This window comes from Cyanistes caeruleus, chromosome 2, assembly GCF_971803275.1.
Source record: "Cyanistes caeruleus chromosome 2, bCyaCae1.hap1.1, whole genome shotgun sequence".
Classification (NCBI taxonomy): Eukaryota; Metazoa; Chordata; class Aves; order Passeriformes; family Paridae; genus Cyanistes; species Cyanistes caeruleus.
Genome location: NC_141702.1, coordinates 28075856 through 28218946, shown reverse-complemented (window position 1 = coordinate 28218946; position 143091 = coordinate 28075856). Strand labels below are relative to the sequence as shown.

At 35.8% G+C, this 143091-nt stretch overlaps 2 long non-coding RNA genes across 2 annotated transcripts; one reads left to right on the top strand and one right to left on the bottom strand.

The window, feature by feature from the left end:
* Window positions 1-43200: 43200 nt before the first annotated feature.
* On the bottom strand, window positions 43201-115885 carry LOC147654692 (uncharacterized). The gene is made up of 5 exons (XR_015282910.1): window positions 115780-115885; window positions 112515-112632; window positions 62564-62682; window positions 45541-47056; window positions 43201-45041 (listed from the first exon to the last, which is right to left on the bottom strand). It is a non-coding gene; the product is annotated as an uncharacterized LOC147654692 (long non-coding RNA).
* On the top strand, window positions 61526-63616 carry LOC147654693 (uncharacterized). The gene is made up of 2 exons (XR_015282911.1): window positions 61526-61949; window positions 62566-63616. It is a non-coding gene; the product is annotated as an uncharacterized LOC147654693 (long non-coding RNA).
* Window positions 115886-143091: the final 27206 nt, after the last annotated feature.

Genomic DNA, 143091 nt, shown 5'->3' with positions numbered 1-143091 from the left:
CTAGGATCTTAGATTTCTAAATAAATTTTAGATGCCTTAGAGACTCTTTAAACAAGTTGTAGGTACCTACAAGAGCAGCCAAAGTTAAATGCCCAAGACAAGGCTGGGTGAATCATATATTGGTTTATTAATGTTACACTGTAACATTTGACTATGCACAATTGTTCAGCTTAAAAAAAAAACATTTAAAAAAGTCTATCTTTCCCACTATTGCATTGTTGATCTTGAGAATTTTCTATGTATGACAAATTTATGATATCTTGCTGTTTTATCTTACTATCTTGTCGTAGCTAGTTTGTTTGTGAAAAGAAAATTCTACTCCATCCATACAAGAGTAGCCCTGGGCATGGAATGTAAATCATTTACAATATCGCCCTAATGAAGCAGAGGCTTTCAGATTAGAAGAGACCTTCGCAGTCCAAAGCTAACATGGCTTTTCAGCATTGAAAATTTTTGATAATGAAGTTGTCATAGATTGGATTACCTTGGTAATGATGTATCTGCTTTTGACATAGAATGTCAGGTTGCAGCATTTACTTAAACTTACTTTGTGCTTTGTAGTCTGACATGGTATGACTCACACAGCTTCCCTTGATATGTCTTAAACTGACACCTTGCCATAGATATGCAAATGCTCCCATTTTCTGAAAAGAGCAATTAATATACTCTTGGTAAACCAAGAGTTCTACAGAAAAATACTGATATTTTTCCTCATTTCCAGGATATAAATGGTATGATACAGGATTTTCTACCACACTTTAACATTTCTTTAAATATACAGAAGTACTTCTACAACAACAAATAAGTCATAGTGCTCCAAAAACTATATTTTGTATAAGACTGGAAACATGCTGGTAAACACTAATCCTAATTGAACATACACTTTACGCGTAATTTTGTAGCTGTAACACGTACGAAAATAAAAAATATAAAATATAATAAATATAAGAAATATAAAAATAAATCTATAATAATTTAGGCATATTGTATTTAATTTCCATTATACATTTTTCTTTTTTGCTGTTGGTTTCTGTTGTACATACAGGAATGCATAGGCTCAGTTGTGGTTTGTCCTTACCAAGACCAAACCCATGTTATTAAATGTCTCCTATTACTTGTTAGCATCATTTATTGGCTTATTTTAATTCTATGGTTGTCCAAAGTCCTAATTTTAAAAACTCTTCAAACTTAGTGTCCTTCTTTCCAATTTTCTAAAGATTTAAGTTTCCCTTAGAGAATGTTCCAGATGAACAGTATGAAAGCTGAAGGTAAACATTGTCAGTCAAAGGGATTTGGAGGCAGAAAATACTTCCACTGGAAATGTTTTTGCATAATTTAAACTGTAGTTTAAACCATGTTTGTGATTTATACCTAGCAGGGTGAAGTTGATAATCCTATTTAAGTTTATAAATTATGAATGTTGTGTTTATTACTACAGATATAGGCAACCAACTGCTATATGTTGTTAGGCCTAACTTTTACCTGGCTGGTCCTCCTTGGAATCATCAGAATGGGTGCCAAAGCATATGTCTCCCCACTACAGAAAGTCTCTTAAGGCTCATTTGCTCACATTTTCACTTTTAAGTGAAAATGAGTAAATGCTATCTGAGGTACATTTGGGCACCTTAAGCATTCGGATGTCATTGGCAGACAGGACACCTGTGTCAAATCTGTGGTCTCCTGGAGTAGCAGCTGGGACCAGCTGGGATACTTGCCTTGCTAGGGAAGACGGGCTGCCTGAGGCTGGCAGGGTCACAGCCTGGTTAGCCAGTACCTGTCTATGCATGAGTTCAGTCCTTAAACCAGGGTACACATGCAGCTCTCAGTGACTATCCAGGAAGAAAATAAGAGATGGTAAATTTAAGAGAAGTCCCATGAGCTCTGTCAAGTGCAGCAGAGGCAGTATCCAGGCACATGTATGTGTTTACTAGGTCTTGACTATTTGATTTTTGAGTTTCTCTGGCATTTCTTCTACTATTTAAAGAGGGCTTGAGTTTATATGGGAATGATTGAGTTTAATTTCAGTGATGAGGGAAGATGGGATAGGTGGGACTGGTGATGGAGATGGTCCAATAGGTGTTTGACATTCATCCTCAGTGCTCTTAGGACCCACAGCTCTGTAGTTTATATCACAGCTCTCTTTATATCACAGAAATCCTACTACTCCCAGGTCAGCTCTGCATGGCAAAAGAGTCATAGTGTGAATTCATATTCTACTTTTGTAACTATATTGCTGTTGATTTATTTTCTCTAGCACAACTACTGAAGAAGAGATCCAGAGCTACTTGAAGAGTGTTTCAAGTACCTACGTGCTCGGACACTCTCATTCCATCATGATTATCACTGATGCTTAGTTTACACCTGAGATACATTTTTCTTCCTCATGCAAGATCCTCTTATGTGTAAATTGAAAAATCTTTAATTCACCCTCATAATAGGTGTGGCACATATTCATCACAGCACTGTTATCAATGGGCAAAGTATTGATAACTGGGCAAATCTTTTAAACCATCTGTCTCATATACATTGACAGAATTTGGTTTGCTAGTACAGTGGGATTATATTTTTTATTAATAGAACAATTTCTGCGTGAATACATATTTTTGTATTATTATCCACTTGCTAAAACCTTTACTCAGTTGGTAGACAAACCCCGTTCACTTACTGAAGAGCAACAAATATATATTTCATGACCAAAATACCCTCTCCTAACTACTGTCTTTCTTAAGCATATCATGTGGAACAAACTCCATTTATTCCAACTAAATATGAAGCTATGTCAATGTACCACAAGGAATGTAAATATGTCTTGTCAGAGAATAAGCAAAAAGAATGGAAGAGAAAAATTTGTAGAGTAGCGGTTAGGTCATACCAGTTTTGGACAGGAAGGACATTGTTATTGGGTATTTGAAAGTCATCTTCTATGGCTGGATAGTTCTGTACTCCAAGAAATACTTCAGGACCGAGAAAGTAATAGCAGTGTTGAACCTGAAGCTAGTTGAATGAGAGTTCCTTTGTGTTGTGCTCTGACTTACTTAAAGGCAAATTTTGCTGTGTAATGAAAATAACTCTCAGACTAGAGACTGTCAACTAAATAATCCAGCTACCAAGTAAGAGAGGACAAATGTCCCAGTGGAGAAACAGAAAGTATGGAGTTATCCCGTCACTGAGAAAATGCTCTTCAAAGGTAAAAGCGAGTCTACTGAATCTCAGTTGTGCATGATAGGTGGGTGGTCTGCTCTCTTTGCACCTGGTGATTATGTAAAATACAAGCATTACTATCTGAGTTCTTCAGTGGAAGAAAACTCAGTTCGGGTGTTTTATGGATGATTGATGTTACGTTTTCAATGTGGGTTTTGTGGGGTTTTTTTCGGTGTGTTTTTTGTGAAATATGGAAAAATAATTTTGTGGCAATTGAATAGGAGGCTGGAATTTGCATTACCTTACCTAGGAAGCTAGGTAAGGTAAAAGAAAAGAGTGCTCACAAAACCCATTATCTGGAAAAAGGATTAGGTCTCTAGATTTAAGCAATATGAGATCTCTAAAGTAAGACAAAAAACTATGACTGGATATTTATAGTGGACTTTATCAATATATTAATTTTCTTTTCTTTTTTTTAAAGAATTTGCCTCAGTAGAAAAATCTCTGCTCCCTGTAACAATTTCAGTTTAGTGGGCCAGTTACAATTTTAACTCTTATTGTGTTACTTCTCACTGTGACTATGTTTAGAAATCTCTGTTTCTTAGCAGGACTAGATATATTTATATGTTACTTCTCATATGTCCCAGATTTTATGGAATCCAATATATTATGAAAAAACTTTTGTATTTTCTTCAATATTTGTTAATGACGGAAATACGGACTCAAAATCAAGATTTTTTTAATACAAACCTAACATGGGGTGACTTTACCTTTAAGACAGCTTTGGGAGCTAAAGAAGTTGAAGCTGCTGGTGACTGATGGGAGTCTTTTCTCCTGACCAATTATCAGTCATTTCTGAGAGTTGACAGCAGTTTTGACCATTGAAAAGTGAGATCAACTTGTGAACACCACCTTAAGATGTAAAGCCAGAGTTCTCTTGTTCTCTTTGGTTTCCGGCTTCTGAAGAGGTAACAGGCTCTGCCTCGGCCTCCTCCCCCGCTCCAGGCCGGACAAGGCCGCAGAGGGCGGGGGGCAGAAACAGAGCCGGCCGGCCTGGCTTGGTTTGTAGTTTCTGCTGCTGAACTGAAACCTGACACCATGAACATCTGCAGCTTTCCAAGACTTCAATTCTTTTACTGCCTGGATGAGACGTACAGATTACTTCTTTTTCCCAGAGAGACAGAGGGAGAGAGAGACAATCAACATGAAAAAAAGACATCATAAAATCATCAAAGACCGTGAAGAAAAGAGTTCAGTTTTAGATGGGGAAGAGAGAATAAGGAGATGCTTTATAAGCTGAAATATTTTTCTGTTAAAGCTATGGAGATGGACAATAGTGTTGTGAAAAAACTCCTTTAATTCATGACAGAGGAGGAATTCATATAGGGAGGAATGGAGTGTTCAAAGTATGGATTTTGATCAAAAAGTGGAGTAATTGTGATACAGTGAGGTGCTGGAACAGAGGGGAGAAGTAATAGTTGAAGATCTGGGGCCGTTGTAGAGGCAAAGAGAAAACTTCTGTTTCCAGGGAGGCCCACAGAAACAGATGAAAAGAACTTTTGCCTTTGAATATCTCATCCTTAAAAATGACATCCCTAGACTCATTGACCCATACACACCTCAGAGTGATGTGAAATGGAAGGAGTGAACTCTGATGACAGGATTTCCGGGCAGCTGGCATCAGAAAAATAGAAAGCTATAACAGAAATAATTTTCTTGTGAAAAACTCCATAGATTAGAAGAAGAAGACTTCTGTTTCTCTACAAAGGCTGATGAAAAGACTCTAGCAGGAATTGTGACTGTTTTAAACACCAAAGTTCCAAAGTTTTTTGACTCTATGTTGTCATGTGAACAAGGGAATGGTTGGGTAGTGGGGGATAAAGGGGTTTTCTGGAGGTTTATTCTGATGTTCTTATTATTGTAGTTTTGTTAATAAACTTTCTTTATTCCTTTTAAGTTTTAAGCCTGTTTTGCTCTTGTTCTAATCCATATCTCACAGCAAGAAATAAGTAAGTTTTCTAGTAATTTTTTTAGTTACTGCTTTAAAACCACGACAAAACCTATTTTGCTTTATGTCAAACTTTCTAGATAAAGTTTTTCTTTATGCTGCTGATGTTGAGCATAATCCCATTTTTACTTAGGTTAATACAATTTTGTACTAAATACAGTTAGATCATGATAGTATAAAAAATTCTTTAAAAATTAAATCATTATCCTCATTGCACTGGCATAATTCTGAATTCATAACTGTGCTACAGTGTTGACATGTCACTGGATAAGGATTGTATGTGTTACCAGAAGTATTGTGTAAAAAGCACTCCTTGAAAGGAGGATGCATGCAAGAGATGCTGAAGTGTCTTGGTACTCTCAGCACAGCCCCTGCTGTTAACTCTGCTTTGAGTTACAGCTCCTCTGATGGTGGGGATCCTCTCCTTTTGCAGCAGAAGAAATGAGGGCAGTTAGCCTTTATTTTCATCTCTGCTCTAGGTGCCCCAGGCAGCTCAGACATCGGAGCAGGTAGGAAGGGAAACAATCTCTGCCAGGTAAATGCTCAGCTCCCATTATTCTCTAACCTGGAACAAGGCAAAATCAAGGTTTACCTTGTTATTCCTTGAATTGAAGTTCAGTTCCTTGTCAGGTAAAATTCAGACAACAGATATTCCCTAACCCTTCATAAAGGCAATTATCAATCACTCAGAGAGTGCAATAGTTCAGAATTTTCTCCAGAGAATAAGTATGTTTGTATCATTGAAGGCTCCTAACCTGCTGTTTCCCAGGTTTTGAAGAAAATAGCCAAGAGCAGCAAGGTGATGGACAGAGATAGATATTCCACAGGTCCAAAAGCTGCCTTTAGAAACTGGAACCAAATAAACAAACATATAAATAAAATGAGAGAAGCACAAAACACTCTTTACTAGGAGCAGAAGGGCAAGATAGCCAATAAAGGAAAAATGGTTTGAAGCCCTACCTGCATAAGGAATTATTTTATATAATTAATTTTTAAAGCAAGAAATGAGTGTTTGATCTTAATCTAGTGAATAGTGATGCTTCTGCTGGTGTCAGTAAAATAATACCTGCTAATAGAAAAACAGGTAATCATAAAAGATGGACTTCACTTTTAATTAAAGGGTCAGGACACTGAGGTATGTTGAGTTAGCATAATGATAATTTTGTAGTAGGAGAAGTTTCTTAAAAAATTAAATTTGAAAAGACCTTAGCTACAGGACAGCTTGATCAACCAAGCTTTCTGTATACTGAAATTTAAAAAAATTAAAAAGAAAGAAAAAGGAAAATAGAATTTTCTGAAGTGAATATGTTGCAAATGCAAAAAAAACCCCTGATACACTACTTGTTGTCCTCTGTGTATAATAAGAAGAGGACTGAAAATTTCACTGCTTTTTGGTGTAGTTTATCAATTGAAAATGAACACTGGAGGCTCATCACAATGCATATATTAGAAGATAAATAAAAAAGCACAAATAAAAAAAATTAAAATTAAGTCAATAGAAACTAAGTAGTTTTAGCACCAAGTTTTTACCTTTAAAACAATGAAAGTGAAGCATCCAAAAACATTTCATGCGCTAACTGTGAGACTAAAAAAAAAAATTAAAACATTGTCAAAAGGAGCGTAATTTTCCAAAATATGCAGCAAGATATACTTATTTAGATGAAATTAGTTCATACAAATCTCTTTAAACTTCATATATTCATATCCATGTAGCTGCTATTTTGAATGGAACAGCAGGATAGTCACATCTTAACAAGATGGCAAGTTACCCTTTCATTATCTGAAAAATGATATGCAATATTTATATTAAATAATATATAAATATATTATATAGAAGTATTTTAATTTTAAATTATCATAAGTATATTACTTGATCTATGTGTTATCTAATATAATTTTAATGTAGCAAATGTAGTAATTGATACTTACATGAAAGCATCTCTGAAAAAAATAATTTTAATAAAGAAATAAAAAATCTCAATTTTAAAAATAAGAAATTTTAACTGAAGTTTCAAGTAGGAGAAACTGTTCTTAGATTAGGAAAAATCCATAACAGATTGAACATTCTAAAAAAAAAAATTCAAATGCACAACACTAATTATCTTTCAGATGTAAAAACTCTTAAGATGTATTAAAAAATAGTAGAGATCAAAATAGATTGGTTGCTATAAAATTAAAGCTAAATTAGTCCAATAGGAAAAATAAATAGACATCTTGACTATGAGTCATTCAAAAGATTCTGGAAATATATTTTCTCCAAGTGCATTTACAGCTGAGCCCAAAAGCTCAGAGTGCTTCCAGAGCAAAACCACGAAAGCTTTGAGCTTTTACCTAGTTGCTTTAAGTATCTGCAATGCAAAACCATATCTGCATCCAAGAACAGCACCCAGCTTTGAACAGACTTAAGCTTTGGTAAAATATCCACAGAGTACTGTCAGAATGACTAGTGCTCTTTAACCTGAAGATACCATGCTTCACATGGAAGGAGCAGTATAACTGTGTGGAGTTGTGGTGAAGGTTTTGTTCCCTGCTGGGGATGAAAATAGAAGTAAACTTATGCTTGGGATCACTCATGCTTTCTTGAGGAAAGTACCTTCCAAATATCAATAAATTGATTGTGACTATCTCTAGTAGGACACAAAGAAGTCTATTTTCAAGCTAGTAAACAATAAACAGATATTGTCATTTTGATGAAGGTTGAAATGCCTTGTCTGTTCCTTGAAAGCTTGTCAGACTTACTGAGTTTTTAACTTGGTACTGATACAGAAATATCAAAAGACATTCTGACAGAGACTGAATGAGTAAGAGTGAATGCAAGAGATCACAGGACTCTTCTGTAGGTCCTAGATTCAATGAGAAAGGAAGATATCTTCCTTTAGCCTTTGAATAACTAAAGTCAAATAAAGCCTTTGACTGTACAGAAGGAATCTCTGAAAATAGTTCAGTGAAATTTCACTGGTAGTTTGAAAACTACTGAAAATATTTACTGGGGTCTCAGGGCCACAGTAAAATCACAGTGGAATCCACCTCCATTCAGACTTCTGTAAAAATATGTATTTTCCCATCATTTATATTAGAATAACTGGCAATAGAATTGTAAAATAAGAGGGATATAAGGGTTTAACGTAATTAGGATACAACACAAACAGTAAAGACTCAATATTGTATCTTTCATAGGAAAGGGAAAGATGTTTGCATGGTCAAGGTACCATGTGAATCTTGACTGAAAGCTTGCTTTTCCTTTTTTTCTTTCCAATTCTCTCCTAAACCCTCAAAATTCTTCTGGGTACAAAACTTTGCTGAAGTGCATATTCTAAAATGTTTACAATTGTTTTTCTTTTATTTTTTTTTCCCCTTTGGGCTCCAAATCTGCTGCTCTCTCCAGAATCTGCTGCTAATGGATCTTTGTAAGGAAAGCAATGTAGCTCAAAATGGTCACATTTTAGTCCACTGTGGTTATGCACCATACACAAGAATCAGAAGGCATATTGCTAACTAAACTCCCTTTATTGGCTAGAAGACACCCCAAGGAGGCACACTGGCTCCCTAAAATTTGACAATATGAATAATAAAAGATTGTCCAATGAATTCTTGCACTATATGAGATTATTTTGCTTCAGAAGGTAGAATAATTAGCTGAAATGAAAGGCAGACCAGATTAGACTCTAATTTGAAGATAGTTTACCTGGAAGTGATCTAGAAGAAAGACATCAGCAAATACTACAGATTAATAAAATAAAATAGTTCCAGAAACTTGAAAACTTACAAAAGTGTGGTCACATGGAAGAAGGGTAATGAGAAACTAAATGGTACATTAGGACCTCTTAATGATCCGTAAATAAGGAGAAAGCAAGGATTAGTATGAAAGAGTAATACAGATAGGGGTGAGAGGGGAAGACTAAAAAGGCTTACAAAAGCCAAAGTCATAAAAAGCAACGAAAGGGAAAAATGCACCATACAATGGCAAAATAAAAAGGGAGGACTAACTAGGAAGATGGTCTTAAGGAAGAAAAGAACTGAGTGTTTCAATGGACTGCAAGCTTGCTGTAAATTAGCAGCATTATTTATCATTTGCACAAATAAATGAGGAATAATTCCTTTATAGAGGAAAATGCTGCAGTGCATTACAAAAGTGCATAATGACATTATTGCAGCTGTGATAATCTGAATTACATTCACGGGGCTAATAAAACATCTTACCTTTCCCTCCAACTTCTGCTTCATTAAGCGGAATAATGCTTGTAAGACACAGAAGGTAATTATGATGCTTTGTTTGGCATGGAAGACATCTGGCATACTGCCTCTAGGATTGGACAGTGGACTTAAAAAACAAAAGGACTAATAGGAGACACTTTAGAGGACAGGAATATAAATTATGAGGGATGTGAAATAAAGACATCAAGGAAAAGAAGAAACTGAGGCAGCAGTAATATTTCATTTGAAATATTAAATGAAATGTAAAGGAAATGACAGGTGATTAAGTATACTTTATGATTACTAATGGTAAAACAAGAAATAATAGACCTCTTTTGAAAAAAAATATTAGTTTGTTTAGTAGTGCCATGAATTTATCAAGTATCTAGATGAATACCTCGGGAGGTTGTAGGGTCTCAGTGCTAAGAGACTAGAACAAGAAATGAGATAGTGGGTCTTCAAATAAAGTGGAGAAGTCACACATCAGAGAAAGTGGTAGCATTTTCCATGGAGCATGACTGTTCATTAAGCATCCTGTGGATCTGTCATGTGTCTCTATCACATCACATGTACCACAGCATAACTCCAGGAAGTTACTGTGATTCCCACAGCACCACCCAGCTAACTTGGCATCTGCATCAACCATTCACATCTTCTGGTATCTGTGCAGTCTTGATGTGTTAGCTGTGGCTGCCAGATGCCCACCCAGCTGCTTGCTCACTCCCCCTCCTCAAACAGGACTGGAGGAGAAAATGAAATGGAGAAAATGTTTTTTGGTCAACCTAAGGGCACAGAGATAACTTACCAGGTACTTTCATGGGAAAATCATACTTAGGCAAAATTAATTTCATTTATTACCTGTTCAAATATATATCAATGATGATGTAAAACATGAACAGGCAAAAATCTCAAAACCTGTTCCTCATTTCCCTCTTACCAGGTTCATTTCTGGCTTGTCCCTGCATCACACAGCACTGAAGGATTTGCACTGTGGGTTGTGGTGAGTTCATAATAGCTTTTATCCATCACTTCCTCTTCTTGCTTTTCCACTACTCCAGCATGGGTTCTCCACCCCTGCCACTGCCAGTGCTTTGACACCTAAGCCCGAAATAGTAGACAAGACAGTCCTGGACTGGTATAACTGCCAGTTTTTTTAGTATCTTAAGAGCAGGATAGCTACAGGTCATCAGTAATGTGTGTCAACCTGCAATAATAAAGGCAAGATTACATTGTCAGTCCCTCCTGGAGAGCAACAGGAGTTGATCGATTTTGGTTGTGAGATAGGAACTCCAAATTACAACTGTACAAAAGTACAAAGAGTACAGGTACCTCTCTGAAGGTTTCTATGTCTCTAAAAAGCTGGTACACAACTACAGTCTTCCTTTGTGAGCCTGCTAATTACATCTGTTCACATTGCGTATCTGTTCAGTTCTTCAGGGGCTCTTCAGCAAATTTATGTCCTCCAGCAGAAAAACTTATCTCAATCAGATAAAATGAGATAATCAGAAAAAACATTTTAAATTATTAGCTATTTTAGACAATCATAGATAACGAAAACAAAGGTTATTTTCTGTGGAACAGGTATGGAAATTTAAGAAGATGTCTCAGATATCATGGGGGACAAATTTTGGATATTTCACCAGGACAGTTCAGTTCCTGATTGTGATATTCTGTGCAAGCTCTTCATGATAAGCAGATGATTTTCTGAAATCTTAGATATTGTAGATGATTTAGCAATTTCAATGGAGTTATTATTATTTCTATTTTTCTTACTGTCTGCATATATTGAAGTAAATATGAAAAAGTATATGATCCTTAAATATCTGCCCATAAATTATGAATAACTCTTCTTTTTGCTGACTTCACATAAAATTACATGAAGATTAGTTTTTCCCTGTAATATGCATGTGGATATAGCAAGTAACACATTCATATATGTATTCATATGTATTATATGCTTAAGTATTTAATTCCTGGAAAAGACAGAAAAATTAAAAATTAAACTGAAATCTATGCTTTCAATTAGGCCCATTTATTGTTTTTTATAAATAGACACAGTCTTTAAAAAAGAAAATTTCTTGACTGGTTATTTAAAACAAATAGATTAGGACTATATGATGGTTTTACCTTACCTTCCTCTGTATTCTTTCCTCTTTTTTTTGGCAAGAGCTGTTATTCAGGCAATAATTGAATACCCTTTATCTATTGTGCTTAAGGTACTCTGTAAATTCATACACAGACTTTATGATGTAAAAGTTTCAGCTATTTTAAACCATATTCTCATAAAACACTTCTTGTATACAGGCACTATAGAAGAAAGTAGCACTTTTGATCACAGCACCCAGCTATTAATTCTTACACTCTATTACACTGCAGATGATTTAAGGTGAAGGGCTCAACTCTGCTGCAATGAGTCACTTAGCAGGTTAAGCAAACAAAACTCTAGAGTAAACATCTTCACACTTCAGAAGGAACAAAAGCTTTTCTTTCTTTTTCTCTGTATCAGTGTATCAATGCTTTCCTGAAAAAAACTCTTTACTTCATTAGTCAGTTGCGTTCCTGTGGAGCCCTCCTTGTATTGTTATGGCTTGATTTCATAAGTTCTTTACTGAAGAGTCATGAGCAGGGGAAGTTGCTAGGGAAAGAGGAAAAACAGCCTCTATATTTAGTATCACAATCTCCCAACTCCATTCTAAACAACATAAGATTTCAGTGGCCATCATGACGGGCATTTTTAAATCCATATTTGTCATATACTCTCCACGCTCTCCCTTCTCAGATAGGTCTTTTGAGTGTGGTAGAACCGGGAACATTGCATTGGTGGTGAGCACATCTTACACAACTGATCCAGCTTCTCAACACAGGTTCAAAAAGCACAGTATTGCTCATTGATATGGCAGAGATCATGGGCTTGGAGCAGTCTGCTACAGAGCAGCTATATCATATATGCTTTGCCATTCACACCCTTCAATCTACATTGCACCTATATGAACAACTTAAACTCTGGAAATTATTTTGCAAAATTAATCATGAAACTAAAAACCAGTTATTGATAGTACTCCTGTAGTCTGATTTTCTTCCTACATGTAGTTGTAGGGAGCGAACAGTCAGTTACAGGTCAAATGGAAGTGTGAAAATGGAAAATGTTTGAAAAACTCAACATTTTTAATTAACCTCAGAACTTTCTGAGATATTTTACTATCTCCTTGTCTATAATACAACTACACATTTGTAATCAATTTTTGATGTTGAATATCAAAATGCAGAATTATGGCACTATTAAACAAGAATTCAAACACTTCTCTCAAGGTCAGGGGAAATGGAATGAGATTAATACTACTGAAATAATACTTGGTATTTTTGTAAACCCTTGGACTGTTTTTTTGTTAAAGAAATAAGTATTTCAAAATACTTTGTGATGTCTTCTTGGATAACAGTGAATTTAATATATAGAGTATATTAACAAGTTATATTTTTTATTTTTTCTTTTAAAATCTGTTTAATAGTTCAGAGTGGCAGAGGAGTATGTATTATGAGCTAAGCTACACTTCTTTGATTAGGCAAATAATTCCATTAATTTCACTAGCACAGTTCCTGAAGTACAGAATAATGTAATGAAATCACAAAATTTGCACTGATTAATACTATATGCATTTATTATTTTGAGAATAATTTTCTATTACTTCCAGGTGATATTGCAAGCAGTAACTTCAGAATAAAATATACATCACTCAGGCTATCAAACCTGTCAGTCCTCCACCTTCATACCTTTTTTGTTTTCTGGGCCCTTTTCACTTTGGTTTGGTAGATTAGTTCATATTCCATTCCATTATGGATTTAATTTAGTGGCAATACATTAGGAATGAAAAATATTGTCTTCTGAAATTTGTATTCAGGAAATATTTTGTTGTCATTGAGCACAAGGAATCAAATTTATGCAAATTTGAACCACTACTAATGAAGGCTTAGACTCAGTTGATGGAGAGGTGGGTTATCCCTGGCTGGATGCCAGGTGCCCACCAAGACTGCTCTATCACTCCCCATCTCAGCTGGATAGGGGAGAGAAAATATAACAAAAGACTCATGGCCTGACACAAGGACAGGGAAAGATCATTCAGCAGTTACATCACAGGCAAAACATGCTCAGTTTGGGGAAGAAATTAATTAATGTAATTTATTGAAAATTTGTCCCCATTTTTCTTGTAGGCCCCCTTTAAGTACTTAAAGGTCACCATAAGGTCTCCCCTCCCTTCCCCATCTTTAGTAGAATTTTCCTCACCTCTTGACACAAAACTGTTATGCTTTAACACTCCTAACTCCTGTTGATATATTCAGGAAATTTAGCACCTGTCACCTGATGAACCAACTTTGTGAGTGCATGTATCTGCCTAACAGAATTGATGAGGACAGAAAAATATAAAACTAGCATTTCATAAAGAAATGTTTCTTTACTGGAAAATAACATCTAAAAATATTAGTTGAGTTCCAGGCTGGGCCTGTCTTTCTTCCTCTTTAAACTTAACATCTACTTTAATATTTCTTAAGCATCAATGGAAAAGAATTTAAGCTTTTATGAATTAATAAATAATATAAAATTAAAGTATACTTATAGAATACATTGCTTATTTTGGTAGCATACCAGCAAACATATATGAATTGTTTCATTTTATATTCCTATCTTTTATAATTCGTCATGAGGAAAAACAAATAAAACACAGGATATTTCAGCTCCTTCATCTTTTTATGTTTACTTCCTTTTTGCTCAAAGATTTCTTATAAATGTAAAGATCAAACCACGTCTGAAAGAATAATGTAGTAAGTACATGATTTCTTTTTACAAAATCAAAAAATCTGGAAACACTGAATATTTGAAAGCTTTTAAAAGAAGAAAAAACAAAACCTTCAGATTATTTTAAGAAACACTGAGTTAAAAGTACTGTATAACATATGTTCACTGGTATATTGGCTTCTTCAGAAGCCAGAATCCCTGCAATATAATATTTTTTGTTAAAAAGAAAAAAAATTGAGGGATGAAAATTACTATCGAGAAAATATGAACAGAAGGATTTTTGTTTAAGAGTTCACATTCTAGCTGAACTGAAAAGGAAGAAAAAGGGAATGAGTGTAAAGAGAACCATATGGGAGACAGTCACTAAGCTATTGAGCAAAGAAATATAGTTCTCTCCCTTTTAAGTTTCATCCATGCATGAATTTGTCACTCTTGTTTAAGAATTAGCTATTTTACTTACTGGAGTTTCAGTCCCCTTCAGAAACCAGTAAAAAATGTGTCATGATGAAAGGCAGCATTTTAGGTCTCTGAAAACCCCTCTGCTCTGTTTTTTTTTTCCATAAAACTGTTTCTTGGACCCAGCCAATCTCCTAAACAGATTTAGGACCTGATTAGATTCCCATTACATTTCAACAAAAAATTGACACTTGACATTAGGACTAGGTCTGCAATCATGGGGTAATTATGATTGAGAGGTCTTAAAAAAAAAACAACAGCTTTCCACTGAGTATTACAGCCATCAGTTTTTGAAAGTTGCCATTTCCTAACTAGGTCTTCCTATTTTCAAAATCCAGCCTTTAAGAAACACTTAAGTGTATAAGAAAGCTGCAATGAACTTTTGTGTATAAAGCTGTTTCTATCATGTCTTGCTGAATTACAGATCAAATCAGCAATTGGATTCCAAAGCATCAAATGTATAATAGACTGATGAGCCAAAACCCCACAAAGTTTAGAACCTTATGTACTACCCTCTCAAAGCCTCTGCAAATAGGGCATGCATTTTTCTGTGATCATAAATGTTGTCTACATGTATTTTTTATTAACATCTTCATAGAAAAATCCTTAAGCTCCCATTGGAAAATGGTTTGCCTTCATCTACAAATATCTTGAATAACAGTGGTGCTGGAATCAGAGTTTTTATGAGCACAAAATTGTGTAAAACATACTACTAATGAAAGACTTTATGGCAAAATTGCAAAGGATATGCTCTACTGTCATACCACAGTACATAACTTGTCCTTAAAATAAGCTGTTGGTGGTGTCAGTTAGTTTCAGACGTTGTTTTTGGTAGTACTCAGGCTAGACCTAGGACTGGGCAGCTCTTTAAGCATGGCTTATGCATCTAAAGTCATATTTATTATTCTATTTGCTGACATTACACTCTGTTGGTATTAAAGCACATCTTCACAAACCAAATGACTGTGGCTCCTTGGGATTTAGAAGTGCAATTACAGTGAGAACAAAGTAAACACTGTTTCAATTACTATCATTAGTGAAATATGTGGGGGGTTTTACAATGTTGTTATAATTAAAATTTTGTCTAAGTTACCTTTCTTTCCCTTGTTATCAGATGATTGTAAATCTACACTGAAGGCTGAGTAATTTCTGAACAAATTTTCTTTCGATTCATAAATGATTTTGTACTAAAGTAAACAAATAATATCTTACCAACTCAGTTGTTTGATGCGCAAATGACTTGGGGAAAAAAATACACTTTTTTCCACAGAAACATACCTTTTTTAAGAAAGTAAGTGAGAGAGGCAGTGTCCCCTTCTTATTAAAACATTGGAAAATAGCTGGAAAAATCATTCTTGTAGTATATGTAGTTTCTTTTTTGGGAGGGACAAAAAAAATTATGTCCTGCCTACAGGACAGGGAGCTATACTTTAATGTCATCCATCCTATCTCCACTATGACTATGAATACTTCATTTTTTTTTTTTCAAAGAGGACCAAATGTGAGCTAGGATGCAATGGAAGTTTGTGTAGCTCATGCCATCTCTGGATCACAGATAGGCAGACTCAGAGCTGTTGAAGTAGCTCAGTCTTCCAGGATGGATGGAAAGGGGTATTCTTATAAAAGACCTCAGGGAGTGCCAGTGCTTCAGTGCTCCAAGTGGCATATATTAAAGTATTGCTTGAATTTCTGGAATAAGGAAATGAAGAGTATAGTTATTAGTTCAACAGAGCTGTAGCATTCATAAAGTTGACATAACGACTCTGGCTTTATTCTGGTATCACTGAATGCAGACTGTGGCACTTTGCTCCTTACATTGTTTCCTTTAAATAATAAACTTTAAATTACTCCTTACAAATGGCTTTGTTTGTTTGCTTGACACATTTAGTTAGTTTCAGAGATATTTTGCTAACAAGTGTCTTGTCACCATGAATTTATTTTATGTGCACAGCAAAGGAATTGATTGTACTGAACTAATTTTGTGTTAATGCTGCTTCCACCTGTACCTCTTTATATCTTCTGCTTTAATCAAAAATTAGTTAGGAGTTGGTAGACACTCATTTTCTTTACAAAATTGTTTTAGGACTTCAAGCTGCAGACATTCTTGGAGTCACTTTAGGCAAAATTCATGTCTTTGTGCTTAGAGTTCTATCAGACATAAATGGAAGACTTACTGTTATTAGCTACAGTGGTAAAATCTATCAATGCAATGAAGATTGACTAAATGGGAAGTTTTACTTTTTAAATAGGTTAGACAGACAGAGGGGGAAAGAAGGGAGGTAAATATACCTATGTGGTACAGATTAAACTTTAAGGTCCAAAGATGAGAACTTTAAAATTATCACTGAGGTGTCCTCTAGATCTAAACAATGCCAAAGAGGATAGCTAGACATTGAATTCTGAGTACCAGGGTGTTTGCCTCCATCCTGTCCACAGAGCAGCCTTCCCACTGCATGGCCTGTCCATGTGGCAGGGATTGGGACCCATGCCTCTGTCTGCCACCTGGCTGTTCTAAAGAAATAGGAAATAAGTCATCCTTGCTCACTTTGTGTGGCTAAAATATTATTTAATTATTTCATGCAAAGTCAAACACATTCAGTAGGCAAAATTGAAAGTATATTGATGGACTACATGACTTTTAAAGGCCCTTTCCAACCCAAAGACTTCTATGATTTTATGATCCAGTGAAATTCATCACTGAATTTTGTGCATATATCTTGAATTAGTTTTTTTAATTGGTCCATGCACTAGTAGTCTTTTCTAGTAGCAAAAAGCTCATCATGAGACAGTTACCTAAAAAACAAATGAGTCTCACTAAAAGTCTGTCAAATATAATTTTACTCTGCTATATTTATAGTAATTGATTCCTGGCTTATCTAATTGAAAGTTAGCAATCAAGTCTGCAAGGGCTTCATCTTGATTCTTTTTTTTGTAGATAATATTGAAACAGAATTATTTGATCCATGGAAATCAGAACAGGTAGAGGCAAAACTTGACAAGAAACACTTTTCATCCATGTTTTCTGCAGATTCACGAGTTTATAATCAGGACATTCATTTTTATGCGTCACAATTTTAGATGCCATCATAGACTATGCTTAGGTCTAAGAAACTTTGTCTATGTTTTTTTTTTTATATATATATATATAACAATATATGCGTGTGTGTGTGTGCTTCAAGATTACTTTCAAAGTTATGCTACAATACAGAAACCCTTTTAAATCCTTAAAATCCTTGTAAATCTGTTAATCTTTTTCAGCACTTTAGAAACAGACACTAGGGTGAAAAGTTTCTGCCTGGTACCCAATGGAACTGGACACTTTGCTTTTGCAGCCCAACAACTGACTCTGTGCCTGTCCACTGAATTTTGTACATGAAACTCTGAAATATACAAGCACTGAAAGTTTTATCTTATTTTCCATTATTGAGCCCCTCTAGAAATGATAATTAGCTTCATCTCTAGATGCGGAAGAGCTAAAATATGTTTTAATTGGTTGATGAGACATAACCACATTTCAAATATGGAAATGATATGCTGTGATATACATGAGGAAAAGATTTCCTAATATGCTGGGTTTTGTGTGTGTGTCTGCTTCACACAGCTTTAATTTACAGTTACTAATTTTCTTCAGTGTCCTGTACACAGACATTTATTTTATTTTATGTATATATATATATATACACAAAACGACTTTCATAATACTGAAGGGTCAGTTCTGAGGTACGCAGCTCAACCCTTCCCATAGCCCCATAACCTAGGCTAGACCCACTGAGACTCAGGTTTCTCATCATACTATTTGATTTCAGAAGTCCTAGTCCAACAATACAGGGATATCAATAATAAACAGAGATTTTTTTCATGTAGTTAAGAATTTGCCTGAACCCAAATGTCTAGTGTCATTTGAGATGCCACTTGGTACCTTCCTGGCTTCCAGCTGCTGCTCTCAAAGGACACAGTCCTCCACAAGTCCTGTGTTACATCTTGCAACCCCGCAACAGCAGCAACATGTATGTTTGAAGGTGCCTTAATGACATGAAACATCCATCCTCAGGTAACTGAACCTTATTCCAAAGTGCAGGATACAATCTGAGATAAAGTACTGAGTATGTAACTACCTGTGTGGCAGTTGGTAGTCAGATCTGGTGTTAAATAAGTTTTCATATCAGACAGTAAAGGACAGTATTGGACAGTAAAGCCAATAGAATGTGGAGAGCAGCTTGGCTCACTATGAAAAAGATCCTAAAGCAAACATCATTATACTAATTAGATCTTGGATCCATCAGTTGCATTTACTAGATCTCCATTTTCTATGATATAAGCCTTGACAGCCTGTATGTCATTAGACACTTTAACATAGAAACCTAAATAGCAGTGTTTTAATCTTGAGCTGTATCATGCCCTAGATATTTACTCTTAGGTGCTAACAGCTCAGCTAGTCTTTATTGTGACTGAAAATTTTAGATCCATTTCAGACTTCTGCTTTTGATTAGTTGAAGTGCACACCAGCAGTACCTATTTCTTTTCTTTTACTGTAAGGGACCCTGGGGTGACTAGCTTAGCCATTAATATCTGCTAGTTTCTGAAATGTACAATGTTAGTGGTTCACCCAGTTTCTTTATGACTAGGATTGCTCACAATCTTAAATTTAATATCATTCTCAAATGCGCTAATATACTATAAAGCAAAATATGTTAATACTCCATCCATCAACTGAGCACCAAGCAGTTGCTTGCTCCTACCCTAGTTGGATGGGGAGGAGAACGGGAAAAAGGTAAAAAACCTGTGTGCTAAGCTAAGAACAGTTAAAAAAAAAAAAGATACAAACCCCAAGAAAAACAAGTGATGTACAATAGAATTGCTCACCACCCTCTGACCAATGACCAGCCTGTCCTGAACAATGATTGGCTTTTCCTGGCCAAGTCCCCCCAGTTAATATACTGAACATGATGTTCTGCAGTATGGAATAACCCTTTGGCTTGTTCAGGTCCTGGCTGTGTTCCATCCTGGCTTCATCTGCACTTCTTCACTGGCAGAGCACGAGACACTGAAAAGTTCTTCCTTTAGAGCAAACAGTACTCAGAAAAAAACAAAACATCAGTGTTTTATCAACATAATTCTCATACTGAATTCAAAACACAGCACTGTCACAGCTACTAGAAGGAAAATTATTCTATTTTATTACTCTATTCCAGCTGAAACAAGGACAAGTAGGAAAAGTTAAAATACTTCTTTCCTGCTGAATTTTTAAGACCAAAAGGAGCTCCTGGCTTCATTCATGTTTCTGCTGTCTGCTGGCTTTCTTACTTGAAAAATGATCTGAGATTTTTACCAGACTTTTACATTTTATATTAGACAATTAAAAGAGCTTGTCAAAAAAGTAACAGTGACTAATCATTCCCACAAAACAGTAAAATAAATAATTCAATACTGATAGCATTTCCAACTGGAGTTTACTCTTATTTTAAAAAAATCAAACACCAGAAGTAATTTGTTAAAATTGTCAAAATATTTTTTTACAATTCTATGGAAAAATAACAACCATTTGTGCTGGTTTTGACTGGGATAGAGTTAATTTTCTTCATAGTACCTAGAATGGGGCTAACTTTTGGATTTGGTCTGGAAGCAGTGTTGAAAACACAGGGATGTTTTCATTATTGCAAGCACAGTGTCAGTGCCTTTTTGGCTCTTCATGCCATCAGTGAGGATTCTGAGGGTGCACAAGGACTTGGGAGGGGACACAGCCACCACAGCTGAACACAAATACCAAAGGGACATCCCATATAACACAGGGTCATGCTCAGCACCTAAAGATGGAGGGAGAGGAAGGAAAGGGAGGACATACAGTGATGGCATTTGTCTTCACAAGTCAAATGTGATTGTGTGATCACATTTATGTGTGATTGTGCTGGTTTTAACGACCAGCTAGGAAATAAACTTCAGTCCAATAATGGAGGGACATTAAAGAGAGATTATAAATTGAAAATAAAAAAAATACTAAAATCAAAATAACCACAGTAGTAACTGCACAAACCATAGCAAAAAGTACAGAAAAAGAAGGTGTCCTAGCCACAAAAGGGCCTTCATCACTGGGAACAGAGCAAAACACTTCTTTAAGACAGTGCCCTGTGTGGTCTCTGAACAGAGGCAATATGGTGGGGAGAGCTTCCCTGGCTTAACATTCTCCCCTGCCTCCTCCACTGGGCCAAAACCAATGGAAAGCTGTGAGAAAACAAAATCTAGAAGCTAGGTCATCCAAATAAAGGGGCTCTGGCAGCTGCTGGCTGAGCTCAGTCCCCTGTGATTACTTGAACTACCACCTCTAACTCTGCCACTTGGAGCTGTCTGCTTTAACTCCATAACTCCATAGCAGTGCTCTGGAGGAAAAAGGGAAAGAGAGAAAGAAAGGCAGCAGGCAGCAGAAGGGGTTTGAGAGGGCAGTCCACTCCACTGCGGTGACCTAGGAAAGAATGACAAGCTTCCCATTTCTGGCCCCAGCATTTCCTGCTGAAACCAGCAATGACAGGGGTGGAATAAACAGCATTAAACCTCCACTCTTTTTTCCTCTGTAACCAGGACATCAAAGGAATCCTGTTTTCCTGGAGATGGCTGAATGACTCCCTGCCCATGGGAAGTGGTGAATGAATTGCCTGTTCTGTTTTGTTTGCATTCATGGCTTTATCTTTACCTGTTAAACTCTCATTATCTCCACCCATGAGTTTTCTCACTTTTACCCTTCTGATCTCTCCCTCATCAGGCCAGAAGGACATGATAAACCATGACAAAATTTAAAATAAAAATATGCCTTCAATCTAGTAAGCAACTTTAGATTTTTGTAATAATGCTAGTCTGAAGATATATGGTACAATTTAATTTCTTTCCTGCCTCATATTCAATTGAAACATTAACTTCCATTATATTTGGCTGTGGTAATTCAGTATAATAAAAGGTCTGAAAATGATCATGATAACCAGGAAGCTTAACTAATAAGGAATTTTTACTTATATTAACATAGCAAGGTTTTGGTAGTGGAGGAGTTAGAGGGTTGCCTTCTGTGAGAAGCTGCTAGAGGCTTTCTCTGTGTCTGATAAAGCCAGTATCAGCTTTATCAGCTGGATCAGCCTGGCAGCTGGATGGACCCGCTGCCAGGCAAGGCTGAGCTCACCAGCAACAGTAGTAGTGTCTCTGGGACAGCATATTTAGGAAGCAGGAAAAAAACCTGTGCAACTGCAGTGGAAGCCAGGAGTGAGAATATATGAGCAAAACTGCTCTTCAGACACCAAGGTCAGTGAAGAAGGAGGGGAAAGAGGTGCTGCAGGCACCAGAGCAGAGATTCCTCTGCAGCCCCTGGTTAAGACCATAGTGAGGCAGCCTGTGGAGGACTACACACTGGAGCAGGTGGATGCCCAGAGGAAGTTGTGATCCTGTGGGAAGTCTGTGCTGGAGCAGACTGGTCAGGACTTGTGACCCCACGGGGAGCCACGCTGAGCAGTCTGTTCCTGAAGGAGAACACCGTGTGGAAGAAACCCATGATGGAGCTGTGCGAAGGAATAGGAAAAGTAAATGTCAGAAGGTCTGCAAAACCTTGTGAAATTTTATTAGTAAATTATGCACTTGGCAGAGAGTGTTAACTTGGTGAGCTAGTTCCTTATCTTATAGCATAAACACATGGGTTTTGGATAAGGAGTAGGGTGCAAGAGAGGAGAGAGAGAGACCAAAGAGAGAGAGAGAGAGAAAGGAAAGGGAAAGGAAAAGAAGACCAGTTCTGGCTCCAGCATTGTTCCAATTTATGGAATTTAGGGTCCTGGGGTGGCTGTCCAGGCTTTGTGAGGGTACTTTTTTATAGATCAGTTCCTCCCCCCTCAAGCCTGCTTTCTCATTTTCTATGCTAATTAGTTATCATGCACAGTTTGTTCTAGACCTTTCTGGAAATGGGTTGGAGGGCTTTGAGGATCTTTGGTGGTCTTGATTTCCCCCCTACTGGGTCAGTCCTTGCTTAAAAGTCTACGCCTGCTTATCAACTTCATTCCTGTGCTTGAGCTTATCTCCAGAAGCCAGAACAAGGATATTTGTCCCAGAAAAATGCTTCCCTACCTCCACATGGCTCTCTTCTTCAGCCACATCTAGTTTTTTCTTATAGTGTGTTCTCACCAACAACGTTTGGTTGTTTCTCTGGGTATCCAGCTACTGTACTGAGACACACACACTAACCCCTTATCTTCTGGGCTTCTGCACTGTGCCCTTGTGCTGATGAAGTGGGGAGGAGGTAGAGTAAATCACGCCCAGTGGGGAGAAAGTGGCTTTAAGATTTGATTTTATTTCTCATTGCTCTGCTCTGATTCGGTAATAAATAATTTTCCCCAAGTTTCCCCAATAAATTTCTCTTTTACCTTTGACCAAGGAATTGGTGAGTGCTCTCTTCTTTCTTTCTCTTAACTCATGAGTCTCTCACTATATTTTCTCTTCTCTGTCCAGCTGAGGAGAGGAGTGATAGAGCAACTTTGGTGAGCACTTGGTATCGAGCCAGAGCCAAACCACTACATATTCTGTACCTGAAGTAAATTTTATATTTTTAATCCATGGGAACTATTAAAATAATATCATTTGAAATCACAAATAGGCATTCAGAGGGTAAAACTAGGGATGCTACTGAAGGTGAAGGCTTAATACTGAAATGGGAGATAGGAAGAGCATTGTTGGAGAAGTTATGTAGACTATCAAGGTGCAAAACTATATTTCACATCACTAGATTGTCTTAAGATTTATGTTCTTCCATATCTACTAGTAACAACTTCCTGTCAATATTAATAAGAAAATGTAAAAACAGGTTAGGTGGGAAAATGTAAAATAGTGCCTGCTTTGCTTTTCATACACAGGAGAAGTATTTTTTTCTCACACTGAGAGTCTCTCTTCGCATGCATCATTTATGCAACTTTTCAGAATCTTAATGATTCAGGTGTCCCTGTGATTTCTCAGTTGTGTGTCTGACAATGGAGGCACCTAAAATCATTGATTCACTTAAAAATTTAGGTTTTCATATGTATATGTTATTTTATTTTCTTCTTACAGTGTTTGAGAACGATCACTATAATGTTATATTAATAAGGAAATTCTTAGTGACTATGATTTGACAAAAGCATTTCCATAAAATTTGAAAAATATACAGCTTCAATTTCATTGCATTTCCCTGCAGAGTTAGCAGTGAAAAACCTTTCAAAATTGTAGTATTACATCAGAGGCAGAACTGAAAGGCTTTTAGAAATAAACCAGTCTGATTTACCTGTCTAAATAAGATGAAATGGAAAAAATAAACTCTATATAGTGACAAGCTATGTAGATTAAAAGAAATTATTTGGCATCTAAAATGTCATTTAAAACATAGATGAGAAGAGATTTTTACAAACTATGGTAGGACAGAACTAGTGTGAATTGGCAGACCTCCACTGATTGCATTGGAACTTTGCCGATTACATTAGCTGAGGATCTGAGTTTATGTGAGTTTTAACTTCATAGCATCCCTTAAATCATCAGGAATAAGATGCCTTAGTGACTCAGTAAATCAAGGCAAGATCAAATAATTATTAAAAAATAAATGAGAACTGTTCTTTAGAGCAATACAATTTTATTTTGAATAGCACTTCATAAAAATGCATCCCAAGACACTTTACAAGAAAAGCTATAAATAATAAAATTATGTGGTTTAATAATAAATAATAGATTAAAAGCTGTTAAGGGTGTTGGAGAAACAGTTTCATCTTATGTTTAGAATAGAGCAAAGATTTTGTGGGTTGAAACAGGGCAAGGATACTAGTTTAATCAGAGAGGAAGAGATATATTCAAATGATAATCTGAATGAAAGGGCAAGGGGGAAAAAAAAGAAAATTTTTCATGGCTGAAATCTTATATGCAAATAAATCTATATTTCCTTACTCTCTGGAGAGTAGTTCAATCTCCAGATAACAGCCTACTCAGGAATTGGGAACATTTTCAGGTCTGCTGAAAACTGAGCTGTTTTGCCTTGAAGAAAGAGAGCATAGCCTGAGCAATGTGCATCATACTGAACCTTGTATGTAGCTTTATGTGGAGAAGAGAGTTAGTGTCCTAACCCTCCAGTCCCCTCCCTGGGGGAGAGGCACTTTAAAAGAGTGAGTCAGACAATGTATTTGTTTGGTTCTGTGCTCAAAATGTAAGGTGAGGGAGGAAGAAGTACCGCAGGGGCAAGAGTGGAGCCTAATTCTCCTGTACACTTTTCTTCACTCTTGACTTCCAGCAACAGCATTGTTTCTTCTAGTTGCTATGGCCTTCATGCCTCTGCATGAGGTGACTCAAGGCTGGTGATTCAGATGCTGAGGGAAGATACTAGTGCTTAAGTATTACACTGCAGCATTGCAGTGACCAAGCCTCTAATGTATGTATATATACACACACACACACATATATATATATTTAAGCTAAAGATTATGTCCTTTAAATCCCATCTATTTAGCGTTTCTAATGTGTGTGTCTGTCTTTTAACAAATTATTTTATCATGTACTTTCCAGTAGGAAAGTTTTCAGACATACACCTCAAAGACTGGAGGAGGCAAGAAATTAATTGTGCAAGGGTGACTTGCTGCCAGGTAGCTCCTAGAAATCCATTGGAGATGCAATGATGAAAATATGCCTAGGACATGACAAAGAGAAGGAATTGCAGGGGTATTCAGATGGAAGAAGGAATCAGAGCGTTAAAAGGAAATTGAGGAACAGTTACAGCAGTGGGTGACACACAACTGTTCCTGAATGAGATGCAAAATTCCTGCTGTTTCTTCTCTACCTAAGAGTCTCTTAGCTTTATACTCTTGGCCCAAAGTAACTGGCAGCATATATAACATATCTGATAATCCATTTTGAAGAATATTTTGGCAACAACTTCTTTCCTTTCTCCTTATTTGCAAATGCAGTATATTCTCCTGGAAGATGGGAATTGTGGGTAGGAGTCTATAGATTGTTACCAATCTTCATAAAGTATTACCAAACTGCACAATGACTTAAGAAGCTCCCATGTTTGGAAATATTCTATGAATCAGGCCAGCTGCTGCACAGGGTCAACTTTCCTCTCTCCAAGGCAAGCAGACAGGGTAAAATAAAGTAATTTTTAAAATCTTTGCATAGTGGACTCCAGACAGTTTTTGAAGTCTGGAATACTGTAAGTTGTTAGGCAACAATGCTAAAGAAAATCAGCCCTCTATGACTAGAATGAAGTAGACATTAGTTTATTATACTCATATTTTTGTAATGCATGCATACATTCACAAACAATACATACTTTACATACAGCCATATGTTATGGATATAGCTATGGATATGGAGACGTGTTAGGTCTCATGCTGGGCCTTTTCCTTTTCATCCATGTTGTTCCCCCACAAAGGTTAGAATGGAACTATTCAAACAATGGCATGAATCAGATACAGTAGTTTTGTACTTGGGCTCTATAAGCTTAAGGATGCTCTTAGCATCATATTGAACAAATTGCACAGCTACATTAGAAATTGTGGTCTTCTGTCATCCTGGAGAGCTCAGTTGCCTTCGAAATACACTTCTGTCTTCCTTGTATGTATTTATATTTACAATCAAATTTAATTTTGAAATTTTTATAATCTATCATTGAACAGAATACTTTGGCAGGTCATGACAAAGGATTTTATTATTGTTTATACCTTCTAATGCAAAACTTGTAATAATGTCTTCTTGCTATTTGGAATAATTTTTTTAAAGGAGTGCAAAAGCCAACAATATCAAAGTACACTTTTTATGCTAAAATACTGTACAAAAGGATTTTACCTGTAACTACGGTAACAAAAGCATTTTTCCTGGTGGAAAAGACGTATTTCCCTCACCTGACAAACATCACTTCTTTGTACTTGTTATTCCTACACTCATTATTCCAGTGATTAGTTGGGTGACTGTGAGAGTTATTTGCATCTTTCTTCTCTGCTACAGCATTGTTGCCTGGGGAGAATAGGAAACCTTGGTTAATATTAATGAAATATTTTGGGACATGGAGCAGTAACTTCTGCTGCCTGGGCAGTAATATTACTCCTCATTAAAGCTTGTGGAAGTTCATCTCACATTCAATTACTGACGCCTGAAAACTGTTTTCCAGGCAATCTATGCTCCTTAGACAAGAGAAAAAGGGGAGGAAAGGATCTGTTTCCCCATGGGATTTGCTGCTCTCTTTACGTATACTACTGCCGACCAGCTGGAAGATTGTGTTAAGTGACTTGTTGGTCAGAGAGATGTCATATTCAGAGATGATGAATGACTCTGGGCTTCTGCTCTAAGACCTAGCAGAAATAATGTAGTAGTCTCAAAGGAATATTGGAAGTTTTATCTGTAACAGCTTCAGAAAAGCAGCCACATTTATGATGTTCTAAATTCTAGACAAGTAAAAGCCCTGCCGTTTTGGTTTTTGGGGGTTTTTTTGGAGCATAACATTTTGTACACTGTTAACCCTTTTGAATATGAGTCTAATGGGGTTGGCTTTGTTCAGTAAAAGACTGCAAGGGTTGGAAGTTCAAGAGGAAGAGAGGAAGCAAACAGGTCATACAACACTTATGCCACTTGCTGGTTTTTGCCTCAGCTTTTGTTCTTTTATGAGCTTTTTCTCTAATATATGATTCTTTTGTATATAATATATATGATTCTTTTGTAAATATGCAGTACCGAACCACATCACAAAGTCAATTCTTATGATGTATAAAAAGAGGAGACAGCTGACGGAAATTATGAACTACTTCAAAGTTGAATTTGAATATTGTTTTGGGTGAGGTACTTTGTTTTTCAAAATTTGTGAAATTTAAAATTATATGTTTTTTCCCTAAATCTCTTATTTCAGACTCATTGAACACAATGCAGTTGGTCGTAAATAATTGCTTGGACGGTTATGCTCAAAGGCTTGAGGTCAGTGGTTTGATATCCAAGTAGAGGTAAGTGAAAAGTGTCCTTCCTTGGGAGCTGACTTTGGGATCGGCCCTTTCTGTCATCTTCCTTGGAGACATGGGCAGTGGGAGACCATCCACAGCAAGTTTGCCAACAGTGCCCAGTGGCCAATGCCAATGGCTGACATTCCAAAGGAAAGGGATAACATCCAGAGGGACCTTGGCAGCCTTGAGAGACAAGCCTTGAGGCTTGTGTGAACTTGTTCAACAAAGTCAAGTACAAGGTCCTGCATGTGGATTGGGGAAATTCCAAGAGCAGCTGCAGGCTGGGTGGAGAATGCATTTAGAGCAGCTCTGAAGAGAAGGACTTGGGTGTGTTGGTTCATGAGAAGCTCAACATGAGCCAGCAATGTGTACTTGTTGCTCAGAAAGACAAATGCATTCTAGGCTCCATCAAAAGTGGCATGGCCAGTGGGATGAGGGAGGAGATTCTATCTTTCTACTCCACTCTGGTGAGACCTCAGATGTAGTACTGCATCCATTTCTGGTGCCGACTATACAAGAAGAATATGGACATTTTAGAGCAACTCCATAGCAGCGCAACAAAGATGAGAGGGCTGGAGTGAGGAAAGGCTGAGAGAGATGGGGTTATTCAGCCCGGAGAAGACAAGGCTTTGGGGTGACAGAATTGAAGCCTTTCAATACCTAAACAGGGCTGACAAGAAAGCTGGAAAGGGACTTTTTACAAAGGCATGTAGTAATAGGAAACGGGGAAATGGCTTTAAAGGAAAAGAAAGTAGTTCTAGGGTAGATACTAGGAAGAAATTCCTTATTGTGAAGGTGGTAAGATGCTGGAACAGGCTGCCCAGAGATGTTGTCACTTCCTTATCCCTGTGTGGAAGTATTTAAGTCCAGGCTGGATGGAGCTCTGAGTAACCTGGTCCAGAGGTAAGTGTCCCTTTCTATGGCAGGGGATTTGGAAGTATATGACCTTTAAGGTCCATTCCAACCCAAACCACTGAGTCTATGATTGCATGATTTGCTGTCATATATTGTGAGAAAACGTTCACTTCAATATAAAACAATTTCACAGTCTCTTTTAGTACTGGATATATTTGTTAGTTAGAAATCAGAATCTACCTGGAGCTGAAGAATCAACACATGCAGGACAGGATAGTTACCATAGATTTTCTGGTGTTTAATGCTCTTTCTTTCTTTTATCTCTTTTTTTATTAGAAGGTAAGGATTTGAACCCAATCACCATGAAAGGATCATAACATAACGTATTCTGAAACTTGAGAATATTAATTAAAACTCTGGACTGTAATTGATTTTTCTGAAATTTGCTAGACTGTGATATAACTTAGACCAGTTCATCTTAGAAAGTTTTGCTGAAATAGGTATATCAAAAGAGAAACCAGAAATCTGAAATTGGAAATGATCATTACATGGAATATGATTTACACATATTGTTTCCCTATTTTAGAGTGAAATATCTTCTTTGGAGAACAACCTTCACTGCTTTAAAGTGGTGCATTATTTCTATCTGAAATAATGTTTGGTTCCTTTTCTAAGATTTCCCAAATGCTTATCAACTCTAAGACCTCTCTCATGTACTTTAAGTTTCCTCTGTTGAATCTGATCATGACTTTATTTGCATGTTTAAGAAACAATACAGAGCTATAGTGTGCTCAGCATGCTAATGACAACCGGCTCCATATCCACAAATACGGGCAAAATCTGTAGTCTGAGGATGCGTTTCTACTTTGGTAATATTTTTTTGAATTATTATTTTTTTATTTAATAAGATTTTTAAGAGGTTTCTAGATGATTTTTTCCTTGTAGAGGGATTTTTAAAAAAATTATACCATTAATTTAGTTTTTAGAACATACATTTTTAACAGTTCATTTACATCATGTTCTAACTGCTTATGATACTTAAAAATATAAGTAACTATTAGATGAAAGTTTAAAAAACAATATGCTCAGCACACAGGCAATGATTTCAATGACATTTTTGGTGCAGTTGGAACAGAGAGGTTGCACACACAGTCTCAGTGGCTGGATTGAAATGACATACCATAATGGTTCCAAAGGAGCTGTTACAATCTACCCAGCCAATGATCCATGAACAAAGAAAGATTTAGTCAATTTGAAACCAATACCTTCTAACATGTTAAAAATAAACAAACAAACGGTCCTATGCTCTGCTGGTCCACATAGAAATTTCCTCCTTTACTCACAGGTAATGCACCTATCTTCTGCCTCATCCTTATACTCTGTCTTCTGAAGTACTTCAAGGACTAAAAATGAGAAAATGTTTTAGTCTGCTTTGATATTACTGTCAATGGTATTTTCAAGTCTTGGGAAGAAGAGTGGAAGATTTGCAGATCAATTATTGTTGTGGTTTAACCCCAGCCTGCAACTAAGCCCAACAAAACTGCCTACTCATCTCCCCCATTGGGATGAGGGAGAGAATCAGAAGGTGAGAAGTGAGAAGACTGAGTAAACTAGATGGGTTGACAGTTCAAATAGAAAAACTTTGCATGGAAGCAAAGCAAAACAAGGAATTAATTTACCACTTCCCACCAGCACGCAGGTGTTCAGCTATCTCCAGGAAAGCAGGGCTCCCTCACATATAACAATGACTTGGAAAGACAAGCACCTTCCAATCCCACCTCCTTCTTCTTCCCCCAGCTTTATATTCTGAGCATGACCCCATACAATATGGGGTGTCCTTTGGTATCTGGGGTCACCTGTCCTGGCTGTGTCCCCTCCCGAGCCCCTGTGCATCCCCAGCCTCCTCGCTGGTGGGGTGGTGTAAGGAGCAGAAAAGGCCTGGACTCTGTTTAAGCACTGCTCAGCAATAACTAAAAGATCCCTGTTTTTACCAGTATTTACAGCACAAATCCAAAACACAGCCCCATTCCAGCTACTCTGAAGAAAATAACTCTATCCCCGCCAAAACCAGCACAAATAGGTTTTTCTAGTGACTTTAGGAAAATAAATGAATTTTCATATCCAGCAAAATCACAGACATGAATGCAGCTTTAGACTACTTATTTGTTTTACCCAGTATTTTAGCTCATTGTTTGAAAATGTGAACTTACTAAATGCTGCTTGTTTAAACAGTAGTTTAGTGTAGTTGAACAGTAGTTCATCTGTCTTTGATACAGATGATAAAGTGATACTTGATAAAGATGAGACAGATACAGTGATAAGTATCAGAGACATTCATATTTAGAGCCTATGTAAAACAATCCTGTGGAAAATCCCGAGGAATCCAGCATACTCCATGTAAATGGATAACAATTGTTTCCATAACAATGGATAACTTTTGTTTCATTACGATGTCTGTCTTCCTCTTTTTTTATTGACGTGAAACTATGAATTTTCTAAAATTACTAAGAAGGTCTGATATCAATATTTATTATTAAAGGTTCATTGTCTGAATAGTAAGAACCTCAAAGGATACCAAGTTTTGTGAAACATATTTAACCTGTGGATGGAATTCCCATTACGTAGAAATGAGAGTGTGAGTAATCTAGACTAAATGCCTAAATTTTATGTGATAAAATGTAGATGTTGCACCTAAAAATCCTGGAGTGCCTGAGATTCTTTTTGTTCATTTTTTATACAATTAGGCTTCCAACTGTCTAATAGTCCAAAGCATTTGTACATTTGTTATAATAAAAAGAATACATTTTAGGTCTGATTTCTGCTGCCTGTCAAAGGGGATCTGGAATGCATATTTAATGTGTAGAGTGTAAACAACTGTGTATTAATTTAGGAGGGGAAAAAATCCTGAAATACCAAAATTGCTTATCTGATATTTGTACGTCCACGAACATATGAATGTTGACAAAGAATTGTGTTATCACCATCAGAAAACATATGTTCTTCCTATAAATACTTGATAAATAGAATTGTAAGATCATAGAATCATCGAAGTTGGAAGAGACCTTTAAGATCATCCAGTCCAATGGTCCACCCAGCAGTGCCACTGTGACCCCTAAACCACTAAATCATCACCCAGCACCAGTTCCGGACACTTTTTGAGCACCTCCAGGGATGGGAACTCCACCTCCTCCATGGGAAAACTACTCCAGTGACTGAGCACCCTAACAGTGAAATTTTTTTTTTTTTGGGGGGTTGCTCAGAGGGCATTGAACAGGTAAGAAATTGAGGTAAGAAACTGAGAAAAGAAACTGATAAATACTAAATAACAAATAGGAACTCTAATTAATACGCATTAAAAAATTGCCACATACAGTTATGGAAGAGTGAATGTTACCATCCTAGCATTTTTGCTAGTTCTTATGTTTTAAATTAAAAAAAGAAAAGAACATATAAGTAGTTATTAACTTCAACCAAACATATGGAGCTGCAGTACATACAGTAATAGCCCATAATTCTTTAGAGATATACTTATTTTCTTTTACTATGTCTGAAAGCTTTAGGTCTTGTATGTGGATGTTACACAGAGAAAATTGAGAGGAATATAAAAATTATTCCAACTCATAAGTTGTCTGATGTTTGTTTACCAAAATCTGGAGTGAGAGCAAGCTATTACTCATTCCTGAACAGGTTGACAGTTACACTGAAATACTTAAGATGAATATCTAAAACCTATGATGTTGAACTTTGTATCTATCATACATAAAAAAGGGAAAGGTAAGATCAATTTACCATAGTTTCTTCAGACCTAAGTAGTTTTTGAATTCAGATATGATTTGATAAAAAAAATTGAGCATATTTGTAAAAAAATATATAATGCCAAATACTGATATTCTCCCTAAAAAAAGAATTCCAGTACATTTTCATTAATGATATGTTCACTATTATGAATTATTTATTCTTAAAAATTATTAATGCTTTTCATTAAGTATGAAAAAGATCCACAAAAATTCCATATTCTACTTAAAATCTAAGCAAAACGTGTGTTTTCAATTATGATCATACTTCTTCAATTTTTAACTAAGAATTAACACAAGACTGCTAAATTTTAAAAGGACCTATTTATATTTTTTTGTCAGAGCCCCATTTACTGAGTTGATTATAATCCTTAGATAATATCCTCTTTCCTACATAACTTTCACATGTAACATATGTTAAGTCCTTTCTACTTCAAGACTTGTATTATGTTTTACTTTATGAAAACATACGCATGTACACAGAAGTAAACATCCACACATTCATCCACCCATCTATTAAAGAAATTAATTTATCAAGCATGTATCCATCAAAAGTGATGGAAATTCTGCACTAAAGTAAGGAAAAATAATAGGTATGTGTTCTCTGCTCTAATTTATCATTATGCTGCATTGGAAAAAAATATAATTCTCAATCTAAACAATACCAATCAAATATAGGAAAGATAACATCTGATGCAAGTTGTCACAGACCCAGTGAGTTCAAAATAATGCCTCTACTTTGCACATATGTAGCTTCTAGATGTGTGAACCTTTATAAGTATTTTAATATATATGAATATTCACTCTATGCACTCTTTATCTGGTTGTGGTATTTGAGTGCTCACAGATTTGTTATTTTGAAGGTTCTGAAAGCAAGTATCTCAGTTTCCTCTCTGATATAGTCTACCTAACCTAAAATAGTATCCATTTCTACACTTCTCTAAGAAATTCTTGCAATTTCTGTAGAAGAGGTGGACTTTCAGGTCCATTTATTTTCCAAGTGTTTGATACTAGACTTCTGTAAAAGCTTAGTTTTTGTTGCTTTGATTGAGTTTCTTTTTAGTCCATCTCTCTCTTATTCTTCTGACACTCTTTCATACTTAGCTCAATTTTATGACTTTAGATTCAGGTAAATAAAAGTCAGTGCATTTCCAGATGTTGGTATGGAATAACTCCTGGTCTGAATTTCTGTTTCACTTAAATTTTATAATTCTAACAATCAAGAGAATTTTTCTACTTGTCAGAAGATTCTTCTTCAGAAGATTTCTTCAACTACTGTAGATAAAGGTAAGGTTATCTTTGTACTTTCCATAGATAAAATCAGCCATAAGAAGCTTCTTGAGGATCAGCACAATTTCTTTGCTGTAGATGTACACAGTTACAGCATGGTATAACTCTTGTGGTAATTCAGTAATAGGAATAAATATGTGCAGTATCAATAGCATCAAAATAAGCTTTACACAGCAATTTAGTTGCCATAGCATTAGACTTTTCTGGGTCTTCTGCAGAAAGTGTGAAAACTCATTAAATTTCTTATGTTTTTAAAAGAAGTCAGGCAATAGCTGTAGAATCTTGAAGACTTCACATGTATTTTGTTCCCTTTATTAATATGAGGTGACTTTTCTCACAGAATCATAGAATTATAGAATCATTAAGGCTGTAAAAGACCCTTAAGATCATCAAGTTCAATCATTCTACTAACACTGCCAACTCTATCACTGAACCACGTCCCTAAGTTCCACACCTAGACCTCCAGGGATGGTGACTCAAAGCACCTTATCTCACTTGTGTGCACATGGCATGAGCAGTGAGATATGCACTTAGGTTAAATGAGTGTAATATTAATATACAATTACGAGAATGAAGTACTGAAGCTAGCTGTTACAGCAGTGAAAGGCCATGAAATTACCCTGTACATATGTAGCTCATTAAATTTTAGGTAAAAATCAACTCATATTCAAAATTGTCGAAGAGAACTCTGAGATGCAAAATACTATTTTAAAATGTTGTTAACCTTTAGTACTTACATAGAATAGACAGGAATATATTCATAGCTTTTGAATTTATTTTTTTTCTCTCAAATTATATAATCTCTGAGGTAAAAGAAATACCTCATTGCTTTGTATTGCATATGCAAATGATCTGATGGACTTTTTCAAAATGTCTTGGAAAAAAGAATATTTTTTTAGCAATTAACATTCTACATGTATGTGAAATTGTATGTATACATGATACAGGTATATTTAGATTCTGTGTGAAAAAATGTGTTATTAAAGATAGAATTGGTAATATTTCATTTATGTTGCTGAGTGTAGATTTCAAAATCCTCACAAGAACTCAGCAGATGCCACTGAGTTTTACAGAAAAGTCTGTAAACATATCAGCATGAACTGCAGTATGTTCTCCTATTCTAAAAACAAGTTAGTGTGTGGCATTTCAATGCCTTTCTTCTTTTTATATTTTGCTTTTTCTTGTTTGTTTTTTTTTGACATTTTCATGTAAAATTAAAACTTTAAACTTAAAAATATTGTGACTTTCTTACATTTATTAAAATTGAAATAATGCAGAAATTCCACTATAGTGAAGTTTAAGATCATGTTTGGGGGCTTATGAAAACAGTGGTATGAAAAATGATACAAGAAATGTTGTTCCACAAGAATCATGACAGGGCAACACATAAAGGACAAAGTTTAGCTTGCAAACTGCTTTCCTAAACTCTTGGGTTTGATAATGGTACTTGTACTATAGTATAAAATTTTTTTGTATGTTTTTATAAATTATTATTCCCACGACAGAAAAGTAGTGGTGCTAAGACTTTCTTTGATGCCTTTACTGCTGTGAAGGAGATTTCCTAAACCAACTCAAAGAGCCAGAAGACCAAGCACATAAGTGTTCCATGACTATGAAAGGAGATGGCATAAGGTGTCCCACTTTTTAACTTTGGAAATCTGTTCCCTATGCAGCTGATGGCACGGTGACTATTCTGTTACATGGTGATTCTGAGATTCTGAAATTTGCTTTTGTTCTCTGCTGGAAGGAAAACATAAGTCTTTGTGGAGCTACTTGCACTGAATACCAATTTCATATATATATATATATATTAGGGCAAATACAGGACTTTCAGTTTGAGGTGAGTGCTTTGTCCCCTTTTATGTAAGGTGTTTTGAAATGGTTTGAATTGAGCAGGATAAGAACTTGATCCTCAGCCTTCCATGTGTTTGTATTTTGGGCACCCAACATGAGAGTCTTGTTACTTCTCTTTTTCCACCGACACTGTACCTTAGCTTAGTGAAAAAGTACCTTTGCCAAGAAAAAGTGGATCTCTGAGCAATACACTAGAAATTTTAAAGTTAATATTCAACACAACTGTTCCAGTGAATTCTAGTGTTTGCTTCATTAAAGGAAAATAAACACTTCTGACTACTTTGGGAGCCTCTTCTTGGTTTTCAACCCAAATTCAAGCAAAGAAAGGATATCCAGTAGAGAAAAATGGATTAATAATTTCACCCACATGAAATTATTTCCCTTTAATTGTCTTTTTTAAAGACCTAATGTTTTTGGTTTTTTTTTTTTTTCCAATATGAGAAGTAGGATGGCATATAGTATAGTTCTGAAATGATTAGTTTTTTATTACATAGTGTTTTGTTATATACTTTCTTTATATGCTGGATTTCTATTGCCATATTTCTCTTGTGGAAAAGTAAAACCTTCAAATGAAGAAGTATCAGTCTTGTGATTCCATAGAAAATCAATATCATTTCTGGTTTCTTCTTCTGTGTTCTTAGACTTTGTCAAATGTATAATATGCACCTGAAAGCCCTTCCAGTGTTCAATTATTGTTTTACTGCAAGCACAATAAAAAACTATAATATGCTTTTATTTAGCAAATGAAAAATGAGAACTTGAACACTTAATTATAGTGCATGGAAAATGTGAATGCTGAGAGGGTTTATCAATATTTCTGGGACCTTTTTTTTAAAGAGAAACATACATTATAACCAATATGTCTATTTAATGGCAAAAGGGGCCTGCTTCCCCACTAAGTAAAACCATGCCTAGTACAAATGCTTTTTCACCCCGATTTTGAAATACTAGAAAAGGAAATACTAACTCTAATGAATGATAACAGCATTCCAAAGAAGAAAATACCTCTACCAACCTCTACCAACCAACAACAAGAGTGCTGAATCAGTTAACTTCCAATTATGTTCATTGTGTTAAATACTCAGTTTCAGGACCGGTTTTGTTTGGTTTTTTTTCCTCTAAACTCTTTACCCAGTTTACTGCCTTTAGAATTGTAACAACATATGGTTATGGAAAGCTACTTTGAGGTAAGGAAATGAAAAAAAAATATGACCTTGTGCTAAAGCAAATTTAAGTTGTCCTAAGCCAGTATATAAAAGTACATATATAGAATTTTGAAATAAAAACAAATAATATTTTAATGTTATTACTCTACAACTCATAAAAAAATGAGATTGCTTATTTTATGTATACAATGGGAGATAACAGTACTGCTACACAAAATAATAAAAATACAGAGAGGCAAATTGGATATTTATTCTTGCAGAGAAGGAACAAAGGAGTACTCTCAAAGGAAATGAAAAGCAATTAATGTAAAATTTATAAAATAGAACAGGATTTTTGCTTGTTTCTTGTTTTTCACAAAATGTCTAATCAGACTTTGGAAGTCATTTGATCAAGTAAACCACTATCAATATCAGCCTATTTTTTCTAGAGTGTTTATAGCAGAGCTAAAAATTCTTACATAAGATGAATTTCTGACCCTACTTTTCTTACCTTAAAACAACGAAAAAGTCGCAATTTTGCATTATATGACAAAATCCTGGTTTGTTTTGTTTCTTTATTTTAATGTTTTTATTATGTCATATATACACAGACAACTAGATTAGTTGTCTATTTTTCTTCTCTAGTATATTTTTTCTTATGGTGCTATAAAAAATCTTATTTTCTTTCCTTTTTTAACATTCAGTTTCCAGAAAATAACACAAAAGTTTATTGAAACTGTTTTAGCATAATCTGAATTCAATGGGAACAAAACAAAATTTTTTTAAAAAAAAATCTGCACAAAATTTATTTCTTTTCACTAAATAAAACCGACTTTTTCAAATTCATATGATTTTAGTAGTGAAAGATACATTGGGAAAATAAAAATTTGCATATTCATTAGAGAAACAAAACCAATGAAAACCAATGAAAACAAGCTTATTTCAGCATTTTGCTGTAAAAATTTTAATCCAGACTACATCATCAAGATTTATAATGTTATGTTTTGTTTCCATTTGTAGATTTTGTAATTGTTCTGAACGAAAAACACTGTAATTAATCAGAAAAATCAAAAGAATGTTCAACAATTTGTTTCACAGTCCAAGTTTATTTGACATAATTAGTGTGATTTGGCTTTTTCATTTTTCACAAGTCACACTGATACACAAAAAAATGTCTTACAATCATGGCATGAATTGTTCAAACTTCAGTCAAGAAATTATTTTCCACAGTAGTTTTTATGTTACAAAAATTTCTTACACATTCAAAGGAATTACTAATATCTTATGTATTTCTGGTGATAAAAGTTTAAAACACGGGGCATGAATTCCCTTTTCTTTGCCTGGGTCTCATAAAAGGGCACTCATGGATGTCAGCAAATCACAGATAAGACTAGTTCATAGAAAAATAGGGTTAGAAGGGATTCTAAATTGCTATGCAGCCCCTTCCCATATCACAATGTGAGTAAAAGATAACTTTTCTTATCATATAGTCGTGAAAATCTTCATTCATGGAGAGTCATGGCCTTTTCAGGCAATCTATTCTAGCAGGTTTTGGAGTGGTGAGCTTAGCTGGGCTCACAGACATTTTTATATGTGAAGCCTGAAGTGCTACTCCATTGGCTTACCTATAAAACCTCAAACATAATCAACTCTGAGGGCAGCACTATGACAGTGAAATACTATTCAGCTGGTTTCTTGGCTTCCATAGCTGAGAAAAACCTCAGAGATTCTTGCATGTCAGTTTGAAAAATAACCATGGTCTCAGAGATATTTTAAGTATCTACTTTCCTAAATTTCTATTTTTTGACTGCAACTTCTGCTTTTAATTGTACAAGCAACCCAAAATCACTGTGCTTGGGTAAAGTAAAAAGTATTTGCATTTAAATTTTTTTCTGGCATTACCAATGCATTGCCCATGCTTTAGAAATCATGATTTATTTCACTGCAATATTGAAACAAAATAAAGTAGAGTGGAAGACAAATCCTTTGCTAACAACAGATTTGAGCATTTTATTGATCAAGTATTTCACAAAGCTGCAATTTTGATCTGATGTTGATAGTAACACGGGGCAGAAAGAACAGAAAAAGTGTTTTCTTAAAGTCATTCTCCAAGGTCTGTTTGGCAAAGGGCAAGCAAAGGGGACACAACTCACATATTTTCATCTCATTACCTTTGTTCCAGCCACATTTGTCACCTCATTTTAACAGATGAAAATTCAAGAAGCTACCAGATACATTCTATCATATATTCCTGTGTCTGATGCTGGCTTGTGTACTTGAAACTCGTGATATTATTACAGAAACACTGTTTCTCACATTGCCCATTAACTTAAAGATCAGGGAGGTTCTGAGCTGATGTTTCAATAATCTTTAAATATTGGGGTTTTTTTGTCACTACATAAATAATTCCAATAAAGTAATTTTTACAAATGTGTTTTTCTCCTTTATATTTTTTGGTGATTTTTTTTGTCAACCAGGTGTGAATAAAGGGTCTCCTTTTTTCTTTTAAAATTTCCCCCTTCCATAAGATATCCTTAGAGAATAAATAGCTACTCCCTATTCAATTTTTTTACTTGTGTCTATGAAGTTATGTTTACCTTTCATAAATACCTTTCAATCACTTCTTTACAGAATAATGCATCCTAATTTATTAAATCAAAACTTAATCAAAATGTTGATCATCTGTGTAATCTTTCTCTGCATGTTCTTGAGTTTACTTTTGGGATAGAAAGCAGAGAACTACATACAAGATATTGCTACAAAAAGAGCTAAAGAAGTGTTGTATGGCTTAACCTTATGGGTTTTTTCTTTCTTCTAAAACTCCTAGTATTTTTTGTTTGCTGCCTTAACTGCTACAGATCACAAAGCTGGTGATTTCAGACAGCAGTTCAGGTTTTAGGCTTAAGGACAGTAGGTTTAGATTAGGTATTAGGAAGAAGTTCTTTACTATGAGGTTGGTGGAACAGGTTGCCCCATCCTTGGAAATTTTCAAGACTGGGTTGGATGGGACCAATAAACTGGTCTAGTGAAAAGTGTACCTGCCCATGGCAGGGAGTTTGGAAGCAGATGATTTTTAAGGTCCCTTCCAACCCTATAATTTCTATAATTCTATTATTCTAAGAAAAAAAAATATATTTTTTGAAGGTAGATTAGGTAAAACCTTCATCATCTTAAACAAAACTACTTGATTTGGCAGCAGAATTAAATGATCTTCATACTTAGGACAACTGAGGCAGCGTCAGCATCCCACCTGATGCTTGCTATTTAATGCTGAACTATGCAAATCTGTGTCTAGCATTGTAAACTTTTCTAGTACAGGCAAATTTAAAATAGGATGGCTGAGTGGCAGGTTAAGACAGCTCACGTCTCACCTCTGCTTCCCTGTTGCCTTGCACGTGGGATGTATGGTGATTTAACAGTTGGATTTAGCTGCTGCAAGTCAGGAGATTCCTGAGATCATGTGCACACTTGGGACTGGGACCAGGGTAATATCAGGAGTGAGAAGTGGCCATTGCATTATGGCTGTAGTGAGACTCACAGGTACTTGGTTCTTTATTTAGTAGTGATGTGAACGCTCTGAGGTCATTATCCAGTAGAACAGGGGAACTACTGAGCAGATTTCAGATGCCTCAAGGACTGTGGAAGAAACTGCTTCAGCTGATGAGAAGAAAATGGGGAAATTTTTACCTTAATGATTCAATTTAAATTTTCTGTGTCTTAAACAAGCTCAAAGGTAATTTTTTTTATTTTTTTTTAAGCTAAAATAAAGTAGGCAGAGTACAGATATTTGGGAAGGTCTGCTTAGAGACCTGAGTCCAACAACTTCATGCTTATTTGCAATGTATTTGGTTCTATTTTTCATCTGCACTGATTTCATTTTTACAGTTAATGAAAAAATATATATAAGTTGATGCTGAAAATTTCTGCTCTAGGGACAGCTTTATAACAAAGGAAGCAGTAGAGGCTTCCAAACAAAGTACATATGCTACTGTGACACCCATTTACGAGAGTGTTGTCTGCAGATTGAAGGAGGTGGTCCTTTACCTCTGCTCAGCACTTGAGAGGTGCATCTGGAGTGCTGTGTCCAATTCTGAAACCACCAGTACAAGGGAGGTATGGAATCTGAGTCCAAGAGAGTAGCATGAATCCTGAAAAGTGGAGCTTAAGTACTGAAGGCCTGGAGTACCTGATATAGGAGTGTGGAGATTCATCCTGGAGAAAAGAGGACTCAGGGGAACATTATACATGTGTAAAAGTAACTGATGGGAGGAATAAAAATGGGAGAGATAAAATCTCCTCACAGGTGTCCAGTGGCTACAAACTGAAATACAGTAATTCTTATTAAACATAAGAATAAGGTTTTCCAGAACTGGCTGAACACTGGAACAGGTTCTCCCAAAAGGCTGAGGAGTCACCATTTTGAGTAGATTCTCAAAACCCAACCAGACAACCAACAGGGCAACCTGCTGTAGCTGACCACACTTGAGCAAAAGGCTTGGATTAGGTCTCTCCAGAGATGCCCTCCGACCTCAGCCATTCAGTGAATCTCCTTCCCATTGCAGGACATGCCCTCAGAAATGTTATTTGTGTTCATCAGTGCTGTGTTGAAAATGACTGACTGCTTCAGTTCTTGCCAACATGTCAAAATCTCGTGACAGTCTCAATGTTTTACAGAAGTGCTGTGGTAGTTTTGGTTGCTCAGGGCTGTAACACATGGGGGTTTTGAGATTTTTCAAAATCTAGATGTGACAAACATGGTTGACTCTTCAGAAGGATAGTAAACTAAGCTGGTTTTAAATTATGACAAAGCACACTGAATTTATCCTGCATATGAGAAGTGTTGAGCATTTCTACTCTTCCGTAGCTCTTCAAGCATGATGTTGCAGATAAATATGCAAGTGAAAATCCTGAAAAATTTTAGGGTGATGGTTTTCCATTTCCACTTTGTATTTCTGTATGGCCTGAACAAGACTGCTAAAGAATTAATCTATGCTAAATACAATATTTTATTTTATTTTAAAATATTTAATCAATTTACAGGAAAGCTGAATTTGCAGGTGTAGATTACTCTCTTTCTTTGTTAAGAGAGATTGGGAGCATTATTTCAAAGATTATAATTTTTTCTTTTTCTTTTTCCCTTTTTGTTACTTGACTTTTTTTTTAATCAGTAAGAGAAAATACCTATTAAAATTTATGAATACTCAGTGGACAGCCTAGGTAATTCATGTTTGGATAAGTTTTTTTGGGCAGTGTTTCCTGAGAATGACATTTATAGCCATCAGCACTTAGATTCCAGTTTCAAGCCAAACTGAGTGTCAGTAATTGGTGTACCAAACTGCCATGTAGTAGTTCGTAAAGCAGAACTGGCTAAAAAGAAGCATTACATGTTCCAGATTTTTTTTTTAAAGGGTTTTTGTTCTGAATCAGCTCAAAATGAACAAATAAGAAAAAAAATCTAGAATTTCCTGTGAGCTGGAAGCTTCCCAAATTTTGCAGCTGCTCAGAGAAATGAGCTCTGAGCTGTGATACTGGCAAAAATGCAAAACCTGTCAAACTGCATGCACTGATTGTAAGATGCACAGTGATGAGTCCCTTCTCATAATTGCCTCATGTATTTCTAGCATACCTTGGCCTTTCTCCTTTTCCATGACTTCACATGCCAGACAGTTAGTTGCTGGTGTGTTAATGTGGTAGCCAGCTGCTCCTTGCACACGGGTCAAGGGATGGACAAGAAACCAGGGCTTTGCACAACAGCTGGGGCAGTGCTTTTAAGGGAAACATTTATGCTGAAAAGATCCCTGTAGAAGACATATTATTTGGTTGCCATGTGTCTTTTAAAACCTCTCTTATCGTGTAACCCCATGTGGCTCTCCAGTTGTGCTACATCACCTGCTATGGTAATTGCTTTCTCAGCACATAACTTGATACAGCATATCCTCACAAGCTAAGGAAAATGAAATTTAACCAGCTGAAAATACATGTTTAGCTGAGGAGGTGAGGGAGGTATCCATTTTGAATTATTCTCATCTGTTGTAGTAAACTTTGAAATGAAAGTAGGGATAGTTTCTGGGGCTGAGGTATTCTCACTCTAATACAGCAATAAATTAGAATTTTCCAGTCAAATTTTGTTTCTTTAGAAAACATGAATATCTGCACTGCTGAAATTTAAACAGATTCGAAGGAGGAAGATGCTAATAGTGTCAGTGATACATGTAGGAAGACGCCAATCTGTCCTGAGGAAAAATCAGTATTGTTCAGAGATTTCAGAACCACAGGGAAAAGACAAGCAGCATCCATAAGACAGCACAGTCTCACATATATATTACATACACATCTTGATCATACAATTAAAATTAATTATATCATTTTATGGTTTTTAACTGAAGAAGTATTTAGAAAGCCATCTTTAGGATCATTTTTATCAAGAAAATATACTGGCTAGGGGAACTAAAATTTAGGAAATATGAGCCACAAAACTAGAACCATGACCTAAAAACCACAGTGAACTTATTAATGCAAAAGAAATGGAGTAGAAGTCAAGCCTGGCTTAATGGGAAAAAAAGGAGGAGAAAAACACAATGAAACACATCAGACAGACAGCCTGAGGTATCCTGGTGGGGTGATCTGAATGAAAGGGGAGGAAAAAACTGAGCTTGATACAAAGGGCAGAGGAAGCACAGAAGGAACTAAGGGAAAGAAAGAACAACAAAAGGCATGAAAGCACTTTCCTTTATTCTGTTAAACCATGGTTTATAGATTTTCCAAGAAGTCAGTATTGGTTGTGCAGCTGAAAAATACGCAGCAGTTAACTGGCAAATTAAAACATGTAAGAGTCACAAATTTAATTTCTGTATTTTTCAATTTTTCTCTTCTATTTTAAACATTTTAATACGTGGTGCATTTAAAATCCAGTGGGAAAATGAAACCCATTTAAGATGTCCCCCCACCCCTTCTGATAGTGGAGAAAACACTAGGAGATACTGTAAGATAGAATCACAATTTATGGAAAAATCACAATAACCACAGCTATATTAAGAAACAGAGTGTTTTACCCAAAAAAAACCCCAAAACCAGTATTCACACTCAACAAAGTAAAACATTTCCCAAAGACAACTTTAGGTGTGGTTTTCCCAGACAAAGGTAAAATAGCGACTGGCTTCAGGCTAAGCCATGTTGTGTATAGGAAAGCAGAGTCAGTAATCCAGGGAGGCTCATGATTTCACTTCTCTCCTCCAAACCCCAGCCCAAACATAGTGGAAATTCAGGGACAAGACAAAACTTGGTGGGACCTGTCAGGGCTCTTAAACAGACTAGGGGAACCTTTCTTGGGCCCAGCTTCACAGGGGTGGGACTAGAGAGCTTTACAGGCATTGTTTCACTACTCACTGGCCATCCACCCAAGATGTTTGCATAATTAATTTAGTCCATGACTGGTGTAACTGGAGTCCATACTCATTGTCTGTGATATTTACAACATACAAATCAGTGTTATTTAGGAACCAGTATCATAAATACGATTTGTGATAAATTAAACATTTCAGGTTGTTCTCAACTAAAAATCAAATTCCCTTGAGTTATGCACTGTATTTCCCGATCCCTCTGTGCTCCCCACCAAATGCACCCCAGTCCTTGGGTAAAAACAGTTCCATGGATGGATTTGCCCTTGCTTGAGCCAGGTTGGACTCCAACATTGGTTGGACTCAATGACCTTGAAGGTCTCTTCCAACTAAGTGATTCTGTGTGATTCTGTGACCAATCGAAACTGTCTTCCTAATACCCTTCTAATATGTACCATGGGGACTTTACCTCCTTCTGTGGAATGGAGGGGTCCTGATTGGGCAGGTCCAGCTTGATTGGTAGAGCCTCTAGTGTTAACTAACTAGGTGGCTTTCACTAAATGTAGATCCCAATGTCTGAAGATCCCACCACCCATTGCTTTCGATGTGTTTTCTAGCAGTCCATTGCACCATTTCACTTTCCCAGTGCATGGTGAATATGATTGGGAATATGATACACCCACTCAATACTATGCTCCATGGACCAGATATTTATCTTTTTGAAATTAGTCCCATTGTCCAACTCTAGGCTTTTTTTGGGTGCTGGATTTGCTTTTCAAGGCCCAGGATGGTGTTAGAGACAGTGGTGTGATGCACAGGGTACATCTCCAGCCCCTCCCGCTTATTGTCTTCACCATTGTCAGCACCTAACGCTGGCCTTGGCAAGTTTGCAGGAGTGTGGTGTGATCAATCTGGCAGGCCTCCCCATATTTATATTTCAGCCATTGTCCCCTATATCAAAGGAGCTTCACCCACATGTTTGATCGCAAGTTTCACAGTTATGAACAATCTGGGAGATAGTGTCCATGGTCAAATCCATCCCTTGATCATGAGCCCACCTGTATGTTAAATCTCTTCCCTGATGACCTTAGTGCATCATGGGCTGATGTGGTGCTGGAGCCAGCAAGCTCTTCCTTAGCTCTGCGCTGAGAGTGGGACACACCTCTGGAGCAGGGAGACCCGAGGCGTGGCTTAGAGCAATGCTCTATGGCACTTGTTGCTGTCAGGAGCAGTGCAGAGGCAAGAATGAGGGGAAGGTCTTTTATATGGGCTCCATGGAAAAGCTCAATCTCCAAAGGGTCCAGGGAAAAAAAACCAGAAAATACGAGGGCGCATCAACTTATATATGGGGGAAGAATCAAAGCTTCAGCCAATGAAGACTGGAGAGGAGTACAAGGTGGGGTCTTACAATGAGTCAACCAATGGGGAAAATCTGGGGAATAGGTCACATGGACCAAGGGGTCATCATGGATTAGAGGATTTCCAAAGGGGATGTCGAAGCAGGGGGTTGGCATAAGGGAGGATTGACAAGGAACATTCAGGAACAAGGGGCAGGGTTTACTTGATAAATTAGGGATTGTACTGGAAAAAGGGGTTGGGATACTATGATTGATGGTACAGGGGAGGAGGATACAACTTGGAATAAACCAACAAAGCAGGGGGATAACAGAACAAACCACTTATACAAAGAACTTCGAACTTATTAAACGAAAACTCACCACAACAATGGGCACACCAAGCCAGAAATAACTCATCCGTGTGTTGCCAGCCCAGATCCACTTGAGATACTTTAATCTTGGCAGCTTGATCCACCTGTCCATTGTGCCCAACTCTTGGGCACTGTACATGTGCATCTACATGATGTACTTTCACAGTCAGCTTCTCTGTCCAGGAAGGGAAATCTTGCCACAATTCAACAGCCCAGATGGCCTTTCCTTTGTGCTGCCAATTGGCCTTTTTCCATCAGTCTAGCCAAATCCAGAGAGCATTTGCTACCATACATGAGTCAGTGTAGAGTGTTGGCCATTTTTCTCATTCAGCAATATCTAAAGCCAGCTGGATGGCTTTCAGCTCTGTGACCTGACTGGATCCACCTTGTGCCCCAATAGCTTCTGAGACTCACCATGTAGGACTCCACACAGCAGCTTTTAATTTTTGATTTGTCCCTATGATATGGCAGGAACTGTCATTGAAGAGAGCATATTGCTTTTAATTTTCAAGCAACTGATTATATGGTGGGGTCTCCTCAGCACGTGTCACTTGCTCCTCATCTTCTTCTAATGGTAGGACAAAATTTTCATCTTCAGGTCAATTTGTGATGATCTCCAAGAGCCCTAGGTGACTGGGAATTCCTATTTGAGAGCACTGTGTGATCAGAGGGATCTGCTTTCTCCACACAGCATGATGGCATGATGTGTATAAGGGACTTTCCCCTGACAGTCAAGGTGCAAGGAGAGACTTTGCTTTCATGACAATCACTTCTGAAGCAGCTCAAATTCCTTCATGAGATGATAAGAACTCTTTTTCAGTTGGGATTTAACAGGCCTCATATCCTTTGCATCCCAAACCCAGTGGCTGTCCTCAAGTCTCCCTGGGTACTTTTTGCTAGAATCTCAAGGAGGGACCAATCTCCCTGCTGTGGTGTGGAGCACCTTCCATCACATCATGTTCTAACTGGCCCAAGGGCTAATGCTGGGCTATCTCCTGTTTAATTTGTTCAAAAGGTTGTTGTTTTTTGGGACCCCACTTGAAATAATTTCTTTTCTGCTTCATAAGGTAGAGAAGGCTTACAATCAGGCTGTTCTCTGGATTATGCACTCTTCAAAACACCACAGTGCCTAGGAAAGGTGTGTTTCCTTCTTGTAGTTGGTAGGAACATAGCTGTTATTTTGTTAACCACATCCACTGTAATCTGATGACATCCATCTTGCCATTTTACTGATAAAAACTAATTTTTCTGGGCAAATCCCTTAACCTTACTTTGTTTTATGAGAGAATAGCTTTCAGGAGGATGTGGGTTACCTTCTCTCTTTTCTCAAAGCCTTTCTCTGCTATGTCTCCCCATACAATGATGTCATCTACATAATGAAAGTGTTCCAGAGCCTCACCTTTTCGCAGAGCAGCCTGGGTCAGTCCATGGCAAATAGTTGGAGCTGTGTTTCCATCCCTGGGACAGTTGGTTCCAGGTGTACTGCACTCCCCTCCAGGTAAAGTCAAACTGCAGCCTTCACTCTGCTGACAGGAGTGGAGAAGAATGAATTGTCAATGTCCGTGGTGACACCACTTTTCTGCCTCTGGTTCATACTGAGGCTCTAGCACGTCCAGCACAGCAGCACTCATGTGTTACTTCACATGAGTGAAGTAACACATGAGTTACTTCATTCAGGCCACAGTAGTTCACTGTCAATCTCCAATGGACTTAGGCACCGGCCATATCAGACTATTAAAGGGTGAGCGAGTCTTGCTGGCCACTCCCATGTCCCTAAAATCATGACAAACTTCAACTATTAAATATTTCTTAATACATCTACTTTGAACTTTTCTGTTCTGATATAGTATTTTTAAAAATATATGCAATAACTAGTCCCATTTCTGATATGCCAGACCAAAACTCTCACCTTCCAAAATGCAATCTTGCACCTTTAAGGTCCTTAATACCTCCCTTACTCTCCATTCATCATAGCCATGACAGAAAATTTTGGATTAAAGTAGTTAGATAGTAAATTGACACAATAATTCTACTTAAATATTTTTTTTCTTTCATATCAGATGTGGCCAATGTTTTACAATCTATTGTTAAAATTCAGAAATGTTATTCCAGAAAGATTTATTAGAGTAAACTCTGAAGATTCTTTTGTTGTAAGTCTGAGATATGCCATGGTGCTCTTAAATAGCACAGAGACTAAATGCATAGAAAAAGAAATCAGTAATCTTGTCCTGCTGTTCAGCTATCTGACTTGAACCTGTTTCTAGTAAGAAATATTTTTTTGCTGCTTTAAAATATTCTATTAACTTCTGAGTGCTTGCTTCAAAATTCCTATCATTCCACATTTTTTTTTTCCTGAGGTAGCAAAAAAATATCCATGAAGTTAGATCACCCAAAGAACAACAAGACATCTGAGAGTCATCCATAATTTCCAAGTGAGTTATATGCAATTTAAAATTGTCAGATTTGCAGCTCAAATCAGCCCATCAGATTCCCAGAATAGTCAAATGTACACAAAATACAATTTCTAAAATTATTTCTGCATCATACAAAGCTGTCAATCTGTTTGCATAATCAAAAATAAGATTTTGGCATTGCTTTATGGAACTTTATTCTGAAATACAGAGTCTAATAATAAAATAATAATAAAATACAGAGCCTAAGTCCACTTGATTCAGACCATTGTAAATATAAGACCCTAGTTAAAATTGCAACAATTAGTTTTATCCTCATGCCTATTGTGCCTTGCAGCTTTAATCCTTTTTAACTGTTTTGATCTTGGGCAAAACATCAGACTTTGGGTTGAAGGTACATTAAAAACTGATAGAGTCATTTCACTTGCAGTTCCTTTAGACTTCTGTATTGATCATGAGGACACTGGCAATCTGTTATCATTATATTTTCTGTATAGCTGCTTTTAATCAGTACTTAAATGTGTCTTTGGTAAGTGGGAACAGCTACTAAAAACAGTTTAAAATAATCCATATGAAAAAACACAAGCAAACAAACCAAAACCCAAGACAGAAAACCAAACCCCGCACAAAAACACACCCTCTGAACAAGAACAATGGGATTTATTCTCAATAATTCTTGTATCTACATTCAAAGGGTAACCTTCACCTCTGTTTGGGTCTTCCCATTGCCCCTGTTTTGGGAAGAAATTACTAAAAGTAGGTACATTTTTTATGCTTATTATATTTTAAAAAAAATCAACAAAATCCTGTTTCCTTTTACATAAGAAGAACCAAACATCTGGAGACTATTTCTTTGCTCTGATTCCAAGACATGTTCTTGCCAGCACTTATCCCAAAGGTCTTTTCTCACGATATTATTCAAATCCACATGTGTTCAAATCCAGCATGTCTATCAATGTGTGTCCTTTGTTCTTATGTCATTATTTTTACAAACAGGGACAGTTTCAGCAGATAGCATTAAGCATTTCAAAGCTAACCAGCGTTTCCATAAGCTTTCCCATCTGGTTCTAGCCTCAGTGACAGGCAGGAAGTATTCTCACCAGTTTCAATATATATAAAACCCAGCTTCAAGTATCAAAGAAAGAAAATACACTTATATATGCAGGATGCTCTCTATGAGGAAAATATTAAGAAGAATATATGACAAGTGGTCATATATTTAGCAGAACAAGAGGGATAATGTCAAAATAAATAACTGCAGTCTTTTAGTTTAAGAGATACAGTCAAACTTAAGGTAATTGCAGTCAGTTGAGAGACAAATGACAACCATTTCCTGAAAACACAAATTTTCTTGCACAGATAAGGAACTATAGGAAGAAGAAATGCAGAGTTTTCATTCTGAAAATAGTCTTCAGGAGCAGCTGTAATATAAACTTCTTATCAATTTTACTTAGAAACAAATTATTAGTCTAGAGCATGGCTAGAAACCCATAAAAAGAGAAGAGATATTTTATGAAGTTCAGTTGGTAAACAGCTGTTAATCAGCTGCCCCTACAGGAGCAATCTAAGCCCATTTCTCAATTCACTCTGTCTTCTAGTGAGATATTTTTCTGAACAGTGTTGAACAACCTTTCCTAAATCTGGTTCCACGCTGTTGTAGCAACATATAAAATAGCAAGGAGTAACAGGAATGGAATGATCCTCTGAATAGCATACAAATTCAGAAATATCTGCTCCTTTAATCTGGTATTTAAGACAATGCAACTTTCGACTGTAATGCTTAATTCTAGTGCCTAGATCTAATATATATAAAAAAGTAAATATATATAGTAAATAAATTCTGAACATAGTATGGCCACCAGCATTTAACAGATGTCTTATGATTTTTTTTTGTTCAGCCTTCTTACTTACTGACATACTTAAAATCACAATATGGAAAGCAAAAAAATTAAAGGAAATTATCATTACTTCTTCTTCTTCTTCTTCTTCTTCTTCTTCTTCTTCTTCTTCTTCTTCTTCTTCTTCTTCTTCTTCTTCATAATAATAATAATAATAATAATAATAATAATAATAATAATAATAATAATTGTTGTGGATGCTAACTCTGAAACAGAGAGCTGTAGAAGTTGCAGGCTGCATAGCTTCTCAGTCTTGCCTGAGACCGTGGCCTGAGAATTCATAGGGGGGGTTTCAAAACAATCCTTAGAGACAGAAAACAGCCTTGCAGGTGCTGTTTGTCTGTCCCTTGTTTTCTTTGCAGTGAAAGTCAGGGGGTGGTGAACCCCACTGACCAATGATGGTAATGTAGTAGTTTGCTAACCAATAAGAGTTTCCTTTCTGTACTTTCCACGTATCGATCTATAAAACAGAGCTGAAATAATAAACTACGAGAAATTCTCCTAATCGACTCTATGAGAGTCTGTGTCACTTCTTCTCGCCGTTCCTAATAGAACGACAATAATAATAATAATAATAATAATAATAATAATAATAATAATAATAATACACCCTATCACAACAGCAACAATAATAACCCCAAACTAACTCCTCTACCACCAAAAATTATTGATAGTTTAGGTCTCTGTCCAATACCTTATCCTCTATTATTTTGTTTGACAATGCATTCATGGTAACACAATCTAGAAGACACTAACAGTAGTGATTAACTCAAGAACACCATCATAATCCTAATACAATCTGTATAAATTGAACTTGATCCCAAGTTGCACTATAAGAAATTGTTGTTCCTCTGACCTTAACACTACCTAATGAGGATTAGCAGTCAAGAAGCAAGGAATAGCCTGAATCCAGCTCTTAACTGAGATCTAGAATATTGGAGAACAAGTAACTGAATCTTCAATTTCAAACAATTCTAATCAGCAAAGAAAAAATGCTATTTTCTTGGTAAAATGAAAACCAATTGCTCTTGATATGATGTTGAATTTTCTTTTTTTGTAGCTATAAATATGTAGGGTGAACAACACCATATGCACCAGAAATATTTATTAATTATAGCTTACAATCAAAGGAGGAGTTGGAGAAGGCACTGCCTTTGAGAGGCAGCTAAACAGAACAAATGCATTTTCCTACCTAATTTGCTTCTGGGACTCTATAGTACTACAGCAACATCTCTGTAAGACTCAGAAGATTTCTTGGTCTTTCTGTTTACTTCTCTCCAGAAGAGTGTCTGAAAGTGGCTTCAGTCCTTGTTTTTGCAACAGGTGAGCTGTTTATTTCACCAGTGGTGGGAATCAGCTAAAAATGTCATTGTTATACCGTGAATTTGAACTGTAAAGGTCCTTCCTGCAGAGAACAATTTATGCTCTTGACTAGGAGGGAGAACAAAGAAGGGTTAAAATGGTCCTAGATGCAAACTTAGTGATTCAGGAGTCAAAGAGAAGGCTGTGACTGGAGATTGGTACATTTTGGAATGCACCTGTCTGTGCCTATAGGTATGTGAGGATTCACAGATGTTTGAACATACTCATTTCATTTGCATGTCCAGTAATAACAAATGACCTTGTGTCAGTGAAGGAGAATTTAATCATTTCTACCCTCAATGACTTATTCTTTGTCCTGCACATGTGCCACATATACGATTCCATTGTTTCATAGTATTCAGTGCTAGACGAGAATACATTTGTTATTATTAGCTATCACGCTCAGTCTTTTCTGTTCAAATCACAGATATTATTCACAGTATTAATTTAATCATTGCAGGTTTTACTTTATTTTGACCCACATTCTTAATCTGATGGTGCTACATGCTTTTAAAATTAAAATGTGGACACAGTGAGATACAGAACACAGAAGAGATGCGGGCAAAGGAAAAAATAGAGGAAAATTAAGAAACCATGCCAAGATTCTTCAAATTATAACACACAGAGTTAAGAAATGCCTTGAGACGTTCTCAACAAATAGAAATCGTATTTCTTTTTATTTCACATCAGCGAGGGAGACCAAGCCTGAAAGTGGAACACACACATTTTGTCAGACAAACACATCTGATATCTTGACTAAGAATGTAAACAAATTTTTCACTGTTTAGCAGTTGCTGCTAGACATATAGTAGACAGAGCCTCTGTGGTTTACAGATATTTTTTTCACATGAATTGTCTTTAAACAGAATGTTTCACTCCCCTCAACTTCTTTCCTTTACAAAGGAAATCTATTTGGATTTCTAGGAACCTAGAAAAGGTTATACAATTATGTATTTTTGGAGTAGGTGTTGCAAAGGCTTTGCAACAATCTCTTTTGTTATTATGACATTGCATAAAGCCCTTAAAAAAAACAAACACACATTAACACCTGCCTGTTAATTTTGTAGAGTCAATGGCAAACTGAACATCCAGAAAAATATCCCTGAACTGAAAGAAAATCAGTATGTGAGCTGTGACGGGCCATGATCAAGAGGAATTATGGCAATCTGTGACTGACCCCCATCACAGAAAAAGATATAAAGTCTTCCTTATGATGCATATGATAATACAAAAAATGTGTTCAATTTTACACACACATTTTCTATTGTATAAAATAAAAACCCACAGAAATCCTCCAAAGCCAAGAAAATAAAATATAGTACAATGAGTTATGAAAGGGCTTCTGCAGATGAAAGAAAACTATGCTAAAAATGGTGTTTAGAAATCCAGACATTAATTTATCGTTTCCCATCCAAACACAGGGTTTGGACAGATGTGTTGAGGCAGAATTGAATTTGACATTTGAAGAGGATAAGTATCTTGTTTGTAGTAGTAAGAAAGAAGCAGTTAACAGATAAGAAAATTCTGTTACTGTGGAGGGAATGAGATGTCCTAAAATGGTCCTTATAACAGCTAAATTATTATTTAGCAGGTGAACCTTTAAGTCATAAATAATCATGTGTCTTAGCCATGGTCATTTCCTATAAAATAAAAAGAAAACTAAGACCAAAACAGAAATCCTGAATTTTTATATTGCAGATAACACCTTATCTGAGAAAAAGGTTAATGATATACATGGGCAGGTCGAATAAGCTTTTATCAACAGCTGGTCATGGATAAAACCTGTGTAGCATGAAATGTTTATCTGAACCTAGAGGAAGACATGACTATAATATTAGAATATGGGGATTTTTATTTCCTTTTAAATAATCTGTTTAGACATTTGTGGAAAGATCGCAAGTGTAGTGTTTAAAGATATCTTGTAGTCAGTAAGTCTAAAGCTTAATATATAAAGCTGTTCACAGATTTTTCTACTTAAATGGTCATTTGCTTGAAGGTGCATGTTTTCTTATTTTTAAGGCATATAAAACACTCTGGAACAGTGAAATAAAATAAGATCATTTTGGATAGTGTTCACAAAAAAGAACTAAACATCTCTGCCCTAATTCTATTAAATATTTTCCTCAGCCTATTTGATTTTCAGAATTTTTTTTTTCTCTTTTAGCACTGGAAAACTGGCAAGGTCCTGTGGAATTTTTGATAGAGCTGATTTCTTTAGTCTTCTCTTTGAGTGGATCTTTCTGAACATAATTTAGTAGATTATGATTTTAAATCTCAAAGGCAAGCATAGGGAACTTCTGCATAAATAAAATTGAACTAAGAATTTTCTGGTTTTCATATGAAGGCGTCTGAAAGTCTCTGAAGCCTTTACAAGAGCTATATTTAATTCAGGCACTGAGTGCTTATTTGAATGTTTAAAAAGAGAGTATAAATAAGTTTAAGTAGTTTAGTGGTGTACATTTTTCTTAGAAAATATCTTTTAAAAAGTGTTTTATTGACTTCAGTAAGTGTGAAATGATTGAAGCTATAATGAACAGTTTATGCTTGAGTGTACAAGGACCCTAGGTATTTATAAATGACAGGTCTACAGAATACCTATGAATGAAAATGACCCCAGGTAACTGAACACTGCTTTTGCAGCAGGTATATACACAGCCAAATAATGAAATGAAACTCACAGAGGACTCTCAAGATATTTGACATGAAGTAATTTATGATTACTGCTGGAGTAAAGAAAGTGACATTCAGATTTTCCTTTCCTGTTACAGTCTACAACAAAACTTGTATCTAAAGCAAGATAGAACACTATCTTTAATGTACAACATATAATATACACATGGTGTGTAAAATTAAGTATGTACAGAAATAAGAGTATTAGGCTGTCTACTAGGTTCAAAAGTTTATCTGACACAGAACATGGTACCATATAACACAAACCTTTATTTCTACTGTAAATATTTAGACACACTGATAAGTAGTCATGACTCATTCATGTGACCTGACATCAGATGGACTGTTTTTCAGAGGTTGTATTATATATGTGTGCTCAAACTGTCAGCCTGCTAGGCAGAATCACTACTATGAGAATGATTACATTTTCTTTTTAATAACTCAGCACTGTAACATTGTCCAAAGGCAGAAAAAAATCTCTTCTCTCCCCAAAAATGGCTCTGAACAGAATATAGACACTAAAAAGCTTTCCCTTTAGGCTTCACCTATCTAGATTTCTCTACTCTTTTCCCATTATGAGAATTCTTTCATACTTTCTCTTTTTTGGACTGAACATAGTGCTGATTGTCACTATCCCTGAACTCCTCGCTGTGGCTGTGCAGCAGCAGAGATCTCAGGCAGTGATCTCAGCTAAATGAAAGCTAATGCCTAGATTCAGGCTAGACAACTCAGGTCAGTATGCTGGCAGAAGACCTGCAAGTTGAAAGTCTTTGAGCCCACAGAGAACTGCAGGGAATTCCCTGAGAATCAAATAGTTGTATACAGCTGGATCAAGGACACAGCCATAATGAGTCAATTCAACCACAAAGTGTTCTACACTTAAACACTTCTTCCTTTTTCTTTTTTTTTTTTCTCTTTTTTCCTCAAAAGAAATATTTTTCTTTTTCTGTTTTAAATTCCCTAATTGCAAGTTCTTCAATACCCCAAGTTCAGGTGCTGCCAAAACCTCAGATTTTTTTTCTAAATGTGATACAAGTGCATGATGCAGAATGTGCCATGCATAGAAACATATGGCCTTTCTAATATAAAAACTGTTGCTGCTCTTTTCAGCATCTTGCAGGGACTTCTGTTTGCTTACTACTCCACAGCCCAGCTGTTCACAGACTGGTCAATGGCAAACAATTCTGGGGTCCTTCTAATCTCTTTCAGGGACCTCAAAGTATTCAGTCACCAGATCACTTTTGTGCTGGCCTCATCACCCAGGCTTCTTTGTTTAGCCAGTACGACAAGTAGAAAAGGAAGCAAAATCAGGTAAAAACAATCCAAACTCCTTCCTGCTGACCAGGCAGCCACCCATTACAGAGTAGGCACAGAGGAGTTCAAGTCATCTAGTGCTCTCCATATATTAGACAGGGTTATTTTTATTGTGCTTATTTATTATTAACTTTCCACCTGGCATTTATAGGACATTTATGCTCTCTAAGTGGTTGCACTTGCTAATCAGCTATTACAGCTGCCAGGATGCAGCAAGAGCAGGCAGCTTCTGCCAGGGTAGGCGATGGGGTGTCAGGCAGTGGCAGCAGTGCAGGGGACACATGGGATGGACACAGGGAAGGAGATCTGCAGTGATCATTTAGTTCAGCCAAGAGTCCAGTACATCAGGTAGATCCTATAGTAATGGGGCAGGTCTGACATCAAGCTGAAAAGCCATCTGCAAGCTGGGCTCTGGGTCAGAGTCGGGGAGGCACAAAAATGGGATACCAGAGAGATATCAAGGGTGAGAGCCCAAGGTTGAAAGCCCTTTCCAGGTGCAGTGGGTTAAGTTGCTGCTGGGATTTCTCACAGCCAGAGAGAAGCATCATCAAAGTTTTCCCTGAGTCCAAGCAGCTGAACCATGGGGGCTGTAGGGAAGGCACTCAGGGCCCTGAAAACATCTAATGCTTTCAAGAACTGGATATAAGGGAGCATTAAAGCAGATCAGATATAAGTAGGTCAACCATGCTTGGCTCTTTTTTCCTAGTTGTACATGTGCCTTGTATTTGGCAGGCCACTGAGCTGCAGCCTCCCTCTTTCCTTTTTACTCCACTAACAGCTGAACCTAAACTTGTTTGCAGGCTCACAGTAGCATTCTTTACACATACTGCTGTCATTGCTGATAAGTCACTTAAGACTCACATCCACCTGTAAATGTGTTGTTTTCTTCCTTCCATGACAAAATGTAAGTCAGCATTTCCTCAGAAAACAGGAATAGACAGGTAAGTGAAATAATATAATTTTACAAATTATAATTAATGGTAGTAGTTATTCTTCATTTTGAAGTTTTTTGGTAAATGTGTTTAAGTCTTTCTGAAGAGCTCTTTAACTTTTTTCTTTTTTATATTTGGAAGGAAATAAATAACTGTTTCATACTGGATTTCTGTAAAGAGTTCTCCACAGTCTGTGGGGTCTCTACCTCCATGGGGTCACCTGTAGCTTATTACAATGCATGAAGCAGCAAGGGCAATGCCTGATGATATGAGCTCATGGTAAAAGAGGCGTGCAAAACTGGGGACTGAAAATTTGCATGTTCCCTCTTCAGCTTCTGATTACATTCCCAAATTTAATTTCTTATCAAGGCTGGACACAAACCCCATGACGAAAGAAGGAAAAAAAAAAAAGAGTCTAGACAGGATATATTTTTACATCCACATATTTGAGCAAAGCATCATGGAGTAACATTTCACAGCTATCTAAAGAAACTGACATATATTTTGTTTTTACTTTCCCTTAGCTACCAGAATTATGAGTTGCATTGCTTTCCTTTGTTTAAACTTTGCTTTCTTCTTCATTCAGATTGCATTGTGAAATTTAAATGAAAAAAATACTATCAAAGATACTTAATGTTATTTATAACTCAAGTAAAGGTCATAAATGCTGGACTTTGGTTTGGGATTAATTTTTTTTTTCCCTGTTATATTTGGATATTTAAAAAAGTGGAATCTTTGTATAAATATTGACATAAAGTAGATGAGGGGGATGCAGAGATAAATATTTCAGAACTAGATTCAAAGTTTACAACGTAGCCAAATAAATGAGGAAGAATATCACAGAGGAAAATCTGAGCAAAATTAATTATTCTATAAGAAGATAGAATCAATTAATATTAAGAAGATAATATCAATTAATCAATAAATGGAAAATGGAAGCATCACATTAGATAGGAACAGGACAGGAGAACAGAGGAGAAATTTCAAGTGCGTGGATTATAAAGGACACGGAGGCCTAGGACTATACAAAAGTTTGTGTACTGATGGAAGTCAACATAAGACAGAAAAACCAAGAATGATTTTTGAGGGTAGCTCATTCAAGATGATCTTCTAAAAAAAATGTTGGGGAGAGGCTGAGAAAAGAGAGAGTGAATCTGAAGATTAAATCTCTCTTTATATCTGTGTGCAGCAAAGACAGAAATTTGAACTTAGGAAAAAAAGTCATATCTTCATCAGTGTTGTGGACCTTCCTGAGAACTTAGCAATGATTGTTATTTACAGTCTTTGATTTGCCAAGGGTTCTCCCAATATGTAACTACCTTAAAATGGCCAATTTGAAAAACATGTAATGCTATTTTATAGGACCCAAGGCAGTGAGATAAAGTGAACTAAATTATTATGAATCAGAAATTCTGCTGTTTTTGCACTCAACTTCTTTATCTACCCTTAGCAATTACAGAACATTCCATTTTAAAAGGACTATGTTTCTCTACCATTATGCTAATTATCCTTTTTTCTTGGAGTACCTGGGATAACATACTTGGCTTAATTTTTGTTCTTTGTATAATCATGTAAGCTAAAATTCTTAAGAATAAATAAATCTATAGCCATACATTAACCTGACCTTCTAAAAGAGCGAGATCTACTACATAAAGGAGCCCCTGGGCTAAAATAAGAGCATCTTCTGACTATAGAGCCTGAAATATTACAAACCCTATTAAAAAGGAACTGCAATCTAATTGACATGCTCTATTATTGAAGTGCAGTTATGTATCAGTGGATAAATGAAGCTTAAAAGATAATCAAGCAAACAGTAAGTGTGGGGAAAAAGATAAATCCATTTGCATTGCTTGGAAGAGTAAATCTCTGATGATAATGGCTTTTGTTTAAGAAGGTCCAAGGTGTCAGGATGAGGAGAACCTGTTGCCCAGGTATCTGTCAGAGTTTGAATCTCTAGAGACTGAAATTTTGAATTAAATATTTACTCTGTGTGGTCCTTTCTTTACTACTGCTGACACTGGATAACATGGTACATTAACAATTCCCATGGCAGCAGCAGGAACTTTTGGGCGCAGGTATGAAATCCACTGCACTATACTGTCAGGTTCAAAACCTAAAAATGCCTCTCAATTGTGGTGCTTTTTAAGAAGGAATGGTTAGGTATAAAAAACTGGCTGAAAGGGAGTCACTGTTATCTTTTATGTCCCTGTGTACGCTACAAATGACATCTCCCAAGTGGAAAAAAAACCAGGAAAGTTGTGGATGACTTTATTTGATCTCACAAACACAAACTGTAGCCACCATCTAGAGCAAAGAAAAAAAAAGTTTGAATGAAGTTTAGCAGATGCAAGAATAGTTTGTCATGACACAGGCATCTGGATGTTTAGAGAAGTTGCTCATTTTCCCAAGAGCTAAAGTAAGTTGAGACAAAATAAAACCTTTTCTGTGTCTTTTATGAAGAAATTTCATGCACAGATACAGTATTTACTAAAAGGGAAATAAACTGAGCTTGTAGCTAGCAGCTATAAAGATACTCAAGTGAAAACAATCCTTCTTTCCTGTAGCAGCCCTAAAAATTCCCTTTGACATTGATTGGACGTGGCACCTTGCACAGTAAACAATGCTACAATTACTTATCTTTTCTTGAAAAAGCAAACCAAATTCCCTATGGCATTTTTAAAGTAACCTTAGGCCCAGTCTGGTTACACCATAATAACTATTCTGTGAGGCCGCAGACTTCACTTATCAATATTTGAAGGCTGCAGCAGAGGAAACAACCTGATCATGACAATGTAGACAATTTGGAAAGAATGGGTTTAAGAAAGGGAGATATTGATTCCTTCCCTGGCTTCCAGAAGCTTTCAAAAGAATGAAACAAAATAATTTTGCAACCAGTAGAAGATTATCTTCTATAAGATTTTGACATTTTTTTGGAGAAGCATTAAAGATTAACTTGACATTGCTGTACGGAACTTCGAAACAAAAGCATATAGTTGGGGCTGATTTACTTACCTTGCCTACTAAACTTGCCCATTTCAGTGCTTACTAAAAGTATCATCTGGTGGTATGGTGCAAAACTATTTTACACATGTCTAAGTTTTAGTCTGTGTTAAGAGCTTAAGTGATGCATCAGCTTCATCTGAACATAATTTTCTTTGAAGCCAAATCTTAAATCCCTGCTGATAGAATCTGAGAGAGAAGTTTAGTCCTTGAGACTATGCGTAGTGAGAAAGGCACAAAGGTGAAAAAAGACATGGCAGAAAATCACAGCATCAAAGACAGAGGGTCTGTCACAAAGGATGAGGGTGAGTAGTTGAGAGAAGCAGTCAAGCATTGAGAATAATCAGTGAACAGCTGGATAGGCCAAGAGAGACCCTGTAAGTCAGGGAGCATTAGAGAGAGTTTAAGTGTGTCAAAGCCCAGGATACTGCTTCTTGGGATTCGCAGAAAAAAAGGTGTGAGTCAAGATTTTCTCAAATGATTTATAGCTTTAGGGGAGTTTTACTCTCCAAAAATCTCAGAAATGCAGATTTCCCACTGGTGTATCTTCTAGATTTTTTTTGAATTTGGACCTAAGAGTTGTGCCCATCTATCCTACAGGAACTATTTCAAAAATACTTCTGGGTCTGTGGACAAATGATAAGTTTTCTGGGTGAGTATAGAAACACTGTCACTGCAATGTCAGGGTTTAACACCTGGAGGGGGTTCATCCTGACCACCTGTGCATGCTTGGTGAATAACCTACAGTGAGAAGCACTCCCCACCTTCCACAAAACACACCCACAGCAGTAAATTGCACAGCACTTAAGTGGCTGATTATATGTCCTCATGCTGTGTCCCAGCACTGGTGAAGTTATGTACGCTGCACGACTTTATCTCTTTGACAAGCAGACACAACTTTTTAGTTTTCCAGGTTTCAGATCCAGTAGGAGCAGGCCTGTGGAATTCCCAGGCAGTTTTCCACCCTTGCCACAGCAGAATGTACTTTCACCAGGACAGCACTAAGAGAGTAGAACTATAATACCCAGCCATTCTGTGGTTCTTAATTTAGAAAAATGTTTTACTTCCCCTCAGCAAAAATTCAGTTTTTGTTGGAGATCATCACTGCTGTGCTGCAGAAGTCCTCCTAGGAAGAAGAAGATTTGGTAAAAGACAGCACTAGCTACTCATAGCATGACTTTCTATCTACAAGCCTTAGGTTTTGAGGTTCATCACTAATAATGAATGAGTTGAGATGCATACACTTTTCTCTCTGGAAAGTGAAACCAGGAGATACTGATAGAATCAACTCAGCTTTAGTGACCAGTGGGGAAACTAAAAATGCTCTTCTAAGATTTTCCCTCATGAATTTTCTGGGGTAAAAAGTATTTGCTATAAATGAATCTTATGTTCTTACAGCTTATTCTGCAACAAACCATTTCTAGCATCAGTTCTGAAATTCTGAATATTGTTAATAAATATTTATCCCAATAGAAATATTTTTTTCAATCAGTCACTGAATTTAATCTATTAAATTCTGTCTGTGGAAATTTCATATCAGCTCATATATTTGTACTTTCTTTTCTTCCTTCTATTTCATTCTCCAGTTTATAGGACTACACTCTTTGAACTGAATCTCCTTATGCCTTTCTGCAACAATTATCATGACTGAAATGTCTGAGCTTCGCCTTTAAAAAACTTAATAAATGAGGAATATTTGCAAAAAGCAAAGAGGGAGGTAAACCCAGTCTTGCAAAATGCTTTATGATATGTTAATTGCTGGCAACTGAAGATTAGTCTGCCCCACTTATTTTCTGAACAAGTTCCTGCTTGTGTCGTAAAATTGTTCTCCCCTTGTCTATTAGAGAAAATAGAATTGCCCTCTCTGGCCCCAGTCTGCAGACAGCTATATCTTCCACTAACATTTCCATTAACTTCATTTAAACCACCTGAGCAAACTGACTTAGGTGAGTAAGCAAGTGACTGGGAAGCTGAAACCTTTGTCCTTAGGCAGTTTCTGGATATTTTTCTTTCTGGATTTTTTTTCTCTCCAAACCATCAGTCATTACTGGACTATTTGCATGCAGCTATTTAACAAAATGGTTTGCATTGCTCATCCTCCAGTCTAATTTGATATTGCCATTGCTAATAATTTCTCATATTGTTAAACTTTTGCTGATAGCTGCAGCCATTCTATAAATGCAAATTATTTTAAAGCTGAGCTATATATAAAAAAAAAAAAAAAGGAAATAATTTCTTGGCCTCCTGGATAGAGAAAAAAATAAGTAAAACATGAAGATCATATCAGAGGACAATTAAAATAATTGAAAACTTTTATTATCATTGTCTCATGTTTTTAGATAGTATTGTTTTAATCAAAAATTTATCTTGATGGTTTCTTGATCTTTATGGTTTCTTGAAATTTGAAGACTGATGAGAGACCTCTACAAGATTGAGGAGTGGACCTCATGAATTTTGACATGGTTCTGCAGATGCAAGGTTCTGCCCCTGGGCTGATGCAATGCCCAGTATCAATACAAGCTGAGTGCTGAACGGATTGAGAGCATCCCTGCAGAGGACCTGGGGATACTGGTGGATGAAAATGTGGCCAATGTGAGTTGCAGCTCAGAGAGCCAGCTGTATCCTGGGCTGCATCAAAGGTCTCACTCAGACCAGCAGATTCAGGGAGCTGACTCTTCCTCTCAACTCAGCTAAGGAATCCTCAGTACAAGAATGACATAGACTTGTGAGAGTGGGTCTAGATAAGGGCCACAAAAACTGCCAGAAGATTGGAATACATCTCTTATGAGGACAATCTCACACCTGGAGTTGTTCAGCGTCCATAAGAGAAGGGTATGGGGAGACATTACTGTGATCTTTAAATACATATTGAACAATCATAAGAAAGAATGAGTGTTTTTACCAAAGACTGTAGTGACAGAACAAGTGGCAATGGTTTTCAACTGAAGTAGGATATATTTATATATATTTAAATAGGAAGAAATTTTTTATGACAAGGTGAGGAACTGGAACAGGTTGCCCAGAGAAGTTGTGGATGCGTCACCCCTGCAGGTGTTCATGGCTAGGTTGGTTAGGCCATTGAACAACCTGGTCTAGTGCAATATGTTCCTGTCCATGACACAGGGGTTGGTCTACCCATGATCTTTGAAAGTCTCTTCCAGCCTAAATTATTCTGTGATTCTGTCATATTGCAATTATTGAAATTATTGTTCATAATTTATTATACTCATTAAGAACTCCTCAGAACTTCTAGAAAATTTGCTGCCTAAGAAGAAACCCCATAAATAGTGATACCAAAATAGATCAAAATCAATCACTGAAACCTTTTTTTGAAACAAAGATAATTTACTTACTTATTTACTATTCTCAAACATATTTAAAGTTCTGAGTAAGATAACCACTTTCCTTACTCTGCCATCTAATTGAGTTCCATCTTCTGTACTCACAGAGCGTGTGACCTGCTTTTGAAGGTCCTGTATCCTCCACACAGAGATCAGCAGCACATTGCTACGGAAAGTTGCAACCAGGAGCACCTATTAGGATCAGGGAGAATAACCTGTTGCACCTGGAGAGGAAAGGTGGTCACATATTTTTAATTGATTCCTGAAAGCGCTATTGGATCTAGATATGTAGAAACTACATATCTATATGTATTTGGATCAAGGGAACACATACTATTCTGGCCAAAACCAGACATTTCCATGTATGAAACTCCTCACACAAAACTCCTATTGTCAGTGAAGAGAGAACCAGGAAAAGAAAATCAAGGGGAAACTCATGTTATTCAAAAGCAGAGATTAAACTATTTTGTCACAACTTTTTTTTGTTGTTGCTTGGATTTTTTTTGTTTGTTTGTTTTGTTGTTTTGGTTTGTTTTTTTGTTAGTAAGTGGGAAAGGATTCTGACATGGCTACTTTTGAAATATGACCTTGCAGTACAAACATACACAGTTTGGGAGAAATCTCATTCATAATTCCTCTGGGGAGAGAGAAAGAGAGAGACAGTATTAGGAAGTAAAAAATTCATAGGGACTTGACATCTTGGAATGGTAAATTGCCATCAAACTTTTCTTCCAATACCTGGTTTGCATTTCTGGTTGTAAAATGCTTATGTTCAAGAACTACTTCTGCTGACTTGCCCAGGTGTATTTGTTTTGTTCTGTTAATTATTAAACTAAGGAGAATAAAAACTTTCTAATTCTGAAAGATTGTTTCTACATATTGTAGTGTTGAGAAAGCTACTCATCAGAAATGCTGTAAATCAGGAAAATATAGTAATTCTTTCCAGTTGTATAAAATATGTCGAAAAAGGTAATTAAAAAAATAAAAAAATCAATGGAATAACATCAGTTAAACTGATTAACTGCGATTTACTCATGGAATGTTTAGTTTTTTTATTTTTTGCAAAATGTTGACTAGAAATAATTATTTTTTTTTTCAAAAAAGGTTGGAAAAACTTGGCATGTAGGAACTTGGAATCTAGCAATGCTACTATTAAAAGTCTCAGTAAGCCAGTACTGTCAATTGCTGCTGGTTGTTTTGAGAATACCATTTGGATAACACAGTCATAATTTTGTAAAATCTATAATGAGTCTACTCCCTTGCCAGATTTGCAGTTGTCCAGCTTTCAAAAAGCTTTCTTATGCAATTCTTTCCTGCCAATATAAAACCTATAGAATAGTGGACTGTAAATGTGAATTATAATCAGCAAACTGTAAATATGAAATTAATACAAATATAATGAATTGAATGTCAAAAGAAATGGCTCAGTTCTACAGTAGTTGTATCAATCCATTGCACAGCAGATTTGTTAAAATACAAGAGCACTGCTAACCTTCTGCTCTGCTCTTTTTGAAAGAAAATATCTGTTTGGAGACCTGTCACTAGTGGTGTCTCCCAGGATTCAGTACTGGGCACAGTATTGTTTCGATTATTTCTCAATGACTTGGATGAAGGAGTGGAGACCTCCTCAACAAGTTCACTGATGACACAAAGCTGGAGGAGTGGCTGATACTCCAGAGGGCTGTGCAGCCCTTCAGAAGGACCAGGACAGGCTGGACAGATGGGAAGAGAACAGTCTGAAACTCAACAGAGGAAGGTGCAGGGTCCTGTACATGGGGATGAATAACCACATGCACTGTGGAGAGGGACCTGGGGGTCCGAGTGGACAGCAAGCTGTCCATGGACCAGCAGTGCCCCTGTGGCCAAGAAGGCCAATTGTGACCTTGGGTGCATTAGGAAGAGCATTGCCACCAGGTTGAGGGAGGTGGTCCTGTCCCTCTACTCAGCCCTGGTGTGGCCACATTTGGAGTTCTGAGTCCAGTTCTGGGTTCCTCAGGATGAGAGAGACATGGAATTCCTGGAGCAGGTCCAGAGGAGGACAACAAAGATATTTAAGGGATTGGAGCATCTGTCTTACAAGGAAAGACTGAGGGAGCTGGGCCTGTTCAGCCTTGAGAAGAGGTGGCTGAAATGGGACCTCATCAATGTCTATCAGTATCTGAACGGAGGGTATCAAGAGGATGTTTCCAGGCTCTTCCCAGTGGTGCCAAGCAATAGGACAGCAGGCAAAGGGCAGAAACTGATGTACAGGAAGTTCCACCTGAACATGAGAAAGAACTTCTTTACTATGTGGGTGACTGAGCAATAGCACAGATTGCCAAGGAGGTTGTGGAGTCTCCCTCACTTGAGATCCTCAAGAACTGTCTGAGCACAATCTATTGTCACATCCCAGCTGTGTGCTCTGGGATGATCCAGCTGGGAGGTTGGATAACATGACCCACTGTGGTCCCTTTCAGCCTTACTAATTCTGTGATTTTGTGAATCTGTGATTCCGTGAATTTGACAAGATCTTTTGTAAGCGTTAATTTCCATAGTAATTTTTAATATTCCAACCTCAATCATATTCAATGGCATTTAATATCAGATAACCATCACCAGACTCTCAACAGACCTGTGTTCCATGTACATGGTGCACGGAATCATGTCAAGAAGTCTCTGATATCTTATTACCACACACATTGCAGTTCATTGTTGTTTTTGCCGTTGTGACCTATTGCTAAACAAAGTTGTCAAGAACACTGTAATTTTATGAATTGGCATACCATTTCCCAAAAAGATGCACTTCAGTCAGAGTATAATGTACCTCCACATTAGTGTCTAGGTGTAAATGCATAGAAAGTTTCAGCTGATTTTCTGCTAAGTAAATGGTAGACAGGTTCTGAGCGAAAATCACAGGAATTATTTGTAGATCTGGGAAGTTATAATTTAAATTCCAATAAGGGCAAGAAAATCAAATAGCATAAGAACCATTTTGATCAACTGGGTTTCTCAGTGGTATCAGAATACTCTGCACGTGGATATGCTTTTCCATATTATTCCTTTCATTTTGAAATATTCCTAATCACCACATTACTGTTTTGTAAACAACTGCCTCTGAAATACATGGAGACATATTTTACCATAGAGTAGTGTAATACTTAGTGTACATTAAGAAAGGAAGACAACTCTACATTTTTTAATATTATCTCTATTCTATTGAGAACCCATTTTGTTTTGGACTATTTGAATAAAAATGGACAAACAATGAGAAAATATTCACTAAGGAATTATCTGCTGGAGTTGAGGGCTAGAGTTAATTTAACATATCTTTTCCATATTTGGATTCTTTCATTAATATTTGAGAACACTATAAGCTTGAAATAATAATTCTTCCTTATTCAGCTTAAGGTGTGTAATGCAGAAAATACATTGAACATTAAAACCACATCTTTTAATATGTTTGTGGTGTGGACACCCTCTCAGGCAGGGTGAAATAGTCAAAAGAAGATTAAGTACTCCCTGTCTCTGAATATGTTATAAACTATTAAAGTAAGAGGTATTATTCTGAGAGGGCATATGAAAAACAAACAAGTGGAAAAGGCCTTGCAGAGACTACAGCTGGTTTTTTTTAATAAGAAAACTACATTGATTTGTATTCCATCTGGATTTGTTCTGTTTGAAGAATAAATTGGATCTTGAAACAAAGGCCCTGAGATTCTAGAATAATACTATTTCCATCTTGGGGTGCTGAAATAGCCCAAAAACATGGATATAGTCTTTGACACTATTCAAGTTATTAATAGAAAAACTATTATTGTTTCTTTGTAATTTACAAACTTTGACTTAGTGTTAGGCTTATTTAGTGGAATATACCACAATGAAGAGGCCTATTCTCAGATAAAACCCTGCTTTTGAATGTGTGTCTTTTGACCAAGCTTGCTTTTCATACACATGACTTTTTCTAATGTTACCTGTTAAACCTTTATTCTATTGTTATAGACATATTTTCACAGAATCACTTTCTGTGAAAATTAATTAAGGAGAAATTAAAAAATCTTCAATGTTACTAATTATTCTCATGATAACTTTTTTTTAATATGTGAAAAAATTCCCTGGCATGGAGATATGAAGGGGGATGATTCATTCATTTCTTTTCCAATTTTTATTCAATGTTTGGAAAACAAAGCCCATATTTGAAGGAGTTGAAATCCCTATATGACTACATCAGGTATCATGACAATCATGTTCTCTATTTATGTTCTTTTCTTCTTTAGCTTTTCTTACTGACATTCAGAGTCTTTGTATTATTGCATTGTGCTAACATCTGACTCAACTTTTCATAAAACTGGAAGACTGAGTTTGTTGCTTTGCACAGACTGTGATGAAAAGTATTTGAGAAAGTATCAGCTTCCACTGCTCATGCCTGTGTGCTTCCTGAAACAACCTCAATACATCACACCTGGGATCTTTAAGGTCCTTTTACACTTTCTTTGAGATCTATAAAATCATGAGGTTTTTAACATTGGAGGGACAATTAGAATATCTAGTTTGATATCCTCTGTACTAAAGGCAATAGCACATCTCTTGCAATATTGTTCTTTATCTCAGCATCTGTAACTAGTTTTTACTTATTTGTCATTATTTAATTTGATTGTGAAGTTTCAAAAGGGTAACCATCTTTTAACATAAGTAAAAAAACATGACAGAAAAAAAAATGTAAAGGTTCCAAATAGAATTTATTATAATTTGATTCAAAATATTTTTTCTGTAATATCTTTACACTGTAAAGGTTCCTTCTGGGTACAAATTCATATTAGAATGTGTAGTTTGTCTTTCTTGCCTAGCTGTTGACATTTTAACAGGATGATATTTACTGAAACTGCTTGCTTATCACATTAATTTCTAATGTCATCACAATATTTATTTTGAAAAGCTTTAACACTTTGGAAAGCCACTGACATTTCATCTGTCTGAGAGGAGTAAGATATTTCTGAATTCAAAATAAACTAAACTGACAGTGGTTTCATATGTGAAATTTTTCCTAGGTTACGGTTATCATAATGTGTATTTGGTTACTGATAGGATTATTCCTGCCAAAGTAAAAGTAAGATTATTGAGTTCATTGAACTCTTAATGAACACTTGTTATCACCTACTTATCAAAGAATGCTTCTTTTCTGATACATGCATTCCATCTAATTTTCTAAGAAATATCCCTGACAATGTTAAGAGGATAGCTTCTGTATTCTAACTCTGACAAAGTTCACTTGTGAATTTTTATTTGCTTTCTGTCAGTAACTTTGACATGTCAGGGACATATTCTACTTATGAATAAATCAGTGAAAAAAACTCTGGTCTCTCTATTTGAAGAACAACTTTTGTTTGCCTAGTGTGTTTTAAAGAATCAGTTGATATCCAGGCAATAAGCTACAACTCTTAATTTTTTGCTATAACTATCCTTTTTTCTTGGACTTAAAACACCACCAGGAATCTGTGTGATTCTTAAGGAATTTATCTTTTCCACATTACTATGTAAAAGTATTTTATGCTTCTCAAATTCAGCTCAGCCTTCCAGCCTTCCAATTCAGCCTGAAATGGCTTCAGAAGTTGCAGTGTGTTGATCCCATTTGGCAGCTAAGGATACACAGACCAGTCCATACACCTCTGCCCCAGCAGGATGTGGAACAGAATCAGAACAACAAAAGTGAGAAAAATCTTGTGTCTTTACATGATGACAGTTTAAAAGGAAAAGCAAAAGCTGCATGTGAAGCAAAGCAAGATAAAGAATCCATTTGATAATTGCCCTGAGCAGGCCATCTCCAGGAGAGCAGGGCTTCAACATGTATAACAGTTTTTTGGAATACAAAATCTTGTCATCACCCCAAATACCACTCCTTTTCTCCTTTTTTCCCAGCTTTTATTATAGAGCTTGATATTGTATGGGATATACCTTTGGTCAGTTGGGGTCTGCTGTCCCATCTCCCAAGTCTGCTAGCTCCCCCTCCCCAGTCCAGTAGCTCAAGAAGCAGGGAGAGAAAAAGGAAGAAAAAACATACCCTCGATGGGTTTTATTGGAGAGATGGGGGCATCATGAGAACAAAACCAGCCTTGATGCTGTGCAGCTGCTCAGTGATAGCCAAAGCACTGGTGCATTAACAAGTTTTGGCCACAGGTTCAAACCACAGCACCGTGAGGCCTTGCATGAAGAAAATTAACTCCACCCCAGCCAGATTCATCGCAAAATTCAATTTCCTTCATGTTTGTGCTGATTATTAGAAACTTGGATCAGTATTATTCCATCTCCAGTAGAAAAAGTAGAATGTGTGTAGAATTTTTAAGCAATTAATGGCATTTAACTTATTTGGCCCAAGAAGATGATGGTTTTCAGGTCTCACACTTCCCAGGCAAATACTGTACCACATAAACGGTGTCCTCCTCTATCCCTTACAGAGCTTTTCAGAGGTAAATCAGCCCTTTCAGGTTTTTGGATTTGCTTCTGTTCTTTCTCATTACATCAACACTCTGCATCTGGCAAGATGAAATGTTTAGGAAACTAATTTGATTTTTGTAGGGTTTAAGCTGTGGATTCACAAATAGAGTTGAAGTGTTGTAAGATTGACAAGTACAGGTCTTAGCACAGTTTCTCAGTGATCGTAGTACTTGTCCAAGACCTGATTTCTGTGTTTTCTCCAGCCTCTGCCTTTACAGGATCAGAAGCCTTGCCTTTTCAAGCTATGAACTGTGCTGTGGTTGATGACAGGCTTATGTTCCTCTCTCTTGAACCAATATGAGACAGTGCAGCAGGAGAAATATGTTGCACATAGCAGAATATTGCATGTCAGAAAAGGAAAAGAAAGAACCATTATGCAGTGAAAATAAGCCTGTGTTGTAGTAAATAAACTATTATCAGGTGATATTTCAACCTACAGAAACTATTATTTAGAAATTATATTCATGAGTTCTTGTTTCAGAATTCCCAAATTTCTTTGCCCTTGTGTAAAAACAAACAAACAAAAAACCTGATTCGCATCAAAATTAAATTAAATTTTCTAGAATGAGCTACCTAATAAGCTGGCATTGGGAGAGCCTATTTTTTTTTGACTACATATTTTTCTTTAAATAATTAATTCTGAAATACAATTTTGAGTTAGAGTTTCTAGAGTTCCACTGATTTAAGTCTGTTTCACAGACTTAAGGGTATCATCAGATTGATTTGCTGCCTTATAGGTCTAAAATAACTTTCTTATATTGACATTTTTTAAGTATTTTATTATTAAATAGAAAGGCAGAAAAAGGCTGTGAGAGATAGAAACCATCCCATTCTGGAGCTTCATTAGCCCCAGTAAATCCTGTTGCGCGTAAATGATCTGAGCAACTCAGAGCAATTAGCTTTTCATTTTAACTTGAGTGTTTTAGTGCAGATTGGTGGCTAATCAAGCTGGGAAATTTTAATAGAGTATGTAAAAAAATTGTTTATGAGTAATACTGTAAACAAGCATTGCAGATAGGTCTGTACCTGCTTTAATGCTATAATAAAATAAGCAGTGAAATCAGCATTGCATCCATTTAGGTGTAATTGTACAAATTGCTAGCTAATCAGAGTGAGAAAATTGAGCCACAATTCGGGAGAACAATGCTGTTTGCTATTAACTTGGTGTTTAACTATGTATTTAAAGCATTTGGAGATGAAGTCTTTTTTTAAAAACAAACATAGATTTATTTTGTTGTAAAAAGCATGCCTGATTCTAAGTTGTTTTCATTAGTGTAATCAAGAAGAAATTCCACTGACATTTGTGAAGTTAATTCAAACACGAACTGATGTAAGCAGTATGAGAATCAGCGCTATTTACTTTATTGTTTGCTCCTGCGTTAAGCCACAGACATTTCATTAAAAATTCAAAACTGGTCAAATGCATAAAATTCCCAGAAATAAACAGCTCAGTATATCAAGCCAGCTGCAGTCAGCAGTTCAATGGATTCTGACATGCACAACACAGCAGGGACTTAACTGGACCATGTAGGCCTGGCTCAAAAGATTCTGGAATTTTCGACAAGTTCAAAAAAGCTTGAGAATTAATAATATAGGGAAGGATTGACTTGATGCTTCTTTCCTGTAAATTCTATTTTGTTTAAAATTTCACATGCCCTAGTGCTGTGCATCAAGTTGTGGACTATCTAGCCTTCTGAATGCAACCTGATGGTTTTGATTTTTAAGAGCTATGACACAAAGTAAAGCTCACACATATTGATGTGTCAAAAAACATCTAAATACTGCTGTCATTTACCCATCCCACAGCAGTAGTTTTGGAAGGTTCTGCTGCTCTATTTAGAAATATCTCAGTATGTTATATCTACTACATAAACAGAAATAACCTAAAAAACATGTAAAAAAAAAATCATAATAATGTATGCATAATGCTGGAATGAACTTCAGCGTTCACCTAATACCTTAAATATCAGACAGGAGCAACTTAAAAATAACATTCCCTCAGTTATTTCTAACAGATGTTAGTTCAGGTCACAACAAAAAAACAAATGATGTGATGCCAGTCTCACAGGAAACTTCACTAGTATTAACATGAAACACTTTTTTCCTAAATTTAATTTATACATTTTTGAGGATGAAGACAATTGTTATTTTTTCTTTTCCCTGTGGTCAAAAATAGGATATTCCTTTCCTTCAAACAGCAGCCTTTTATGTTTTTCAAGACTATCTCCATCCACCCCAGCCTTCTTCTGGCTAAACCATTCAAATTTTTTCTCATAGGTCATGCTTTCTAAACCTCATATAGACCAATATTCTAGACCAAGAATTCTCATTGCTCTCCACTATACTCTCTGCACCTAATTCTTCTTCCTTGTGGCCTTAGAGGTAATAGAGAGGAAAAAATGCAAAACACATTTTATAGAAAATGCCACTTTCTCTAGATCCCTGATAATATCTGGTTTTTTTTTTCCTGTGTTTTGGTTTTGGGGGTTTTCGAGTGTTTTTGCTGTTGTAGGTTTTTGGTTTTTGGGGTATTTTTTGGGTTTTTTTACTTGTTTTGTTTGTTTGTCTTTTGGGGTTTTTTTGGTATTTTTTTTTTTGGTTTGTGGGGGGTTTTTTGGGGATTTGTTTGGTTAGGGTTTCTTTGGGAGACATCTGACTCATGTTCAGGTCATGATCTACTGCAACATCTACATGCTTTTATAAAGAAATACAGAACTGTTAACTAATCAGATGCCTTGAAGGAACTTCATGCAAATAATTAATCACTTGGAACTTGCTTATGTTGAATTTAATGCAATTGTTTGCTTGAATTTTCAAAATTATCTTCCATTTTCTTTCAATCCAGCAACATACTGGCTACCCATGTTGGCTTAAATGTTGTGGAAGGATTAATAAAATCTTTTTATTATTTTTAATATTATTATATTAATTATTATTATATTATTATATTTTTATTATTATGCAGAATTAACATTCTGCATATACCCTATCTACCAGATTACTGGTGAAAATATTGAATGATACCTCACTCAAGGCAAGAGGAATTTAACTTGACAGAGGGAACATACATATATGTATTGAAGCACATCAATTTTCTTAATACAAATACACACATCAGAGGGAGGGGTATAAGTGTGTATGTATATTTAATAAAGTAATTTTCAGGTTTTAGATATGAAAATATTAATATTCAACAGAAGGATAATTAGGAAAGAACAGAAATACAGGTTGAGTTGTGCCTAAGTTTCCTCACTATTTGGATATTTAGTTAAGATTTGGTAAGTCTGACCTTAGGTTACTCACTTACCTCTTCACAATCACCCCTTCCATTTCATTACTGCCATAGTTCTAAATTACTTCAACTCCCATTTCAATCTAAGAAATCTGCAGGGAGAAATGCAGTAACAAGGATTGTGTAACACTGTGACATCTACATTATTGTAACAGGCAAAAAGTTGTTAATAAGAACTAGCTAATGATTGGCAATGGAATAATAGATCAGCAATTGTACAGCCTTGGGGTAAGTCAGAGAGAACAAAAAAAAAGGAATGAAGAGAAGGCTGCTGTCAGTAATCAGACACCATCACAAGTCTTTAATTAGGTTGTGGGCACCATTACAAAGCCAGACTATAGATGTGCTTTATCAGCTTTGCTTTGTAGTAGCCCATCTATATAATCTTAGTCTGTCACTTTTTCACAAGAAATCACTCTTGAAATCAAAATTTAATCCCTAATATATATATATATATTAAAAATATCAAAGGTTATATTGCATAAGCAAAGAAGAAAATGGATTACACAAATACAGTAATAACATTTCTCTCCTATAACTGAATGGCAAGTTAGCAGAAATATCATTCGGTCCGTGGATTCCTGTGAATGGCTTAAAGGAGAAATAAGAATTTGGGTTGCATGCTTAAAGATTGGAGTACAGTATTTATTACTGAAATACTTAACATAATAAGTCTGTGATATTTTAAGAAGATGATTGTAATTTTATAAATCTCCCATAGGACTTGCTTTTTAGGACATTATTTTCCTGCCTTTAGAAATTGTACAGTGAGTGAAATAAAGCTCAAATCAAATTAAAACAGGATCTTTTGAGGGAACATGTGAATGTCTGGGAAAGAGTAAGATACGGGGGTAATGACATAAATAAAAACCTTTAAAGGCAAAAAAATTAGAAGCAGAATTTCTGTGGTGTTAAATACGACAAGCAGAAGGGGTTTAAGATGAAGATTATTCTTTTCAAACTATGATAGTTCAAAATAATGAAATACAAACTTATATTCATACCATGAATAGAAACTATATAATATGGGGCTATAAAACAGGGATCTCTTCTGCAAGTAGAATGGTTTAATATAGAATCATAACAATGGTAACTTACAAAAATATATGAACAAACAATCCCTGCAGCACCCACACTTCTTTGTTTGCAGTGCACAAGGAAAAAAAGGAAACTGATTCAAACATAAGATTTCATTGTCTACCACATACTTGCACTGACAGATTTTTCTGAAATTATTTTAACACCAGAAATCAACCCCAGAAAGTAAAACTTGTTCTACTGCTTTTATCAACAGCTCCTGAATGAGTTACTACCGCAGCATGAAAATAGAATGAAATGTGTAGTAAATATGAATAAAAATTGTCTTGAATGGCCCTCCTATCTACTTCCCTACTGATCCCATGTCATTTGATAGTCAGAAGGGTATCCTATGAGACCCATTAGTCAACAATAGGCTGAGGTAGTTTTAACCAGACTGGACCAACAGAGAATGCTCTGAATATTCAAATGGAAACTATCATGGTGTGCTCATGTTGGGAACTTACACCCATTTATCAGTCAAACCTCAGTGGTCTGGAGAAAATAATGAACCAGACCCACCAGGCAATAAAAATCACTGTCTATGAATGCAGGGCTTCAGAACACAGGTCTGTTGGCTGTGTGCATAGCCCAGCTCAAATAGAAGCAGCAATGGCTAGATCATCCAGTACCACTTGACAGGGCTGGCAGCTTGACCTGAAATTTTAGATACTCTCCTTTCTGCCTAAACTCTGAAATACTTTCTATCAATCAACCTCAGGTTCCCTTAACAGTGACAAAGTGCAAAGAGCAACAGAAAATGACCAACAAAACCAGTGAAAAAAAAGTCACCTTCTCATTTAGAGCCCATTAGCACTTGGTCTTGCCCCAGCTATTGTAAAGGATAATTGAATTGTTTAAATTGCAGCTGGATTGTTTTAGCAGAATTTTTCCCCTACTGTCATTATCGAGTGATACTTAATTCCCATAAGAGTAATTTAAAATGAACGTCTGCCTTTGATTTGCATAAAACTGAACCCAGTTGCTTTGTAGTGAGTAAATAAATGATGGACTGCTTTAATCATTGATGTTTTACACCTGAACACTGCTACATAAACGGCATAAATACTCCTATGTTCTGCTACATATGTCACTTGTATTTTCTACATTAATTGTTTAATTAGATTGGCATCTGAGAAGCTAAGTCAAATCCATTTGTTTTTATCTGGTGTGAACTAAACATTGACACTAGATCTCCATAAATACTAAAAAGACTGTGATTGTATCCAAGATTAAAACGATTATCTTTGCTGAGCTTTATCATTCTTCTTAAACTTCTGACTTTTCTCCTGAACTCCAACACTAAATCAAGATAATTTTTATACACAGAAGATTAACAAAATAAGACTAATTGTTTTCCAAGGTATGTTATTTAGTAGAGAGTACAGATAAGATAGGGAGTAAGATATCCCTATTAGCACTTAATGGGAGGCAATAATGATGGACTATCCATTGATCAGCAAAGGAAAGCATGCAACAAACCATTCTTTGATTACTGGGAAGACTGCTTGCAGCATATTCCTTCTCACAGCTGTTCTTGCATTTACTGGGATCATGCATCTTGTTTATGGATATAATTCATAAAATAACTACCCCCTTCTTTATTTAGTATTGTAATGTCAACCCACCAGCTTAGCCAGGTGAAATGATGAAATAAGGTGTTTGAGGTCCTGTATGTTGGATGGAGACAATTAGATACTTTTAAGAGCTTAATTGATATTAATTGATATGCAAACTTCCCAGGGGAAACAAGACCGCTAAGAGCAGGTGTGATTGAATTCAGAGAAACTGGACTGCAGATCCTGAACCCTTGGCTTAAAAGTTATCAGGCAATAATTTTTGTCTATTGGGAAGTCAGCTTGGGGTTGATTTTTTTTTCCTGAAGACAAATCCTTAACTCTGTAAACCCCTATGTCCTTTGTACAACCAAGAAAAATTAAATATTATTTACAGTAGTTCAGTGATGAGGCAATTGAGTCTGTGTCTAAAAATGTTCTCAAACTTGGGTATGAAAGACAGGCTGTCATTTTGTAGGAATGTAGAAATCAGATGAGAGAGAGGGTCGATGAGTAAGCAAGAAGAAAGAGTCCAAGAGCCTGGTCTCGAATAAATACTTTGTGCCTGGTTGATCAGGTGAGGGAATTTAAATTACCCTGCAGAGGGGAATTTCTGTTGCCTTCAGGGTTACATAGCTGCAGTACTGTGGGGTTTCTAGTACTTTGTAATTAGGTACATTTAAATGCTTATTTTTAGAACCCTAAATAGGTTTCTAAATAGATGTTTTGGATTTTTTTCCTAAGCAGCTGCACACTGTTAAACCATTCCACAGAGTTTTAAATATATGAGGCTGAGAAAAGCTTGGATACAACCAGTGAATACTTGAAAATTAGGTGACATAACTGTCATGCAGTATATGTAGCTCAAAATCCAAGAATAGCAGCTTATTACTTGCTTCTTCAATAGCTACTGACAGTCTCAGTCACAAAAGGGTATGTAAAGTATTAACCCTGGATATGGCACTGAATTGTGGCAGAGGAGTCAGGAATGTTCCTTGAAGCCAAGTAATGGGTACAAAGATAACTGTGATGGCTTCTCTGCCTCATAGGATGTAACAGGAGAGGCAGAAAGCAATGGGAGCTGCTTAATAAAGGTTTAGCAGAACCTAGGCGGGTTTTGGATAAAAGTTTGATTTTTCTGAGGATTTTCTATAGGGGTATGAAATCAGATCAACTTTTTCCAAAGCCAATCTGGTCAACAATGAGAAAATGTCATCAATATATGTAAGGGATCCCCTGCTGGTAAACAGGATGAAGCTTCTCTTTTTCCTAAGGGAGCTAATCTAGCTATAAATTTAACAAAACTGCCTTGCCCTATGTAGTTTTCAGTCCCTGATGCTACAGTTATATTAGTTAATAAAACAGCTGTAGCTAAAGCAGACACATACTGCACCTATAAATGTAGAAACATACAAAAAAGACTTTAATTGTAGCTTCTTTTGAACCTAAACAGGAAGACATTAACATAGCATAACTGTGTGAATGTTTTTTTATGTAATACTCCAGTAAAAATTTACTACCATTGCTGGCCATGGGCTCTATACTTATTGTGCCTGATGCAAACAGTGTGAAGTTCTAGTTCTGGCTTGTGAGGCTGAATATCAAATTGCTATGAGAAATGGTGGACATGGACTTGATGCCAGGTGTCTCTTACGATGCATAGTTTAAATGCCTGTTAATAGCAGAGTCCTTGAAAATATGAACACTGGTTGAGGCCAGCATTCCCAGAGCTATTAGCAAAACACCAATGGATAGTAAACTCTCATTGAAAAAATGCAACCTACTGAACTGCAAGAATATTTCTTTTGCTCTAGGAAAAGCAGCAGTAGCAAATGAACAGCAAGATAAGGCACCTGCCACAGCCTGGAAAAGTAATATTCCCCAAGGATCAGGCAGGTAGTAGAATGGAGTTGAGGCTGAGGGAATTCACTAGCCTTATGAAAGATCCAGAATTTGGTGGGTGTGGAGAAGACATCCACTGAAGATCTGTCTTACCTTTGCTGTGGAGAGTAAGAACATCCAGGGCTGCTGCCATTAGTGCTAATTAGGTGGCAATCAAGTACTTGGTATTGCATTTTTGCAGCTGCTGTCAGCTGTGATTGCTAAGGACTGACTACTTTGAATACATATTTGATAGTGGCTGATAATAAGAGCTATCCACTACCAGGAAGGGTGTTATTAATGACTTCTAGCCCAGGAAAGTTTAAAACTCTGGACTAATTTATCAGCTTTCTAAAAACTCACTATCTTTAATTTTTACTTCTGTATATGTTCGGCCATTAAATAGTCTCTGGGACTGTTACGTTGTATTGATTCCCACAAGTGATACCTTGTGTGAAAGACTGTTCTCAACAGTCACCTTGGATCCACCTTCTTAGGGGAGGTAGACAACAGAGATCACTGTGAGGACAGGCAAAGCATTTGAATTTAGAATTCATAACTACTTTCAGGGTGGGGGGAAAAAAAAGAAGAGAGAATTTCTTAGACATAATCTAAGAGTTCATCATGCTAATAAAGAGAATTGAATTATTTTTTTTTCATATTTTATGTATTTATGTACCTGACTAGCACTGGGACTAAAATTTCTCAAAATGTTTTTCAATATGCAGCAGTTCTGTTGGGTCAAAGAACTAACCTAAAGCAAAAGACGTGTAACTATGTTCCTGTAGAAAATTAAGTTCATGAAAACTATGTAGTAGAAGAGTAAAGTATAAGGTAAAGCTGCTTTCATGTCCACTGTTCTTTGCAAAGGCTCCTCCATGTCTGTTTTTAAGCAAACAGTCTGCACATAGCCTCTGTTGAGGTACTGCTTTGGGGGACTGTAGAAATCTTCTACAATTGGAAGCTAAATTCTTCTAGGAAACAATAAAGAAATAATTCTGAAAATCCTTATTTCTATTTCTGCTTGAGAAGTAGTTATAATCTAGTTTATAAACCAACTTAAAATATGTATGCTATTTTAAGCTTATATTATGAGGTATTGTGAATATGGCAAACACTACAGAATTTAAGGTAAAAGTATAAAATGAAGTTTATGTGTTATAGTTGTTGAATTGCTGAGTATCATAGTGGTACCTCTTACACATCCACTTAACTTGGATCATTAATTCCTTGGGGAGTGAGCAATTTCCCCAAGCACTCTTCTGCAGAGGTAACTCACTGAACTTGAGGCAAGTTGAATGACTGAGATCCCACATCCTTCACAACAAAGTGTTTGAGCAAATGTTGCAAAAGGTTTCAAAGTGGCTTCAAGAAGGCTTTCAGAGTATTTCCCTCAGGCACTTTCTGCTCTGTCTGTACTAATTTCATCTGCTCAAACATGTTGATTAAAACCCCAAGTGAGAATCTGGCCCTTCCAGAAGTTCCCTTGCGTATTTCCTGCTGTAGATTTATCAAAATTATACCTAGATAAGGCACTTTAAAATGGTCAATAGAGACTGTTGCAGCAGATGTAGGAATAGTCATGCAGGGCAGCCTTTTGTATATAGGGAAGAGAGTTAAGAGAGATTTTATGTGTAATTAAGATGGCAAATAACTGGAGCAGCCATGTAGAACCAGGGACCAGCTGGAATTTAGAAACTGAGCAGAATAAAAATTTTGGAAGACTTATTTGATCCAGCTGAAGACACTATTGGTAGGATGCATGCAACAGAGATTTCTGTTTCCATCTGCGGTGCAACTCACTGTCCTGTTTTTGACTCTCATTCTCCATACAAATGTTGCCCTGTGTCCAGAACACAAAAATTATTTTTTTTAACACTCTGTCTCTTTATGTCTGTGCTACATAGTCCAGATCATCTGATAGCTAATTTCCACATAAAATCTGCCACACAAATAACTAAATGTTTCCTAGCAAAAAATGAGCCAAGCCTTCCAGCTGCAAAAGAGCAATTGTAAGTGGCTGAGCCTCTCCAGCATCAAGGTCACTTGGATGATGGCAGTTTGCTGTTATTCTGCAGGTATGACCTGGGGAGAGCTGCAAAAGGCTAAAGTGTTCATTGTGGAGAGTCCTTTGGCCCTGTGGATGTTTTCACCTTAGCTGCAAGACAATAAACAATGTGAGAAACTGCTGTAGACCAATTATTTTTTAAAGGGAAATACTACTGTATCTAAAGGTTTAACTAGCTCACCTAGATAATTATACACTTTCTTGTTCTGACTGAAACTACCTGTAACTTCCCTGTCTCCACAAGCTGGAGGTATTTCTATAAGAAAAAATAGGTTAAAATATTTATAATCAATTTATTTTTAATGAGTTTTTTGTGATTTCCACTGTTATAAAAGAATAAAGTTCATCTTAGACAGTTCAGACTTTTTTTGTAATCTACCATATAAATTGTTGTTGGTTATTGCTCCACAATACAAGACATACATCCAGTAAAGCAATGACAATCTGTACTATATTGTTTGAATAGATAGAAGCATAGGCAGTCCAAGGAGTATTATCATATCATATTATCATGCCACTCCAGTGGCCCTTTCAATATAGAGGTTAGCTCACATTGTTGGGAAAAGTATATTACTTTTGTCTAGTATCTGAGACAGTTGAAATATTTTCCTATATTTTGTCTCTAATTAAAGCCATAAAACATAATGAAGACTTGTCAGAAGAAGAAAATACTTCTAGGGAATGTGTGATTGTCCAGTTGCACTTAAAATATTTCTTCATCTCTGATGGCAGGTCAACGTTAAACTTTATGTTTGTAATAAAAAAATGGCATGTAATGATCCATTTTTAGAATTAATCAGCAAAACCAAAGATTTTCCAATTATTTTGTGTATCTAAGGGACTCACACCATTCCCTGATTTCATCTTCTCAATCACAGTTATGACTTGTTTGATGGGATGAAGGGTCTTGATAAATCAGGTGTCCATTGAGATGCTTGCAGGTTTCATGTGATTTCTTTGCTGACTGTAATGAACACAACATTTTTTGTGGTAGTCAAAGCCTAAGTAGCCTTTATGAAGCAGCTTTATGTGTAGATTTAAGTACTTAAGTCCTCCCAGTGAGATTCCTGTCAGATCCTCTGATGGCAGGGACAGATTTAAAGCTGTTTCTTATTAAGTAGGAGTCTTTACAAAAAAAATAAAAACTCCTTCATAATAGAAGAAATTGATCAAATTTGGCACAGCCAGTTCCAGGTAGCTTTAACCCACCCAGCACAGGGCACAGCTGGGCTCACAGCTCAGGTGGGGGCATCTTGTCAGAAAGATGTGAAGAAAATAGTGCCAAACTGAAGGTTGTGAGAGAGAGGTGTGAGAATATACAAGAGCAACAACTCTGGAGACACTGAGGTCACTGAAGACAGTGAGGGGGAAAGTGAAAAGGGAGGATGTGCTCCAGGCACTGGAGCAGAGATTCCCCTGCAGCGTGGGAAGAAGACCATGGGCAGCAGATATCCACACTGCAGCCTTGGAGGTCCCCATGCTGGAGCACAGGGAGATCTCCTGAAGGAGCTGTGGCCCATGAAATGTCAAAGCTGGGAGAAGGTGTGAGAGGGAAGGAGCAGTGAGGGAAGCAGTTATGAACAGAACACATTTCCTATCCCCCTGCAGCTCAGGGGTGGAGAGCTGGTGCAAAGTGAGTGAAGCTGAGGCTGGGGAGAAAGAAGGGGGGGTTAGGGTGTGTTAGTTTTTCTTTTATTTCTCACCATCCTATGAGCATAGGCAACATAAACATTTTTAAAATAAGCAGCAAGACCAGAATAATCCTTAAGCTAATGTAGATGTTTGCAGTAACTAAGTTATTTAGTTATTTTATTTATTATTATTTTACATTCATTAATATATATTCTACTAGACTTTAATATTTCAATTCAAATTAATAATCTTGTCCTTTTTTTGGCACAAGCTGCATTTCTCCCAGCTATTTTAAAACCTCAAGAGAGTAACTCTCTATGGAGCAGGTAGCTGTTTTTCAATTATTCAAGGGTCTTTTTCTGTCTTCTGATAACTTGCTGTATTTCAGTTTTGCAGGAAACTTTCTCTTTGATATTCCTATTAGATTTGACTTTCCTTTTGTATCACCAAAAATGGCCAATAGAAAAATTACGCTTCTTTTGGAATAAAACTTTGTGTCTGTTTCTTTTCTAAAGAAATCTTCAAAGGTTGGTCTTTGTACATGTCATATTCCATGTAATATTTTGGATATTTTTATTGTGTTGTCTCCTCATTTCTAAAGCTCTGTGCTGCTCTAAAAAATGAGTCAGGAGTGTGGGTTCAACTGTAGCACTAAAGCTTTCTCTCCTGGAGAAGCCACAAAATCTTTCCACCCCCAATTGCAGGCTGAATGCTCTGCCTTTGTCCTGGTTTCACACAGGAAGAGATTTGAAAGCATCTGCACAGTGTCACTGAACAAAATACTGTTCTTTGTGCCACCACAGTATGTGCAGCAAAAATCTATTAAAGCCAGAGGAGTTAAACTCAATTCATGCTGGGGAAACATAAAATGTTGCCTAATAGTTGTATGTGAATTAAGATTGATTAAGCATTAATTTAAAAGGGCACATGGCAAGAAAAAAAAAAGGTAATTTCTTTCTTTCCTGTAAACACTAAGATAATATAGAAAGAAAATGCAATCCTTATGTATCTGGTAAGACAGACTTACAAAGGTCTTTATAATGAATTAAATTATTAAATATATCTAAGTGCAATAACTGGACTTGGAACAGGGCTGGTAGATACATCACCAATTTTTGGTTTTTATGCTGCAATTTTTATTAGACTTCACCTCTCATGCCCCACCTCCACAAAAAAAAAAAAAAAAAAAAAAAAATCAGTTTTAAAGAGAGTCTGTGTACCATTAGGAAAGCTAGAGAAATTATTTCAGTCTGAAACTAGATTACATTATTTTTCTTTAGTTAGCATCTTTAAAAAGTTATTGCATTCTGAATAAAATTAGAATTGCAGTGTAGATAGCAAACTGGAGTATAAATACGAAGTATTTGACAGAATATTTTATAGTTAAGTGGTTTAGAGTTGGCAAGATAAATGGAGTGTATTAAGAACTGCTTTGTTCCATAGCAGGGATGAAATACATCCAGTTTCTGTGTATGTTGTGGAAAAAAAATAGTTACATAGTTGCACAAAAAGTTGAGGCATCAAGGAAACAGAAATCCCCTAAAGCCTCTGCTCTGTTTTTCACTTTCAGTGAGAAAGTTGGGATTGTCTAGCTTATCAAGTCTAGCATTCACTTTCATTAGTCAAGCTGTTTCAAATCAATCAAGGGTGGCAAATATTTACCTAAAGGAATGGTGGAATTGGTTTATTTCTGTTATGTTGCCTGTAACCTATAAAGACACATTTCAGGTGATTGTACAGAATTATTTCAAATTTTAAAGTTGGTATATGTGCAATGGACTTTATGAGTACAGTAGTTTTCTGGGCATTGCACACACCTTGTGAATAATTCAGGTGTTTACATGTGGATATCTAATGCCCAGGGCAACTCAGGTCACTTCCAGCAGCCACTTTTAAAAAGGTATGGGTCATCCACAGCTCCAGTATTGTATCTGTTATTGTAACAATGTGGATACTTTGGATATCTAGCAGCTTCCTTAAAACTGTGTTCACCTATCTCTTACAGATAAATCCTGTCCTTGCAGCATGCATGGTCCTGCAGCTTGCATTTTTGTCACTATGGAGTCCAGGAGATTTTGGACATTCTTAGTAGAGCTGTGTTGCTGTAATAGTCAAACAGTATAGCTTCCTCAGATAAAGTTACATTTCCTCTTAGTAATTTTTTTAATATAGATTTTCATGCTTTCCATCAAATTCATCAGTGTTATTTGATGGCAAACTATGGCAAACCATTGAGGATGTGTTTGACCTGTTTGGTTTTTATGCTCATTCAATAGCAATAGTATAGAATTAATTAGCTATGTATATTTCTGAGCTATATTTAAAAATTATATATCAAAGAACTTATATGTTGCAAATCCTATTCAGGTGTAGAAAATAATGAGAAAGAAAGAAATTCAGAAGAAATTATTAGGTCAAGCTAACCATCCTGAAGTTTTCTTCCTCTTACCTGACCTAATTAGTGCAACCTTTCTACATATAGCATTCTGCACAGCATAAATCCATACAGAATTATTGCATTGTTACTCTGACAGTATTTAGTGTCACTATAAGATAGAAATATCTACGCACTTTAATGATGAAAAGTATATCAGAAGGGATTAAAAATGTTTTAATCTAGTGGAGAAGAAGATATAGGTGGGACAATTTACCATTTATTGGTAAAATACCCAGTGATGCTGCCCTAAACATGTGCTAATTTGTGCATTTTCATTTCTGATGGAAATGCCCAAATGTGCCAAACTGAAGGATTGATATTTTGCTGGTTGCCATTTACCTGTCTTCAAAAAGAATGAGAAAGAAAAAAAAAAATCTGCAGGCTTTTTTTTGTTTTTTACATCAGTATATAAGAATTCACCTTGACTTGAAACATATGGATTTTTATAATCAAGGATCTATCTCCTTTTTCTTTACAGAAAAGAATAAATTGTATTTTGAAACTGTTACCTACAAACCTCTGTAAAAATCACTTTGTATGACTCTTTGTGTGATTCACACAAATTCAGAGTTATCTACTGCATTGCAAATATAAAAATTTTACCAATGTTGCTAGTAAAGACTTAAAAAATTTGAAAAACAGGACATGTTATAATTCTCAGATTGGTTAGATATACCAGATGGGATTCCACCATATGTTTATGAGAAAAATAAGTTCCTGTTTTTGTTTTAGTTGCTGACACAGTGTCTGAAGTCTTACGTTGTATCCCTATATGATCTTGTCATACTTTAGAAACAGTGCAGTATATTTACAACTTTTTTACAATTATATTGCAATGCAAACAGCATTTAAATCATCTTTTCAGAGTCCATTCTTGCATTATTAACAGACCAAAACAATCTGTTAAAAAAAATTGAAATTTAATCTGAACATACCCTTTCTGAAGGGTAATTAGAAATGAATTCAAGCCACAAAGTGAGATTCAGAGGCAATTTTTCAGCTAATAAATTAATGCATGGGCTGCTTGCAATTTGAGGTCTCAAATTACAGAGATGGGGGATAATTTGTTGCTACAGAATGGGAGTCTAAAAAATCTGCCTTGGTTTAGGTTTAGAGCTCTTTTCTGGTGTGGAATAATAAGATCTGTTTATTTATTCCCTTCTCAACACATCTGAAGAAGCCCACAGAAAAACATAAGTTTAAAATCCAGTGGGAAATCAACGGGAAATTACATGTAAACATGCAAATTTTATGACAGCTAAGTATGGGAAACATTGCTTGCATATTATGTAGTATTTGCAGTATTGCAGTACACCGTTGCTTGATCTCTCCAGTATTTTGATGATAGCACTTTCTAATCATTCACTTCTATAAGGAGACATTCTTGTGTAGTGAGTACAATCCATTAATTAATTCTGCACATAGCCCATAAAAGAACAGTTCTGCACCCAACGTGATACAGAGAAAATCAGGACTTTGTTTGAAGGTGTTTGACAGCAAAAATATCAAGTGAAAATTTCATTGGTAATGTTACATTTAAAGTAAATGCAGAACCTGGACTGAATGTTCTGAATTTATGGTAGATCTAAATCCATAAAAAGATTTCAAGGTATGGTGAATTTGCTCTTGCAGCAGCAGAATTTCTTGATGTCACTGCTTACACTTAGAGTAAGAAAATTGGTCAAGGAGGAATCAGAAAGTAGCTGTTCTTCAAGAAATCTGTACTCCTCTAATATAACTATGTTTTTACTACTGCTGCAGGATGAGGAAGACCAAACTGTGATGTACATTTGTACACACATGATGTACACAGCATGTCTATGCTGTGTCTGTTCATGAGGACAATGTATGATTATTGTTGCTTCCCACAGAATTTCTCCAGCATCTCATAAACAAGACTCCTACATATCAGTTTGAGACAATAAAATCGTTTCTTCTACTTTCATAGCTAGATCACTGGTAATCTACAAATAGATAATTTTTAATTAAACTGATAAAAGATCAATACTGTGTTATTTTGTACTGAAATAATTTTAGCATGAAATATAATGGTACAATTTTGACTTGGCTTGGTTTTGAAAAGCATAATTGCACACAGAATATCAGTGTGCATAATTGCACACAGAATGCAGTTGGTTAACAAAGTTTATTAAACAGGGATTAAATTTATAGCATTTACATCACAGAGTAGGAAGTTAAATGCTGGCTTGAGAAGCCATCTGAAAGGAATTAGCAAGAGTGGCATGCAATTCCTGAAAAGATTATTGCAATTCTCTTGCACCAGGAAAGTAAGTAAAGGTAAGAGAGGATGAGCTAAACTTCAGATGTCCCAGGTTCTGTCAACACTAATTACCAACTTCTTGAGCAGTTCCCTGTACTGCCCATTTCAATGTTTGCCTGCATTTGCATGCTGCATTTTCAAAGATGATGTTAATAATAAAATTTAGATATAAAAATGCACTAAACATTGATACTTCAATTAAAGTTGATCCCATATTAATGAAGAAATCTTTTAAACCTACATGTTACATAGAGTGTTTTCACAAGATATATTGAATAATTTGGGGGCTTTTCCCACGTTTTAATAGGTTTTGCTTAGAGCAGTGTCATAATCCTGGACAGAAAAAATTATCCAGTGCATAATGTCTAAATGTTTTCACGACTGCTACAATTCTCTTTGCCCTATTAGAGGGGAAAAAAGAGCTTCTGGATTCATTAGCAGATGCACTGTTAATACTGATTCTGTATTTCTTAATAAACAGGTTGTTCATGAAGTTGGTCTGTTTATATTCATTTATGATCTGTGGCAGCATAAGGATTTTTTTTTTTTTTTAGTCTGATCATATTACCTATGAGGTTTATGAATCTAGAAAGGAGCAAAATACCTTTAAAAGAACCATATGTGGGTTGCAAAGCCTTTCTAGGAGCCCATAGGGGTCTCTGTGGGACAATCCATATGGCTGTGAGTTCTGTGTTGCAGCAGGCATAAAACAGCATCCCTGCATTTGAAACAGACAGAGCAATTGAGATGAAATGACAGAGATGGAAATACTGCTGAAAAAAACCAGTGGGAAATACTGTGGCTAAAGAAATAGTAAACTATTACTGGGAGCTTTATTATTCATGCAAAGGGTTGATTTTGTTGCTTTATTTTTTCACCTCTAGTTTAATTTTGATTTGGTTCTTTCCAGAATATTGGAGTGTGTAAACATTATCTTTAAAATACTTCTTTAATTTCAAAAAGAAAAATAATTATTCATGTGTTTTTGATTATAATATAAATTCTCCTGAACAAAGCTTCTGCTCTAGGCTTTTTTTACGATACTTAGAATATGAGTGAAAATCAGATTAAGTTTTTACACACAAAATTTACTTGAAATTGAATTTGAATTAAGTCTTTTATTAAAAAAAAAAAACAGACAAACTCAAAAATGCATTCATTTGTCATGATCTTATTGTCCAATGGTCTTTTCTACAGTGTTGTTCTGTTCTGTATGGGTGAGACTTCAATATCGGTCTGGGTACCTATTCTACAGGATTTCACTGACAGCTCTTTAGCCATGACTGAAGTCTGTTCTAAATCTCATTTTTCACAGATTTCACATGGGAATTTGTATGCAGATAATGTAAAAGGAATCAAATCAATATTATGGACAACGAAAACATAATTTTTCTTAGGTTCTAAACACAGAAGCTGCAACAACTGCCTCTGGATTTTGGTTCTTGGTTATGTTTCACCACTTTGCCACCTGGGAAACTTGAGAGGATCAATACTCAGATTCTGGAGGTTATGCTTTAGAGGTTATTTCTTTTTAACAGATAAATTGTTTTCCACCTTTTCCTCATAAATATAATCAGGGGGAAATATCTAGTGGCAACCGAGGTAGCTAAATACTGCAGCTTTTCTTTGCTACAGATAAAAAGGTTGTAAACCTTGCTTGACAGTGTCCAGTCACAGCATGAAGGACAAATTTTTCATGGACTTTACATTAGTGTGATGTATGGTTCTTTTTTACCCCTCCCCCACAATAAATTAACTTCATCCAGGATAAATGTAAATACAAGAGCAAGCAGTAACATTACTTGATAATTTAATTCTTCTTCACCATGTCCTTGAAACTTTTCAAAAAGCACTGTAATCTTTTAGAGTGACTTAATGTGTAAGGTAACAAAGTGCTGAGAGGTCCTAATAGTTTCACAAAATTAGACAGTCATTGATTTTAAACTGAGAGGTTTTTTCTTTTTTTTCCTTCTTTATTAACATCTTTCTTTGTACACTAAAGGAAATTTGATGGACTGCATCTGTCTCTGGACTTTAAAATTATAATGCCAATTGAGATGTTTATTATTAAACAGTTGGCATTATTACATGTTATAAATTTTAAGATTACAAAGTTATTACATTCTGCCAATAAATTTAAGAATGCATGTACTGATTTATTTTCAGTTAAGCATGAACAGAGATGGTTTTAACTTCTTGATCCTGTGAGAATATGCTACCTAAAGGCTTTAATCTGTAGAAATGTCTCAAATAAACATGTGTGAACATGACTGGGATTTTTATTTTTCCGAATAACTGTACAATACTGAGTAATTCTTACTTGCATAGTTTATGTCTTATGGTATAGTCCTCATTGAAAAGACTCAAAGCTCTTTTGATTTTCAGAGGTCTGAATACAAAGTAGGTCTGCCCCAATGATGTCATTTCATACTAAGTCATATCTTGCATTTTGTCTAGAGACATAAGAGGCAGGAATGCTGGGCTTTTGGCTGTGACCACTGAGACTTTCTTCTCATAATGGTAAAACATGCTGGAGCCTTCATAGTTCAGCTGAAGGAATTAACTCACAGAAGTGAGCCCTGCTCCTTTGTGCGTTTTCTCCATCTTGCCCTATGCTCTCAGCATGTTTGATCACCTGGTGGCCTAAATTAATCATAGCTGTAACAACTTCATTTTAAGAGACCCTTGGTGATGCTGGCTTCGTCCTCCTGTCAAAGGTATGGGATCTCTCATCTCAACTCTATTGATAGGGAGATGTCATATCTTTTTTCTTCAGCTAGTCAGGTACAAAACCCAGGAGTTTCACCATTAACCCTTTTGGAGAGTTGAATTTAAAGTCACAAATTAAACCAAGGAAACTGTCAGATTTGAAACAGAATGTCTTTAAGCTTTGTTAGTATTGGAAAGATGCAGGGCATGATGATCATGCAGTTCAGTTCACAGCTTGGATGTTATTGGATTGAAGTCTGTGTACTCATTAGGTGGCATGGCTGTGACTTTTGATTTTTATGATTTATAATAAAGCATATGGAGTTAGAATATATATGAAAAAAGAAGTGGAAAGCTGAAAAGCTTGGTTAGTACAGACACAATAATTTCAGAGGCCCCTAACATAGAATTGATAGTTACTAACTAGCAGAGGAAAAGGCTCTCTAGTCCTTTTTCTTTCCTGTTGGATATAATAACATTTCCATTTGGTTTTCTTTTTGTCAATACAGTCATTACTGCAACTGTTGTGAACAATTAAAAGGGTATTTAAAGCATGGTTACACCAAATTCTCCTTGCAGGAACACAGTGCTGCATGAATGGAATATACATTGTTAGTTCACAGTTGGTAATCGTCCTTGGAAATATCACTGCACATTAGACTAGGTCTTACTAGATAGAAACAGATGTAGTTCCACAGGTGTATTTTATATTTCATAATGTTCTTGTCCAGAATTTCTATAGGTCCATATTACTCAGAAATATGTTTCCTTCTTCTAGGTAAAGTGTCTGACCTGTAACTATAAACATGTTCTATGCAGATGTGAAAGACCTGGTGAAAACTGATGCCCATTGACCATTATTTGGGAGACCTGGCAGTTCTGTTTAATGTTGGCTGAAAACTTAGGACTCCTGATGATAAATGCAGGAGCTCTGTTTTCTCATGTAATAAATGACTGTTACTCAGCCTCAGGATAAATAAAGCAAGAGGCTTCCAAATTTTCTTCAGATTTCTATATTTTTATTTTTTTTTTTGTTACATTGATTTTAGTGGTCCTAGACCAAAAATTAATTTTACCCAACAGACCCAACAAGTTTAATGTCTTCAATAAGAAAATTTGTAGATAGAAAGGAAAAGAGTATGAGTATTCACTGTATGTATTTTTCTACTCTTCTTATCTACACTTGTTCTCTGCAGAAAACTAATGTATAGTCCAATAGGATCTTAGGACTATCTGCCTTGTGGATCATCTGTAATAGTCATAATGACAGTTTTGACTCAGTTTTCAGTATCTGATTTTTTGGAGATAGAATTATAACCAGATTTTTAAAATTTAAGATTGTGGGCAGATTTTGAACAAATTATATCTCGCTGCTAGCAGAACTAATGAGAGAACAATCAAAATGTTTTCTGTCACATGTCTGGGGCTGTGGTAATAACCTTTGTACTATACTTAAGCATCTTGGACTCTTTTTTTCTCCTATCATACATTCATCTGTTCTTACCTCCATTCTTTGAAAGTTTGGGTCCTTGGTACATTTAATAACTTTTTGAATTAAACCTACTTCAGTAAAAAAAAGTATTACCTGTTAGATATTGTGATATAGATTCTGTTTCATATAGGCTGTTTTAAATAAATGTACCCTGCCTTGAATTAAAAAAAATGCTAAAAAATTGACCTGATAGAGGAGTAGCCTGGACAGTGAGAAAGAAAATTATAAAAATAGTAGGCATTGCTATGATTCTGGTGAGACATAAAAGAACTCTGTTAGCCAGGCATATCAGGATATGATTTATTGTAATCATAGTTTATCATCCAGTGGCCATGAGTATATTAGACCTATCAAAACCAGAAATCTGAATTCATCTTCTTTCCTCTGTGGTGCTTGGATAATGCTCTGTAGCAAAGTGTATTGAAGAGAGAGATAACACTACAATGCATGTGTTGCATAGCTTAAATTATTACAAAGTGCAAGAACAAATTTTGACTGTCTTTTTTCATTGTTTTTAGATATTACTTTATATGAAACATTCAACTCAGTGATGACAATTATATGTCAAAGTCCAATACAAGAACACAAGTATGAGTTTAACAATAAAGATTTTTCTTGTAAAATTATGTCTGCCCATTTTCTGAAAATATTAAGGGTTAGTGACAACATGCTGATTTTGAAGACGTCTGCTTATACTGTGTAAGAACATCTCTTCCATTTGGCTATTAAAGCTATATTTCCTATTACATCATCTGTTAGATAAACAGTGACTATGTAGCAAACTTAAGTATATCATAAAACCTGAAAAAGAAACAAATATCTAGTACCTCAAAATATATGTGCTAGAAAACTAGATAGATCTAAACAGTTCAGCAACAGGTTTCCATATCAATAACTTAGTCCTCAGATTTTAATAGCTTCAGTGATCTAGGGAAATAGACTCTATCCAGCAAAATTCAAGTTTATAGCTTGGTGGATGGAGATTCAGGCTTCCATTATAAATAAATGGCATTGCATTAAATTGCCCTAGCCTCTTACTGCACAGCACCATCTGACACTAGTAAAATATTACTACATTGCCTTGCCCTTTGTACCAACAGCAGCAGCACATATTGCCAACAACAACTAATTTGCCCCAGGGAACACTGGGTTCTTTCTAAACTGTAGTACTCATGAATAGAGGTGGGTTGATCATCTGCTTCCTCCATTAATTTCCAATGCAAGAAATACTAGCTTTTGTGGCAGAAGGATGGTAATTCAAATGACTGAAAGGTCACCTTATTGAACCACTTTTGCTTCTTTGATCTAATCATTCTTGTATGAATATATTAGTTAATAGATGTTGATTTACAATATACGATTTGTACTGAGCATATGATATTTTATTTTATTTTTTGAATAAAATATGAAAACTAGCACTAATGACTTTAATTTTTTACAATAAAGAATATTAGCCATCGACAAAGAGACATGGTCCCTAATTTAGTATATATTTTGCAGAAGATTATGAAATAAGGTAGAGATTTTCTCTTCATTGTTGGATTGCAGGTGTGTAGACATGCAATTTAAACAGGTATTCAGCATCTTGGAGTTTCAGCATTATAAAGTTCCAATTGGAATAAAACATGATAAAATTATAAAGGATGAACTTAAAGTACTCACAGGCACATGTTGATTACTGTTCTAACATCAGTGTGTGTTTGAAGTACAATTAACATGGAAAGAAACCATTCCTATTATCATGATGCAATAAATGTGTTATTTGACTTGACTGGTTTACTTAGTTGCCAAGTAAAAAACCTGTGTATGCATATAGGTGATGAGGAAAAATTCAATGATTCTTCAATCTGTTATAACTTCAAAATACACTACACAATTACTGCAAAATTTGTCCTGTTATGTGCAAAAGTCTCAGCGGCTTAACAAGCAATGTGCTTTCAAAACCAATGCCTGGAAAAATTTCTTCTTTGAGGTGCTTCTGTCCTATTCGGGTGGGTTTGATACAAGCTAAGAATGTGTTACAAATTGTCTGCTGTTGGGATTGGGACACCTTGTATGTTTCACAGTGTTATATCTGAGCTATAAGAGAAGTTAGGCAAGCACTACATGACTACATGACCAGTCTGATAAAGTTATTACATGCATAGACTAGGAGCTCAGAGTGTTTTGCAGTTCAAAATTTAATTAGTTAATGGCATTTCTAACCACAGGATGTTATGATTTGCATAATTTAGTTATGATTGACATTTGAAAATTGAGGAAATTTTTGTACTTTTGCTCTATCATTTTTTTCTCCATGGCATCTGTTACTGGTCACTGTCAGAAAGAAGTCTGGGTAAACATACTCTTCGTCATTGAGGAGGTATTTAGATTATCTTTAATCCACTTAAGAAAACTAGTCATTACTTCTATAACCTTCAAATATGCTAACATATGCACAATTTGCCTAAACAGTGAAATAGTAGACTGAATGCATGACTAAAACCACTATTTTTTTCCCTGTTCTGACACTTTCCCTTTGCAGTCACTTCATCCTACGGAAACTCCACTGTTGTTGGACTGCCCTACACTAGAAATACACTGTAAGACACTAGTGTGTGATACAACCAATGTAGTCTCTTAACACAGACAAAACTCTATCAGGAAATCTGAAATTTTCCCTGTAATTGTTAATTCTACAACTTAAAAAAACCAAAACAAGCTGTCTTTGTGAAGTGCAATTTGGCAATAAGACTTTATCTTTGCCAGAAGTTGCTGTCATGCACAGATCCCCCCTTATGCTTCTTTAGATCAGCATTAATGTTATGGTTGGGAATAATAAAACAAAATACTGCAATTCTAAATTTTCAGCATAATTGCTGCAATATTCACAAGGATCTAAAAATATGGATGGTTTGGCTGATATTTTCTCAGTAAGTTTTTGCTCAGTCATTTAATGGTGCCGTAAATGCTACATAGTTTGAACCCAATAACTCAACTATCAGAAGAAAAACATGTTCATACGACAAAAATGGTCATGCATACCCTTATTGCAGTCAGGGCAATACAATCAGTGCAACACCACCTTAACTGTGCTGAACTGAAGCCACATACCTGGGTGACCTCTAAAATATGCATGCAGCATTGGGGGACTGGGCATGATTTACTCACTGTTCAGTCAGGTTTTGCAACCTTTACCGACCTCAGTTTAGTTACAGATGTAGTTATCCTGATATCTATGCTATGTAATCTACTACCTTTCTGGTCTGAACTGTAGGTCAGGCAAATCTCGGTGTCTGGAAATGCCACTTCCAGTTCCTAGTGTTTCTTATTCAAGGAAGACTTTTATTCTCTTTGTTGCAATTAACTTGGTCTCCTGCTTTAGGAGATTTTCTCTGTTGGTGCTCTAAGTCTTAGAGAAAAGTCCTCATAAACATGATCAAAACTATTTTATTCATAACTATAGTTCATCTGCTGAGCTTTCTTGATCATAACTCCCCTTGTTCAGAAACAAACAGAACTACACTCCCAGAATCACTTCTCTCCTCTTCAGGAGTAATCATATCTATCAGCCTCTTAGTCATCGAGAAAACTCACCCCTTGCTGTTAGGAACTATAAATTGAATTGCAATACAGAATATGAAATATAAAGCCTCAGATAAAAAAAACCAAAAACCAAACCCATCTGCAATTATAATCACACACACAAAAGGAAAAAAAAAAAAACCCCACGAAGGGAGACTTTTAAAGCAGAGTAACAGAGAAGCAAAATAAAACAAAAACCAAACCAAAGGTAATTCACTTAGAAATAAAACACTCCATATCTCTTCTAACTCATAAGTTTCATTAGACACATTATGAAATATGTTAATGTGGAAGTCCATTGTGCTTAAATATTGGTTGAAGCAATGATGATATTATCATTTTGTTTTTGTTTTATTTTAACTTTTTATCATTTTATCTTTTGCTTGCAAGAAATTTGGGCAACATGGGAGAATATAGGCTTGGTGAAGCATAAATAGATCTTGAGTATTAACTCTCTACTTCCTACCTACCTGTGCAAGTAGGTGCAATTTTTTTTGTACTCTGTATCAAGTGGGAATTATACATGTATCTCATTCATGCACCACATGAATGATGTGAAAATTCTAAGGTATACTTTCTGAACATGTAGAGTGATATGTAAAAATTAAGACTCAGATCCACACAAGTGTTTAAGCACTTAACACCTGTCAACACAAAATTAAGTGCTTAGTCCACATTTTTCAATTCTGAACTTTTGTGTTTGTTTGAAACTTTTGTATTTTCTTTAATCCAGCAGTTGTTGCTTGTAGAATGTGTTAGAGAACAAATTCACATGGTGGCAAGAATTTTTCAAATGCTGCATTTCATTATAACTATACTTTCAATTTTTTTACAATGCATTTTCCATCCTAAGGCCTTATGTAGCTTTCTGCTAACATAAGTAAAAATTAATAAGAAAAATGGAAGCCTTTACTCCCAAAGTTGCATTGCTCTTTTGGCGTACATGTTTAACTGCAGTTGCTACTCTAGGGAACACTAAGTTTGTAAAGGTTTTGTTTTGGGGGATTTTGTTATTGCTTTGTTGTTGTTTTGGTCGTGATTTTTTTTCTCAAAAAAAGAACGCAATTCATCTGTTTTTAGTCTGCAGAAGTAATTACCAGTGCTAAAGGACTGGGGTCCATGGTGAGTCCTACAAATAGAAGATGGCCTTGTAACAGAAGAATATGAGACAGTAAGGTTTGGTGAGAGAATGGTTTTTTAAACTTCTAACCAGAAGGTTCCTTTCTTCAGCCTTTTACAGACTGATCAGTTTGCAAGAAGTCCTTGAGTGTTGTTATTCCATTTCTATGCAGAAGTTGCATTCAGCTGCCAGCTGCACAGCCCTTTATGCCCATTGTCCAGTTTCATGCATGAACTGTTGCTGTATGAACCAAATATGTGTGTAATATATTGCTATGATCATGGGAACGAGCCATTAGGTAAAAATGAACTCCAGATTCTTTCACAGATAAACAAACAGCATACTGAAGGCATTAACAATGAATTTCATACCTCTAATACAGAGAATAACCTCAATAATGGCATCATCTCAATTTAGAAGGTAAAATAAATAGGTTATTTGTTGTTCAACTATTAGTTTTCATCTTGAAAGGATTAGTCAGACTTTCGTAAGTCACAGGAAACAAATACACAAGAAATGGAAGGAGATACAAAAAAGAATCATACAGATAAAAATATTGTTGGACTACTGATTCTGCATTACTCCAATCAAATAAATTTTAGCGAATAATGAGTGGCTATAGAATTACATGTTGGCAAGTTACTTGAAAGTATCATTTTAAGAATAAGACCTGTTATAATTTTTGAAAAAAATCAATATTCTGTGAAATAAACTAACTAAATTATGCACTGATTCCAAACTTACAGTCTTGGATTGTTTCTTAAACATGAGTATTTGGGATTAACAATCCTTTAAGAATCTTGAAAGTAAGGCTGAGTATTATACCAAACAAAAATGTTAAAAAGTGTAATGTTTAAAGCTTTTAGTGGCTATGTTGATGTTTTTAACAGAAACAAATTTGTCTTTATAACTTGACTTTGGGTCTATTCCAACACACTGGGAATAGAAGACAGAGGTGTTTTTCTCACCAACTGTCCAAACACTGTGGGGTTTTTCATTTTGTCAAACTTTTGTAATTGTTAAGTGGAAAAGAATCAGTTTAAAGGCTTTGGCTTAAGACAGTACAAAACCACCAGGGAAGTTCATGGGTACTAGAGAAACTTCTTGATCCACATAATGCAGTCTATAAGGCTGAGACTGCCAAGGGCGGTTTTAAGGTCCTTTTTTTTAACTTTGTGCCTATGATGCCTTTTGGAGTAGTACCATGTGTTTCAGAAGCTCCTGAAATCATGAGGGACTTGGCATCACTGAAGAGGATCCTTCATAAAAAAATTAGTGGAGGCTCATTTGATTCCAGGCTATAAAGCTGATAGTATCTGAGGGTTTCTGATCTCACATATATTTTTAATAGGGACTGAAGAAGAACTGCTTGCAAAGCTCTCCTACTATAACTGTTCTGTGGGGTTTTTAAAAAATAAATAAATAAAAAAAGGATGAAATGAAAAATTATTTTAGAAGTCTGAAAATTAAGGCTAATAACAAACCTTTTTTTAAATAAAGCTAAAACACCATGAAGCAGCACTTCTTCTTAAAGGATGTCACAGTTACAATTTTTTACGTAAATATATTTTAATTCAGGATCATTCTCTTTTTTATACTTGTTAAAACTTTCTTCATTGCAGTGTTGTGCACGTTTGTAATTTAATGTTGGTAAATCTTTTCAAATGCTAACTTTGTCATTTAAACACAGATATGCATTTCAGTTTGAAAATGTAATGATCACAGAACCCAGGAGGATCTCATTTAGATGAAACAGCACAGTAGAAGTCAGGCACAGTTATTTGCATAATCAAATAGAATTCATTATTTTTGCTTGTGTTTGTTTACCTACTGAACAAATCTGACAATGTAGCAACCATGTACAGATACCTGATTTCAGTGCAGCAGTCTACTTTTGGCTCTACTGTTTTCAGCTCCACTGGTGGAGCTTCTGTAGAGTGTAACAAAGATGTTGTTACAAGGTCAAAGTCATGCAGTCAGGGAACAGAACCAAGACAGTTAAGAGTCATAGTTATGGTCTGTGAAGGAAGTTTCTCTTTCAGAGGTGTTTTCAAACTTACACTTCTGACAAAATGTAGTTCATGATGTGTCACAAAATATACCTAGGATGACTCAAACATGTCCAGGAGCAGAGAAGGGGTTACTATTTCCCTCTGAAATAATTCCAGGAGTGCTTGGCACAGGATATTCTCAGTGTTCCCAAGTCACAGATTTGCTGTGCAGTCTGTAGTTTCTTTTCAATTTCTGTCTGTCATAGTGCTAGAAAGGGGGTCTTTGTTTCCAGACCTGTATTTTTTACTCCAAGACAGCCTGTCACAGTTGTATATGAACAAAACTTGAAAGATTTAAAATGGAGACCTTGCAGTTCCATTAGATGTCTCATCCCCAATATTATCCATTTTCAAAGTAATTTCTCTGGGTCCTCCCAGATCATTGGAGTGGCTACAGAGTTTGTCCTGAAGAATACTCACCTGGGGAGCATTTTTCAAGTGTTACAGCTAATCTCTTTTGCTTAACTGTATTTTAATTGTTGATGTTTCTTTACATAAAACCTATCCTTTTGGTAAGTATTTTTTAAGCCCCTTTGGATTTGTTTCAGTGCACCAACAAGAACATCTGTACAAAATATCCTTTTGTTATGGTTTATGCTTATTACCCTACAATGTCGGTAAAGAGAAATGCTGGTTTTGTTCCTTTAATTTTTTTATTTTTTTTCTGAAAATAGAGACAATTTTTTAGGAAGACAATTTCTTTTCCAAAGAGGGAGTGTTTTCTGTATTATTTATAAGTGCCTTAATTAATGCAATACAGTCTGTTCATAAACAGCCTTGTCTCTTACCAATGAAATAGATAAACACTTAGAATTTTAATGTAGCCTAAAAGCATCTTTATATTTGTACTAATGTCTGGTACGGATAATGTTCTTGTATGAAATTAGCATTATGAAATTAAAAATTATATGCAATTGTTCAACATTCTCTTATGTCCTCTTAACTGTTAGAACACTAAATCTGTATTTGACAAGTAGGTAGGACACAGTAATTGAACATTTCTTTAGTAAAAGAAACAGGAGATTATTAAAGATTAAAGTAATACCTTTAAGTGCAAACATTTATCAAAGCAAAGTAAATAGGAGAGGTATTTTGTTTCTAATCCAGACCAGGTTTAGTCTCTGTTCTCACTTTCTTAATAGAGTAATTTACATTTTTCCAGGTGTTGAGTGAACATGCTACTTAAATGTAGACTACTAATAAGAAAAGGCAGTCACAGTAGATCAGCTTGTGTAGGGGGTGATATGCAAGTAATAATTTTCTTCAGGCACAGTGCTTGCATAACAGAATCTTTACAGTTGAAGAATCTGATTTCTGTGAAAGATCTTGATCCATCATAAAAACCTAACCTTGCTACAGCAGTTTTACTCATCATACTGTAGTTACATGGGGAGAAGCAAGGATCGGAAGGGAGGCTGCAGCACATTCCTAAATTAATTAACATTAGTCATTTTGCATGGAAATAATGGAATCACATTACAAACACTTAATGCAACAATTTTGATCTTCCCTGCTGAGACCACCTTGAAATGTTCAGCACTGCATATTTTTTCACAGAACATCCCAATGAAATAACCTGACAGATAATCCTGCTTCAAATTATCCCACATGTCCCATCATGATGGGACAACCTGCTACTTCTTGATACTTCAGGGTAGTTAGCAGGTAAAATTTACCTGTGGATTAAAGATGGATTTATTTATAATTTCAAATAACTTCACTTTGAATTTTGGTTTCCTCAAATCTCTGAACACAGGACTCTGCTATGCCTTATGCAAAACTGACAATATAAGCCTGGCTGTCACAGCATTAAGCTTCTGACAGCTTGACTTATCAGTAGATAATTTTACAGGAAGCACAAGGAAAGTGTCCTAGATAGCAAATAAGAGTGACCAATTATAAGTAAAGTGCAGACTGAGAGCTTTGTAAATGCAAGTAAATTACACATATATTTCTAACTTTGTTACCTTCCCAGCTGCCATGTTTCTAGTATTAATCTAAATTATATTCTTTTCAATAGGATAATTTAAATACAAGGCATTAAATCTGTTTCAGTGGATTATTTCTATGTTCCCAGATATTAATATAATAAGTTTCTAATCCATTGGCTGTTTTGTGGATATTTTCCTCTCTTAGCCTAACCTTTGATATCAGTAGGCTGACAATCTTTGTCCACAATGAATTACATTGTTCAGAGGTGCTGATCATTCTAAAAAAGTGTAAAAAGGATTTTGCTGGCTTATTATGCTGGTTTCCCTATTAACCTCTTTTTGAATTAATGAGTTGGGACAGCTCTCTTGACAAAAGATTTCAGATGCATAGAGCAGCTATGAACCAGATATGCCTGGCTTCTGATTCTTTATTTGTATTTCATACAATATATAATTTCATAAGGCCTTCATAAGGGGAATATATTGGAATAATTAATAGATCCAAAGAAGTTGAGATCTGAAAATATACTGCATAGATAGAAAAATGACTACATGTATCAAGCTAAATATTTGATTTATTTGATTTATTCCTTCAGCTAAAGTCTGCATATTAACAGTTTTCTGTTTTTGAAAGTAGTGCTGCTGACTTACGATTCCTAATGAGCACATACAACTGTCAGCAAGTTTTATCATTCTATATTTCATGTATAAAGTTGTTTGCCTGCTTTGAGCTTTAGAAAGTTTAAGTTCAAATATTTTTGAGCAATTAGAACAAAACAAACCAATTATTCCTTGTTGCCATTGAATAAATGCCATTTTTGTCTGTACTGCAGTCATGATTACTTCTCTTGGCTTGCTGGTTGCTTTTTGCTTTTAATACTCTTAGATATAATCAGAGAGAACCGTATGGCTTACAATCAGAACCCTGTCTTGTGCCAGTTTGCCTTAATTGTGTGTTGTGCAGGGTGTCAGCCCTTATAGTTCACAAAAGGGGACACAGCAGGAACAGCTGAACCCAACTGACCAAATTCCAACTCCACACCATATGGAGTCATGCTCAGAAGAGCAAGGAGCCCTTGGAGTGATGTCATTTGTCTACCAAATTCACGGTTGCATGTGATGGAGCCTTGCTGTCCCGGAGATGGCTGAACATCTATCTGCCTGTCCATGGAATGTAGTGAATGAATTCCTTGTTTTGCTTTGCTTGGGCGTACAGCTTCTACTCTCCCTTCTAAAGTCTTTATTTCAACCCACAAGTTTCCTCATTTTACCCTTCTAATTCTCTTTCCTATCATTCTGTGTAAGAGTGAACAAGCAGCTGGGTGGTGTTTAGGTGCCAAATGGATTAAATCATGACATCAAGCTAAATATTTTTACCTCATGAACAGTGTAAATTTACTGTTTTTAGAATCCCATTGAATTCCTTTCACTCCAAATGTCTCCTTATGTCACAACCCATAACCAGTGAAAACTTCATGACTTCACCTGATAAACTCCCGCTAATGATATGATAGCTAGTAAGCAAAGTTCAGGCCATTTTGTGAAACAATAAATTTGGCTACAATAAATGTTAATTGCTGTTTTATGAGGCAAATGTGAAATATATAGACTTTAGTGCAGTCTGTTAGTTACACAAGATACTGCTGCATTCTTCTATGGATACATTTTTCTGTATATATGTATTGCTAATATCTAACTGTCAAGAAAAATTCTTGATCATTTTATAAACTTGAAATAGTTGAATGCATTGAGAAATGGCATCACCCAAGAATCCCCTTGCATTAAACACTGTTACTTATCAAAGTTTGGTTTAATATTTTCTACATTGTAATTAGGTTGGTTTATTTCTATTGCAATCAAAATGCTATTATGGTGAGTCTGTGGGATGTGACAGTACCTAGATCTTACAATTGCACTTTTTTCTAAACAAAAGATCTTGTCTTTGGGAAGCTTCTATTCTCTTTAGGCCATTGAAGCAAATCTGTTTACTGATTCCCTAGATGAAGCAGGATGAATTACAAATAGGAGAGCAAAGAAAACACTCTATAAATACACTGAATTCCGGTGGGTACCTCAGTCCATTCTCTTCAGTTTAGCACATTGTCTGCAAACATCAAAGAGGCGCTGTACACTTCCAAGTCTGCTGGATGATTAGGGAATTGTAGCTTTACAGTTTTGCTTGCATGTTGGCCTTCAGTATTCTTGAATGAAAAAGCTACTGTAGATTTTCAGAAGTTTTCCTCCATAAAGTTTGGATGCAGACAGTCGCTAAACTTTTGGAAGGCGATAGAAGTCTGACAAAGTTATTAATCATAATTGTGGATATCATGGTGGTGGGCCACAAATAGTTTTAAGTCGGAGAACAGGACCAGAGCAAACTTCTTTGCTATAGAGGTGTTTTTTTCACTTAGACAACTTCATCTACCATTGTTCCTGTTGGTTTTCCCCTTAGGGCTGAGCAAACAATGAGTACAGGAGGACAAAAATAAGCTGTCATCCCTCTGCCAAAAAACAGGTAATATATGGGGGATTAGGCAGAGCACCCTGGACACTCTGACTACTAATGGCCAGAGTTCTTACTCATGCCAATCAGCAACACACAACAATCTCACTGAAAAAAAATATTTAAATATCTTCTGTTCCCAAATGAAGAGCATAAAAACAGAATTGAGAGCAGCAAAATAATCTCAAGAGACAGGTGCTGAACAAAAAGGAAGGAAAGTGAGTGTTGTACTACTGGAGATGGCAAATATAGGAAAGCCAAAGTGTGGCACCAGAGAGACCATTCCTAGTGTGACAATATGCATCAGCCAGTGCATAAAACAATGTTGAGAAGGGACTTTGTTCTGACACAGTATGGATGTTCTAGTTACAGTTTCCCTTTGGATAATGAAACTTGACTCTGGAACATGAACACTTCTCAGTAACTAGCCACCATCCTCTGAAAACCCGTTGATAGAACTAGGTGTGTGCCATGTCTAAGACAAAGTTTGAATATAGGTCAATTGAGAGAGGAACTTTCACAATCTGAAAATGATAAATTGCATCTTGGTGCCAGAACTGCTTTTCTTTTCTCCTCCAAACCCAAAGTCCAAATTATTAAGAACGGGAGAAAAAGGAAACCATGTAGAATCCTTAGAATTCTGTACATTTTAAAGTGTGGAATACTGGAATATTTTCATCTTGCCATTATCTTATCAGCAGAAAATATACCATCACCAATTTATCTTTGATAAATTTCCTCCTTGAACGCTAACCCTGTCATTATATTTCTGACTTCAAATGTAAACCTACTTAAAAATGCAATTTTTTTTCATACATATTTTACTCTATATACATACCATGCTTTTTCTGAATGTCCTTGTGCTAAAGTCTGAGTATTGAATAAGCTATTATTTATATATTCAAGCCTGTACATGAGAATGACCCAGAAACTGAGAATCCCCCTGATTTTTTCTCCCTGTCTTCCTCTAAAACAGCTATCACTAAATCTGATGATTTATTTCAATTTTGCTGCCTTCATTCCATCTTTGCCTATTTCTGTTTAACACAAATCTTCAGCTTCAGATAAAAAAATTCCATTCCCTCTTTAGATCCATTTTACCTTTACTAATTAACATTATTCTAGCTTGTTGTGCTTCAGAGGAGATCTCAAGAGCTACATACTTTTTCCATCTTGGAAAACTACTGTAATGCTCAGATGCAATTAAGATACCAGCCTGGAGGCAGGACAACTTGCTCACAGAAAACCAATGTCCCACAAACCATTCATTTGACCTAGATCCTGTTAAAAAAAAAAAAAAAAATCTACTATATTTATTTGCAAGATATTTTTTTCTAGAGCTTATTATGAAATAATTAATAAAAAATTGAATCCAGACCGATTATGAATTCCACCACTACCTTTGATATGTAGGAGTTTTGCTTTAAATTCAGTGGCTGAATTTTGAAACGTAAATCTCTCTTCCTCTCCCTGCTGCCACCCTCCATGGTAACCAGTTCCTCCTTGTTTCATCCCAAATAAGCTGTTCATATTTACTAATATTTTTAGCCTGCCTAGGCAAACAAATGCCAGCTCAAATTAATGCCCAGTACTCATGGATAATATCATGTACTTTGTTTTTGTAGATGTGCTTTCAAGAAAAATACTAGCATATTGTGTGTAGGTTCTTTGGTAAAATATGTTATATCTATTTGTACAGTGTTAAGTTACTTTTTGCCACCATACATTGGTTTAACAAGAGAGCTTATCACCTGTGAAACTACAGGTGAATAGGGCAGCTGCATCCTTGGAAAATTCGTGTAGGTATATATAAATAATTAATATTTACATATATTTACTCATCTATTATTCTGGGTTTTTTGGATTTTTCCTTTTGGTCAAACTGTTCTGGTTCTGTGCCCTTTTGAGGGTATATACACCAGGTATAGACCAATGTTAACAGAGAAATTCATATGATTTCAATGGAGAGAGATCAATTCCATACAGCATCAAACCTAAAATATCCATTTTAATTGAGAAGTATTGCTCATTACTTTAAGATTTGGAACTCTTTTTAAAGTATTAACAGATTTTTTTTCCTAGGTTTATTTTTCAATACCTTCTTATAGGGAGTTAATGTTTGACCTTTCTTTTCTATTTGTGTTCTTTTAATTTTTCTCCCTTCTGTTATCTTTGCAAGGGTTATTTTTTTGCATTTGTTTAATTTATTTAATTCTCCTGTTTCTTTTTCTTTTTCTCCATTCCAGTTTGGTTTTCTGAGATGTTTAAAAGCACAGTACTTGAGTTTCTGACGACTATGGTTAGTGTCAGCTCTCTTTTTCTTCTTGTGCTGAACCAGCTTTTAAAAGCCACACTGGCTCTCTCAGCAGGTGACTGCTGACTTGTACTGCTGGAAAATCATGTCTTTCCAGACAGTCAATGCCAGAGGAGGAAAGCTGCCTTGTGGCAGTTTTAATGACCTAAATTGAACTGGTACAATTGGGTGAGAAAAGCTTCTGCATTACACAGCTGATTAAGAATTGCATAATCTATAATTCTATTGCACCAGAGACTGCCAAGTGACTCTTCATGTCAGTAAATGAGGACAATATATTTAGCAGCATGGAAATTCACACTTGAGGCTGTTTCTCAGTATTTTACAGTTACCACACTTTTCACCAAAACTTAATATATCTGAAAAAATGAAAATATATCAAAATATATCAGAAATATATATTTTAAAGTAAGAAGAGTATCAAGTTGTCATTTATCTTCATTTTCTGACAATAAATCATTGGCATTTTATTCCCATGGTACAAATTAAGAGTGTTCTAAAGAAGTGACTTAAGATATGACTCAGTGACTCTCAAAGCAGTCTTCTGGGGAATATCTCAGATTTCAAAATATATTGTAGACTCTTTTTTTACTTTTCAGCTAAAAAAAAGGATTCTTAAACTATGGAGTATATTATCAGAGTACTTAGGTTACATTAGGTCATGTTAGTGCACTTAGGTTCTTACTTATTCTCTTTTGGCCATGAAAGGAAAGTTTCTTAGATGGGAAAGCTCACCTGCACAAAAGTGGACATGATACCAGAAGAGAAATATAAGGATAAGAAAGAGAGATTTTGGCTGAGTTGTTTATATGTTTACAGAGGAGCTGAAGAGAAAAGAATGTTTCTCAAAAAAATTTACAGCTTTGTTTCGATCCCACAGAAATGGAATATAAAGAGTGTTTTTTTAACTGGGAGAAACTGTTGGTTCTTCCTTTGCTAGTCCTTTCCTGCCATGTAGGGCAGATTGTTAAGTTACATGCTCATAGTACTGAAATCCCTATCCAGCCCTTCTTATTCAAGCAGAGCTGTCACTGATTTCAATGGCAACTCTGCCTGATTAAAGAGAATTGAATAGAGCCCTGAAGCAACGGTGTTCTGTCCTTGTCTTTGCACTTCTGGCCCTTAACCATTACTTTTAAAGAGCTTGAAGCAATACTGGCACCAACAGTGTTTCAGGTGAAAAAGAAAAGGATGAAAAACAATATCATGAGCTGTTTAAAGTAAGTGGTACTATAAGAAAAGCTAGTGTGTATCATACTGAAATAATGGGAAAAATGAAGAATGCATAGAAATATTTTTCAACTTTCTGTAGAGTTTTAAATACACAAACCACCAACATATAAAAATGCGTAAGCTTTGTTACTGCTTCTATTTATATTCATACAAATATTCTAAGTGGAACAGCAGGCATATGCTTATTCCAAGGTTATAACCATTGCATTGCTAAATCCATTCCAGTATTGGCAGACATTAAAAATATGACTAGTTATTTTTTTTAATTGCCACACCTGAATTACTAAATAAAATATTAATTATACTGTTTTATATAAAAGGCTGAGATGGGGATTCTTAGATTTAAGAGCAAAACTCTTCACAGTGTTAACTGAGAAACATGATTGAATAAAGGTTTGAATTGAACTTTTCAGTAGTTGATCACAAAGGTCCACAGCAGTGGGACTGATATGACTAAAGATAAGTAACATATATTGGAGTTCAGCACTCTATAGTCTTTTTGTAGTCAAGTGAAAAATAACTGATTTTATGATTGGATTAATACAATTTAGGTCTCTGCTTTCAAGTAGAAATATCACTATGTGTACAGAAAGGAGACTATCCTGACTATTACAGAGGTGAACCATGTACTTTCAATCAGATGAACATATTTAAAATACATGTGTATATGTAAGTGCAGAATCTTAACCACTGGGTATGATTTCATCTTGGGCAGTAACACTGTTAAAAAAACAAATTAGCTAACATGCTTATTTTTCCTTTTCTGTTCTTCCACTTCTGAAGCAAGTCAAGCCCAGTCTTAGAAGTCCCTGGCAGAGGAGGTTCTGTGTCCCAGATTTTACCTTATACTGATCTCCCTCATGGCCACCTCTTATTTATTGGTTAAAGAACTGTTCTCGTCATCTGCTTTATACATTAATAAAATTATACATTAAAAAATATGTATGGGTGTTTTCAAAACAAATCTATGTCTATTATATAACTCAAAGTTTGAGAAGACATAAAACAAAGGGTCAAATCAATAGAATCTTGTGCACATTCTTCCTCTTTCTGTTCTTTTTTCTTTTTTCCTTTTTTTTCTTTTTTTTATGTATGTTAAAAAATCTCCTTGGTAACATATCTGCTTGGGGACATCAAGACAAGTGTATCATTCCTTTTTTTTTTTTTTTTTTTTTTTTTTTTTTTTTTCCCCCAGTTCTAGCCTATTTCCTTTAGTATACATTCATTTTTACCTTGAAACCTTTGCTCAATACTCTCTTTCTGTTTAGACCAGAAGGATAGATCAAAGGTCCTGATTCTGGAAGCTGATATAGAGGTATTTTGACAGAATGAAACTAAATAGAAAATAAATTTCCCACTGGGATACTTTATTCCCTCAACAGTTTTCCCTTGTTTTAAGGATCTAAGGAGATAAAATAGCACTTAAACCAGCTAGATGTGCTCCATACTTTCAATCAGGAGACTATCACTTCAATCTATCTGGCTTTCCAATAAAACCTACACAGACTACCTGACTTTCTCTAACATTTGGAAGATTTAACAAAATACTGGATTCTGGCTTTGGGTTCTCTTCCCATAAGTTTTTTGGGGTTTTTTTGGTGCCTTGATGATCCCATCAGATTATGCCATCATAACTCAATTTATTTCCACCTTTATTTTTAATGCAGTAATTTTTTAGCAAACCCAGAAAAAAGAAAATGATAACTCACTTATTGCTACATGGATTCATGTTTCCCAAATCATATAACCTTTCACAAAGCTGGTTGCAATTTATAGACTGGTGTGTTGTGGGTAACAATATTTCTACTAGAAGAATGTTTTTATGTAGCACCCAGCAGAATACAGTTAATAATGCATTGCTTAGCATTTTGAATAATTTTAGCAGAGGAATAATTTTAGCACTATAAACTGACTTAAGATGAGTTTTCCCCAACAGATCTTTATGGCTCTGCTCATAAACTCATAAACTCATTACCTATCTTATTGACATACCTCTCTAGCTTTCTTTTCATAGTAAATGTAAAGCAAAATGAAGTAAATTAAAAATGTGCTTTTCTAAGTGAAAACTTGGAGGTATTTACAGAATGCATTCTAAAAAGCTCTTTCAATTGAAGCTTATTTAATACACCTGGTTTGACTGGAATTCAATTTAGAGATTCGGTAAAAACCTGTGCCATTCTGGTCGTCTACCTGTGTTCTCCTCATTACATTATCTCTTTTCTCTGTTTGTTTCCTTTTGACTTCTTCTTTCTCAAACCTGGTCTACCAAAACTGCATCCTGATGAATATACTTGATAGAAGCAATATTTCCTTAATTACACTGAAAAATTTATCAGCTGATTCACCTTACACTTGTATTTCTTTTCCACAGATTAAAAAATGCTGGCAGCTCTACACATCTCATATTAAAACTCTTGTCCTCTTCCTTTTCAATTTTCAGTTGACAATTCTACTGAAAAAAGTTTTGTATGTTAATCGCAAAGTGTGTGACTTTATATTTCTACTACCCATATTTAATTTAATTTCTGTTACCATGATTCTCAAGGTCATCAGCTTTTTTCTATATCATTTCTAAGCATTGCTTGATGATGTCTCCAACACAGTGTCTTTGTCAAACTTATTATGTTTCTAATATCCATGCCAATATCACTAATGTAATTATTAAATAACAGTGATCTCTGAGGTTATCTTTGGTTTGTTGGTAGCCAGTCTGATATTTTCTGCTTTAGTTTTTTCTATTTGCATCCTCTCTGTTGCAAGCTTTCTATTCACCTAATAATTCCTCTGCTAATCTCTGGACTTTCCCCCTTCTAATATTTCCAGTCTTGTGCCACATTAAACTCTTGACTGAATCACCAAATCAGAGGTTGTGATTTGTTAGGGTTGGAAGGGATCTCTGGAGATCATCTGGTCCAACACCCCTGCCAAGGCAGGGTCACCTAGAGCAGGTGACACAGGAATGCATACAGGTGGATTTTGAATATGTCCAGAGAGGGAGACTCCACAACCTCCCTGGGCAGCCTGCTCAGTGCTGTGCCACCCTTGGTGTGTCTGCCCATTTCTCCTAAGTGACCATGGCAGCATTCCTTTTTCTTTTTCTATTTGCTAGATAGATCATTCATCTCCTCCTGTATTGTTGATCTTAAGTGAGCATGAATGTTTTTACTTGATAAAGCTTATTTGGCTTTAGAATGTTGTTGGATAGCTGTGCTCACAAAATAGAAAAGCACAACAATATTAGTTAAATATTCACTTTGATGTAGTTACAAAAAATGTTCCTAATGTAGGATAGGTGTATTGTAAAGAGATATATTAATATGATGTCCATGTTACAGAAACTTGTGCTTGGAAGTCAAGAAACCTGCTTTTAAATTTTTGTCAAGGTTAAAAAAAAAGGAAAAGGAAAGAATTAAATGTTGTTCTGTAGCAGTCTGTGAAATATGAAGTCTATATGATGTTATGGACATGATTGACAAATACAGTGAATCCCTTTAACACCTCATCCATTCAACCAACCAGGTGCTTGCAAGCAGAATTTTTAATAATGATAAGGGTAAGAAGTTTCCTACATATTAACTGCAGAAAGATAGTGGAAGACAGATGAAAAAGATGAAAATTTGTGGCAAAAATTTTATCTAAGAAGATATGCATGACATAAATTATGTATAAGGAAAACCACTGCAAGTAATCTTTAGATTCAAGCTGCTGGATGACTGAACTCTTAATCTTTCAATTTGATTACTTGCATGCCAATACCTTTATTTGTTGTTTGTTTCAATAAAGAATGAGTCTTCTTTCAAGGTGTGTGAACGTTTTGAAGAGGCCGATGTAGTTTGGAGAAGCCAAGTGTGACTAAGAGATGATGAGCCAAACATTTGAACTGCTCTACTGGAGCAAGAGTGGAAAGGCTTGAAACAGACAACAGCTCTATCTGCAGCTTCCTCTGTCATTCACATCTGACATGTAAAACACTCTCTGTGGGATATTCAGCTTTACATTGAGATGATGAGCTGGCCCTGTGCATGGTGTTCAGGGTTACTTAAGCAGACTTCCAAGGTATTCTGAAGATAAGATTTATGAAAGTTCATAGGAGGGGTGATGATGGAAACAATAGAAGAAATAAGAAGAAAATAGGTTTCAGAAAGAAATCAGACCTTAGTATGTTTGTATACCTTACACTGCATACCTTAGTATGCAGTGAAATGACTGCATAAACTTTTAGCTGTCTAAAACTCAGTTTTTAGGGACTAAGCAAGGCCTGAAACAAAATTAAGTCAGCTATATATGGGCTAGAAATACCTATGACTGTTTGGGTTTTTGGGGAGTTGTTTGTTTTTTGTACCTTATAGCTATGTAGGAAGTTCTTATTTTGCAAGAATATTAGGAATATCAATGTACTTTTAACATAGGACATCACCAGTCTTACTAGACATTTTGAACAAATGAAACAATGGATTCTATACATAAATTACTTTCTTTGTGTTGTTACATGGTCCTCCTTTAGGGCAGTCTTTTGAGGCAAACTTTCAGAGCTTTCAAAATTTTTTTGAAACTCTAAGTATTAAGTGTACAAATAAAGGAGGAATTGGTTCACTTCTTCACTGGACACAGATTAGTAAAAGTATTCAATTGTTCATCAAACATCTTATAGGCTTTCTTGAGTTTTGTTTTCAATGTGAGTGCCATAGGTCTTTAGTTGCCTCCTGAAACAAGGATTAGATCAATTTCTTTTTCTATAATTCCTGGATAAAAAAACATTCCCAAAAATATAATGTTCAGCTGGCTGCTGATTTACCTAGATATCCTAATTGCCTCACAGGGTGTTCTAACAGTTCATGGAGGTTAATAGGATACAGAATTTCTTTATGGTGCACATGGACGTTTTACTTTTTTATAGAATGATCCTTATACCTGCCATTGAAAAACCCATGAAGCTAAAACTCCAGCTGAAAACATTCAGGGACACAGTGAGGCTACAAGAGGTCTGTACTTTAAGACTGAAAAGGGGCTAGAAGAGGTGCTGTTAAAAGCTTATCATTATTCAGGAGTCTTTCTAATTGTTCTACTGGAGGATTTTTGGCAATTCTGTGCTAGTGTATTCATCAATGTTCTCCAAAGAAAATAAATGGGAACATTAAAATTCTTCCTATTTTCATATTAGGAAAAAGCTAAGTGAGAAATAACCTTGAGGTGTAGCTTTCAAATTCTATTTGAAAAAGGAAAGGGAAAAAAAACCCACCAACCTTGAATCTAGGTTGAATCCTTTAAAATCTAAGATTACTATGCATTAAGAATAAGCATAATAAGCAAAACAAAACAAACAAACAAAAAAAATTATTGCAGCATGTTGAATTGCTGAAAACAATGCTTAAAAATGGTTTTATTTATAATATGTCTCAATGTAATTTATAAGTTATTAAATATTTGCAATGTTTGTTTTATATTATAATTAGTCCTCTTACTGGTTCTTCTTAAGCATTTCAATAACACAACCATTTATCTATATTTCTTTCCCAGCTGAAAGCAAAACAAAAAGGAATACCTGAAGTCCTGTGGCATTTACTTTCTTCTAATTCCTTTTTTCAGTCCACTACTTCCATTTGAATAAAGACGATATCATTAGGGCATTACTTTAATTTTAACTTTCAATATCTTAACAAAATTAAAATTCAATAGAGTTTTCCCAAGGGCAATAATTCTGTAGAGTACATGTGCATAAAATTCAGACACATTTTCAAGCATCAAGCAATGAAAGACTTTAATTTGGGAATTAATGATTTACTATATATATATGACTGAAAAGGTTTCCTTTGCTGGATTTGTTTTGGTTTTTTTGGTTTTTTTTCTGTATTGTATATGCACAGTTCATGTTTATGAATGAGTTTTAAACAAATATTATTAGTACAGTGAAGAAAAACTGAGAAGGAAGTTGCTGTTATTCTAGCTCTTTGGGGCTAAATACCTCAAATACATCCTTTTAATAGAAATGGGTTTTTTAATAGTAAGACTTTAGAAGCTGTGGGTATATGATGAAGTACACTGTGGAAACACAGGCTTCTTTGCAAAGTCATCTCCAGTTTTTCCACTCTATTTATTTTTGTATTGTAATCCTCCTGAGTTAGGATTTTCTATTAGTAAAGTTCATGCCTGGAGAATTGATCTTCAGGGGAATACTAGGTGCAAAAGACAGAGCCATGTCTGTTAATTAGAAGGAAGCAGGTAGATATCATAACTGTAGGTCAGAAAGTATTACCTTTCTATGATCCCCTGAGAAGAACTTTTCAATGAATGATGGGGAAAAAAGTAAAATAACATAACTTTCTTTATGGTTTTTCTCATCTAGATTTGGCTGTTGGAACACTGATGGACAATACATAAATCACTACATGGGTAATGACACGAGACTCCTAAAATACCCTAAAATACCCGTGTTTAGTAAGAGAAGCTAATGACAAAGACAGACTGAAATAGATGTGCATTTGCATTTTCTATTTTAAACTGAATCTTCTGTTTTACTGCCACATGAATTCCAGTGTTTGACATATCTCCATTGGAAACAGCAGAAGCTGCTCTTATTTCAAAGCAGTTCCTTGCTGCCTGTTACCTTTTAGGTGATGATCAAGGTTCACAGAAGTCTTGTATGTTGCATATGTTCCCTGACTGAAGATGTCTAATCTGATAGTTTATTATCTGATGGTTTATTTTAACACTCCTCAACGAAATACCTATCACACTTTTCTTAATTAACTTAATCTGATGATGTTTGCCAGATATAGGAAAATAATACCATATCTAATCAGGTAAATCTGAAACACTTTTTAATTTTAGTAATTTCTAAAGTGTTTCCTTTCTAACTTTTGTTTTGCCAACCACAACAGAATTCATCTCACCTAGCCTACGACTTGATAAATTGATTGTTTAATCTTAGCTCCATCTAGAGACAATGAAAAGAGACAGAAATGTTTCAGAGTCATTTCTTCTGCTTATTCATGTAGTTAGAGTTGCTTCTCTCAGTAAAGGAAGATCCAGTTAAAAGCTACATAGGTATGTCATGGGCCAACCCTGACAAACCCTGGCTGCCAAATCTACATCCAGCTACTGTCTTAAAGAGTACTGGGGAGAAGATAATATTCAAAAGCTTGGGATAAGGACTGGGAGATCGCTCACTGATTAATGCCATGGACAAAGTAGTGTGAGATTTGGGAGATTTAATTTAGTTTGTTGTCACTTAAATTAGATTTGGATAACAACAAACAAAGAATCTATTCATTCTTAACTTCACTACTTCCATCCCACCCTAACTGACATCTAACCAGCTGTCAGTAACAACTCCTCTCTGCCACTTCATCCTCAAGTCTTACCCACTAAACCTTTGCTCTCTGTTGTCCACAGCCTTTCAGGTGTATCTAATTTCTCTGGTGTAGGGTGCATGTGTATGGATATCCATGTGTATGGATATCTGCTTCACCATGGACTTCCCTACAGGCTGCAGGTTCAGTGTTTTAAACCCTTTCTTGAACACATTTTCCCTGAGGTGTCCCCAGGTCAGCTGTGCCCTGCAGTGGGTGGGTTGGATCTGGCTTGAACCATTTGTGTCCAGCACAGGACAGCCCTGGCCTCTCCCCAGAGACCCCCTCTGCAGCCCCTTCAGCCAGCAGCCTGCCGACTACACCCCAGACAACACAATATCTTGATGGTTAGAGATAGGTAACAGAACAAACATTTCTGAGGGACAGAATACTTAAAAATGTAGGAGATAGGCCGATTTTGTGAAGGAGATTTTTAAGTACCATAGAACTATGCTTGCATGTGTATAGCACATGCAAAGCCCCAAAAGGAACTGATTCAACCCAGTTTAGAAGTTTTGGTCAATATATTTATTTTGCATGTAGATTAATGATTGTATCCAGTTTACATGTGTATTTTTTAAAATTTAATTTATTGATTCAAATATTACTAGTGCTATATATTATAAACAGTTGGTTTCAGGAGCTTAACAGTCAGTTTCAAAAGCTGAGAACTCAGTTTTTAAGGTCCACAACATAGACCTTTGACAAAATTTTAGTACAGAGATTTCATTTATTTGGATGTAAAAGGAATATTAAAATGAATAATTGAATTATTAAATATACTAGGAAGATATTCTTTACTGTGAAGTTGATGAGGCACTGATACAGGTTGCCCAGAGTAGCGAAAGATATCAAGGTCAGGTTGAATGGGGCTTTGAGCAACCAGATCTAATGAAACATGTCACTGGTGATGGCAGGGAGGTTGGAACTACAACATAGAATCATACAATTGTTAAGGTTGAAAAAGACCTCTAAGACCTCATCGTGTCCAACTATTAGCCTAGCATCACTGTGTTGAACACTAAACTGCATCTCCAAGTGCCACAGTCACACACTTTTTGAACACTTTTTTTTCCTAATAACTAATCTAAACCTCACCTGGTGCAATTTGAGGACATCGTCTGATCTTCAAGGTCCCTTTCAAGCCAAATAATTCTTTGACTCCATGATCTCTGCAGATGTGAAAATCTGGTGCCACTAATACTATTTCTTCAAACTGCATGGAAAAACATATAAATTATCATCAGAAAGGGAATTAATATATATTATATACTCTTTTTAGAGTTTCTGATATAAGGACAATGTTAAAAAATCATGAAACTGGTGACTAATACATTCAAAGTTATGGTATAATCTGTTGCCTGTTTAAGAAGACCTGCACTAACTATTCTCTAAATAGTTTCCTCACATCCTCAAGAAGGATGTTTCCAGAATAAAGCCATCTTAAAACACAAACTCAACTAAAATATTTAAAATAACTTGAAAAAAAAAATAGAATCTGTGGGAAAGAAGACACTGCTGAGGTTATCCTCCACTTGCTCATTAAAACAAAACTTGAAAAAAAACTCTTAATTTTTTTAGAAAAATGTCTTTCTCTTTTTGGACTGTATTAACCTCAAAAAATATCCCCAACTGATTCCCAGGTTAATATCAAAACTGATAAGGAATATTTTATACAATCCTTCATTATTTTTATGGAAAACATTGAATAAATAAAAAATTCCTAGCTTTGTTGGTAGTATATTTTCTAGGGAAGACTGGTGATGCCAACTCAAGGTATAAATAATTTTGATATATCATATAAATACTTTTGATATATCACTGCAGTTTTTTTCTTCATCTCTTCCATCTTTAAAAGCAATATAGAAACATAAGAAACAATTGTAGGACTGGATGGCTCAAGGAATTGCTAATCACGATCAGAGCCAGTTCTTGCTTTCCTACAAAGGAAAATCTATCTTGACTTGCTACCAAAGGTTGTAACTGCATAACAATTCAATGGAATATACTTATTTGTTACACTTGTGATCTCAGCCTGCGGCACAGCCCTCACATATAAAATCACTCCATTGTTAGTAATATCAATAAAATTGTCATGTACTGAATGGTATAGACACAGAACTGATGTTTTTTTCCCCTCCATCTCACAGGACATTGTGGGAACCTTATGCTGCAGTTTCCTGTAGTGCATATAAAGATTGATTCTACTCAGAGGATGATAGGAAAATGTTTTCATGAACATGAAAATTCACCTGTGTTAAAGTGAAGAGGGGCAGTATGTTGGAGGAAGCTCTGACTGTAAAGGGTAGTACAATAGTATTACAAACATGTCAGACTTCAAAGTATCTCCATTAAGCTGATCTCAAGCAAGACCCCTCCTTTGGAAAGACTCTTTGGAAAGAGGAGTGCAGTTAGCAGTCTAGTTGTGTCACTTCTCAATTATACATTTGTTTTTTAAGCAACTGACTTGATCAAAAATGTTCCCATTAGCTTTATTTTCGATTTTCAGCATGCATTTATTATAGCTGATTTACTCCATTCAACTTAATATGGCTGCTCTTAATTAGTTTCTTGACTTTACAACTGAGACTTCCTACAATGCAGAATTTTGCTGAATGCTTGCTGAAATTTCATGTGATGTGCATATCTCCTTTGTCTAGGCTGACAATCATATCCTCTGAGAATTCCAATGAATTAGTAAGTCTTTGCCTCCCTTGTCTCTCCTTAAGCCATTTTAAAATAATGGCATTATGCTGGCTGCTCTCCAGTCATCTCAGATTTCACTTGATCTATTTTGAAGAACAGAAGTACATAAAAATGTCTGCCAAAGCTTCTTCAATTTCTCTGCTTATTTCCTTAACCATTTTGGACCTATGCTATTTGGTCATGGCCCAATCAATTTTAGAAGCCATTTCACCTTATAATAACCATATTTGACACATTCTGTACATATCCTAATTCCTAATCATCCATCTCCATAAATATGATTTCAGATGTAATGAAATACCTACTCTGATCCTTTACAAGGCCTTATAGAACCATTATATAGCATACCCCCAGTCCCCTTATACTCTTATTAGGTGATAGATTGCAACATGAAAATTTTTTTGAAGACCAAGGATGTGTCCAGAGCTCAGGACTGGGCTAGGTAATAGGTTTTCATTCCGAATTTCAGTTAATATTTTGTTTCTTTCCTGCTGTAGAGAAGAAGCAGCCTGCAATTGAATACCAGCTGAGAGTTAATTGTTTTTATGACAATTTGATGACCAAGAGATGTTGCTCTCCTCAACAACCTGCAGACTGAAGGTTTGTAGCACCATCAGGGAAGGAAGAAGTAGTTTGCTTTTCCGCATAGACATATCACAATCATCATGATTTTCTCTTGAAAGGACCTCAAGAAATTAAGTAATCTATCTTACCCCAAAGTAAAATTGTTTGTGTTTTCTACTCTTAATATCCTTCAGTTAGGGAGATCCCATAACCACCTTGAGCAATCTGTTCAATGTTTATTTAAACTTTAGCTTTTCAACCTTTCCTTATTTTTTTAATATAATTCTTAGAAACAAGATTAAAAAATAATGTATGCTACTGCACACATTACAGCGGTTGAAAAACCTCTTAATGTTTCTGTGAGTGAAACACTGATTACGCCTTACAAAAATTTAGAAACAGAGCCTGGGGCTGATCCTAAACACTTACAAGATCTATTTGATGTGAGTTGTCCCACTGAAATCAAGATGTCATCTGATTATGAATATTTTATTTTGTCATTTACCAATGTTTTTTAGCTGTAAAGTCTTTCAGTATTGAGTAGTATGCTAATTCTGAGGTACTTCCATGGATGCAACATTGATCCTAGCTGGATCTTATGCAGGAAGTGAAACTAGAGCCTTTGAATTTAACAGAAAAGGCTGTTACTCTCTGAGTCACGGTGATAGATTGGCATTTAAGAAAACAAAGAGAAACAACTAAAGAAATTAAAACTGCTGGAGGCTGATGGAAGTTTCTCTTCTGGCCAACAGCTGGCCATTTCTAAGAATTGACAGCAGTTTTGACCACTGAAAAGTGAGATCAACCTGTGAACACCACCTTAAGACGTAAGCCTGGGAATTTCTTTGTCTCTTTGTTTCCTGGCTGTGAAAGGTAACTGAGCTTTAGCTGGGTTCCCGTTCCCTGCCCAGGCCATGCGGCCCAGGCAGGGGCTGGGCTGGGCCCAGCGGCTCCCAGCCGGGAGATGGGGCCTGTGGGGCTTGCCCCGGGCTCTGGCCGGGCCAGGCCGGTCCCTGGCTCGGCTGCAGTTTTTTTGCTGTGACTGAATTCACCAGAGACTGCCAAGTAAAGAAAGGGAAAAAAAACTCTTGACCTGCTGCGTGCTGAGACAGTGACCACACTCTCCAGAGCAGCCATGAAGAATCTTCCTTCGCAGACAGCTCCAGCTCCTGTTCGGCAGAGATCACAGAACCATCTACAAAGCCTGGGCAAGATTTTAACCTTTTTATTACCCAGATGAGACTTGCAGATTAATCCTTTTTTCCAGAGAGAGAAAAAGAGAGAGGGAACAATTAACACGTAAAGAGACACCAGAAACTATCAAAAACAGTAAAGAAAAGAATTAAGTTTTAATGGGGAAGAGGAAATAAGGAGATGCTTTAATATGCTGAAAATTTTTCTGTTAAAGCTATGGAGATAGACAGTAGTGTTCTGAAAAAAACTCCTTTAATTCATGACAGAGTATATTAGGAGGAATGGAGTGTTTCAAAGTGTGGATTTTGAACAAATGGTGAAGTGGTTGTGATCCTGTAAATTGCTGGAATGGGGTGGGAGGAAGAAGTAATAGTTGAAGATTTGTGGCTTTTAAGAGGCAAAGAGAAAACTTCTGTTTCAGACAGGCTCACAAAAACAGATGAAGGGAACTTTTGCCTTTGAATAACTCATCCTTAAAAATTACATCTCTAGACTTATTTGACCCATAACACACCTCAGAGTGATGTGAAATGGGAAGAATGAACTGATGACAGGATTTCTGGGCATCTGACATCAGAAAAATAGAAAACTATATCAGAAATAGTTTTCTTGTAAAAAACTCCATAAATTAACAGAAGAAGACTTCTTTTTCTCTACAAAGGCTGATGAAAAGACTATAGAAAGAATTGAGATTGTTTTAACCACCAAAGTTTTTTGTCTCTATGTTGTCATATGAACAAGAAAATGTTTGGGTAGCAGGAGAGAAAAGGGTTGTTCTGGAAGTTTTATTCTGGTTTCTTACTCTTGTAGTTTTGTTAATAAACTTTCTTTATTCCTTTTAAGTTTTAAGCCTGTTTTGTTTCTTCTAATCCATATCTCACAGCAAAAATGAGTAAATTTTCTAGTGATATTTTAGCTAATGCTTAAAAACCACGACAGTCACATTCTGAGTTATATCCACTAGAAAGAACTATTAGATTAAGAAATCTCTACATGTGTTTTCTTCCTGATCACTGGACAAAGCCTATTATGTTGGCATAACAACTTCAACCTAATGATAGATACTGAAAAAAAACAAAGCAATAAAATTCTATCTTCCTGACATGAGTTGGTATTTAGTGGGACTATATCAAATAATGATCCAATGTGAAATGTCAGAGACATGGAATCTTACACTGAGAAAAAGACTCAGTTCAATTACTTCCCTGAGACCACAGGCCATGACTGAACACCTGTGCATGTACAATCGGTCATCTGGCAAATGCTGACTCATTACCCTCCTCTAACTTTTGTGATTATTTTTTTCAGAACTTCTGTTTGGGTTTATGTCCTGGGGTGGCTTTATGGTACTGGTATCCCCAGTCGCCTAGTTTATGCTATATATTAAGTCCTGCACCTTTAAGAATGGCTCTGAGAGCGAAGGCAGGGGAAGAAGCGCGCATTTGTGTTGAAAGAAAACATCACTCCCTGGCATCCTGCTCCTGGACTGTGGTGTCTGCAGCACGGACAGACAGCGGGACAGAGCTTCTCTTTGGCTTTTAGCTAGTTTTATCTAGCTGAAGCAGAGGACTTCCCTGGACTTTTTTTCCCTTTTTCTTGGATCTGTGCAAGCCTGCTCTGGTCTGAACACGCAGCCAAACCCCGGGAGCTCACGCCTGGGGCCCACCAGGGCCTGGGCCTCGACACTATCCAGTGCTGAAAGGACTGATAAGAACCTGAGCGAGCCGAGCTACACCACATGAAAAGGACTTTTCTTCCTAGACTTGCCATCCTATTGAACAGCAAGAGGTTTTATTGTTTAATATTATTCAATTTCTATTAAATAAACAGTTTTTTCCACTTCTCTCCAAAAGAATCTCTTTTCTCCCCAAACCATTTGTGGGGGAAGGGTTGTTACGATTTTGCTATCCTGGAGAAACCCTATTAAAAAGTTTTCTCCCGAATTTTCCCTAAACTAAAACAGTTTAATTAGGCAAAATGGAAGCTTTTGGCATCTAAAATCACAGAATCACTAGGCTGGAAGAGAATTTCAAGAGTCCAATCCATGCCCTAACACCTCAACTAGACCATGGCACCAAATGCCACATCCAATCTTTTCTTAAACACATCCAGGAATGGTGACTCCACCACTTCCCCAGGCAGACCATTCCAGTATTTTATCACTCTTTTCCTAAAAAACCTTTTCCTAATATCCAACCTACATTTCCTTTGGTGAAACTTGAGACTTATTCTGTCAGTTGCTGCCTGGAGAAAGAGACCAACCCCCTCCTGCCTACAAACACCTTTCAGGGAGTTGTAGAGAGTCTCTGAGTCTCCTTTTCTCCAGGCTAAACAGCCCCAGCTCCCTCAGCCGTTCCTCACAGGGTTTGTGTTCCCAGCCCCTCACCAGCCTTGTTGTCTCCTCTGGACACACTCAAGTGTCTCAACACACTTCCCAAACTGAGGGCCCAGAACTGGACACAACACTCCAGGTGTGGCCTCACCGGTGCCCAGTACAGGGTTAGAATGACCTCCCTTTAAAAAGTGGAATTCAGGTACTGATTGTGGAGATCCACTTCTTCACATTTGGGTGTGATGGTCACACTTAAACGTGTGCTTGTTTTAAAGAACATTTCAAAGATAATTTTTAATAGTGGAAATGGTACCTGGAATTCCACACTTTCTAAAGACATTAGCCTTTTAAAAAAATTGTCTCTGCCTCTAACATTGAAGATTCTAACTGTTACAGAGCAAGCAAATCATGATGTGCCTTTGTTAAGGTAGGGAGAAGAAGATACACTGAATGTTATATACTAAATTATTTTTACTTTTTCACTGATAATAGCTGATAAAAGTGTTCTTTTTCTAATTTTTACTCTGTTTTTATTTGTTCATGTCCTGTGCTATGTTAAGTTGCAGAGAAGAAGACCACAACAACATGCTCTTTTGTCTGGTGTTGTTCCTATTATAACTTTAATTTTATAGGTCTCTATAACTGACCCTTGTATTGCATTGCAGTGCAAATTGTAGCTTAAGTCATTGTTATGCTTCCCAGTTATATGCCCCCTTGGACTTCTGAAGGGCAGCCTTTGGCTTATTTAGGAATCTGGCTAACAGAGCCCCTGGAAGACAGTCTAAAACCGCAAAAGAGTGCAAGAAGGCTGGACATTCTTCAAGAAGAAAATACTGAAGTGGAAGAACAGGACATTGCCATGTCCCAAAAGATGAATCAGTGGGATACACCAGCCTGGCTGAATGGAGAGCTTTGGCTGGAGATCAGGGGGAAAAAAAGAGAGTTTATGATATTTGGAAGAAGGAATAGGCAGCTCAGAAGGATGTTGAGACATTATATGTTGCAGTTCTGCTGATTTCTTAGTCCTTACTTCTCTGAGAACTTCAAGGTCTAGAATTTCATGAATGGTATCCCCAAGATGTCCTCTATCCATCCAAGATCACCACTTAGGACTAAGAAGTTGCTGCTTGATTTTATAGAAAGGTTGTTGTTCTTTGATGGTGTCATCAACACCTGTTTGGTCAAGTGCCTAGGACCTTCAAGGCTGCTAAGGAAGTGAGTAATTGGCCTGGCACACAGGAATCTTGAGACTGGTACTGAGCAGAAGTAGAAATATATTTTATTTCATTTTATTTTTCTACTTGGCTTACAGGATCTTCAGCCCTAATAGTGACAGGACGTGAAATGAAGAGTGACCTGCTTGGTCACAGAGAATGGCTGTTTGCTTTATAAACTAGTGTAAGTTATATTAACCACATTATCTGAGGTTTAGAGCAGGGGAATACTGGTCACATATGGTCCTAGGGTTGCTGAAAAGAACTTTCTTGAGGAAGAAGACAGACATAGCAAATTACCATCCCAAGCTCTCTGGCAGGAGTAATATTATGCTTAAAAATAATGATTTCTTCATGCTCATTTAGATTACATTGAGACAATTTTTGTACATTTTAGATAGTAGAATTTGTTTATTTATTTTCTTCATTGTCTTTCAATTTGATATAATATCTGAATTTACTACGTGTGTTCTGCTTTAAATGCATTGGGTATTTATTCTTTGTTGTCTTTCTTCTCTCTGTAGCAGGCTTTATTTTTTTACCAAAAATTAGACTACCAAAAGATAACACTATCTTGTCTTGTCTTCTTAATATGAAATAATTAATTAGAGCCATACATAATATAAATAAAGATTTTACCAGTAAATTTGGCAAGACATTTGGATATCTGCTCTTTTTACAGTACACTGAGACATAAATTAAATTTTGTAGTTCTTGTAAATAATTGATAGCAAGCTAACTGATGGCATGCAGTAAAGTGTATTTTTAGTTTTTTCCCTGAAAGAATAAATATGTCATCATCTTCACTGGAATCTGAAACTCATTTGGAAACTAATTTACTGAGAAAGTTATTGTAATGTCCTGGATTAGATGCTATTTCTTAAAAAAATTAAAACAAAAACCAAACCAACCATAAGAAGAGTTAAAAGATTCTTGGGACAAGATGGTAGAAAGACAAGATTAAGAATAGTAGTGGACATTATTTTTGTGTAATTCACTAATCTCTGATCCAAATATCTCATGAGAGACTCAGTACATTGTGGTGACTGAGAACCTATGTACTATTATTACTACCTTCACTGAATGAGGAAACCTGAAAAAAATTATTATATAAATCACATTTATGTCTTAAAACATCAAATTTGCTCCTTCAACATTTGTGTTGAAAATACTGAAAGGATTTTCATTTTATGTCTGAAAGAGGACTTCAGACTTCTGCAATTTCAGCAGTTATTTAACAGTGTTGTTTACTTTATCCTGTCTCTGACTCCTGCTAAGAAGATATGCATTTGATTTGTTCCTATTAGGCTCATGAACAGTATAGGAAAAATGTCAAACTTACAACAATAAGATTCATTTAGTTGGGTATACAGCCATTCATCTTAATTATGTCTGACACCTTCACCATTATAAAATCAGTTTCCCAGAAGAAAGGAAACTCACATTCTGTCTCCTTTAGGAATCCTTCATTGAAGGAGACCAGTTATTTCAGTTGTCTGGGGAAGCTAATAGTGTAGTCGAAGGACTGGGGAAAAAAAAGGAATATTCATCAAGAGCAGGGAAATACTTCATGTCATGTCTGATAACCATAATTCCTAACCAAACCACTTTTTTGGAGGGTAGCTGTTATGATCCGGATTAAACCCAGAAGAGCAAAGGAAATTTAGTGTCTGCATATAAAATGGAAGGAAATTTGAAAGTTCAAAATATACACAAAAAATGTGATTAAAACCAAACGAGGCTAGATGTCGGCACCAAAAAAAAATGATGTATTTTATTTTATAGTAAAAGAGGCAGAGAGAAAGAAAGATAAAAAAAGGAGAGAAATAGAGAAATAAGTGTGTGTGGGAGTGGGAGGATAGGAGGAGAGTGACAGGGGTTATGTGGAAGCATCTCCCCCATCCCAGGTTCCAGTGCTGTCTCCTTGCTCCCCTCCATCTGGGCTTCTTGCTGGTGAGGGTCCCCTTTGCTGCCTTGCAGCGCCACACTGCCACACACCACACCATGCCATGCCAAAGAGTAAAGAATTCCATGGATTAATATTTAAATTAATATTTAATATACCCCTCCCCAGCAGAGGGCCTGTTTGACACTGTCCCTGGCAACATGGAGGATTTGTTGCATCCTCTCTGGTGCTCTGGTGCAGGGTCTGGGGAGCCTTTGGGAGCCTTTGGTGGGCTGTGCCACCCCCTCTGCTGTGGATAAGCTTTTCCCGGGATGAAGAGCCCCTCAGCTGGGCCCCTCTGCACAGCAGAGGATGGGGGCTCTGGCCAGAGGCTTTTCCAACACCCCCAAAGCCTCTCTGCCCCCAGCCTTGGGTGCAGGTGTGCTCCAGCCTGGCAGCTGGTAGCCCTGGGGCTGTCATCTCCTCCCTGAAGCTTGTGCTTCCTCAGTGTCCCCAGCCCTGAGTTTTGTCTTACCTCGATCGGCCAACTGTGTAGGGCCTCACTCCCAACACCTATTCAGGGTGTGGGGGTCTTCTGTGCAGCTTTTGTAACACAGTTCAGCTATAACAGGCAAAAGTCTTTCATGAAAATGTTTAAGTCATAAACTATAATGTTTCAGACTCTGACAGTAATACCCTATAGCACGTAAGATTTTGAAGCAGAGGATGTATAAAATTTAACAAAAGGAAATGCTTTACACCTTTTGCCGTCATTGAAAAGAACAATAACCTGTCACTGAACTCAGTGAAAAACTTTATTAGATAATTATTTATTTTCTGAGGTATGTTTTTATATTATGCATGGAAAAAAAACTAAAAAAAAAACCTCTCTAAAACTCCTGATCGCCTTAATAGAACACTAGTTTTAACCAAATTAAGAAAACCATATGTATAATAGGAAATGATATAAATTTTTACCTTGATAAACAAATAATGAAATAAAACCATAATTTTTACAACCATCATTACTGTAGCACTGTCACTTTGTAGCACTTACACAATGAACTATTCACAATAGGATAAGTAAAACTCCTAAGTCAGATGCCATATCAGACAAGACACTAAATATGATTTGTATTTTCACCTCAAAGATAATATTATAGGAGGATGGAAAGTCTTAATTTTAGAATTTGAAAATTTATGGAGGATAGTTGATCTAATACAAATTTGAATCTTAATCAATGCTGTAATACATTTACATACATAGTATTTATAAACATTGGACTACAAAATCTCTGTTAATATATCACCTCCCTCAAAACATTTACAAGAAAATGACATTCAGGAGAGTTCTAGGATTAAGGAATAAAAACTTTACTAGTATTGTACTGTCCTCATGTCAAAGGTGATTGTTGTTAAGTCTTTATCTTAAAGAGACAATCTCAAACTACAAGAAAAATATCTCCTGTTTTTGTCTTTCCCTGCTTAATGTTTCTGCAGAATAAGTTTCTTTTAACTAGTTCATTCAGGGAGACAAGTGAAAATGATCTGCAAATGATTTTGATTATTAAGAGATGGAGTGCTTCTGAAATGACAGAAAGTTGAAGTTGAATATACCTCAGTATGTCATCAGGAGAATAACTATTTTTCGTTCTGCCCTTTACCTCTACGCTTTTGAGGCAAAGACCATCTGTTGACATGTAAACAAAGTAAAGTTTCATAAATTCATTTGAGGAAAAACCTTTGTGGTAGTATTGAGAATAATGATGAAGATGATGATGATGATGATGATGATGATGATGATGATGATGATGATGATGATGATACAGCTAAGACAGAGGCTCTGAAAAAATTCAGTGCCCTAATATAGACAAGTGTAATGAGAGGATTGGGCTACATTTCAGTAACAATGCTGGCATAGTAGTTGCCAGCTAGCTCGTAACTGCTTCATTACCCATGCTTGACCCTTTGTGATGAATATGCTGAGCCATGACAGATTCAGATGGCAAGGGAACAAGCAAATTAATTACTTTCCCAAATTAAATTTTTCATCAGAATTGTAATGAAAAATAAAAAATTCCACTAGGGGTTGAAAATGCCCAAACTAAGTGCCAAATTCTGATCTACTGTCAATTGAATTGCTCTGGCAATTCAGTTCATAGTGAACTGAAATGTAAATTTTTCCTTGGACATAGAGAGATATATTTGACTTTCTTCACATATGATCATTCTAGATAATAGCTCTAGTGTGATGGGCAAGACATTATTTCTAAGGATAGGCTTTTTTTTTTGTGAAGTCAAAATAGAGCTTTATTCAAGAAGTGCCAAAACATTTAGATACCTTTGAATTAATTTTTTATTTTCTTTTTAAAATGGCATAACAAAACAGATGCATTTTGAATACTCCCCAAATTAAATGAGATTACATTTCATGGAAAGAATATTTTATTATTTTTCTTTCCATAAGTGGGTTACATGGTGTACTTCAGTTCTTCTATCAAACTGTAAATGTCAACTATTGCTGACAACGGTGTCAACTGTTTCCAGTGGTCACTTGGTACTTTGAATGGCTAACAGGAAGTAATCTTCTTCTTGAGCTGATCAAGAAAATAAAAACAAAAACAAAAGCAAAAAAAACCCCAAAAAAACCCAAAAAACAAAAAAAAACCCAAAAAATGATCAAACAAAAAAAAACCAAAAAAACCAAAACCTACAACCCAAAACAGCATATAACAGATAATCAGAAAATTTGTGGTAAGAATTTGTCTTATAGTAAAGAGTAACTTTAAGAAGCTATGGACAGGCAAGATTGAGGTTTTTAAGACAAATCACTGAACTACAGTAATCTGAAGGAGAAGTTTGCAGTGGCTGTTTCTGAACTGCTGAAATCTAGAATATTATCAAGCTAAATCTAAAAGTGTTCTCCAGTCATGTTCTGATGGTCTCTAATCATGTTCTGACCCTTCATTTTGAATTCATAAACTACATTTAATCTTCTTCTTTTATATGGGCAAATCTCAGGTTTTTTTTCATCTTTCCTATGAAAGGAAAAGTCTGATGGAAAGGCTTTCCCCATCCCCCCTAAAATAAAGAACCAGGAAAGTAATAGTCAGAGACAAACAGCAGTGCAGATAGTAAGTTTAACTTTCTTCATGGGCATCACATGGATTCTGGACAGCTACTTTAGATGACTTCAGTGACAGTGAAGCTAAGTGTGATGTGTTGCACATAGGTGTTTGGTTTGTACCTAGCTCAGGATAAAGGAAGTAAAGGCTTCTCTTCACCTATTTAAGATTCAGTTTCCCATCTCTGTACTTTCATCTTTATATGACCACCTATTTGAGATACAGTGCATTTAATTACATATTAACATAGTACATTGAATCAAGTTTCAATCTTGATAAGGAACTTGGTGCACAACTGTTCTAAATTGTTAACCAAATGTAAGCAAATATTAACAAAGTTTAGATTTTGAATTACCACATAGTCCACCAAAAATTTAATCTTGAATATATGAGTTTCTGTTAGCAATAAACTCAACAACGCACCAGACATCTGAAATTCTTGTTCTGTCATTTTGTAAAAAATTGAACCAGCCAAGATTTATCTACACATATATCTTAAAACCTCCTGGAGGACTCTAACATATGCTACCCTATGTGTCAAGACTGGTCTCTCTTTTGTCCTTCTTCTTCTTATAGACTACAGATTAACTTGGCTTTCCTCTTTAAAAGACGAGAGAAAAACTGACCCAGACTGATGGTCTGTGATTTACTTTGACATCAGAGAGGAAAATGTACATTTTTAAATGCACTAGTGACAATTCATTTGCCTTTAGATTAATAGTACCTTGCATATTGCAAGCTATTTGAAACCAATAGGTATCTGTGAAACAATTCTCCACTTGAAAATAAAATTTTACAAATGTAACTTGGAGTCTATCTAGTTATTCAAATTATGTTTCTGCACTGGGGCTCCTAAAGGTACCATTAAAGTTGTACTTCACCTAATAACCTCATGCTATATATAAAACTTTGTTTAGTTGTAGCTCTTTTGCAATTTGCTTGGTGCAGCCATGGTATTGAGAATATTGTTTGCTTAATATGTAGGAAATGTCCTATACAAATACAAGTGCAGTTCCTGGGAGAAAAGGTTTGATAAGACATGCAATAACGTACAGTTCTGTAAAACTAATACATACTAGGCAATTTGGTAGATGAACAACAGAAGCAGTTGTTCTGCGCTCAAATATAGAATAGAAGAAGAAATCAGCATAGCTTTTGGAAAATTATTTCTTGCCTTACATATTTTCAAAATATGTCAAACAGTCAACAACTTTGTGCATAGGGGTCAATCCCACTGACATGTATTGTTAGATTACAAAAAGTCTTTTGACAGGGAAATAGAAAAACTTTAGATGAAAATAGAAGTTCTTGTATGATTAAGAGATAGAAAATAGAACATAAAGATAAATTATCAATTTTCATAATGGTCAGAGTTCAAAGGGGAGATCCCCAACAAACTGTGCCAGATATGCTGATATGACCTTTGACAACAGTGAAATGACAAATTTTCTGATGTTATTCTGTTATTCATTTTAGCAAGTAAAAAGACAGTCTGTGAATAATCATGAAAAGTTCTTACAATACAGGCGGGCAAGAAATCCATTAATCCAAAATAAATAAATATATCACATTGCATAAAACATTATATCTTCTGAGCTGATCATTGTGACTCAATCTGAAATCTGGGGGTTAAAGTAAATTGTTCCATGTGAGCAGCTGCTCAGTATTTAGTAGCAGTAGATAACAAGCAGATAACTATACTATTAGGAATTGTTTGAAAGGAATAGACAACTACTTTACTAGACTGTAAAGAGTTAGGTCATGATGTGGATGTATATACTGGATTTCTAAATTTCAAAAGAAGTGCATTAAAATGGAAAGCTTCAGAAAAATAGAAATAAATGCAGTGCATGAAATCAGTCTGAGAAGGAATGACTAAGCCACAGCTAAGTAAATTTGTACTCCTCATTATGAGTAAAATGTGTGCAAAGGAGAATTTGACAGGTTTATAGGGTCAAGAGGGGCATGAAAATTACAGTCAAGGGGGCAAGGAGGGGCAAGGTATAGGGATTGATTTTCCTTTTTTTTTTTCCCAGCAAAAGATTGAAGGCACATTAGAACAAGCCAGGAGGAGACTGGCTTAAAACAGAAGGACGTGATGTTTCAAGCAATGGGTTGTCAAGTTTAATAAGTTGTATGTGTTAAAAGTTTAACAAGTTTGACAGAGACTGACTACTAATGGAAGAAAAATTGCAGAACTTCTAAGTTTGGGAATAATGCCTGGGTATTATCTTGTTTAAATTCCTTGTTCACTCATGATCAGCTTCAATAGGTTGCACAGGACTATGTCTCCACCAGTGAAATTTTCACAACTCTTTTTTGGGCAATCTGATCTTGTGTTTGATCCTCCTCACAGTATTTTGGTTTTCCTTACGCTTAAATGGAATTACCTGTGTTTCTATATGTGACCAGTCTGTGTTGTCCTGTCACTGAACAACTCTGGATACAGTCTGGATGCATCTTTTTTATATCCTCCCACCATATATTTACACACTTTGATAAGAAGATATACAAATGACATCTCTCTCTTATGACAATTGAGTACTTGAGGGAGCAGCTCACAGTGGTAACAAGACTTATCATACTGATGCACAATGGTTACATAATGATAACAGGAAATCAAAAGTTCACTTAGCACTCTCCCCAAAAATTTCTGTGCAGGCTACAGAACAAACTTGATTCATTTACCCAAAAGTTAATGTCAGTAGGCATTTTGAATGTTACAGGATATTAGAGATATCAGGAAATCTAAAAAAACATGACTTGGAATTGATGGGAGGACTGTTCTCTTGTGAAGCAGAACCTGAAGGCCAGGCACGGTGTTCTGGGTGTCTCAAATGTGAGGAGGCAGCTGTGTGTGGGCTGCCAAGTCATCACAGATGAGTTCATCCCCAATTTATGTGTTTTCTTGCATAAATCCCTGCCTTTAATAATACTTCTTTTATATTCCATATTTTACATATTGTGAAATAAAATATATACCAGGTCTTAAAAAACATCCTGTTTATTATCTTGACTGTTGGACTACCACATTTGTTGGTAACAGAAAACTGTGCAATTGAAAGGTTTCTAAATTCTTCGGGGTAATATTTGCTTCTTTCTGGAAAAAATGTCCAGAAAAATAATTTGTGTTCTTGTAAATGTCTTTCTTCTATCTTAGACTGGCACAGAAGTTTCAACCTGTACCTGTATGAGTGTTAATTAAGAAGAAACAATTCAGTAGTTCAATATTTCTGTCACCAATGTAGACTTCTGTAATATCAGTCAGACTCATGAAATGACAAAGTGTGTCAGATTCACGGAATGACAAAATGTGTCCACTGCAAGGCCAATAGAACAGATTACAATTCTGATTTTTTTTTAATAAGAGTGACTTTTATTTCTTCAAGGCAAGGACTGCTAGATTTGGTGTATCATTACTAGTACTTTCTTTGTATTTCTTTTAGCTTCAAGTACATGTTTTCAATCCAGACATAAAAAATGCCAACATTCTGCATATTTTTGTTTCATACTTTTCAAATATAACACATGAACGTAGTACAATTTCTTAAGATCTCCAGGTACTCCCAACAACATCAAGAATGATGCGAATAAAATACCAGTACTATATTAACATTGTGTTTATTTAATTTCCTCTTCTTCTGCTTTACCTCAATGACTATCTGCACACAACCCTTCATCTTAAGGAATTACGAAGTAGTTTCATGAAGTGCTATAGGGCCACAGTGTTGAACAGAAACACCTTAGTTTGCAGACAAATGAAAAACTCCATTCTGCTTTGTAAAGAGTAATCTGGATAGCCTTGAATTCAATGCCAACTCCTGGCCTTGTCTATATGCATAAACTAAGTTTACATTTATTTGCTTTGAGTCAGTTCATAAAACAGCTCAGGCTAACCACAGATGACTTCAGTTACATTTGTTTTCCTTTCTGTAATGCAGTGAGAATATATAAAAACAAAAAAAAGGAAAACAAACAACCAACACCTCCTCCATATGATAAAGTTTAGAACTTTTGGTTTTGCTTGGAAAGGTACATACATGTTCTGACGTTATTATACTGCTGTGAAAGCTCAGTATAATTGGTGAAGCAAGACTGGGATGTAATTGAAGGCTATAAACATGACAGTGGGAAAGAGCAAAGATTGTTTAGGTGTAAACTGGATAATCTTAATCAAAGGAAAGCATAGACTGATTACAAGGAAACATTCCAGAATACAGGGCAGCCTTTCAGATGGTAAAATAGCCTGTGTGGACAGGCAGCACATATTGTATATTTGAGCTTTTAAAAGCTGTCTTGAGCAAAGCATTTTTAACACATGCTTTAAAGAAACCAGTAACATCAGAATGATGGAGAAGATAATTAAAGGTCAGAAAACTGGTACTTGGTTACTTCCAGTCCTGATACAATCCAAATGAAAACTATCCATAATGAGAGAGTACAATAAAAAAAGGATATATGGGAGAGGACCTCAGATGTTTCATTACTGTGTCAAGAATTGCTATACCAATGCAAAACCATGTCCTGAAGAAAAAATCAGAAACTCTTGATTTCAGTTGTTCCACTGTATTCCATATATCATATTATTCCAAATATCCATATACTATAAATATATCTATATATATTCCATATACTATTCCATATATCAGCACATTCCATAATTGACACTGAAGTTAATGTGAAAAAAAAGAAAGGAAAATCCCTCACCCATATAGAAACAAAGTCAAACACTCATAGGTTTTGCATGTCTTGTGTCCTTCCTGAGATACCTGAACAGCAAAACATCCTGGCACTGGTTTTCTACTGATTTCAGTGGTCTGACTTTTGAGTTTAAAGTTAGCTGCTCATCATTATTTAAATATATTTATCATTACCATTTTAATCATATTAAAACAATCCTGCTGACTGTATATTTTGATATTATATAGTACAAGTCTCCTGGGTACCATAAGTAGGAGTGGGAGTGCAAATTCTATACTTAGAGTGAATTTTTTACATGAGTTCCTTCATTTTGTGTCACTATATTTATAAATTACCATTAATGAAAGTTTCCTGGTTTTGGGGAGGTCAAAAAACTTCATGACACACCATGTTACTTAAAAAGTATTAGATTTATTTAGGTGATATGATATCTTCCTTCTTTTCTTACATCTAAATAAAAGAAAACCGAACTAAATTTTTATTAATCATTAAAAATGCTTTATTTGAATTAAGCTGTTTCTGCCTATTATAAACCAGACCCAAGAAAAAATGATAAGTAATAGGCAAAACATACCATTCAACAATTTAGTATGAAAAATTGCCAGTTATTTCACAAAGAAGAAATGGTGAATATGGTTTTTGTTTGGAGATTATCACTTTATCTTGTTATCACACAGTCACATCTCTTGTTTACTTTACTCAATAGGTAAAAATGTTCCTTGCTTAACTCAGTCTTTTGTTAGGATTGTGTAATCCAGTGCTTGATTTTGAAATCTGTGGTCAAAAATAGGCTAATATCAATCAATTTATAACTTTAAATATATATAAGCCATCACTATTTCCTTTGTGTATACCATTTAATTTATGGTACAAAAGAAATGATTATATTTCTTCTTATATAGACCTTAAGGAAGATAAATAAAAATATATTTAAATGTTTGAATTTAAAAAAATTAAGGATAGAAATATAAATGTCACTGTGGAGACAAATTTTGATAAAATAATTCTTAACTGGTGATCATTGATGTGTATTTACTGGCTACTATGCCAATGTTAGCTTATTATCATTGTTAGAATTGATTTTTATAACACTAAAAATGCAACAGCATAGAATGAAGCCTTGCATATAGAGAGTTTATTGAAACAACTCTTTCTTTCTGTTATGAAGACTTCAAGCATTAAAAAGAAAATCACTTTGACTATGCAGTCACAGAATCACAGACCTGTTAGGGTCTGAAGCGAACTCTGGAAATCATCCAGTCCAAACCCCCTGGCAAGGCAGGGTCACCTGGAACAAGTGACACGGGAACACATCCTGGTGGGTTTTGAATGTCTCCAGACATTCAACCCCACAGCCTCCCTGGGCAGCCTGTTCAGTGCTCTGCCACCTTCAGTGTAAACAAGTACTTCCTCATCCTCATGGGGTGGATCTTCTTGTGCTGTAGTTTATGGCCATTTTTCCTCATCCTGTCACTGGGCACCACTGAAAAGTGCCTGGCACCATCCTCCTGGCACTGCATTTGAGATATGTATACATTATGATGAGACCTGCTCTTAGTCTTTTCTTTCTAGACTAAAAAAATGCACAGTAGTGATAGATTAGATTCCAAAATAAAATTTCCTATCTGGACTGAAAACCTATGAGCCAAGTTTTAGCTTAGTGGTGTTTTTACTGTAAGATTAAACTTTTGAAAAGAGAGCTTCCGTGAAGAATGTTGACCTTACTTTTATCTAAATCTCAGGAGAAGGAACAGGATACACAAGGATGTATACCAAACTTATATTCAACCCAGCTAAGATTAGGGATTTTAATTAAATGTCGAAGTGGAACAATTACATTTAGGAGAATTGAATTCAGGTCCCATATTTTTTAATTATGAGGATATATAACTTTCACAATAACACTATTCAGCTAGAGAAAGAACAAGCAATTTTTTCTTTATGTCAAGCAACACACTTTTCTGTCTTAATTCTATGGTAAGAATTGTGAGGCTGTTTCATAGATAGCAGTCTTTTCCTTTTTTTTTTTTTTTTTTGTGGAGTTAAATGGATTGGCCAATTTTCTTCTTCCATTTGTACTGAATGAGTCACTTTACTGTAGCAAAGTGAGGCCTTTCACTGCTAAAGCTTTACCTATTGTTACCCTTCCAAATTTTGAAAACACAGCTTTTGAGATTAAAGTATTTTTCATTCTGTCATTTGGCAGTTGATAGGCTAGACCTACCTCTCTCTGTAAAACAGGGTATTGTTGATTCATAAAACAGATAATGAAACTGAAAAAAATATTTTCACTGCTGAAATAACCTTATTATTTCTTTTTATATAGCTAAGTGATTTTTTAGTTCCTTAGGCCATTACACTGTGTTTGGATTAGCTTTTGAAGATAGTCTTTGTCTTTCTGAAGTTTGGGCAACATTTTGTACTTAACTGTACTGTAATATAATAGTATAGTAATAGTAATAATAGCTATTCCTGATGTAGTGATATAAAATCCTATCAAATAAATAAATCAATGAAATTTAGAGTTTTCCTCTACAGAGATGTCTTTTCCATATAGAAATAAAACAACAATGTACATACAAGTCCTAATATTCAAGGGCATTAATTTGGCTTATAAAAAGGCTTTGAGAAACAAATGAGAACCAGAGGACTTTAGCTTTTTGTGGAGTTGTTTTAATATATGTGAAAGGCTGGTCCAGCAAAGTATGCTCCATCATCCAGGGGTTTTAACAGCAGTCCAATCAGTTTTAAGCCTTGCTTAGTCAATAAAAAAAAGTATTGATTAAAAGATGGATATTCTATTTTGTGGAGCAGTGCAGTAATTGGATAATAACAGGTTCCCACTGTAAGATTTTTATGAGGATATCACTTTATCTTTAAGCTGAATTTCCTTAACATGGCTGCTTTAAACTCAGGGTAATTTTAAATCTTTTATGTAATTGTAACTGTTAGTTATAAATATGTATCCAAACACAATCATAGTGGATGTAAAATGTTTTACCATCAATGACCCATGGACAAATACCAATGAGCTCAATGAGCTGTAAGTCAATATTGGCTTTATATTCATTAAATGATAGTACAGACATTGTGTTGAGCACTAAACTGTGATACTTGCTGAATAACATGAATGGTTTATACTTAAAGATTATATGACATAGCTCCCATTTAAAATTGAGCCTAGTTGTGCTTTGTACATTGTAGACATGAAGTTTTGTGTTACTGAAACACAGTAAAATGCATACAGCCATAAGACTATATTGCATCATTTTAATGTTGATTGCTCAACATTCCCTTATCCAGAAGGAGCTTTATTTTGTGTCTTCTTCTTGATCAGAAAGAACCAAAAAATTATGTGTGGATGGTGTAATGTCACTAGGCTTTGGTGCAACAGAAACTTTTATAAGAATATAAATACTGAACAGATATTTCTTTTCTAACAAACATATCTCATTTAGTGTAAAACTCAGTATTACATATGTTATTTGGAAAAATGGTGGGTTGTCCTGTGTCTTTTACAGTCAAGAAGATGTAAGAGAAGAGCACAAAGCAGTACTCTGCAGTATGCTGTGCAAACAAATTATCTGCATTAATTTAAAATAGAGTTTAACCAGTTTAGGAGAGAAACTATTAATTAAAAAAAAAAGTATTCTTAAGTTTAGAAATTAAATAATCCAGTACATCAGTACTGAGTGCTGCTCTGTGCTCTTCTATTGCATTTCCTTGAGCTGGTAGCAAAAGGAAATTGAGTTTTTCAAGCAGGACTTTCCCCTTCTGAACTCATACTAGCTTTGACAAATGGCTAGGGTTTTAAAACCCCAAACTGTGATTTAAGGCAGTATAACTAAAAAAAAAAAGAAGATTCCTTTGATGATTCTTCCATATTGGATATCTTAATTTCAAAACCAAAGAATGGTCCTTTTTTTTTTTTTTTTTTAATATAGTTTTTTCTTATTCTTGTTAAATTCTCTTTTAAATTTATGTAGGTAATTTGCTTGTACTTACCAGTACAGAAGATCATTCCAGAATTTACATCAACCTATTTTTTTTTTTTTGTAGAGAACTACTTTTAATCTGCATTTCTCATAGCTATCCTTCTATTGTTATAGTAGTATTCATTTATTTTTTTTTAATAATTTTTTTAATAATTTAAATTATTAAATGCTTTTCATCCCAGAAATATAACACAAACTCACAAAATGGTTGAGGTAGAAAGGGACCTCTGGATGTCATCTTGTCCAATCCCTCTGCTCAAATAGGGTTACTAGAACACATTACCCAGGGCCATGTCTAGATGATTTTTGAAACTCTCCAAGGCAGAAGTCTCCTTCTCTGGGCAACCTGTTCCAGTCCTCAGTCATCATCACAGTTAAAAGGTTATTTATATTCAGACTGCACCTCCTGTGTATGAGTTTGTGCCCATTGCCCCAAAAGAGCCTAGCTCCTTACTCCCTTCTTTTAGGTACTTATATGCGCTGATAAGATCCCCACCTTCTTTAGTGAGAAATATCTGATCTTGATCAGACTTCATAGAGATGATTTGTCTCATATCAGCATTTGTTTGTTGTGCTAAACAAGCAAAGATATTTTAAAGCCTCTTTAAAGAAAAAATCTATTCACTTTAACTTCCCAGTAGACCTTTTTCATGCATGTCACAAACCTAGGCTATCTAATTTGTGCAAATTTTTCCCGCAAGAACTGGTTGATCACTTGATCTTTAGAGTTTTTTATGATTAGTTTTCTTCACTCAAAAGTGCTGGCTATAAATTTCTGCCTGATATTTATCTAATCTGTTCTTAAAAAGCATCCCATCCTAATCTTCCTCAGTTTACTAGTCCTTGCACCCAGAGACTGAAAGTCCTGTGTTTCACTATATGCTCAGTTACAGAAAGTGAAAACTGTCTGTAGAGTAGATTAAATTATCCTTTACCTTACCCACAGATAAGTGAACCATTTTTTCCTCTTGTGCAGGTCTGTGCACTTTGTGCCCAACTGCAAGTTTGTGTCACTGCCTCAGTAAGTCAAAGTTAATGTGCACTATTACCCAATCAAAAAAATTTAATCTTAGAGAAATTTTTATCTCTTTATTAGCTGATCTTATATTTGAACATAGATATATGATGTCAAAATGTTAATAGACTGAAGAAATTCCTACAGTTCATTTCTTTTAATGATGTGATTATTTCAGTAGGGATGTACATATTATGAAAATAACAGCACAGGACAACTTCATTCATGTATTTTCTTCTTGACCACTCTAGCCTATGGGTTGGAATACTTCTTTGCTTTTTTTGACCAAAAAATGGAAACCAAAACTGAAAACAGTTAAAATTGTGTTATTTTACTCATAATAATATATTTATGATTCTAAGGCAAGTAATTGGTACACTCTTATAAAGAGTAGTGTAAATTTGATATTAAAAGCCTGTTTAAATATATGGAGAAAATTATGTCTTCTTTAAGTATTTGTGAAAGAATTAACATAAAAGAGGACAAAGACAGAATAAGTAATTCAATTACAAAGTGGTTATTATATTACAGCATTTTTCAGAATTTTTTTCAGTTCTTTTCCAATTGCTGTGTTACTTGCTCCTTTTCCTTGTGCTGTGTATTCCTTAAAGAATCAGATTGTCTTTCTAGAAATCCTTACACCATCTTAATTTCTAATGCTAGATAAGGTCTGAATCTGTTCAGGGACCAGAAGTAGCAGGGAATCTCACTCCCCCCAGGAATTTATCTGTTGTTTGTTAACCTGTCAGGTAACCCAAGCAGGACAAGCTGTCTTGCAATGAGTTATTTTGGTGCCAATGAGGTTAACCCTGGTGTGGCATCTCCCAGCTGCCAATGAACATCTCACTGTTGAAGTGATGTCTGGGAAGATAACCCAGTTTTCTGACTGACAGACACCTCACTTTATGACCATAAAAGCCACTCCAAACTTTCACAAAGCAGAAACCTGTACATCTTCCTGGAACTGTGTGGAGTTTCTCCCGTGAGCAGGGATGCTTCATTGTTACTGCCCAGGGATTAAGTGAAGCAATCTGTGCACATAATCGTCATTTCAGTGGTAAGTTACATTTGACTCCTAATCAATTCTATTTCTTTCTCCAGCTTTAATGTAGGTCCCTTGATATATTGCACTGTTCTATGTTATGCTGCAATCTACTAGTAGCTCTTTGCTTTTATACTGAATAGTAAGTAATTCTGATGAAGATCTCTCACCTTTTGTTTCTAGTCTGTTAAATAAATAATTAATTTTAATAAATAGACCTGATCTGTCATTATTAGAACTTGTGGATCAGATTGATTCTTTGAATTTAAACTTGCCAAAATCTGAGGCTGAGGCAGGACTTGTCTTAAACTTTCACTTCCATGGCACCAAAACCACCTCACATAGGCTAGATTCTTTTAAACTCTCATTTGTTTAGGAGCAGATGTTGCTTATAGAGAGAATATATATGAGGTTCAGTACTATACAGTAGTAAGTTAGTGCATTATACATGCCACTGCTAAGAATAATTTTGCTGATATATCCTTGGAGATGAGGAAAAAAAAAGAAATATTTAATTTTTTAAACTATTACATAAGAATTTTTTAGGTTAATATTAACTCTGTGACTTCTTATATGTGCTGTGGCTCATTTATCTTTCCTCTTTATCTTTTTTCTTATTCATATCTTCCCATTTAGAGTATTTCCCTTGCTTAAAGCTAGATTTTAAAAGCAGTCTCAATGTTTCATTGTTATTTTTGATGCAGATCATCTGCTTCTGGTGTTTTATGCACACATTTTAAAAAGACAGTGTTACATTGATAAAGGGTAAGTAAGCTCTAAGTTTTCATCTTAACTAGTTAAGCAGTACAAAGATTTGGGACAAGGCTGCATCTTAATCATGTAAGAGATCAGTTTTTAGGCTTGTTTCTTACTCAGTTTCAGCCTTGGGTGACTTGCACCCTTCCAAAGGAAGCTGAGTATTGTTTGGGAGTATTAACAGTATGGGTGCAAGTTGTTTCTGGGCTTGTGGGTCAGAATATAGTCTTGGCACTGTTTATGAATGTATATTTTTAGCCCATCTCCCTTTCTTCCCCACACCCCCAAACTACAGTATATATCTCAAAGATGCTTCGTTAAAAAAAAAACCAAACATACTTTTATATTTTTCCAGGGACATCTAAGTTCCTATCAAAGGTATGTATATTTCCTTCTATTTTACCTCTGAAGCCTTACTAAAGCTTGCCTAATCACACAAAATACAGAGGTACATGAATGTGATTCTTTCTCTATCCCAGGTCAAGTCTTTCATTAAATGATCATGAGAACATTTGACTGAGATCACATTCGATTTCCCAAGCAAATAAATTCACATGTCTGAGGAATTCTACCTCAAATTCCACTATCTGGTTATTAGATCTCTCCAGAAGAAGGAATAATGTCCTCTGGTTTTACTGGTATTATCAAGCATTCAATGGAGTAAGTACTGAAATACAGAATATGTCTCTCAACTGGCGATTTTAAATGCACTGTGGAGCCATTCTCTTTTTTTTTCTTGCTTACAGAATAAATGATTAAATCAGTTTGTGTGTTTGTTTTTTTTTTCTTGAAACCAGAAATTCAATTTTGAAGTGCCATAGACTGGATCTGCTTTCTTTTTCAGAAAAAAAAAAACTGCCCAGAATGAGAGAATCAAGAACCTTTTCTCTAATTTAGAATTCTGTGAAACACAATGCATTTTCCATGTAAAGCTGTTGCCAGGCAATAATGTCTAGCATTACTGACTTTAAAAAGACTGTAATTTTGTTTTCTGTAGAAGTCAAGAAGAAGCAGTCTCCTCATTATTCTATATTTTCTATATATTTTTTAGGGTGGAGTAGTTTTTGTAATCTTAGCACACCAAAGATTTGATACCAATATATAGAGTACAATGGCAAAAAATGATACTTCAGTGTAAGAATCTGATATTGAAAAACTGTTCAAATTTTACTGATAAGAATTTTATTTTTTATCTCCTCAGAAAAGCAACTGTGACATTATTCTTCTGCTTTCTTTTATTTTTCTGCTGTTCATGTAAAAATATGATACTTATTTTGTTAAAATATATTTATTTATATTAGATGACAGATGAGAAGATGGGACACATGATACTATCCTCTATAGGCTGAGAAGTTTTTGAGGCTACAGGAAACTACCAGAATATCTTTTAAAAGGTATGTTGCCAAGTCCTATGCAAATTGTACGGAAAAGAACAGATTATTCATTGAAAGAATACATTTATTTGGAGACAGGTTCATGTACCTCTCATACAGGTACATTAGAGGTTCTGCTCTAATTTCTTCTTTCCAACCATGCTTCAATTCTCTAATCCTGCCTATATGCTTTTTTTTTCACAAATGAGAGAGGAAAAGGGACTTTCCAGGCTGCAGTATTCTGTCCGTTTTCTTGTATTTCTTGAAATAATCCCAGATTTTCAGTTTTTCCTGCTGTATCTGGGAACTCTTTCAAACTCTCTGTCCTTGACTCTGTTATGTTTTATGATGCTAATAATGGTTATGCCTTGGTGACCCAATCTCAACCAACCAAATATTGCACTTTCTCCAAAACAATCATTTCTCCATCAAAAAATATATACTGTGTAACAGATGTAAAGGGAGAATAGAAACAGGGAGAGGAGAAACTATAAAAAAACATGTTGTCTTGCTTTTAGGCTACTTCTGCTCATCATCTGCTGGAGAGAGCTAGGATTGACAGTGCTACTAAATATACATTTGACAACCATCCTGTCAGAGGACGACTGTAACAGATTTGAATCGCTCCACTACAGCGCACCTGCCAGTGTCTGTACTGTTGGTACTCACAGTAAGGCCTAATGACCATTTGTTATCTTTGGAAGGATGGATTGTTCTTTTGTATAGGACAATGAAGTTGAAACCAGTCCTCTTTTAGCAAGGACAATGAACCATGAAATTGGGCAGAGACAGCAGTGAATCAATGTAGCTCATACAGAAATGAAGAGCCCAGTATTGGACGGCAAAAATGTTTGTGATTTTTTTCCTCATCCTTTCTGTTGCCTGCTCTGCCTGTGGGCATTGTTGTCTTTCAGATGTTTTGCATGAATTATATAAAAACTTAATGACTTTTATGTCTGAAATCTTGCCTGATATCTGCATTAAAATTGTTCTGAAGAAACCAATATGTAAAGAAAGACCATGTTGCTGTTCCCATGAGATCTTGGACCCTGTTCCTATTTGGATAGTCATTTTGTCTTTCATATTTTGTCCCCTCTTGTCTTCTATATCTCTTTGTCCTTATGTTTTCTCCATATAGTCTTCTTAAGAAATATAGCTCCCAGTTCAAACAATTCCACTGTTTCTGTTTTCTGCAGGAAAATATAAGAATAAGTGTTTTTCAGAATCTGCAAACAGAGAAGCTAGATGGCCTTTTGAGCAGAGGGAGCATCTGATGGCTACCTGCCTATCTGCTAGCTGTAGATAGTGACTCTAGTGTGTGTACTGGATACTCAGTGGAGCAGAGGCAAGAACAGGGCTTTGAGACCAGAATGAGGTGCCAGATGAGGAGCTAACAAAACCAATAATGACAGGCATTTTCTCAATATGTCCTATTTCCTCAAGTGAAAATAAAAATTCAGAAAAGGTTGACCATTTGTTGAGACTATCAAGCAGTACACATTCTGCTTTTGTCTTATTACTAATTTTACTATCAAGGTTCCTCAGCAGACTTCTCACATTTGTCTGCTTTTGCTCAGCTTTGGTGCTCTTTGGGCTACTTTTCAAATGAACTAAAATAAAAAGAAACTACGTTCCTAGAATTAATCACATTTCTTTTATAATTTATAGGTTGACAGAAAACCACCAGAGATGAAGACAGGGAATCTATCTTCAAAAACAAAAATAGGCTTTCCCATTAGAAAAAATAATTTATATTTAGACATAGTATCTTGTAAAACTCACTACGCAACTTTACTCCTGTGAGAAAATGTCTGTCCTTCACTGTGCAATTGATATCTAAGGTAAATGTAGTAACTCTTTTCCATCTTGACTGTTTTTTTTGTGATATGCCTAATTTTGCACAAGTTTAAAAGCATTGATTTTCTAGCTTCTTCAAAGTTTTGTTGTTTTGGTCTCTTTTTTTTTTTTTTTTACCTTGTAGCTAAATTGTCAGTATCATTGATAATACATATTGAAAACAATTCCTTTTTGCTTAACTCTCTTAATGGCTTAAAGCGTCACTGAGATTCCTGAAACCCAAGGAGATAATATTGTCATTATTTAGTGTTTCCCATTTAAATATATCATTAAAAGCATCACTTTCATTCAGTTATAAAATGTTTGCATAATTCTTGGAGCATGAACAAAACAGTTGCACATAACTGAGAAGACAGTCTTTCTGGTTATGTTATCATTCCTGACAGTGGGAGATAGGGAGGACTTTTTACTTTAACCAGAAGAATAAAATTCTTCCAGTAATTTATCTGGAGTTTCTTCATTAAGTATTCCTTCTGGTAGATCTTGAGGAAAACAGGAGATAAATTTTTGAAGAAATTACACAAAAGAAAATTATGCCGTAGATTCAGAGTGAGCAGTGCGAACACAGTACTGAATTAAGCTAAATTAGATTTAATTTGCTGTCTGACATAAATATAGCTTTACATTTATCATTAATGGGGACACCATCTGTTTTAACAGAAGATTGTGTGTTTAACACTGCTACATATATATTTGGGAGGCAGAAAATACCAGTGTGGAGAAAGGTTCCATCTTACTGTTATCTGTCAGAATTTCTGTATGTGATATTTAAGGAAACCTTTAATATGATTAGTGAACATTGCATTCGAATTCAGAACAGCTGTATAAATGAAGTAAATTATGGCATTTTGGTCTACAGGCATCTTTGCTGTTCATCCTTTTAGCTGTACTCAGTAAGGCCTTTGAATTAGCATACATTAACAACATTGTTTTGTTTTTCTCTATATATCTTGGTAAATGTCTGTGTTGCTCATCAATTATAAGAGCTGGATAGATCTTCAGTGCGTGTGGTGGGTTGACCTTAGCTGACTGCCAGGTGCCCACCAATCTGCTTTCTCACTCTCACACCCTCCAACAGGACACAGGGAGAAAATATGATGGAAGAGCTCATGAGCTGAGATAAAGACAGGGAGATCATTTGCTATTGATCATTTGATCATTTGTGGGCAAAACAAACTAGACTCATGGAAAAAAAGTTTAATTTACTGACAGCTATTTGTAATAGAGTAAGACAGTGAGAAATAAAAACACCCTCCCTCTCCCCTCCCACAAATACTTCTGTTTCTTTCCAGGTTCAGCTTCACTCCTGACTGTTCTACCTCCCCCTGAACATGCAGCCAACGTGGATAGAAAATGGAGCTGCAGTTGGTTCATGAGGTTTTCTTTCTGCCACTCCTTCCTTCTCACACCCTTCCTCTGCTCCAGCATCAGGTTCCTCCCACAGGACGCTGTCCTTCACGAACTGCTTCGATATGGGTCTTTTCCATGCAGCACAGTTTCTGCCAGAAAATCTGCTCCTGCATGGGCTTCTCTGCACGTGCTGCACTGCACGTGCTGCAGATGGAGAAATAATGATTTCAGTAACCTGTCTTTGTAGAGGACTATGTCAATGTTTCTCAGGGTTTTTCAATGCTTGAAGGGGAAGATTTTTGCCTTATAATATTTGCTGCAGTAGTTTTCCATATAATTATTAATAAGGACTAGAATTATCAGATTAACACCTAGAATGTCAGGAAGAATTCCTGCTTTTAGAAATGGAAGGATTTAGATAATGTGTGCTCCCATGTCACTATTACTACAGATTCAAACCACTCAGATCTCCTGGGATTGTTAAATAGTGAATATAGAAAGCAAATTATGAGCTACAAAACAAATGAGGTTTAGAATGCTGTACTAGTTTTGCTGGAATAGAGTTAATTTTCTTCATAGAAATTGTTACAATGCTGTTTTATACTTGTGACTAAAATAGTGTTGATAACACAGGGATGTTTTAGCAGCTATTTCACAGCATCAAGGTCTTTTCTGTTCCTGACGTGAATCCAAAAGCAAGCAACTGAGGCTACACAAGAATTTGGGAAGTAACACATCTTGGCAGGTGACCTAGACTGACCAAAGGGGTATTCCATGTCATATAATGTCATATTTGACAATAACGGCTGGTCAAAAGAAGGAGGAAGGGGGAACATTTTGGATGATGCTGTTTTTCTTCCCAAATCATTGTTACATGTGATGGAGCCCTACTTTCCTGGAGATGGCTGAACACCTGTCTGCCCATGGGAAGGGATGAATGAATTCCTTATTTGGCTTTACTTACATACATGACTTTTGCTTTCCCAGTTAAACTCTATTAATCTCAACCCAGGTGTTTCTGCACTTTTACCCTTCTGATTCTCTTCCCCATCCCCCTGGGGGTGGACATGAGAGAGTGGATGTGTAATATTTAGGTGCCTACTGGGGCTATTCAACAACAGATAGCAACCCAAATATCCATATCTACAGCCTGTTCATATATAAATATATATCTGCAAAAAACGGCCTGTTTCTGATTACCATTTACAAGACTTAATATTTAAGTCATTGAAAGCTATCAGATTTGGTCTAAAGTTCTCTTTTCTTTATGCTTACTCTTCACTAAAATTCCCATCTTAGCTTTTAACCAAAACTTAATTATTTAGCAAGATATCATGTTTTAATGCATCCCTGATCAAAAATTGTGGATGTTATTGTTTTATAAAAACTGCTGAAAGTATAATCCCATGCAAACAAGGATTGCTAGATGAGAAGTAAGATTGAATCCCAAAATCTGTGCATTTCATGATACATGGTTATGAAAAATTCAGGCTAATCAACCATTTATTTTAAAATGAATTATTTAATTCAAAACATTCTGGAATCACAACAATAACAAAAGAAACCGTAACAACCCCCCAAAAGACCCAAAATATTCATACTGAATGAATAGTTTCACTGACAGATGGTGTCTGAGAAAAGAACATGTCCCAAAGATTTCATTATTTTAGACTTCTGGCACACTAAAATGGAGTGTACCTTTCAGAATTTAAAGAAGATCTATAACAAAATCTGATTTGGTAATAATATGAAATATCAGGTGCAAATACTTCCCCAGATATGTACGTTATAAATGTTCTAAATCTAATTTTCTGAGTTTTAAAAAGAACACATCATAGAACGTTTTTGTTTTGACTGAGATACTAGAAGACATTATCTTACAGGTTTTAAAATAAGCTCAGATGACTGATTATCACTGCCTAGTGTGTACCAGTGCTTATCAGTCACTTCTAATTCATGTAAATATGACATAGCTTAGCATTATCTAAACTTTTTTTTAGAATTGCTTTTAAAGAGTTTGTCAAAGAAGCTATTTAAAGCTGGTTTAAGCATATCCTGGTGGTTTTTATTTTCTTCCTTTTCAGTATGACTTTAGATGACATGATAGCCTAATATATTTGTATTTATAATCACAGGTTTTCACGTATCCAAGAACTACAATATAATCTAATTTTGTTTAATAAATTTTAGTAAGGCTTTTGACATTGGAGACCGGACAGAAAACTACTTTAGTCCAGAGGGTTGTGACTAGCCACACAAACTCTATCTGGAGGCCAGTCACCAGTGGTGTATTCTGTGTGTTGATACTGAGTTGATACTGTTAAACATCTTGCTGAATGACCTAGAGGTTTGGACCAAGTGCACTCTCAGCACGTTTGCAGATGATACAAAATTGGGAAATGCAATTGATGTACCAGACAGATCAGCCTGGACAGGCTGGGCAATCCGTCTGCCAGTAATCTCACAAAATTCAACAAAGGAAAATGCAAAGTTATAATCCTGCAGAGGAATAACCCAAGGCACTAATACAGATCAGAGCTGCTGGAAAGAAGCTCTGCTGGAAAGA